This window comes from Lontra canadensis, unplaced genomic scaffold (genome assembly GCF_010015895.1).
Source record: "Lontra canadensis isolate GAN:19392208 unplaced genomic scaffold, GSC_riverotter_1.0 scaffold27, whole genome shotgun sequence".
NCBI classification, from domain to species: Eukaryota; Metazoa; Chordata; class Mammalia; order Carnivora; family Mustelidae; genus Lontra; species Lontra canadensis.
In genome coordinates this window covers 18,486,213-18,630,391 of record NW_022631021.1, presented here as the reverse complement: position 1 = coordinate 18,630,391, position 144,179 = coordinate 18,486,213, and the positions used below count along the sequence as shown (strand labels likewise).

Sequence of the window (144,179 nt, the reverse complement as noted above, 5' to 3'; positions counted from 1 at the left end):
GAATTTTGGACTCTAAGAGACACTGACCTCAGTTTTGAAAAATGATGAGTCATCCAACAGAGGAGGAGGAAGAACAGTTCCAGGCAGAGGAAAGAGCACGTGCAACATTACAGAGGAGGGGCTGGCCTCATGGCTTTGAGAGAGTGTCTGAGAGCTCATCCTGGTGGAGTCAAGGATAAGGGGAGTGATGAGCCCGTGAGGGAGGTCAGGCCATAGTGTGCTCACTGTGTGAAGGTCTACATGTCCATCACCAGGCCAGCCCCACTTGCAGTGTGGCCACACATTGTTGGGCAAGAAGTGAGCCTGGTATGATAGCAGGGAGGAGGGGGAGGACAGTGGGTTCAGATCCAGTATCATTGGCCAAAAGAACAGTTTGTCCAGGCCCTTTGTTCTCTTTCCTGAGCTCAGAAGCAAAGGCCCAGGAAGCTACTGCTCCCTGAGATGAAAGGAATTATATACCAGGATGGGGGCCTATGCCCTCCGAGTGAGGAGGTTGAATGAAGAGAAAAAGCTTATGAACAAATGAGCAGTTTGGGTCAGAAACTATGGACAAAAGAGAGAAGACACCCCAAAGTGCCAGGTTCCTTGCAGGCAACAAGGCTGGAACCCAGGGCGGAGTCTAACAAATGCCATAATCTTCTCTTTGAGGACAGCCTGTACCCATAGGCCTGATGGAACCTTATTTCTGTTAAATTATCTCATTGCTGTTTTCATGTCAGCACTTTACAAAACAACACAGGCCAGGAGTCATAGGTCAATCTCCTAAGTATGGAATAGGGAATTCTCTTCATATCCTGAGCAGAGATGGCCCCTCACGAAGTCGTGCCACAGGCGAGGCTAACCTTCACTGCACCTCACATCACACCCACAACCCAGGGTTTTGCTTTGGTCTCAGCAAGGATATTAGCTGATTAGGCTTCAGGTCACTGCCTTACAGGATGTTTGAAGGCTTCTGGGGGGCACCTTGATACTTGTTTCCAAAGGCCACCTTAGAGGTCCAGTGGGGGGGGGGGTCAGGTGGGACAGGAGAACATCTACCTTACTGCTGAGGGTGAAGACTGGAAACTGCACCTCAGTTTTCTTTGCCTATGAAGAAAGAGTGACTTAGAACAGTGCTTGATCTGACTGAGGAAAGTCTCGGGAATGATGGGAAACAGATGTGCATGGACAGTGCTCATCTTACACTGTGGGAATTGTGTGCTTATGCATTTCTTTGACCAAAATTTATTGAGTGCATCCTGTATGCCAGCCATTGTTCAAGGTGACACAGTTATAGCAGGAAACTTCTATTCTGCTGTTTCACGTTTTAAATATTATATGGAGTTACCAAAAAATCAAAGGATATTGGGAAGGGTCCTTTCTCTTTCTTAGTAATGAGTCATCACAAAACATTCTAGAGCCATAGAGGGGCTGGTAGCCTGCCTAGATCATTCAGGGAGCTCAGGACATGTCCATCTTTTCTAATTGGTCAGTCAACGAGGAGCTCAGATTAGGAGGATATAGGTAAGTAATTGTATTCCACATGGTAGGTAAACTTTGAAATATGAAGTGAATTGTTTAATTTAGTAATCAACAAGTTTCAAGTTCTCTTTGTTGTTATTAGTTTCCTGGGGCTGCGATAGCAAAACACAACAAACTGGGAAGCTTAAGACAACAGAAATTTATTCTGCAACAGTTGTGAAGGTTAGAAATCTTTTTTTTTTTTTTTTTTTATTTGACAGACAGGGATCATAAGTAAGGAGCGGGGCGTGGGGAAGCTGGCTCCCCACCAAGCAGAGAGCCCAATGCAGGGCTCAATCCCAGGACCCTCGGGTCATGACCTTGAGCTGAAGGCAGCTGCTTAAACGACTGAGCCACCCAGGTGCCCTGAAGATTAGGAATCTTAAACCAAAGTGTTGGCAGGGCCATCATCTCTCTGAAGACTCTTGAGAAGGATCCTTCCTTGTCAGCAATCCTGGGCGTTACTTGGTTTGTGGTAGAACAATTTCAATCTCTGCTTTACATCCTCGTAAGTCCTTTGTCCCTGTGGGTTTTCAGATCTTTCTCTTACAAGGACACTAGTCCTTGGATTTAAGACTTACCTTCATCCAGTATGACCTTGTCTTAATTATATCTGCAAAGACTTATTTCCAAGTAAGGTGACATTCGCAGGTAGCGGGGATTAGTGCATCAACACATCTTTTGGGGGAACACAGCCCCAACCACGGCACAGTTAAATCAAAGGGTGCCATGAGAGATGGTAAAGGGAGTAACACATCCAGGTGCAGGTAATAAGGTCTACATTATCCATACAGAGTTTGAAAGCAGTTTTATTATCACCATGCTCCCAGAATTCTAAGCAACATTGGTGGTCAAGTATTCCTCCTTACCAGGGGACCTCCTGCCACTCCTGTCACGTTCTTCCTACTTCCAACCGAACAGTGGTGTGCATGACTTGTACTCATTTACTAAGTCTGCCATAGCAAAGTTCCACAGACTGGGTGATTTAAAGCACAGCAATAAAACTTCTCCCAATTCTAGAGGCAAGTCCAAGATCAAGGTGTTGGCAGAATTGGTTTCTTTAGAGGGTTCTCTCCTTGGTGTGTAGATGGTTGTCCTCTCCCTCTGTCTTCTTCCTGTGTGTGTGTCTGTGCTCAAATTTCCTCTTATGAAGACACCAGTCATGTTGGATTAGAGCTCATCCTAATGATCTCATTTTAACTTAATCAGCTCTTTAAAGATCTTATCTCCAAATAGAGTCACAGTCTCAGATAATTCAGCCCATAACACCACTGAATTCATCTATTAAATATATTTTTAGCTCATATTATAGTAGAAACAAAAACCCTACTTTTTCCAAGAAATACATTCTCATGTTTAACCAGCTTTCTGTTATCATATCTATTACTGTAGCACTTCCTGAACGGGTTCCTAGTTTCACAGCCATTACTTGGTAACAGAAGTTCATGGTGAAAGAAGCTTTAGAGAAAGAAAAGTAGCAAAGTTCCCAAACTTATTTTATAATGAAACCTCTTTCTCTATGATTTCTCTGATAATGCTTTTCAGAAAGGTACTCTATAGAAATAGTTGAACAAAGCTCATTTATGGCAATATAAAAGTTGTGGTGATATTGTTAGGAATATATTTAATTACTCTTAAAAACAAATAATGTTAATTGTCATTAAAATTATAATAATCTTGTGTGTATATTTTACTACAGACAAATATAAGTAGAAAATATAAATAAATAAAAAGTAATACTGCTAGGACTCATTTTATGACTTGAGTCTAGGAAACAAATATGAACTTGAGAGCTGAAAAAGAGCTAATTGATGTTATCCCAAATGTCAGCTAATTGAGAACCATTAGTTCACAGAGCTCATAGGTAACTGAAGGTAAAAATCACATATTCCATTGAGGGCCTTGAATGACCATGATCTACTAGGAAAAAAAAATGAAAAATTAAAAAAAAGTGTAAAGAATGAAATAAAATCACCCTAAGTTTGACCAACCAGAAGAGATCATCATACGCATCTCAAATTGTTTCCATTCTTTTTAGTCTGCTCACCCATATTTGTTACATAACTGATATATCACATATTAAGTTCTATGCCCTATTTCATAGATTAGTGATGTTGAACATCTTTTCATGTGTCTGTTGGCTATCTGTATGCCTTTGGAAAAATGTCTATTCAGATTCTCTGCCCATTTTTTAAATCAGATTGTTTTTTTTTCAAGTTGAGTTGTAGGAATTCTTTATATATTTTGAACATTAATACTTTATGAGATGTACCATTTGCAAATATCTATCTATTCTACTCTAATTCAGTAAGCTGCTTTTTCTTTTTTTTTTTTAAAGATTTTATTTTATTTATTTGACACAGAGAGAGGGATCACAAGTAGGCAGAGAGGCAAGCATAGAGAGAGCGGGTTGGAAGCAGGCTCCCCGCTGAGCAGAGAGCCTGATGTGGGGCTCGATCCCAGGACTCTGGGATCATGATGTGAGCTGAAGGCAGAGGCTTAACCCACTGAGCCACCCAGGCGCCCAGTAAGTTGCTTTTTCATTTGTTGATAGTTTCTTAACTGTGTAAAACCTTTTTAGTTTGATGTAGTCCTAATTGTTTATTTTTGCTTTTGTTGCCCATCACTGATGAGATACATCCCCCAAAATACCGCTATGATCAATATCCAAAAATTTACCAACTGTGTTTTCTACTAAAAGTTTAATGGTTTGATGTCTCACATTTAGGCCTTTCATTTTGAGTTTAATTTTGTATATGATGTAAGAAAGTGGTCCAGTTTCATTCTTTTGCATGTTGCTGTCCAGTTTTCTTCAACACCATTTATTGAAGAAAATTATTTTCCCCATTGTATATTCTTGCCTCTTTGTTTTAGATTAATTGATCATATAAGTGTGGGTTTTTTTATTATTCTGTTATGTTCATCACCATACAATATGTCATTAGTTTCTGATAGTGTTCCAAGATTCATTGTTTATGCACCATACCCAGTGCTCCATGCAATACGTGCCCTCCTTAATACCCACCACCAAACTCACCCATCCCCCCAACCCCCTCCCTTCTAAGTGTGGGTTTGTTTCTGGGTTCCCTAGACTGATTCATTGATCTATAAGTTTACATTTGTGCCAGGAACATATGGTTTTGTTTACCACAGCTTTATAGTAGATCTTAAAATTGGGGATGTGATACCTTCAATTTTGTTCTCTTTCTCAAGATTGTTTTGGCTATTGGGGTTTTTTTGTTATTGTTGTTCCATATGAATTTCAGTATTATTTGTTACAGTTCTGTGAAAAACGCTTAGTTTTTAGTTAGTTAGTACTTTGTTATTTTGTTACTTTGTACTGTTAGTACTTTGATAGGGATTGCATTGAAACTATATATTGCTTTGGGTAGTATAAACATTTGACAATATTAAAATTGGTGGGCATGGAATAGCTTTCCATTTCTTTGTGTCATCTTCAATTTCTTTTATCCATGTCTTATGTTTTCAGAGTACACGTTTTTTACTTGTTTGGCTAAGTTTATTACTAGGTAATTCTTTGGTGCAATAATAAATGGAATTTTTAAAAAATTTCTTTCTGCTACTTTATTAGTATACAGAAACACAACAGATTTCTGTATATTAATTTTGTCCCCTGCAACTTCACTAAATTCATTTATTATTTTGAATAGTTTTATGGTGGAGTCTCTAGTGTTTTCTGTGTGTAGTATCATGTCATCAACACATGGTCTTCTTCCTTACCAATTTGGATGCCCCCCTTGTTTCCTCTTTTCTTTCTTTTTGTCTTTTGTATTTGGTTTGTTTGTTTGTTTGTTTGTTTGTTGTGGCTAGGACTTGCCATGTTGAATCAAAGTGGTGAGAAGACATTCTTGTCTTGCTCCTGATCTTAAAGGAGAAGCTCTTAGTTTTGAGCATAATGTTAGTTGTGGGTTTTTCCTATGTGGCCTGTACTATGTTGAGGTATGTTTCTTCTAAACCTACTTTGTTGAGAGTTTTTATCATTAATAGATGTGGCATTTTTTTTTCAAATGCCTTTTTGCATCTATTGAAATAATCATATAATTCTTTTTTTTTATTATTTTATTTATTTATTTATTTATTTTTTTAATTTTATTTTTTATAAACATATATATTTTTTTCCCCCAGGGGTACAGGTCTGTGAATCGCCAGGTTTACACACTTCACAGCACTCACCATAGCACATACCCTACCCAATGTCCATAACCCCACCCCCCCTCTCCCAATCCCCCTCCCCCCAGCAACCCTCAGTTTGTTTTGTGAGATTAAGAGTCACTTATGGTTTATCTCCCTCCCAATCCAATCTTGCTTCATTTACTCTTCTCCTCACACTGTGTCTTTTGACTGGAGCATTTACATCACTTAACAATTAAAGTATTTATTGACAGATATGTACTTGCTGCAATTTTGTTCACTGTTTTCTGGCTGTTTTTGTAGTTCTTCTCTGTCCCTTTCTTTTCTCTTCCTCTCTTTCTTTATGGTAAAGAAATGGTAATGACTTTCTTTAGTATTAACCTTGGCTTCTTTTCTTCTTTATTTTTTGTGTATCTAGTATAGGTTTGGGGTTTGTAGTTACTATGAGATTTGTATATAACATCATAGGTAAAAGGCAGTCTATATTAAGTTGATAGCCACTAAGTTATAACATATGCTAAAAGAACTTCCTTTTTAATGCCCTGCCTTCATGTTTTATATATACGTTGTCATACTTTACATCTTTTTATTCATAATTTTCTTACTTCTAACTATGGGCTTTTCTTTGCCACTTAACAAAGTCCTTTTAACATTTCTTGTAAGGCCAGTTTAATGATGATGAACTCCTTTAACTTTTGTTTGTCTGGGAAACTCTTTATCTCTTTTTGTACTCTGAATGATAACCTTGGTAGCTAGAATATTCTTGGTTGTAGGGTTTTTTCCCTTTTGGCTCCTCTCAAAATACATCATGCCACTCCCTTTGTTCTACAAAGTTTCTGCTGAAAAAATTAGCTGATGACCCTATGGGGTTACCCTTGTAAATAACTTTTAGCTTCTCTCTTGCTGCTTTTAAAATTCTCTCTTTATTTTTAACCTTTGACATTTTAAAAAAAAAATTTTTAAATTTATTTTCAGCATAACAGTATTCATTGTTTTTGCACCACACCCAGTGCTCCATGCAATCCATGCCCTCTCCAATACCCACCACCTGGTTCCCCCAACCTCCCACTCCCCGCCCCTTCAAAACCCTCAGATTGTTTTTCAGAGTCCATAGTCTCTCATGGTTCACCTCCCCTTCCAATTTCCCTCAACTCCCTTCTCCTCTCTAACTCCCCTTGTCCTCCATGTTATTTGTTATGCTCCACAAATCAGTGAAACCATATGATAATTGACTCTCTCTGCTTGACTTATTTCACTCAGCATAATCTCTTCCAGTCCCGTCCATGTTGCTACAAAAGTTGGGTATTCAACCTTTCTGATGGAGGCATAATACTCCATAGTGTATATGGACCACATCTTCCTTATCCATTCGTCCGTTGAAGGGCATCTTGGTTCTTTCCACAGTTTGGTGACCATGGCCATTGCTGCTATAAACATTGGGGTACAGATGGCCCTTCTTTTCACTACATCTGTATCTTTGGGGTAAATACCCAGTAGTGCAATGGCAGGGTCATAGGGAAGCTCTATTTTTAATTTCTTGAGGAATCTCCACACTGTTCCAAAGTGGCTGCACCAACTTGCATTCCCACCAACAGTGTAAGAGGGTTCCCCTTTCTCCACATCCTCTCCAACACATGTTGTTTCCTGTCTTGCTAATTTTGGGCATTCTAACTGGTGTAAGGTGGTATCTCAATGTGGTTTTAATTTGAATCTCCCTGATGGCTAGTGATGATGAACATTTTTTCATGTGTCTGATAGCCATTTGTATGTCTTCATTGGAGAAGTGTCTGTTCATATCTTCTGCCCATTTTTTTATATGATTGTCTGTTTTGTGTGTGTTGAGTTTGAGGAGTTCTTTATAGATCCTGGATATCAACCTTTTGTCTGTATTGTCATTTGCAAATATCTTCTCCCATTCCGTGGGTTGCCTCTTTGTTTTGTTGACTGTTTCCTTTGCTGTGCAGAAGCTTTTGATCTTGATGAAGTCCCAAAAGTTCATCTTCGCTTTTATTTCCTTTGCCTTTGGAGACATATCTTGAAAGAAGTTGCTGTGGCTGATATCGAAGAGGTTATGCCTATGTTCTCCTCTAGGATTCTGATGGATTCCTGTCTTACGTTGAGATCTTTTATCCATTTTGAGTTTATCTTTGTGTACGGTGTAAGAGAATGGTTGAGTTTCATTCTTCTGCATATAGCTGTCCAGTTTTCCCAACACCATTTATTGAAGAGACTGTCTTTTTTCCACTGTATATTTTTTCCTGTTTTGTCGAAGATTAATTGACCATAGAGTTGAGGGTCCATATCTGGGCTCTCTACTCTGTTCCACTGGTCTGTGTGTCTGCTTTTATGCCAGTACCATGCTGTCTTGGTGATCACGGCTTTGTAGTAAAGCTTGAAATCAGGTAACGTGATGCCCCCAGTTTTATTTTTGTTTTTCAACATTTCCTTAGCGATTTGGGGTCTCTCTGCTTACATTTTCTATTTCTTGTTGATTAAGTCTTAGAACAGTGTGTTTCTAGAAATTTATTTTTTCTAGGTCACCTAATTTTTTGGTTTATAATTGTTCATAGTAGTTTCTTATAATCCTTTGTATTTCCATGGTGTCTATTGTAACTTCTCTTGTTTTTATTTATTTAGGCCCTTTCTCTTTTTTTTTTCTGGCTAAAGGTTTATTAATTTTATTCATCTTTTCAAAGAACCAATGTTTTCATTTTTTTTTTTTTTAGTCCTATTTCTGCTCTGATCTTTATTACTTTATTCCTTCTACTCATCTTGGGCTTTTTTTTTTTTTCCTCCTAGTTCCCTTAGGTATAATGTTACACGGTTTGAGATTTTTCTTATTACTGAGGTAGGCCTGTATCACTATAAATGGCCCTCTTAGAACCACTTTCACTGCATCCCAAAGATTTTGGTCTGTTGTGTTTTCATGTTCATTTGTCTCCAAGTATCTTTTGATTTCATCTTTCATTTTTTCATTGACCCATTTGCTATTAGCATGTTGTTTACCTTCCATGTGTTTGTGTTTTTTCCAGTTTGTTTGTGTGTGTGTGTTTGTGTATGGTTGATGTTTAGTTTCATACCATTGCAGTCAGAAAAGATGCACAATATGATTTCCGTCTTCTTAAATTTATTAAGACTTGCTTGTGGCCTAACATGTGACTTGTCCTGGAGAATGTTCCATGTACACTTGAAAGAATATGTATTCTGTTGTTTTTGGGTGGAATGTTTTATATATATCTGTTAGGTCTATCCAGTCTAATGAGTCATTCTGGATGATCTGTCCATTAATGTAAGGGAGTGTTAAAATTCTGTCTACTAAAAATACAATTATCATATGATCTCCCTGATATGAGGAATTTGAGAGGCAAAGTGGGGGGCTTGGCGGTATGGAAGAAAAAATGAAACAAGGTGGGATAGGGAGGGAGACAATAAGAGACCCTTAATCTCACAAAACAAACTGAGGGGTGCTGGGGGAAGAGGTGTAGGGAGAGGATGGTTGGGTTATGGACACTGGGGAGGGTATGTGCTATGGTGAGTGCTGTGAAGTGTATAAACCTGATGATTCACAGACCTGTACCCCTGGGACAAATAATACATTATATGTTAATATAAATAAATAAATAAATAAATAAATAAATAAATGGCTTTGAATTGCCCATTATTATGGGCAATTATTATATAAGCTATTATTATTATATAAACTATTATTATGTTACTGTCAATTTCTCCCTCTGCCTCTGTTAAATTTGCTTCATACTTAGGTATGAAGCATAAATATTTATTAATGTTGTAGCTTCTTGTTGGATTGATTTCTTCATCATTATATAATATCTCTTTTTTAATTTCAAGTGTTTATTTAAATTCAAGTTAGTTAACATACTCCAATGCCTTTCTTGGTTTCTTGTTATAGTCTTTGTTTTAAAGTCTATTTTATTTGATGTTTTGCTACCCCAGCTTTTTTTCATTTCCATTTGCATGAAATATGTTCATTCCCACTTTAATTTTTGACATTTCACTTATATTATGTGTTGGTGTGTATCTCTTGGGGTTCATTTTGTTTGGGACTCTGTGTTTCTTGAACCTAGGTGTCTGTTTCCTTCTTCAGGTTAAGAAAGTTTTAAGATCTATTTCTTCAAAATTTTTTTTGCCCCATTCTCTTTCTCTCCTCCTGCTGAGACCCCTATAATACAATGTTAGTACACCTGATATCCCCGAGATCCCTGAAAGTATTTTCATTTTTAAAGTTAGGTTTTCTTTTCATTGTTCAGTTTGGGTGATTTCCACTACCCTGTCTTCCAGATGTTTGATCTTTTTTTTTCTGTATCCTCTAATCTGCTCTTTATTTTCTGTAATGATTTTTTTATTTCTATCATATTCTTCAGCTTTTATTGGCGATTTTTAATGTTTTCTAAAATTCTTACTGTGTTCATCCATTCTTTTCCCAAGTTCGGTAAGCATTTTATGACCATTACTTTGGACTCTTTAATCAAGTAAATTGTTTTTTCTCCCCATTCCTTATCATCCCTTTATTTCTCTCGTGCTGTTCCAGTCTCTGAGTACATCAGGCATAGTGCGGCATGATGACGGCACACAAAAGCGTCAGTTTCACCTCCCAACTCTGTTAAGTGCTCCAATGAAGATACACATGGATAATGGTCTTTTAACATATCTGGCAATTTAGAAGTCTTCTCGTGAATACGCCACGAACATCTAACTGGTGTTAGAAACTTTAGTTCTTTAAATGCATTATCTGTGTTATCAAACTGTGTCTTCTTTTTTTACATTGTGTAGGTATGGTGTAGTAGACACATTATATTTAATTAGGCAGCTCCCCCTGGTTTCTGAACTGGGGGTTTTAGCATCATTGGCTGGATCTTTTGTTTTGTCATCTTCCTCTTTTTCACCATCTTGAAATACCACATTTCTGGTCTTCCTGTCTCTAAATTAACACTCATATCTTCACTGTTGACTTCCTGAATGTATCCCTTAGTTGCACAAGCCTCAACCTGTTCACATATTTCACTTTATCTTGATTCTTCATTGTTAGAATATCTGCAATTGCGTGTTGCATTTCTTCAATAGTCTGAGCCCCTGCCGGAACAGCTTTCTCAGACATTGTGATAATATTTTCGATAGGACTTGTGAGTGGTTCCATATGTGCAAGGCATAGCCGACATTTAACAACTTTTTTGGCATCTGGAATATTTTTAATCAGGTCATTCAGTATGGCCAACTTTTCTTCTTTTGGCATTTCTCATTAATCAGGTTTAGGCATTCCAAAAATGTCTTGTTTACTTTTTCAGTAAATAATCTTTGCTCATCTTCTGCCATGATTGTCCAAAAGGACCCAGCAGCTGAGTTTTCAATCTGCCCTTCAGGCTCAGGCTGGGTAATCACTGAGCTAGGAGGCGTTTTCAGCACTTTTCTTTTGCCAGCTTTCCACTCACTCAGACGAGCTTTTCTCTCTTCTGCTGTTTCTCTGGGCTGAGCCTATCTATCAAGAGTTGCTTTTGCTATAATGTGTCTACAAGGGTCAGTGCTTTTTGATTTCAGTATCAGTTTGGTGTTAGAAGATGCAGCAGGCTTGGCTAGAGTTTCAGAGGTCAGGCTTATTGACAGTGTCTTCCTTCTCTCTACATCCTGAGAACCAGTTTTGGCACTAGATGAAACCGTGTTTGACTGCAGTAATTCATCCTCCCGAGCCCTTCCCAGATCATAATGTTGGCGGTGGTTCTCCCGAGGCTCTGTTTCACAGCGCCCTGAGCACTGTCACTGTGACTTCTGATAGGAGGCTGCACCAGCTGTCTATCCTGAGATGCTGTGCTCCCAAGTTTAGTGGTGGTCACCGCGTGTGTGGCTCTATCACTTTTCATGGTCACACCACGGGTGTCTATGGGTAGAGGCTCTGGGGCTTTAGGGACAGCAGCTGAAGGTTTCTCCATGGTTGCCAAACTCTCAACTCTTACTAGCAGGGGCTTTCTAAATGAATTAATCTTAGACTGAACAATTTGGCCAGGGTAAGACCCAAGCACAAACTTCTTGGGCATGTTACCATCTTGCTTTGGTTTTTCTGTGGGTATTTGTTCCTTTTTATTGTTGCTTTCAAAATGAAACACTTGGCTTAATTCATGTTTTGATGTTGAGGGTCATCTTTAATTGGTATGAACTGTCCCATTTGATTATTATCCTCGAAATTATGTAGTGTCAATCACTATGGTTGAATTGGTTGATTCATTAGAAGGTCTTAAAGGAATACAATTTTTTCTCATTGTTATATGATTTTTGTTCCCAGGAGGTCTACTGACATTTTCTTTACCACCCATTTTTGTTTTAAATTTCAGAACTTTTGTCTCTTTGTGGACCTGGCCCTCAGAGTTCATCACTTTATAGTCTCTACTACTGGGTATGTAATCTTCCTGTCTGTATGCAAAAAAAGCTTTTCTTTTTAATATATGTTCCCTGAGTTTTTGTCTCCTTTGTTCTCTGAATGCAGGCTGAGCCCTCTAGCTGGGGGCAGTGTAGCTCCTGAGGCACGGCTGGGAGCCCATGGCTGCTTCCAGAGGGGGATGCGTCTTGGCTCTCTCTCAGGTAAATTGTTTATCTTTGTTTCATATAGTTAATTTTTGGAAGCTTTATCTTATTCTTTGGTTTGATCTTAGAGAAAAAGCTTTCAGTTTTTCACCATTGGATATGAGATTGGTTATAGGTTTTTCTTTTTTTTTTTTTTAAGATTTTATTTATTTATTTGACAGAGATCACAGGCAGGCAGAGAGGCAGGCAGAGAGAGAGGAAGGGAAGCAGGCTCCCTACTGAGCAGAGAGTCCAATGTGGGGCTTGATCCCAGGACCCTGAGATCATGATCTGAGCCGAAGGCAGAGGCTTTAATCCACTGAGCCACCCAGGTGCCCCAGTTATAGGTTTTTCATGTTTTTCATATATGGCCTTTATTATGTTGAGGTATGCTCCCTCTAAACCCACTTTGTTGAGAGATTTAGCATGAACAAATATTCTTCTGTTTTTTCATTTTGCCTGTCTGTTGGTTTCTGTGTATTAGGTAATTTAATTATGTCTCCTGGCCTTAAAAGAATGGTCTCATGAAGATTTCCTATGGGCCCAAAAGCAATGACAGCCTTCTTAACCGGTAGAGCCAGGTATTCTCGTAATTTCCCCTGCTGGGCTATGTGTGACCTGTTGTAAGATAGCTTCAGCTGCCATGGGCATAGTGACATGTGGGATGGCTGGGACTGCTTCAGGTACATTGGTGGGCAGGGATGGCCTTGGCCCCGATGGCTGCAAAGTCCTGCCAGTTGCAAAGCCTTGTTGCAACTGCTTTAGGCATGCTGGTGGGCAGGGTGGCCCCAGGCCCTGCTGTTACAAGTTTTCGTGTGACTTCTGTGGGCGGTCTGGTGAGCAGAAGTGGCCCTCACTTTGTTGGCTGTGAAGCCTGTCTGCGGCTTGATGTACAGGTGTTTTTGGTGTAGTTACATTGCGATATTTTCGCCTTTGTTGGCTTTACTTTTTGGTTTCATGTCCAAGACATCATTGCCTAACCCAAATGTCATGAAGATATTCTTCTACATTTTCTTCTAAGATTTTTATAGTGTTAGGTCTTACACTTAGGTCTTTGACTTATTTTGTGTTGATTTTTGTATATGGAGTAAGGTAAGAGTCGAACTTCATTCTTTTGTACACAAATATCCAGTTTTTCTAGCACTATTTGCTCAAAGAACTGTCCTTTGTCCTTTGAGTGGTCTTGTCACCCTTACCAAAATTCCTTTGACCATATATGTGAGGGATTACTCCTAGGATCTCTATTCTATTCCATTGGCCTAAATATTCATCTTTATGCCAGTACCACACCATTTTATCGATCCAATTTTAGTATATGTGCTGCCGAAGTGAGCACAACCACACCATATTAGATACTGTAGCTTTGTAGTAAGTTTTGAAATAATGAAATATAAGACCTCCAAATTTGTTCCTTTTCTTTGAGATCGTTTGACCATACAGGGTGCCTTGAGAATTAATAATTAATGTGAATTATAGGATGGATTTTCTATTCCTGCAAAATATACCATTGTGATTTTGATAGGAATTCTGCTAATTGTAGACCACTTTGGGTAATATTGACATATTCATGATAGTAAGTGTTCCAATTCATGAACACGTGATGTCTTTCTAAGTTTTATCTCTTTTATGAATAGTTTTTCCATCTTCTTTACCTTTTCTGGGCAGTCTTAATATCTTATTTTTCAATGTTTATAAACTCATTATGTATTAAGAGCATTTACTTTTTGTCATATTGTGGCAAATATTCTGCCCAGTTAGTTATTCACCTTTCTACTTTTTTGATGATGTTTTGATACAAGTTTTCCATTATAATAGTCTTCTGAATATTTATATATTTATAACAGCCTTTTGAAGATTTTTTTTTCCATTGAGGATAGTTTTTTTGTTGTTGAGGTTTAATGGACATATAGCATTATATTAAGTTCCAGTGTAGAGCATAATGATTTGACATTTGAATATACAGTTGACCTTTGAACCACATAGGTTTGAACAGCATGGGTTCATTTATATGTGGATTTTTTCTATAAGTACAGTACTATAAATGTATTTTCTCTTCTTTATGATTTTATTAATGATATATTAATGAAAGAAAATGCCATTTTCTTTTCTCTAGCTTACATTAAGAATATAATATATATGCATAACATACAAAGTATGTGTTAATCAACTATGTATTACTCTTTCAATAACTCTCAGGTAAATGATTTCTTAAGCTGATATCCTCTATGCAAACACTGATTATTGTAAGTGACTCTGCTAATACTAAACATTCACTTCACCAATAGTAACTTCCTCTTAGCAGGGGATTTTTTTTTTTTAAAGATTTTATTTATTTATTTGACAGAGAGATCACAAGCAGGCAGAGAGGCAGGCAGAGAGAGAGGAGGAAGCAGGCTCCCTGCTGAGCAGAGAGCCCGATGTGGGGCTCAATCCCAGGATTCTGAGATCATGACCTGAGCCGAAGGCAGCGGCTTAACCCACTGAGCCATCCAGGCGCTAGCAGGGGATTTTTTGAGACAGAAAATAAGAAGCAATGATCTTCCTTAGTCTTATTACTTTTTTTTTTTTTTAAAGCTTAGTAGTGTGTTAAATTCATCCCTTCATTTATCAAAGAATGCAATCTAAGCTCTCTTGATCAAACTCAGACTTGCTTTATTTGAGGTATATATTAAAAAGGGGGAGGAAAAAACCCTAAAAGATTTTGGATACCATTCTGGTAAACATTGTGATACCAAAGCAAGACTGGATCTTTATTTCCCATCTTGTTTACTTTTTCAGAGTGGAATCTTATTTACACATAGTCCTTTAATTTTTTAAAATATTGCTTTTCTCTGTTCAATGGTGTAGGTGATGTTTTGTTGGCCTTTGCTTCATGGCAAGTCCCAGTAATACTTCAGTAGGTTCCTAGTGGCTGTTTCATGCATGTTCACAAGCAAATCTGTCACCTTCATACTTTTCCAACTTGGGCAGCCAGTCTGCGGGGTGCAACTAGGGATATAACACCTGGCAAGTGACAGTAGTGTCTACTGATGTTGGAACCCTTGGGGTAGCAAAGCTATTCAACCTTTAGCAGGAAAATGGGTGAAAATGTGTTCTGCTTTCTGTGTTTTAGTTTTTAAAAGGAGTAATGTAGAGAAATATTGGTGCCCCACTGTTTGAAAGGGTTTCAGGAAACAGCTCTTCTGTGTTCTCCGTAGAACTCAGAAATGAATCCAGGGAAGTTGGACTCTGAAAGAAAAAATCTGAGTCATAAGGCCTATGTATAACACTTGGTGTATACTCATGCAGAAATTTTGAGGGGAAGGAACTGTCTGTCTGTCTTGGTCATGCTGCATTTCCAGTTCAATGGTCCCTGCCATTAAATGGATACTCAATGAATATTTGTTGGCAGCCAGATGCAACTTAGCAGTGCATTGTCCATGTTTTCTCAGCAACAGGGCAGTGAGAACTTAAGTAACATCCCAGGAGCTCTAGGGCCTGGGAATCTTTTCTCCAGGCACAGCAGATGATCTAGTGTCCCATCTATAATGGGATGACTTAAAGGTGCCCTAGGAAGAAAGGTTTCCCCAGGGATGCCTAAAATTCCATGAATTAGATAATTGTTTTTCTGTTTGTGTTTATTCTCACATGGGGGGATGGGCTAGCCTGGTGATGAGTATTAAGGAGGGCATGTATTGCAATGAGCACTGGGTGTTGTACACAAAAAATGAATCATGGAACACTACATCCAAAACTAATGATGTACTATATGGTGATTAACATAACATAAGAAAAAAAGAAAAAAAAAAGAATCAGACCTCAATCTTTTTGTCCACAAGCCTATTTCCTGGGAGCAGAGACCCCTCTCTTTTGCCCCCTGCTACTCTCTGCCTTGGCAGGTTCCAAACAGAGAACCTATCCCTGGCTAAACAGCCATTATTATGGATATCGATATACCTATACATGTATATATCATATATACATGTGTGTACATGTGTAAATATGATAAATATATTTCCTATTAAAAACTCCACAGTGTTTGTGTGACTTGCATCTGAGACCAGCCAAAGGACCTGCTTACAAGGCAGAGTGGAGGCTGACATTTATTGAGTATCTCTTCTGAGCCGGGTATCTGGCCAGATGGACACTGCCTGGTGGGGATGACTTTATTAGGCAGATGTTATCATTTCCATGTTTACTGAGAACAAAGCTAAGGCTCTGAGAGAAATAAAGGATATTCTCAGAGTGATGGGACTGTATTGGATTCCAGAACCCCCCAGTTCTCTTCTCTAGCACAGAAGACCATCCATTTCCAGGGGGGCAAGGAACAAGTCATACATCCCTTCTTATATTCTCACTGGGCTTTGCACAGGACTTTGGTATGTTTTATAGGAAATGCATGCAACAGAAACCCATTCAAAATAAGCTTCAGCAAAAACCACCTAGGGTACCACTTCGGATCTGAGGAAAGCTGAACAACCATGGCCTCAGCAGCAAGAGCCCTTGGGCTTTCTTCCTAATGCTCCACCATGAGGGGTCTCAATAAATGTACCTCCTTCTCTTAGCTGAAGTCCTCAAGAGAGAATGCAGTTGACTTCTGGCTAGCCAATGAATTACCTCCTCTGGAGTCAGGTGTTTACCTCTAATTCAATCAGCTATGACCAAGGGTCAGGAGGTAAAAATATGGTTCCCCGGAACTCTTTCTGTGGATAGATGAGACATTTCTCCAAAACCACAGTCATGTGTCGGGCAGACAGTCCACAGAAATCTGTTATATTTAGATGTAACTCCATGGATGTTTTTTGTCTGGTTGTTTTTTTGTCCTGACCAAACACTTTGGGAACCTTGGCTGAATCATTCTAGGTTTTTGTTTGTTTGTTTGTTTGTTTTTGTTTTTTGTTTTTAGCCCCAAGACAGGGATTTATACGTTTTAAAGAAAAATATGTGTCATTTCTATATACCAGAGGTACCCTTGCTTACAAGCATTGGAGAAAATCAAGAAAGAAGAAATAGACTATTTATTCTCAAATGCTTGGTTTCAAGGAGGCAGAGGGAATAGGAAAACATCTGTGGCTAGGGCTATTGTGTTTGCTGCTGGAAGACGACCAAGGCCAGTTATCAAATAGGTGGGCAGCAGCAAGTAGGTGTTTGTTTTGTTCTCTTAGGAAGTTATTTTGTTTTGCAAGTTGTTTGAATTTCTCTGGGGTCAGTATCCTGGGTGTTCAGAACTCTTTTTTTTTCCCCCATTTAGAGTGCCCAAATTTTACATTTCACCTAACTCTAGAACAGAGCCAAGGCTGGTTTGTAGAAGTACGTTTGTCACTTGCAAGTTGGCACTGAAGGTTACACATGCATGGATTATGTCTATACTGCCACCTTAAGGGAGCTGCTGGAATTCCAATATGCTTTTTGTTAAAATGATTGATTATCAAATGTAAAATTTCAGAAAGGAAATGAGAAAGGTTTGTTTGTTTGCTTGTTTGTTTTTTTAAATCATAATGGAGTAATCCACCTCTTTAAAAAATGACCTTCTGGAAGATTTCAAGGCATAGAGAATGTTGCCAGGTGTGTCTGAGTTATGTAGGTTAGGGTTTGAGATCCGCCTCAACCTTCCATGGTCAATGACTGTCCTTAACTCAGACATTTACCTTTTCTAAGCCACAAGTATAAAAAAGTGATGTTAATACTATTTCACTGTGTTTTGTGTTGACTAAAGGCCATAGCATGTGTTCATCTTTTGTACTTGGTAAGCACTTGGTAGATGATTGCTATGTTATCTGAAATTTGCTATGACTGAAGGCATTAGGGAAGCCTTCTGCAGGGAGAGGGAGAGAAAGGTTGGGGGAGGAGGGCATTAGGAACTCAAATAAAGCCAAATACTCAACATACAACCTACAGTGGATGTTCAGTAAACACTTAAATGAGGGAAAAGGGGGAAAAGAACTATGTTACTGGAGATGAGTTTAACGGTCAAAATGGGGATGGAAAACATTCTTTCCACCATTCTTTTTAGAATTGGGGAATCATAAAAATACAGAATGCTCATGTGGTGAGGATCCTAGACATGTACTCCCTATTTCTTTTTTCAAATGGGGTAACCAAGTGGTTGAGTCATTTCTCAAGTATTTGATTGTGACTCAGTAACACTGCAATTAGAACCCAACATCTTGACAAATAACCTAGTGCCCTTTATATAATGTGGAGATATCACTCAAGATTGGCCAAAACAGGACTTCCCTGGGTTTTCTTTCTTTTTTTTTTTTTAAGATTTTATTTATTTATTTGACAGACAGAGATCACAAGTAGGCAGAGAGGCAGGCAGAGAGAGAGAGAGGAGGAAGCAGGCTCCCCGCCGAGCAGAGAGCCTGATGTGGGGCTCGATCCCAGGACCCTGGGATCATGACCTGAGCCGAAGGCAGAAGCTTTAACCCACTGAGCCACCCAGGTGCCCCTCTTTCTTTTTTTTTTTTTTTAATAACTTGGGAAAGTTATTTAATATAACTCTGCTTTGATTTCCTCACCTGCAAAATAGCCATAATAATAATATCCTACTTCAGAGGGTTGTGGTACAGATCCAATGAGATGCTTCATATCAAGCATTTAGAACTGTGCTATTAATGTCAACCAGTATGATTATCAGACCATAGAGTTCACCTCTCACAGTTAAATTGTTTCCTGGGCATGACCAATCAGACTTTGCAATCTCTAAAACCATTGGCTCCCTAACTCTGTGTCTCCACGATAATCAAAACATTATTTCTTTATAGCTCTTGGTGTGTGGCACAATTGCCTTTTTTTTAAAAAAAAGATTTTATTTGATAGAGAGAGCACAAGCAGCGGGAGAGACAGAGGGAGAGGGAGAAGCAGACTCCCTGCTGAGCAGGAAGCCTGATGCAGGGCTCAATCCCAGGACCCTGAGATCAGGACCTGAGCTGAAGTCAGATGTTCAGATGAGCCACCCAGGCGCCCCTATTTTGATATAATTATAGATTCCTTTACAGTCCTAAGAGATAATACTGACAGATCCTGTGTACCTATTACCCAATTCTCTCCAGTGTAAACAGTTCACGGAACAGTTCACAGAACTGACATTGATATGATTCATCGATCTTACTCAGATTTCCCCAGTTTTACTTACACTCATTTATGTGTGTGCTTTTAGTTCTATATAATTTTATCACATGTACAGGTCCCTGTATCTAATATCACAGTCTAGCTATAGAATAGACGCACCATCCACAAAGACCTCTTGTACTATTCTTTTATAACCACACCCTCTTCTCTCCCGCACTCTCTCTGCCCCATTCCTCAACTCTGGCAACCACTAACTGATATTAGGCTTTTCTCATTCAGTGTAATTCATGGAGACTCACCTAGATTGTTGCCTATAACCTTAGTTTGTTTCTTGGTATCGCTTTGTAGTATTTGATGATAGATGTACCACTGTTAAACCATTCGCCCCTCAAAGGACATCTGGGTTGTTTCCTGTATTTGGCTACTAGGCATAAAGCTGCTATGAATATTCATGTACAGGTTTTATATAAATATAAGTTCTTATTTCTCTGGGGTAAATGCCCAAGAGTGCAGCTGCAGGGTAAGGACAGTAATAACATATTTAGTTTTATGAAAAACTGTCAAGCTATTTTCCAGAGTGCACTACTTTATAGCAAATGCAAGTGGTCCAGTTTTGGGGCATTCTTACCAGCATTTAATATTATCGCTATTTTTTATTTTAGTTTTCCTAATAGGTGTGTAGTAATACCTCATTGTGGTTTTAATTTGCATGCCCCTAGTGACAAATGATGTTGAACATCTCCCATGCTTTTTGGCCATCTGCCTCTCTCCTCTTTAGTGAAACATCTCTTCATATATTTTGCCTCTTTATAATTGGGTTATTCTCTTTTTACTGTTGAGTTTTGAGAGTTTTTTTTTTTAAAGATTCTATCTATTTATTCATTTGTGAGAGAGAGGGAGCACAAGCAGGGGGGAGCAGCAGACTTAGGGAGAAGCCAGCTCCCCACTGAGCAAGGATATGGGGCTTGATCCTAGGACTACCCTGGGACCATCATGATCAGGGCCAAAGGCAGATGCCTAACTGACTGAATCACCCAGGTGTCCAATGAGACTTCTTTATATATTTTAGATATTAGGTCATAAAAGACATCTTATTTTTATTTTTTTAAAGATTTCATTTATTTATTGGAGAGAAAGAGTACAGAGAGGGAGAGCAGAGAGAGAGAGAGAGCATGAGTGGGGGTGGGGCTGGGGAGGAAGCAGAGGGAGAGGGAGAAGCAGACTCCCCACAGAGCAGGAAGTCCAATGTGGAGCTCCATCCCAGGACCCTGGGATCATGACCTGAGCTGAAGGCAGACACTTAACCAACTGAGCCATCTAGGTGCCCTGACATTTTTCTTTTAGAGTAAAATATCAACATTGGATTATGGGTAGCATAGTGTATGTACTAGTAAAATACATGACCACAACAGCCAAAGAAAGGGAGGAGGTAAATGAAAGTACACTGTGGTATGGTTCTTAACATTATATATGAACTGACAGTGTTAATCCATGCCAAACCATAAGTTAGAATGCATATTATAATCATTTAAAAGACACAGAAAGAGGAATCATTAAAAAAAAGATATAACTAAATTAATAGAAGAAATAAGGTGATGGTTTGGGTTGCTCAGTTGTTAAGTGTCTAACTTCGGCTCAGGTCATGATCCCAACGTTCTGGGATCAAGCCTCACATCGGGCTCCCTGCTTCATGGGAAGCCTGCTTTCTCTCTCCCACTCCCCCTGCTCGTGTTCCTGCTCTCGCTGTCTCTCTCTCACTGTCAAATAGATCAATAAAATCTTAAAAAAAAAAAAAAGGTGGAATACCAAAAGATGGCAAGAAAGCAGGATTAACGGGGAAAAGTGCAGCTAAAACAATAGGAAATGAATAAAAAGCTAATACACTTAAACCCAACCATATTGATTATTATATTACAATAAATGTTAGTGAACTATGACCTTTAATATAAGAAGTTTTTAAAAAGACCCAACTATTAAGGTGTTTACAAGGGACACACTTAAGTATAAAATCATAATACGTTGTGAGTAAAATGACAGAAAATATTTATTATACTAGCACTCATCATTAGAAAAGTGATATGGCTATATTAATGTCAGACACAGTAAACTTCAAAATAAGGAGTATTACCAGAGATAAAAAGAGACATTGTATTATGTCACATGGGTCAGTTCATTAAGGAAACCGACCGATCCCAAATGTGAAAGTAATTGCTAACAGAGTTTCAAAGTACACACACCAAAAACTGACAAAACTAAATGGAGAACTAGAAAAATCCACAGTCGTATTTTGAGATTCAACACTCCGCTCTCAGTAATTGACAGTAAAGCAGACAAAGAGGAGGGTAAAGGATTCAGAAGAGTTGAGTATTATAAAAACTCAGTGTAGTAAAGAACACCACACACTGGATAGGTCAGATACACTTTCACATGAACATGGGGTTTTCATCAGAAAAGACCCATGTTGAACTATATGTTGAACCATAAGACATGTCTAAAATTTAAGCGTTAAATCACACAGACTATTATATGACCACAATTAAATTATTAGACATTGGGTGCCTGGGTGACTCAGTTGGCTAAGTATCCAACTCTTGGCTTTGGCTCAGGTTATGACCTCAGGGTTCTGAGATTGAGCCCCACATTGGCCCTGCTCAGCGGGGAGTCTGCTTGAGATTCTCTCTTTCCCTCTGCCCTTCCCTGCCACTTGCTCGCTCTATCAAATAAATCTTTTAAAAAATTGTTAGACATCAATGATAAAAAAGATATCTAGAAAATTCCCAAAGATTTTGAAATGAACTAACATGCCACTAAGTAACACATGGGTCAAAAAAATCATAAGAGATTAAAATATGAACAACACTGAAAAATACCACCTAAGAAAATGTGTGTAATGAATATGAAATCCGTAGCTTTAACCATTTATATGTTAGAACACAAGCCTTTTACATTTTAAAATGAGAGTGGGAATAAAATAGATTTCAATATGGAATTTCATTTCACAGTAACTTTGTTCAGACCATTTCTCTTTGTGAATTGGAAAATATTTGTAAACCAATGAAACTAAATAAAAAGGCAAGTATAGAATAGACCATCAGAGGGCACTATTCTTTAACTCCAGAGGAAAAAGGCTTTCCTGTGAAAAACTGTAGACCTACTCATTCTGCAGGAGACCTGAGACAGCACTGAGAATTGATGCCTTTATTTTGAGAATGAGACTGTTAAGGGTGGGGGGTGGAGGTGGGGAGTGGTGGAGCAAATGACTTCCCAACATCTAGGAATAGAGTTCTAGGAATAGAGTCAGAATTCTAGGAATAGAGTCAGAACTAGAAAATTCTAGGAATAGAGTCAGAACTAGAAACCAGTCTCCTGTTACAGCACATCATGATTCTTTGTGAAATCAGAGACAGACCCAGACTTTCCTATGGGCTTATGCTCATGAGCTCTATTTCACTGGAATCTCCCAGCGATGAGATGTACGCCTGGAGTTGCTGCAGCTGCTGTGGGTAAGGGGAGGCAAAGAGGGTCGGAGACACCAGGACCTGGAGGCATTCGGGCGCCCAAAAAGTTGCGCTCGAAACTAGCGCCACCTCTTGGATGTTCTGGTGATGCAGAAAAAAGCCAATTGGTACAGGGTTTTCCGTCACTTGCAAGCAAGAATCTTGAATATGACAAGCTCCTCTGCTTTACAAGAGAGCCAGTGGAATTCAGGACATAGGGTTTTATTTTGGAAAGAGAAAAAAAAAAGGTTCTAGGTAACTCACCGGGACTGTGTGTTGCAAGGTGATAACTAAGGATAGAAAAACAGATGAGGACATGCTCATGTTTCATTTCCCCCCAGCGATTTTTGTTCCTAAGTTATGGATACAATTATTTTCTTCTCTTCTGACTTCTCCATTGCATTCTTGGCAAGGTAAATTATTTCAAAGACCATTAAGAAAATATGCTGGTAGCAGGGAGATGCCAGTTGTGTCATCTTTAATACAATGGTGTCTTCTGACTCTCTAGGGCTAAAGAGCAGGGAGTAAAAATACTATACAGTTGATGTACTTTGCCTTTATGTGCATTATCTCATTTCCATCCCACAGCAACTCTGCAATGTATTCTCAGGTGTCTTTTACAGACAAAATAGAGACAAAGAAGTTATGAACTGCCTAAAGTCCCCCCACTACTATGTATAAATATGAAGATATGAACTCAAGTCTATGGTCTTGCCTTATGCTAGAAGTACTTCTATCCCCTTTGAACCCAGTCCTGACAAATTTCCTAGGAACTTCAGCGCATAGTATTTTTGATTGAGGTGTTAGCTGTCAAACAGTTTTCATTAAGAGGGTATATGGTGAGGTAGGTTCTCTTACACAGACCGCCTCAGAGTCCTGCTGTAACAATCAACAGTCTCTTCCTCCTCCCCACCATCTGCTCTGCAGCCGCCAAGCAGCAACCATGAGTGAATGCAACTCCATCCATGTTGGCCAGGCTGGTGTCCAGACTGGTAATGCCTGCTGGGAGATCTATTGCCTGGAACATGGCATCCAGCCTGATGGCCAGATGCCAAGTGACAGGACCACTGGGGGAGATGACTCCTTCAACACCTTCTTCAGTGAGACGGGTGCTGGCACGCAGGTGTGCAGGGCAGTGTTTGTACACCTGCAACCCACAGTCATTGAAGTTCACTGGCACCTTGTCCATGCTGAGCAGCTCATCACAGGCAAGGAAGATGCCGCTAATATGCCCAAGGAGATCACTGACCTTGACTTGGACTGAATTCAGAAACTGGCTGACCAATGCACAGTCTTCAGGGCTTCTTGGTTTCCACAGCTTTGGAGGAGGAACTAGTTCCAGGTCCACCTCCCTGCTAATAGAGAGTCTCTCTGTCGATGACGACAAGAAGTCTGAGCTGGAGTTCTCCATTTACTCAGGCCCTGGTTTTCACAATGGTGGCTGAGCCCTACAATCCATCCTCATTGCCCACACCACCTTGGAACAATCTGAATGTGCCTTCATGGTAGACAATGAGGCTATCTATGACATCTGTCATAGAAACCTCAATATCAAACACCTAACCTACACTAACCTTAACCACCTTATTAGCCAGATTGTGTCCTCCATCACTGCTTCCCTCAGATTTGATGGAGCCCTGAATGTTGATCTGACAGAATTCCAGACCAAGCTGGTGCCCTATCCCTGCATCCACTTCTCTCTGGCCACCTCTGCCCCTGTCATCTCTACTGAGAAAGCCTACCATGAATAACTTACTGCAGCAGAGATCACCAACACATGCTTTGAGCCAACCAACCAGATGGTAAAATGTGACCCTTGTCATGGTAAATACGTGGCTTGCTATCTGTTGTACTGTGGCGACATGGTTCCCAAAGATGTCAGTGCTGCCATTGCCACCATCAAGACCAAGCATACCACCCTGTTGTGGACTTGTGTCCCACTGGCCTCAAGGTGGGCATTAATTACCAGCTTCTCACTGCGGTACCGGTGGAGACCTGGCCAAACAAAGTACTGAGGTCTGGGCTCACCTGGGTCACAAGTTTGACCTGATGTAGGCCAAGGGTGCTTTTGTTCACTGTTATGGAGTTGAGGGCATGGAGGAAGGAGAGTTTTCTGAGGCCCATGAGGACATGGCTGCCCTTGAGAAGGACTGTGAGGACGTTGGTGGATTCTGTTAAAGGAGAGGGTAAAGAAGGAGAGGAATAGTAGAGTTAAAAATGTCACGGTGAGGGGGGTCGCCTGGGTGGCTCAGTGGGTTAAAGCCTCTGCCTTCGGCTCAGGTCATGATTCCAGGGTCCTGGGATCAGGCCCCGCACTGGGCTCTCTGCTCAGCAGGGAGCCTGCTTCCTCCTCTCTCTCTGCCTGCCTCTTTGCCTGCTTGTGATCTCTGTCTGTCAAATAAATGAATAAACAAAATCTTTAAGAAAAAAAAAATGTCACAGGGGAGGACGCCTGGATGTCTTAGTCAGTTAAGCCTCTGCCTTTGGCTCAGGTCATGATCCCGGCATCCAAGTCAGCTCCTTGCTCAGTGGGGAGCCTGCTTCTCCCTCTGCCCACTGTTGCCCCTGCTTCTGTGTGCACTCGCTCTCCAACAAATACATAAAATCTTAAAAAAAATAAAAAATTTTAAACTTAAAAAAAAAAGTCACAGAGGTTCTGCATTTACCAGGAAGCTTATTCTGTGTTAAGCCTTGAAAGGTTGTGCTCCAATCAGTTAATTTGTATGTAGCAGCGTATACTCCCATATACAATTACTGACCTGTGCTCAGGGCACCTGAGTGGCTCATTGGGTTAAGCTTCTGTCTTCGGCACTGCATAGGGCTCTCTGCTCAGTGGGGAGACTGCTTCCCCCCCCACCGCCCCTGCTGCCTACTTGTGATCTCTGTGGTTCAAATAAATAAATAAAATCCTCAAAAAACAATAACAATTACCTGTCCTTGAAAACACAACGCTTTGTTACAGACCCAAGCTGTCCATTTCACTGTTGGGTGTGAATAAGGTATCCCTTGTAGAAGAGGTGGGGGAGGTGGGGAGGGGAAGAGGGCACAGTGAGAGCATAATGGATTCAAAGGTATTTAAAAAAATGCTGGTTTTTGCTCAGAAGTTCCTTCTCAATCATTGGTAGCCACTCCCCCCACCCCGTTTGAGGTATGACCTACATAAAATGTTTAAAGTAAGCTCATCTTAAATGCACAGCTTAGTCATTTTTGAACGTATTTATAACCATGAATCATCACCCAGATTTAAGATGTAGAGTGAGTCTAGCCCTGTAGAAGTTTCTTTTATGTCTTTCCAGTTGGGACTAGTCCATTCCCACCTAGAGGCAACCACTGGTGGGGTTGGGTAATTGTCACTTAGTGCTGTCTGTTCTTGAACTTATAAATTGAATCATATAGTACATATATATTTTTAAAATCTGCCTTCTCTACTCAACATGACATTTGTGAAGTTCATTCATGTTGTAGCCGTTCTTTCCTATCCTGGTGTTATAGTACGTTGCTCTTCCTTTTTTAAATTGAGGTATAATGGACATGTAACATCCATTTCATGTGTACTACATAATGAGATATATATATATATATATATATATATATGGCAAAATGATTACCACAATGAGTCTAGTTAACATCTGTCTCTATATATAGTTACAAAAAAGTTTTTTTCTTATAATAAGAACTTTAAAGTCTATTCTCTTAGCAACTTTCGAACATGACATATAGTATTACCAACAGTTACTGCACTGTACATTACATCCCCGTGACTTGCTTATTTTATAACTGGAAGTTTGTACCTTTTGACCTTATTCATCCATTTCTCCTACCCCTCACCCCGCACTTCCGGCAACCACTAACCTGTTCTCTGTATCTGAGTTTGTGGGTATGTGTGTTTTAAGATTTCACATGTAAGTGAGATTATATTGTATTTTGTCTTTCTCTGTTTTACTTCAGTCACTATAATGCCCTCAAGGGCCATCCGTGTTGTCACAAATGGCAGTATTTCTTTCTTTTTTATGGCTGAATAGTATTCCTTCATGTATACGTACACCATACTTGGTTTATTCATTCATCCACTGATGGACACTGAGGTTGCTCTCGTGTCCTGGCTGTTACAATAACGCTGCAGTGAACATGGTGGGGAAGGGGTACAGATAAGTGTTTTAATTTTCTTCAGCTCTACACCCATGGAATTTCTGGATTATATGGCAGTACTAGTATGTTTTGAAGAAGCTCCGTGTACCGTTTTCCATAGTGGCTACACAATTTACACTCCACCAACAGTTCATAAGCAGTCTCTTGTTTCCACATTCTCGCCAATGTTTACTTCTTGTCTTTTTGATCAGAGTCATTCTAACAGGTGTGAAATGATATCTCACTGTGGTTTTTTTTTTTTTTTTCAATAAATTTTATTATTTTTTTAAACATATATTTTTATCCCCAGGGGTACAGGTCTGTGAATCGCCAGGTTTACACATTTCACAGCACTCACCATAGCACATACCCTCCCCAATGTCCATAACCCCACCCCCCCCAACCCCCCTCCCCCCATCAACCCTCAGTTTGTTTTGTGAGATTAAGAGTCACTTACGGTTTGTCTCCCTCCCAATCCCAACTTGTTTCATTTACTCTTCTCCTACCCCATTAACCCCCCATGTTGCATCTCCTCTCCCTCATATGAGGGAGATCATATGATAATTGTCTTTCTCCGATTGACTTACTTCGCTAAGCATGATACCCTCTAGTTCCATCCACGTCGTTGCAAATGGCAAGATTTCATTTCTTTTGATGGCTGCATAGTATTCCATTGTGTATATATACCACATCTTCTTTATCCATTCATCTGTGGATGGACATCTAGGTTCTTTCCATAGTTTGACTATTGTAGACATTGCTGCTATAAACATTCGGGTGCACGTGCCCCTTCTGATCACTACCTTTGTATCTTTAGGGTAAATACCCAGTAGTGCAATTGCTGGGTCATAGGGTAGTTCTATTTTCAACCTTTTGAGGAACCTCCATGCTGTTTTCCAGAGTAGTTGCACCAGCTTGCATTCCCACCAACAGTGTAGGAGGGTTCCCCTTTCTCCGCATCCTCGCCAGCATCTGTCATTTCCTGACTTGTTAATTTTAGCCATTCTGACTGGTGTGAGGTGGTATCTCATTGTGGTTTTGACTTGTATTTCCCTGATGCCGAGTGATGTGGAGCACTTTTTCATGTGTCTGTTGGCCATCTGGATGTCTTCTTTGCAGAAATGTCTGTTCATGTCTTCTGCCCATTTCTTGATTGGATTATTTGTTCTTTGGGTGTTGAGTTTGATCAGTTCTTTATAGATTTTGGATAATAGCCCTTTATCTGATATGTCATTTGCAAATATCTTCTCCCATTCGGTCAGTTGTCTTTTGGTTTTGTTAACTGTTTCCTTTGCTGTGCAAAAGCTTTTGATCTTGATAAAATCACAATAGTTCATTTTTGCCCTTGCTTCCCTTGCCTTTGGCGATGTTCCTAGGAAGATGTTGCTGCGGCTGAGGTCGAAGAGGTTGCTGCCTGTGTTCTCCTCAAGGATTTTGATGGATTCCTTTCTCACATTGAGGTCCTTCATCCATTTTGAGTCTATTTTCATGTGTGGTATAAGGAAATGATCCAATTTCATTTTTCTGCATGTTCTCACTGTGGTTTTGATTTGCATTTCCCCGACAATGAGTGTTGTTGAATACCTTTTCATGTACCTGTTGGTCATTTGTATATTTCCTTTGGGAAAATGTCTATGCAGACCCTCTGCCCATTTTTAAACCAGATTGCTTTTATTCTATTGATTTGTATGCGTTCCTCATAGAGTTTGGATATTAACATTTTATCTGGTAAAAGATTTGCAAATATTTTCTCTCATTCAGTAGGTTGCCTTTTCATATTGTTGATGGTTACTTTCCTGTGCAAAAGATTTTCAGCTTGATGTAGTTCTCGTTGTTTATTTTTGCTCTTTTCTGCCTTAGCTTTTGGTGTCAAGTCCAAAGAAACATTGCCAAGATTAATGTCAAGAATCTTACCACCTTTTTTTCTAAGAGTTTTATGGTTTTAAGTTTAACGTTCAAGGTTGTAAGTAATTTTTTAAATTGAATTAGAGTTAACATAAAAATGTTATGTTAGTTTCAAATGTACAGCAGAGTGATTTGATCACTCTCTATGTTATGCTATGCTGACCTCAAACATAGCTACCATCTGTCAACACATGATGATGCTACTACAATATAATGGACTATATTCTCTATACCTTATATCCCATGATTTATTCATTCTATAACTGGAAGACTGTTTACTTCTTGCTTCCCTTCACCCATTTTACCCATCTTCCTATCCCTTCTCCTCTGGCAACCTTTAGTTCCTTCTTTGTATTTATGGTTCTGTTTCTGCTTGTTTGTTGGTTTGATTTTTTTGTTAGGCTCCACATATAAATGAAATAATACAGTATTTGTGGGGTTTTTTTGCCTGATTTATTTCACTTATAGTAATTCCCTCTAGATCCATACATATTGTTGCAAATGGCAAGATCTCATTCTTTTTGATGGCTGAGCAGTATTTCTGTGTGTGTGTGTGTTTCTGTACCAATGGACACATGGGTTACTTCCATTTCTTGGCTATAGTAAATAATGCTGCAATAACCATAAAGGTGCATATATCTTTTCAAATTAATGTTTTCATTTTCTCTGAGTAAATACTCAGTAGTGGAATTATTGCATCTTAGGACATTTCTATTTTTAATTTTTTGAGGAAACCCATGCTGTTTTTCACAGTTGCTACACCAATTTACATTCCTATCAAGTACAGGTTTTTCACCTCCTTGGTTAAGTTTATTCCTAGGTATTTTATTATTTTTGGTGCTACTGTAAATGAAACTGTTTTCATTTCTTGATTTCTCTTTCTGCTACTTCATTATTCATTATTAGTGTATAGAAACAGTCTATTTCTGGGCATTAATTTTGTACCCTGCAACTTTACTGAATTCATTTATCACTTTGAGTAGTTTTTGGGTGGAGTCTTTAGGGTTTTCTATGTATGGTATCTGTCATCTGCAAATAGTGACAATATTATTTCTTCCTTACCAGTTCTGTTGGTTTCTGTTGCTTTTTCTTGTCTGATTGTTGTGGCTGGGACTTCCAGTACTATGTTGAATAAAAGTGGGTGTTCCTGACCTTAGAGGAAAAGCTCTCAGTTTTTCCATCGAGTATGATGTTAGCTGTGGGTTTTCATATATGGCCTTTATATGTTGAGGTATGTTGCTTCTCAACCTGTTTTGTTAAGAATTTTCATCATGAACAGATGTTGGATTTTGCCAAATTCTTCTTCAGCATCTGAGATGATCATATGATATTTATTCTTCGTTTTGTCAATGTAATGTTATCACTTTAATTGATTTGAAAATACTGAACCATTCTTGCATTCTTGGAATAAACCCCACTTGATTGTGCTGAATGATCTTTTTAAAGTATTGTTGAGTGCAATCTGCTAATATTTTTGTTGAGGGTTTTTGCAACTATATTCATCAGGGATATTGGCCTATAGTTTTCTTTTTTCTTATAGTGTCTTTGATGTTTATATCAGGGTAATGCTGGCCTATAGAATGTATTTAGAAGTTTTCCTTCCTCTTTTTTTTTTAAACAGCTTGAGAAGAATAGGTGTTAACTTTTTTTCAAATGTTTGGTAGAATTCACCTGTAAAGCTGTCTGGTCCTGGACTTTTGTTTGTTGGGAGTTTTTTGATTACCAGTTCAATTTTGTTATCAGTAATTAGTTTGTTTAGATTTTCTATTTCTTCCTGATTCAGTTTTAGAACATTAAACATTTCTAGGAATTTATCCATTTCTTCTTGGTTGTCCAATTTGGAGGCATATAATATTTTAATATTCTGTTACAATCCTTTATATTTCTGTGGTATCAATTGTTATTTCTCTTTGTTTTTATTTATATGAATCCTCCCTGTTTTTTTCTCAATGAGTCAGCTAAAGATTTATCAATTTTGTTTATCTTTTCAAATAAGTAGACCTTTGTTTCAGCAATCTTTTCTATTTCTTTTGAAAGTCTCTATGTCGTTTATTTCCACTCGCTTATTATTTCCTTCCTTCTATTAACACTGGGCTTTGTTCTTCTTGTTCCTTTGTGTGTAAGTTTAGATTGTTTGAGCTTTTTCTTGTTTCTCAAGGTGTACCTATCTCTATAAATTTTCCTTAGAACTGCTTTTGCTGGATTCTAAAGATTTTTGGACTGTTGGGTGCTCATTTTCCTTTGTCTTCATGAACTTTTACATTTCCTCTTTGATTTCTTGGTTGACTTTTTTAGTAACATGTTATTTAGCCTCTACATGTTTTTTTCTCCAGCTTTTTTCTTCTAATTGGTTTCAGTTTCATATCATTGTGCCATGAAAAGATGCTTGATATGATTTTAATCTCCTTAAATATACTTGTTTTGTGACATACCATGTGATCTCTCCTGGAGAATATTCCGTGTACAATTGAAAAGAATGTATAAGCTGTTATTTTTGGATGGAATATTCTGTATATATGTTAAGTCCTTCTGGTCTAATGTGATTTTTAAAAACTTTGTTTCCTTTATTTTCTAGCTGGAAGATCTCTTCACTGATGTAAGTGGGATATTAAAGTCCCCTACTCTTATAATACTACTGTCAATTTCTTCCTTTATGTCTGTTAATATTTGGTTTCTGTTTTTAGGTGCTCCCATGTTGGGTGCATAGATATTTATAATTGTTTTATCCTCTTCTCTGATCAATCTCTTTATCACTATATAATGGTCTTTTTTGTATCTTGTTACAATTATTAAAGTCTGTTTTGTCTAAGTATTGCTACTGGGTTTTTTTTTTTTTTTTTTTTTTTTTTTTCCTCTTCCATTTGAGTGGAATATCTTTTCCATCCCTTCACTTTCAGTTGCATTTGCCTTTAGGTCTGAAGTGAATCTCTTGAGGTAGCATATAAGTGAGACCTATTTTTTTATATATTTATTCATACCATGTTTTTTGATTGGAGCATTTAGGTATTTAAAGTAATTACTGATAGGTACATATTTATTGCCATTTTGTTCATTGTTTCTGGTTATTTTTGGAGTTCTTCTCTGATCCTTCCTACTTCTTTTGCTCTCTTTCCTTGTGATTGAGGAGTTCCTTTAGTGTTATGCTTTTATTCTTTAAAATTTTTTTTTTGTCTATTTAGGTTTTTGATTTGTGGTTAGCATGAAGTTCATATAGAACATCCTAAGAATATAGCAGTCTATGTTGATTGTCACTTAAGTTCAAACACATTTTAAAATCACTAAATTTTTACTCCCCCCTTCCATGTTTTATGTATGTTGTCTTATTTTAACATCTTTTAAAAATTCCCTTAATTTTTAGATATAACCAATTTCAGTACTTTGTCTTTTAAACTTTATACTATGTTTGTAGGTGATTGGTCTTAGGTGTATGCTTTTACTCATGAAATTTTTTCTTTCATAATTTTCTTCTAATCATCTAATCTTTTTCTTTTTCACTTAAAGAAGTCCCTTTAATATTTCTTGTAAGGCTTGTTTCATAGTGATGAAACTTTTAAAACTTATTTATTTTTTGGAGGGTGGCCTGGGAAACTCTCTACCTTCAATTCTGAAGGGTAAACTTGTCAGGTGGAATATTCTTGGTTGTAGATTCTTTTCCTTTAGCACTTTAAATATATTGTACTACTCCTTTCTGTACTCCAAAGTTTCTGCTAAAAATTCAGTTGGTAGCTCTATGGAACTCCCTTATACATATAACCAGTTGCTTTTCTCTTGTTGCTTTTTAAATTTTCTCTTTATCCTTAATCACTGACATTTTAATTATTACATACTGTAGAGTGGACCTGTTGGGTTCACCTTGTTTGGAACTCTCTATGCCTCCTCAGCCTGGATGCCTATTTTCTTCCCCAGATTAAGGAATTCCCAAGCTATTATTTCTTTAAATAAAGTTTCTGTCCCTTTTCTTCCTCTCTCCTCTTTCTTGGGCCCCTGTAATGCAAATGTTTGTGTTTGATGTTCAAGAGATCTCTCTCTCTCTCGCTCTTTTTTTTTTTTTTTTTTAGATTTTATTTATCAATAGATCTCTTGACCTGTCTTCATTTAAAAAAATTTTTCTTTTTGGTGTTCATTATGGGTGCTTTCTCTTATCTCATCTTCCAGTTTGTTGATCCATTCTTCTGCATGCGTTGTACTGACTCCTTGTAGTATATTTTTATTTCAGTTATGGTATTCTTCCTTCAGTTCTGATTTTTTTTTAAGATTTTATTTATTTATTGACAGAGATCACAGTAGGCAGAGAGGCAGGCAGAGAGAGAGGAGGAAGCAGGCTCCCTGCTGAGCAGAGAGCCCGACGTGGGGCTCAATCCCAGGACCCTGAGATCACGACCTGAGCCAAAGGCAGAGGCTTTAACCCACTGAGCCACTCAGGCGCCCTCAAGTTCTGATTCTTTTTAAAAATACTTTCTATCTCTTGTTGACATTCTGAACTCATCCACTCTTCTCTTCAGTCTAGCGAGCATATTTGTGATTACTTTGAACTTATCAACTAGATTGGTTATGTTTTATTTACTTCTTTTTCTGAGACTTTTGTCTTGTTCTTTATTTGGAGCATATTCCTGTCTCATTTTGCTTGACTTCTTGTGTTTCTGTGGATTAGGTGGAATAGCTACTTCTAAACTTGAAGGAACGGTCTTGTGCCTGGTTGTCTCCTATGTAGTTGTGTGTGCTTAGTGACTTTGGCTGGCTGGAGGTGTGGATAGTGGGAATGGTGGCTGGCATATGAGTAGGGGGGTCCCAGGACATTCTATGTTGGTGGTGGCCAGAGCTGGTGTGGGCACAGGCTTGGCAGTTTCAGGGCTCTCTGTACACAGTGTCCCCAATAGCATAGCTGAAGTGGGTGCAAGCTGGGATATCTCCAGGAGTTCCTCTCAGGAGGCATCTTGGTGAGTGGCTGGAGCCCAGGCAGGGCATAGGCTGGAGGGATCCCAGAGCACTCCACACAGCAGGTGCCCTGGCAGGGTGGCTGGAGGCAAAGTGAGTGCAGGTTAGGTGCACTGGCAAGTTATGGGGAGCTGAGGTGGTACAGACCTGGAATGTTTTAGGATGCTTTGTGCCCATGTCACCTTGGTAAGATGGCTAGTGCTGTGTTCTCTGGTAGTGTCCTGGTGTGTGCCACCCTGGGGGCCACTTTGGTGGAAGGGCTGGATCTAGTATGGGCTAAGGGCTGGGGCTCTGAGGTGGTGGACTGGCGAGGATGCCTGGCCTGCTCCCATCCATGCTATGGAGGCGGAAGGGGAATGTAAACCATGGTGCTCACCAGCCCCTCCAACCCAGAGAGTGTTCCAGCAGCACCCCCACCCCGCCCCCACCCACCGCCCAGCATTTGGCAGTTTCTAGGTCTGCAGCCTTCCTATTTGCAGTTTCTCTTATAAACTGCAGCTTTTATGTGCCCCAGAACATCCAGGGCTGCTGGGGGCTAGGGTCCCAGGGCTCACTGAGGCAGCAGGCCAGCTCGGGCACCTGGAACCCTGCTCCTATCCACACTATCAAGGTGGAGGGGTAAACTGTGCTACTCACCAGCCTCACTCACCCAGAAGGAGAGAGAATTCCAGCAGCTCCCCTGCCATTTGACAGGATTCTATGGCTGATTCGTTTATATTCTACTTTCCCTTTCAGACCATGACTTCTTTTCTTCCCTAGGGAAGACGACCCGGTCCCTCAGTACTGTCCGTTCCCACCGCAGTTTGCAGCATTGTGGCAGGGGGAGGGGGGGGTGTTCCTTTATTACTCTGTCTCCGTTACTCTTGTTGTTCTCCATGGGGCCTCCCTAGCTTTTGAGGTGCCGCTGCTCAGTGAGCCCCCAGGTCTTCAGGGAGGAATTGCTCTATGAAGAGGTGTTGATTTGGTGTGCTCCTGGAGGAGGTGAATGCAGGGTCTTCCATCACCATGCTGTCTTTGACCAGAAACTGGCTCATCTTTAATTCGAGTTACTTGTATCTAGCACAAAATAGTAGTCTAGTTTCCCACTTTTGTATGTGGCTGTCCATTATTCCCAGTACCATTTACTGAAGAGACTATCCTTTCCCCGTTGTGTATTCTTGGCTCTTTGGTCATAAATTAACCATATAGGGGGTTTTCCTGGGCTAGTCTGTTCCATTAACGTTTTTAAGCCAATACCATACCGTTTGGATAACCACAGTTTTGTCATATAGTTTGCAATCAGAACAGAGCTGGATACATCATTGCCCTTTCATAATCCATCTTCCACAATTTTATAATGTTTCATATCATAGAACGTTAAGAGTGGATGGAGCTTTAGGCATTATCCAGCTAGTTTCAGCTTCCACTTACAACAAAAGCATGAATAGTTCGAAGGGTGTATTTCTCCCAGCCAAGGTCGCCTACCCAGGTCTCTGCCTTTCCGACTCAGATCTCCTCAGCTCCCCTTTTAATTCACACTTTTCCAAATATCTCTTGGCCTGTAGGTTCAGAAATGTTTACAAGGAGTATGAAACATTTATACAAAATCATAATGGAAGAGAGCAGCTGGTAGTACTCAGCCAGCTTATACTCATGGAAGTCTTAAATGAAAAGTTTATCACAGCAGCACCTATAAAAAACCTTGCAATTAAGCAGAGGCTGTTTATAGCTTTGAAAGGACCCCTTATCTAAGCCCACACCACATCCTGGATTTCTACACATTTCGTGGCTCATGTTTGCATAGGTGGTGGTTTAGAAAGAAGTGGTCAAGGCAAGACTTTCTCCATTTTGAACAGAAAGGCTGACACAGCCTCAGGGATGAGTCAGACAGCAGGGGCAGAGGCATTCTGGGACCAGAAGCTGACCTCTTACCCATCCAGGAGACCTGACAGGTAGTAAATTAACCTTTGGGTTAAGTGACAGTCGGTTTCATTTTAAGTGAGTGTCTGAGAGTCTGGGTTCAGCTGCAATGGTTTCCACCAGGGAGAAGGCCCTTTTTGCTCTTCTCAGTGCTTACAGTTCTGTTCCTAAAACCCTGAATTCTCTGTTGTGCTCAAGTGGTAAAGCTCAGGAAAGGCAGTGGTCTGGTTTTCAGGCAGAGGAGGATCTGGCTACAAGACATTAGAACTGAAGTGTCATTGAGACATAAATTGCCTTGCCTGTAACAGGTACAGAGCGTGATCTCAGTCCTCGTTACTCAAAGTGGCCCACAGAGCAGCAGCCTCGGCATCTCCTGGGAGCTTCCTACAAGTGGAGAATGCAGACCCAAAGACAGGCCCCCTGCACCAGAATGTGTTCTTCACTAAGATCCTAGCGGATCTGGATGCAGATTAGTTTGACAAGTCCTGCCCTAAGATCATTCAGATAAAGAAGTCTGAGCTGAGAAAAGCAGACTGACCCTTACCTTACCTTACAAGGGGCTGGGCAGGGAGGAGAGGGATGTTGATCCAAAGACATGGGTTGGCAAGAGCTCTTGGCCGGGCTTGCTGCTTCTCTCGAGCTTAGAGTGCACACAGCACCGCCCCTGCACCCACCAACTCAGCACAGCAGCAGTCTAGAGTCAAAGAAACATTTCCTGCCAGGGTTCCTTTCATCCATCCAAGCAGGTTTCTCCCCTCCCCAGTGGGGTGGACAGCTCCTAAGGAAGATGAGGCACCTGTTTGGAGACCAGGCTTCTCTCTAAAAATATCTGAGGATTGCAATGAAGAAATAATGTTATTGGGGTGCCCGGGTGACCCAGTGGGTTAGGCATCTGCTTGGCTCATGATCCCAGGGTCCTGGGATTGAGTCCTGTGTCGGGCTCCCTGCTCAGCGGGGAGCCTGCTTCTCCCTTTCCCACTTCCCCCTCCTTGTGCTCTCAAAAAAAATACCAAGGAGGATCTGGGCTAACTACAACAATCCCCATCCCCCTCCAATTAGCTGTGGAACTCACACATCCAAGAGCTGTCAGAATGCTAATTCCATTCTTTTATTTCCTCATACCACAAACATTTTAGTTCATCTGCCTTTTTACAACTTGATTTACACAAGCAAACGGCAAATGAAAAACAGGCATTCTTTAATCTTCTAAAATACATGTATGAAACATCACAAGAAGCCTAGTATTTATACACAAACAGGCTTAGCTGAAGCAGCTTTATCGCAGTTTGTTAAAATTAGCATTACAGTTTAAATATTTATGCCTGTAAAAGTTTGCATAATCTACTATACATAGTTATTTCAGAAGCAGTTAGGACCTAACTAATTGGGGACCAAAAAAACCCTGTAACAGAAAGCACTAACAATTATGTAAACTTAATTTACAATTAAACATGTCGGGTCCTGCTTCACAGAACTTAGTGCACATCATGATTCATTCATGGTTTTCACAGAGAAGGTAAGCATTATATGGAATATTCCCCAGGTAAAATCTAGAATGGTCTTTAGGAGAAGGTCAGTATGTTTACAGAAAACTAGAGAAAATAACAAAATAAAGACTTAAGCAACTGCATTTGATTTGAAAAGTATATATATATAGCAGCGATCAGGACGAACAGGGGCCACAGCAGAAGGGCTGGGGTTATTTCTGACATTACTCTTGGTTTGTACAGGAAGAGAAACAATCACCCCACTAATCACTACAGGTGAACTCAAAGTAATAGTCTTTCTTCCTACAGCCTTCTCTTTAAACTTAATGCCTAAATCAGCAAATTTAAAGAAATACCTTTAATAACAGCTTACAGTTCAATGCATTTTATTTAGAGGGGAAAGCTTGAGGCAGGATGACCAAGCTATTCCAATTACAAAAGAAACAGAGACAAGATGCCAGAAACCCAAGGTTACCCTTGAAGCATTTCAAGGGATTCAATAGTGATTTTAGAGTACACAACACTGGGGAGGACTCGAAGAAAATTAACATGACCAACTTTTTTAAAGTAAAGGGATACATTTCAGTGAATCAGGTCCCAGGTAAAGTCTTAAAAAAAACCCAGAATTTACAGTAAACATCTTGAGCTCTGGAATGCAGGTAGAGTACAGTGAGTACATTACATCTACAAAAGTGCTTGGACAATACGTCTTCCAGAGTAAGAACTGAAAAAATGTACAAGCCAGTTCACAATAACTTTACAATGTTATTAAAATACATTGTTAATCATAAAAATACTTTACTATGTACATGTACACTGTATAAACTCTAGATTTATCTACTGAAGGAAAGCCTCTAAATCCATCTCTGGCTGACTGGCCCCAGACAGTGCCATTCTAGAATTTGGTCTTCATCCCACACAAAGGGGCTGAGGAGTAAAACTGTAATGTTTTTCTCCCTCTGCAGAAGGTCTAGGTGGAAGAGTCAGTTTTACTTCCACTATATTTTACTTTCCTAAATGCTGGTCCAAGTAACTCTGGGCATTCACATAATTCATTTGCAATCTGGTTACACTTTAAAATAAGGCTGTAGTTCATTTCGTCAGTTATGACACTGTCTTGCTTGTAGTCAGGATGGTTTGCGATAAACTCTCTCATCCACCTGGCAACTGTCATTAGTTCTCCTGGGGTGCGGGGGAGAATTAAGACAACATAAGTTAACAGAAGTTTTGTTTTAAAGTAAGGTGACATTTTCTTCAATCCTGAAGAAAGATCAGTAGGGCCTTCTGGTGTACCCACATGGCAGAGGCTGGGGAAAATGTTTTCCAGGGTGTTGGAAGAATTCCTCCTGGGGAAGAAGTCTAGGTTGCAGGAGGCAACTAGAACTTCACATCCAAGGTTCAATGTTACCCATCCAGGGACGCTGCGGGCTCTTCAGATATGGGGAGCCACTAAAGATGTCACGTACGCAAGGACTACAGCTAACGCTTAAGTGTTACATGGAAGTTGGCCAGAGAGTAGGCCCCACAAGGAAAAGTTTTTCTTTCTCTTCTGTCTATATAACAAGAGGATCTTAACTGAGCCGACTGTGGTCATCGCTTCACAATATATGTAAATATATGTAAATCAAGATATGTAAATACAAAACCCCCACCACACTGTAGGCCTTACAGTTATACTGTGATGTGGGTCAGTTATCCTTCAACAAAATGGGGAAGAAATTCAACACCGGGAGCTAACGTGTGTACTAGAGCCTGGGTCCTCCCGTTTGGCCGAAGAACTGCATCTGAGTCCAGAACTGTAGGGTCTGAAGTTCCCAGAACCATCTTCCATCAAAGAGGTGGAGAAAACAAGGAATAGTAAGTAGAGTGAAGGAAAGGAGGATCCGGCAGACACACCATTTGGAGCTATTCTTTTGTGACTCCAGAAGGTTCATGAAAACCTCAAGGGAAACACTGATGCCATTACTCTTACAGCTGACCACTCCCTTGTGCCAGGCCCTGGCTAGGCACCATCATGTGATCTCAAAACAAACCAAAAAAGAGGGGTTCTGGGGTCTTACTGGATGGAAACAGGCTAAAGAACCAGAAGTCCTAGCTGTCGCTCCTGGAACCTGGAGTTACTTAGCCCTAAAGAAAGAGCCCGTGACGATGTACCACAAACACAGCTGCCCCTAAATGACTAACAGGCAATCTAGTTCATTGTCTAAGATGCTATTTTTTTTTTTAAAGATTTTTAAAAATTTATTTATTTGATAGATCACAAGTAGGCAGAGAGGCAGCTCCCTGCTGAGCAGAGAGCCTAATGCGGGGCTCGATCCCAGGACCCTGAGATCATGGCCCGAGCTGAAGGCAGAGGTTTCAACCCACTGAGCCACCAAGGCGCCCCTAAGATGCTATTTAAAGATGTATCACTGCTTTATGAACCAGTAAGAGAAAAAGAACCACTAATAAGTCAATGATTATAAGGTGTATCGTACTGCAGAGACATCAAATGTGAGAAAGAATGCACTGATAAAACAGTGTACTCGAGCAGATTACTACTCAAGAAACTAAGATTGTAAGACTGTAAGGTTCTGCCTATGTTAAGACTTAAAACAAGAAAGAGAAACAAAGGATGCCATACCAGATGCTCTCTTCTTAATTAGCTTTAGGTAGTTCAGAATACTGCATCTGGTGTCCACATCCACTTCCATGTTTTCAAGGTAAGAGTTCAGAATTGGGATCAGCCCGGGAAACACACCTTCCTGTGAGAAGAAGGACACATCATTAGGGTTCCGGCCACGGGCACAGGTGGTGAGGTGAGCAGGGCAGGGCACCTACCTTCCCATTGATGATGGTGTCTATGCTCATCAGGGCGTACTCCTCGAGTGCCTGCTCCGTGCTGTTCTGGGCCTTGCCGTAGCCATCCACCACGGTGTTGCCACCTGCCGGAGGACAGGACACAGGCGCTTGAGCAGCCTGCTGGAGCCTCAAGTGACCCCTAGGAATCTAAGAGAATGTAATACCTTTGCAAATATCTTTCCTGAAATAAAACATTCCCCGCAAGACAGCGTCTCGTTTCTGTGCAACTTTCATGTTTTCGTCAACCTAAGAGAGAAAAATAATCATGGCTACGTCAGAACATTCTCGATCCAACATAGAAGTTGGGGTACCTCCCTTGCTTCTGCAATTAAGACTCACCCCATAAGAATTCTACTTTCCCCTTCAACGCTTTCTGTTGGAAGAACAGACTTTTGACTTATGTGGGGCCCGTGTCCTCCAACCACAGGTCAGCATGTGCTTTTTAATAACAGGGGAATTCTAAGTTTACTATAAAAAAAAACACAACAAAAACTTTTATTCATACAGGCTGCCTGCACTCCAAAGCACCTTTGTGACTGAGCCTATTAAGAAATCCGTGGAGGGCAAGGGGTCAGTTCTTCCCACACAGCACAGTGACTCATCCAAGATGCCAGGGTGACCAAAAGCAGAGAACCTAGAGAGAACTTCTGCTTCAGGGCTGTGCCCTCCCTGCCACTGGGGATTTACTGCCTCACTGTGGTGAGCAGAGAAGAGTCGACAGGTTGTCAGATACGGAATAAGCTTAGCTCTCCAAGAACAGAGGGTCCATCAGGTAGTTCTAGCACATCGACTATAGATGAGCCCAAAAAACTTTTTTAAAAAATATATATCCAGGAGCACCTGGGTGGCTCAGTTGGTTAAGTATCCGACTCTGGATCTCGGCTCAGCTCTTGATCTCAAGGTTGTGAGGAGTTCAAGCCCCACACTGGGCTCTATAGTGACCAGGGAGCCTACTTAAAAAAGAAAAAAAAGGAAAAAATACATACTCAGCAGTAAGACTGCTGGATCATGTGGTATGCCCAGGCCACACATCAGACCAGTTAAATCAGAGCCTGTGATCATGGGTCCCAGCTATCTGTATCTTTACTTTATATCGAAGCTTTGTTGACACACAATGTTATGTTAGTTTCCCACGTACAAAACAATGATTCAACAACTGTATCCGTTATGCTCAACAACTGTATCCGTTATGCTGTGCTTGCAACAAGTGTAGCCCCCATCTGTCACCATACAACGCTACTGCAGTACCACTGACTATATTCCCTTTATGCTTTCTCTGTCCTCCCTAGGACTTAGTCATGGATACCTGGAAGCCTATACAATCTGTTGCCCTTCCCTGTTCTGCTCACTCCCAACTGCCCCCCCCCCCCCCCCCTTCCCCGCAACCATCAGTTTGTTCTCTGTATTTAAGGGTCTGATTCTGTTTTTATTTTGCTTTTTTTAGATTCTACATAGAAGGAATCACAAGGAATTGGTCTTTCTCCGACTTAGGATAATACTCTTTAGGTCCATCCATACTGTCACAAATAGCAAGATCTCATTCTTTTTTATAGCTGAGTATGATTCCATTATATATAGAACCACATCTTTTTTCTCCATTCACGTATTGATGGGACTGTTGGATTGCTTCCTAGGTCTTGGCTATTATAAATAATGCTGCAATAAATATAACAGAGGTATAGATCTTTTTGAATTAATGTTTTCATTTTCTCTGGGTAATTATCCAGTAGTAGAATTACTAAATTACCAGTCATTTTTTTGCATGTAGCTGTCCAGTTTTCCTAGCACCATTTATTGAAGAGACTTTTCCCCATTGTATATTCTTGCCTCCTTTGTCCCAGGCTGACCACCTAAGAGGAGGTTTATTTTTGGGCTATTCTGTTCCATATAGACCTATGTGTCTATTTCTGGGTCAGTACCTTACTGTTTTAATTATAATAGCTTTGTAGTAGATCTTGAAATCTGGGATTGTAATACCTCCAGCTTTGTTCTTTCTCAAGATTGCTTTGGCTACTTTGGGGAGGTGGTTGTTGTTGTTCCCAACAAATTTTAGGATTGTTCTAGTTATTTGAAAAATACTATTGGTATTTTGATAGGCATTGTTCTGAATCTGCAGGTTGCTTTGAGTAGTGCGGACATTTTAACAATATTCTTCCAATCCGTAAGCATGGTATATTTTTCCATTTGTTAGTGTCATTTTCAATTTCTTCCATCCATGTTTTATAGTTTTCAGAGTAGAGGTTTTTACTGCTTGGTTAAGTTTATTCCTAGGTATTTTATTCTTTTTGGCTTAATTGTATATAAAATTGTTTTCTTTCTGCTTTACTATATATATGTAAATACAACAGAGTACTGTCAATTTTATATCCTGCAGCTTTACTGAATTCATTTATTACCTCAAATAGTTTTGGAGTTTTTTGGTGTAGTTTTTAGAATTTTCTATATCGTATGTCATCTGCAAATAATGAGTTTTACTTATTCCTTACCAATTTGGATTCTTTTTATTTCTTTTTCTTGTCCGATTGCTGTGACTAAGATGACTTTCAGGACCATGCTGAACAAACCTGGTAAGAGTGGATATCCTTGTATTGTTCCTGATCTTAGAGGAAAAGCTCTGTTTTTCACCATTGAGTATGATGTTAGCTGTGGGTTTTTCATATATGGCCTTTATTAAGTTGAAGTATGTTCCCTCTAAACCCACTGTTGGGGGAGTAATCATGAACGGATGTTGAATTTTGCCAATGTTTTTTTTTTTTTTTTTTGTGCATCCACTCAAATGATTTTTATCCTTCACTCTGTTAATGTGGTGTACCACACTGGTTGAGACTTACAAATACTGAACCATCCTGACATCCCCAGAATAAATCTCACTTGATCATGGGGAATGATCCTTTTAACGTGTTGCTGAATATAATTTGCTAATATCTTGTTAAGGATTTTGCATCTATGTTCATGAAAGATATTCACCTATACAATCTTCATCTGGTTTTGGTAATAGGGTATTACTGGCCTCAGAATGTATTTGAAAGCTCCTTTTCCTCCTTTTTTTTTTTTTTTTTGCAAAGGTATAAGGGAAATCGATATTAACTCTTCTTTAAATGTTTGGTAGAGGGGGTGCCTGGGTGGCTCAGTGGATTAAAGCCTCAGCCTTCGGCTCAGGTCATGATCTCAGGGTCCTGGGATCGAGCCCCGCATAGGGCTCTCAGCTCAGCAGGGAGCCTGCTTCCCCCCTCTCTCTCTGCCTGCCTCTCTGTCTACTTGTGATCTCTGTCAAATAAATACATAAAATCTTTAAAATAAATAAATAAATGTTTGGTAGAATTCACCTGTAAATCCATCTGGTCTGGACTATTGAGTTTTTGAATTATCAATTCCTCTTCATTACTAGTATTTGGTCTGTTCAGATTTTCTATTTCTTCTGGATTCAGTTTTGGAAGATTCTACTTCTAGGAATTTATCCATTTCTTGTTTGTCCAATTTGTTGGCTTAATATAACTTTAGTAGTCTCATAATCCTTTGTTTTTCTGTGGTGTCAACTATTACACTTCCCTATCATTTCTAATTTAACTTGTGTCCATTTTTACTTGAGAAATCTAAAGATATTTCAATTTCATTGATCTTTCCTAATTTTTTTAGTGTCTATTTCACTTATTTCTGTTCTGAGCTGAATTACCTTCCTCCTACTAACTTTGGGGTTTCTTCTCCTTTCTCTAGTCCCTTTAAGGCATAAGGCTCATTGGAATTTTTATTTCTTGTGATAGGTTTGTATCACTGCAAATTTCCCTCTTTAAGCTATTTTTTTACTCTCCCAATTTGGAGCATTGTTTATTTTCATTTGTCTCCATGTATAAAAAACTCCTCTCGACTGTAATTTCTAAATTTTCCAATAACTTTTTAAGACCCTTAAAGTAGACCTTTTAACTTTTTAATCTTTTATTTCCCATAATGAAATCTTAGGAGAATCTTAACCTCTATAAGATAAAGGGTCATGTTGAACTAGGATGGATGGTGCCAAGTCTTTGATTACTGAGCCTATCTCCCATACTTAAATTCTATTGTTACGGGTTTTTGTTTTTGTTTTTTTTTTTTTAAAGACACATGACCTCCTGAATAATCTAGACACTTCTAGGAACATATCCAAATAACAGCCTAAAATTCCATCATGGTTATGGACAGGTTTTCATTTCTAATATTTTTCTTACTCTTGACAAAAGTTCATAAAGATCATTGTTTTAACTTTTGCTTTTATAAGTTTCTCTTTAGAGATATAATTTACTACTGCATTTTAGATTCTCAGTTTGACTGCTAGCTAAGGTTTACTTTAAATCTCTGAAGTACTTAAAGCTATGGTTTTCCCTTTAGAGACTAGCTTTACCAGCATACTAGTTTTGAGTTCACTTAAAACCTATGAAGAAAGCAATTTTAAACTTCCAACTTAAATTTCTCTTGAACATCTTTTTGTTGAGTTTTAGTGGGAATGTATCTTGAATGGTGCTTACTCTTGTGAGGAAGATTTTCCTTAATTTTTGTAAAATCTTCCTCAGGGCACTTGGAAAAACATGTGCTGCGGTAGGAGACTTGTGATAAGAACCATATAACCCAGCTGATAAACTGTGCCTTTTAATTCCCCAACAGCCTTTCTCCTCCTTTGGTTATATGGCCTGTCGGGTACAGAGTACAGGCAAGGCACTCTTAAGTGACTTACCTCCATGAATCCCACGTGTTCTTACAACAGCTCAATTATCCCCAATTCTACACATGCAAACCAAGGCACTGGGATGCTAAGAACCTTGTTCAGGTTAAAAAGCCTGTGAGGAATGCAGGTGATTTATGAATTTACTGCTCACCATGCAGCCCCGTCAGAACCACCACACTAGAGTGCCTTTAATTTGCTCCTGCTTCTGAGAAAGGTCTGCTACGCTTTAAGGTACAAAACAAAAATCACAGGTCTACTATCCTGGAAGAGTACAGAAAACGGCTTTCTCTGTTTAATATTTTATTCTCACACTTCTGTTACCAGTTGGTCATTTCTGCTATCTCTTCAAAAGGTCATTATCCAGTTGTTTTTCCATAGTTGTCCTTGTTGTAGGGAAACAAACTTCTACACCATTATGTTGCTCTTCTGGATCATCTGTTTTAGCTTTTTAACAGGATAGTTTAGTCTGTTCAAATTTGTTTTCATCTTATTTTCACCATTTTATGTTCTCTGGGCTATATCATGATACCACTCCCTTGCCCTACCCCGACCTTTTGTGGCACTGGAAAGGTTCTCTTTGTTCTTTTCCCACTCCTTTTACCTCGCAGGTTAGAAGTAAAATCTCTTATTTCTATACTGTACCATAAATCTCCTTCAATTATCCCCCTGGTAGGTAAGAGTCCTGACATAATCTATTGAGTTTTGATAGGATCACCTGGAATTTCAAGTTTGGGAAGAAATTCTGTTTTCTTTACCCCTCAGGATTCTGTAGACTTTTCTCCAGCTCATAGTATTTAATGTTGGAGAGGAGAATTTATTTTTTTTCCTCTTGGAGCTATCTGAATTTTCTCTCCCATTCAGATGGTTGACTTTTCTCTTTAGGATTCAGAAATTCCTAGATCTGGGTTCTTTCAGTATTTCTGTCTCATCCTTAATGGACTCTCACTCTGGGAAAATTCTATTTCTCAGATTACTAGATCTCATTTTTTATATAGACCATTCTCTTTTGATTATAAACATCAAATTTTCCAGAGGAATTCTGTTTCAGTTTTTCCATGATTTCCCATTTCCTTTTCATCCTGCTGAGATAAATCTCAATTTGGTCTCTAAATTATTAACTTGGATCTTTAATAACAGCATCAGCTCTACTGATAAAAATAGTTTTAATTAAAAGTGTAGCTTTGGGGCGCCTGGGTGGCTCAGTGGGTTAAAGCATCTGCCTTCGGCTCAGGTCATGATCCCAGGGTCCTGGGATCGAGGCCCACATCGGGCTCTCTGCTCGGTGGGGAGCCTGCTTCTCCCCCCACCTGCCTCTCTGCCTACTTGTGATCTCTGTCAAATAAATAAATAAAATCTTAAGAAAAAAAAAAAGTATAGCTTTTCCTAAGAAGTCTTCTCCAAATGCTCTCCTGTTCATAGTGCTTGTTTATTTTGCGACCTTTCCAAAGAATATTTTCCAAGGGCACTAATTAGAAATTCTTTAGGAGTTCTTTCCAGTTGCTTGAATTAACTATATTTCACCGAGGGGACTGCATTCTGTAAGCCCAGCTGGGCCCTTCCCTTAAGGCTATTAAAAGTTATCCACTTTCTGCTGGCTTTCAGACATCTATTCAAATCTGTAACAAAGGTGTAGATGGGGAACTTCCCAGGACTCTTCCTTACAGGGTCTGATCCCACTAGCAGGTACACCTATACGGGTAAATGGTCCACAGAATCCTATGGGTTACATTTTTTTTTTTTTTTCCTATGGGTTACTTTTGGCCAGGGTGTTAAGAGCAGGCAGAGACAGGCTGACAGCCAGACTTCCCTCAGGGTGTGCGGGTGGGACAGGTACAGGCTGGAGATCCCCCCTCAGGGAGATAGTGGGGAGTGAGGAAGGGTGGATACTGAGCTAGGCATTTCTTTTCTTCCTCCTGTGCTTGCTCTGTCAGGGCTGCTCTACCTCTCTCTTCTTTGACACTAAATCCTCAGCAGACCCCTCACTCAGCCTAGCGACCTTTCCCAGCCACTTGCTGTGCCCAGAGACCACTGGGCCCGGAATCGAAGGTCTCCAGGTTAGTTAGTTGCTGCCTCACAGCCTGCAAGTGTTCCAGGGCTCCTCTGGGAAACTGCTTCCAGAGAGTTCCTTTTCTAGTTGTTACTGGGCTGGAGCAGATGAACTATTAGTTGTTTTTCTGAGAGTCCAATCTACCTTCTCCAGAAACATCTCCAGTTCGGCTCCACTGAGGTGACCCTTCCCTACATCCCCTGCAGTTACATTTGCTTCTCTCCTCTTTTCTTTTAATACAGTCACCAAAACGGCATTTGGGGGAGGATGTGGATTCCCTCCAGCCATCAAGCTGAATTGAAAGCCTCTATAAATAAAGTAGTTATTCAAAAGCTACCCTAAAACTCTTTCAAACAGGCTAAGAAGCTACTGTTAGCACTTTGTTTTCCAGGAATTTCTACTAATGCAGTACTAAAATCTACAGCATAAGCTTTGGCTTAAGAGGAAAAAGAATAGGGTGGAGAAGAAGCATTTTATTCTAAATGGTGAAAATTCTCCATCAGGTCAGATCTAAAATAAATATTACACATAAATAAGCAACAGATAATCTACAGATACCCAAGCCCATTGCTATACTGAAACACATTCTTACCTTTGATAGTGGAATGAGAAAATCCAGTTTGTATGAAAGGATCACTCTGGTAAGCAGCACCACAAACACCACATATGCAGAGTTCTCAAAGTCTGTTAATTGAACCTGGACAAGCAAGAGCCCAGAGAAGTTACAGACCAACCACACAAACAAGCTCTTCCCCGAGAGGACCCTCCTCAGATCATGTCATTCCCAAGCCAACTCCTACTTCACCAAGAAGGCCTGGGAAGTCCTCTCTCCACAGCCTAGTCTCAGAAATCAATCCTTAGCTTTTGGACCTGCTTTTATCATGCACACATATGATTTGTATCTGAAGAGCCTCTGAGAAGAGCATTAGAAAGGTAAGGGGCAGAGGACAGGCATCACTGAATCACTTCTTGCTGACACACATCTTACCTCCATGGGTCGGAATTCTACTCTCCATCCAATATCTGAGTTTGGAGGAGGGGGCTTAAATCTCATTGTCTGCCAATTTGTAGACTGAATATTCTATAATAAAAAAGCAGAAAACCAACTTTCCACATGTCCAGGAAAATATTAAGATGGTCTGATGTTTAATAAGGGAAGATTATGCACTGTTGATACCAGATACTCTTTAATTAAAAACAAAAAGGTACAATTTAAGATTTCCTTGGTGTGTGACTTGCTAGGAAAAATGTTTAACAAAAGTTGGGTGATATGTTGGTAGCAGAGAAATATCTGATCCTATTTTTTTAATTGCAGCATATGTGAATTTTTCACCTTTCTGCAAGCAAGAGAAAATAGTGAAAAAATGCAGAATCAGAGATACAACTAGTCAGAATCATAAAATAAGGGTACTTTAAGCCACTCTAAAATTTCTTAATTCTTTACTGCACTAGACAATGAAAGGCATCGGAGATTTCTCCCATTACTAACCACTCGCAGGTACAGAAAATGGCCTCCATCTTGGTTAGTGAAGTGAAATGCATTTAAAACAGAGGAGATACCTCAAAATGGTCAGATTCATTGGCATCATCCAAGTGTATTTTCTCTTCGAACAGAGTCAGTGGGTCTCTAATGAAGAGATGAGCGACATGCTGGGCCAGGAGATGATCAATGCCTGTCAAGAGAGGTCACACCAGACTCCCGTCAAAGCCTCAGGCTCCACTGTGTCTACGTCCAGTAAGAAGACAGGACCGTTCACGTTTGAAGACAGGGCATCTAAAAGCTTAGGAAATGGCTGGTTTGTTCAGTATCCACATGTCACCCAGGGTTTTATCCTACAGCCCCTGAGGAAGTGTCACAGGTTTATCTGCTGGTGGGGCACTGGTGTGGACCTAGATACAGACTTCCCAAGTAAGTCAAGAAGACCTCACAAGTATTTGGAACTTGAGAACTTCAGTAACAAGCAGTCTCATAAGAAAAGTGACGAGACTTCACAATAAAAATAGAAACCAGACCAGAAATCAGCAAAAAGTTCTCAATAGCTTTGAAGAACTAAAGTTGTACAATCCAATCCAGAGAAAAGGAGGGGCTGCTCACCTTCCTGCAGCAGCTGCTCGTAGATTTCTTTGTCTATCGTCAAGTCGATGTCATTGTATTTCTCCCCGCACTCAGATAAGTAGCTGTCTATCGAATCATATCGGGATTTACTGATCCTATAGTTACTGTTCTTCAGTGGCTAAAATTGAAAAAAATATGAATGAATGCTATATAAAACACTCTGGAAATAAATTAATGCCCCAAATAGTTCTATTTAAATGCTTTTATGTTTTATATGTAATAATTATATATAACTATCCAACCTTAAGATCCTGAAAAGAAGTTTATCCTGAGAAATTATTAGGGAAAATTAAGAAATTTGGAAGTAACTGAAGTAGGTGTTCTCTGATAGGATTTAAGTATACTTTTTTTTTTTAAAGCAGATTGCCTTCATTCTTACTAAGCTAGCAAAATATATGCCCAGGTTGAAAGCGAAGCTATTAGCATAAAAGTTATTAAAACCATTTCTCCTTTACAGTTTTCTTCTACTCAGGCACCATGTTCAGCAGTTCATGAGCACTCACACAAAGACCTGAGCAGCAGTGCAGGCCTGGCTGGGAACGTCAGAGGCACTTGAAAGGGCTCATTTAAAACCCCTGTCCAGGTCCTGGTTCTGGAGATCCTTGTTTATTAGATCTAAAATGAGCCTGGGTGTCTATTTATAAAGATCTCCATAGGTGGTCTTGATGCACACTCCAGGTTGGAGAAGTGCATGATCGCAGTTCAACATGCAAACAAGAGGCACTAACTTCCCCTTATTAGGCATACCTAACCCTTTACATGGGGCAAAATAATCTTCGACCACAGATTCCACAGCAGAAAGCTCATACACAAAGCACTCATGTAGTGCCAAAAGGCCTTTTGGTAACAAGAGCCCATCACCACTTAGTTTGAAAATGTAGGAAAAAAAGCATCACTAAGTTTCAGAAGAAAATGAAACAAATACAGATTTCAGCAAGTGATGAAATCTTCTTATCCAACCAAATCATGTTTCCCATATATTCACCCCAAAACAAACACTATGATATCAAAGACAAGTTCAAACCTGTGAATTTCTTTCCACATGTGACTAGCCCATTCAAGATAACAATTTAAGGGAGACTTCAACATTGTAAGTAGTTACAATAACCCCATTTTACCTGCTTGACTTTTAAAAAAGACTATTAAGGAAAATCACTCCCACCTCCAGTCCTCTCTCCTCCCGAGTTCTATCATCCACAGATGCAGAAATCACTCCCCAGCGACAATCGATGTCTGACACATAGCCTCGGTAAAAAGGAGATGCCGCACTCAAAGCCATCTAAAAACAAACAAGAGTCAGCACCTGCAGGTTCGAAGTGTCACTTACATGCTGAGAAAAGCACCATGCAGTTATCCCCGGTCTAGAGGAATCCGTTGAGGTGAGCCCTATGGAGTTCTACCCCTTTGTGCCTGCATTTTCATAGTGAAAGACACCAGAAGGGACTCAAATCCTTGGATGGGATTAATTTAAATCACCCCCTCTGTCACACTGAATGTGAAGGATGGGAGAGGGGAAACGGCTACACTCAAACTTGACACTAACACACAGGTGTCTTGCCAGCAATAGTAAACTTCTACAGCTGGGAGTCTTAGTCCATTAGCTCTAAATGCATACTATTTATGTCCATTTCTGAATAAAGTCTGAACTGGACTTAAATGGCAGAGTAAGTGAATGTTGCACAAGCACTCTCTCTACAAGGAAGTCTTTAAATAAGATGTCGTTTCTACTTACAACAATTGGACAGATAGTGGCCAACTGATCATAAAGGTATCTGGCCTCCGATATGCTGCAGGCTTGGAACGTTACCTGTTTAAGAATTACAAGTTATTAACAACGACGAATCAACATCTTCCCTGAGGAGTCGAGTCTGAGAAGGGGGATGGCCGGGGAAGACAGTGGGCATGGTGTGCAGTGGTCACTCCACGGCTAACAACACTTATTAACACAGCAGTTTTGTTTACATCTTGCCTTGGATGAACTTTGCCCAACAAGGGTATTTGATCACGTTCCCAACTAATACAAATAACCATTTCCTAAGTTAAGTAAGATTAAAATGGCAGGAATGGAAAGGAAGACACTAGGTAAATGTCAAGTTTTGAAAGGAATCCCCTCTTCTGCTGGCTTGTTTCCTTCGCCAGCATCCCAGGCACTTAAGTGAGCTCAAGGGCTAGAGAAATTTTGATACAAAAGAATAGAGATGCTCATGATGGATTCCCAAGCTCACTGGTGGCAAGTACAAGGACTAGCCTGGGACAGAGTGAGACTGGAGGAAGGGAGAGCAGTTAAAATACTGCAGCTGACAAGGAAGTGACCCCAGGAGGGCTGCAGGAGGCACACCAGAGTCCAAGCAGCAGCCGCTGGGGGTCAGGAGGTAGGGTACAGAGAATGAAGGTATGACTTGGGTTTTGGCTTGGGTGTTCCTGGAACAGCCAGTGAGCAGAGGCACCAAGACACGAGGGGCATATGAAGGAAAGCAGCACATAAAGCAGCCCTTTATTTAAGTGGCTAGGTCTCTAGGACTGATGCCCATCTGAGCTGGAGAAGTATTTAGGGAGTAGGCTCAGATAACATTCTGACGATGGGCAAGATCACCCAGGAAGCCTGCAGAAGAGGGATAAGTAGAACATTTCAGACTTAAGCAGAGAGAAAAAAAAAAATCCAACTGTTCATTATTACAAAATGTTCTAGAAACAATTACCCAAAAGAAACCAAAAAAGTCCTGCCTGCCTTGGGGTGGGGAGCAGTAGAAGGGACAAATAACACAAATCCTGCTTGTGTTAGCATATCTGTATTAACTACAAATGGGGTACACAGTTTTCCTGTCCTCTGTGGTAATTTAATAATGGTATTTTGAATTTAGTGTTGGTGCAGGAAATAATTTAAGGGCTTAATCCTTGAAGGAGCAGCAAAGTGAATATGTTTATTATTATAAGCCCAACCTGTTATTTCCCATAGTTTTAGCCAGGTCTCAATTTTGCTTTTTTAACAAAGAACTTGTGTTAGGAGACTTGCCGTCTACCTGGAGAATTATATTCATGTCAGTGTGGTAACTAAATACAGAAAACTGTTTAGATAACTTGCTATAATTTCTGTTAATGATTCAATGCTGTATTTTAATTAGCGTGTACTGGCAATTAACCAGCCATTACAAAGTAATACAACATAGAGAAGAGCTGTGTCCTAGACGTCAAGGAGTAAGAGTACCAAAGGTTAAAATAATTAAGTGTCGGCAATTAGGTCACTCTTCACCAAAACAAGGAAAGTTTCTGCTAAGAGGTGGGAACTCAGAAATCAGCTTGTGCAAGGCTAAGGATAAAATGGCAAGTGAGGAAATGGGAGACAGTAAGCCAAGTATTTACAAACTTCTCTGCTGGGACAGACTGGCTTCTCTTCGATGACCTAGTATATACCAGACAATTCACAGGCAAATCCTGGAAAAAAGTATGCTTCAGAAAATTTGCACCTGGAATTCCATAGTTAAGTTACAACAGTGAAGTGACTTAGTTATTCTAGATATACTCAGTAAATGGCCTCAGAACTCAAGAGCTAATGTATCTATCTCCAAATCAAACAGAACATGACTGTGATTAATGGCTTGGGGTGTGGGGAGTAAAAGAGTCTTTAGTCCTTAAAGTATGAACAGTTTTGGCTTCTGGTGTCCTTTTAAAGTATCCCATAAAAGGAGAAGCAGTGTCACTAGGAAACGGAGGGGGAAAAAAGAGGAAGTATGAAAAATAGATGTTAGAAACCTAAATGTCTAAAATTTACCTAGAACCCATTCTTGGAGCCACCCGGTTTTCTTAGAGGTTCCTGGAAAAACCTATTACAACGTGCATGAACTTAAATGATTCTTGAAAAACTCCCCAAGAGTCAAGCATCTGAGTGTGGTTATGTGACTTTTATTTTGTACAGTTAAGTCTTCCATTAACCTTAAAAAATTCAAACATTTTCTGCTTTAACAAGCAGTTTCTAGTTTTCCACTTGAAGTCACAAAGCGGGGTGTTTTCTGAGGCGATGTGTGGGATTCATCTCATTTCCCAAACACTTTATGTGATTCACGCTAATAATTTTTTAAGTTGAGTATTCAAAGTAGGGTCTTGGATATGCAATCAAGAAGAAAACTTCATCCTAAACCCATGACAAAGTGTAAACTTGGATGGAAAATTCTATCTACAAGTAAAAAGGTTAGAACACATTTATTTGAATGGTGTTTCAAGGGAAAGACCATCCCTTTGGAGAGAAGCGACTGTGCTGTCCCCCGCAGGGCATGCTGGTTTAATATTAAACCAGAAAAGGCAATCAGTACCCCAAATGCACGGATACAATTTTAAAGCCATGCTCTATAAGTTCTAGAGCTTAATGGTTCTCTTTAAAAACATTTATAATTAAGATAGAAGAGCAGATACATGGGTAAAAGAAGTCAAAAGGTCTTTTTTTTATGAAATGTGACCCTCTGTAAGGAAACTTACTGGCCTATGTTTGTTTGGAAGACCACACACTTTATACTACCTATTTAAGTCAGGGAAATTAGGAAAAAAAAATTATGGTTATGTAAACACATTCAGCATGGAGAAATTGGACTCTGGCATTCAATTTTCATTTTAGAGAGTCATAAAAATAAGCACATCAGAGCTTTATGTGCAAGAAGACACATGTCTACACTGCAGCTGTCTGAGATGATGGGAATGCAAAGTTTTTGGGCCTCTGGGTGGACAGTAGGCAGACCGGAAGCCCAAGAACTCACATCAGGGCCAGTCTTCACACCACTCCAGGCCTCTAAGGATACCACTTCTAATCTTCTGAAGTAATCCTAACTGGATACACTCTCCTTGGGCAATAATAAGTGGCCTTTTTATTTGAAATTGTCAATTTTCACTTTATACTTTGTGCAAGTCCTACTCCTGTTCTTATGATTTTAAGCAAAGGAAGGTTAAAACAAGGATTTCCATTGATAAAAAAACAGTGAAATAAGTATTACTTAGAGTCAAACCTAGGAGGGAACTTAATATAAGCCCTCCGGTGAACCGAGGAGAAAACCAAGACGGAAAGAAGTGAGGGGAGCTATCCAAATCCCGCATGAGGGACAGGTGCAGCCTGAACCCACTGCTGCTGGGTGGGTCCTGTGCCCGCCCATGCAGGTCCTCAGTGAGCTTGGGCACGGTCCCTGCCAGGGGCACCAGCCATCAGACTAGATCTGTAGGAAGCTTTAACCGAGGAAACAGAGAAAGGCTGTGCCACCTGCTATGTGACTTAGCCAGGAGCAAGGCAAACAGGCTACTCAGTTGTTCTTTTTCTACCACTAGATGGCCTTGCCTGGATATGAACAATTACGGTCCAAACAATCCTTCCCTTGGATCACAAGGGCACTGGAGTGCATCCAGAGTTCCCTTTCAGAAACAGAGCTGAATGATGTTACAAGCTCCAGGCCCAACCATCACTAGAAAGAACAGAGGCAGAGATCATGGAATAGTTCACACTGTAAGTAACAACCATTTATCTCTGTAGCAAACTGGAGATGCCATGATTTCTCCATCAGGAGGTAGCTACCAATGAATTCAGTAAACATCACTGGTTTTCAGAAAGGCACACTTAGCTTTCATTTCAACTGTTATCACAGTATAACCGAAAACATGCGTATCTATAAAGCAAACAAGTTAGTAAGTAGAAATGGATGAGGGTACTCTGCCTCTCTGTGTATTTGAAACAATACCTGAAGACAGCAATTGCCCATTCCAAATCCCATGGCATCCATGTAAATATGATCAGGCTTAGAAGCCTTGGCTGCCTCCTCATCCTCAGGAAATGTTTCTATAAATGGAGACGGTGTATTCTTGTCCTTAAATACTGTAGGATTAAATTAAACAAATGAAACACAGAACAAGGGTGAGATTCAAGGATTAAACAGCAATTCCCCAGCTGCCCCTCCCACCCCACCACCCCTCTGTGAACTTACTTGGTACGTTGATGACAACCTTTTCTCCTCTTCTGTGTCGGATATTTCTTGTTAGGGTACTGAAACAGACAACCAAATGTCATAAATCAGCCACCTAAGAACCAACAGGTAAAAGAATTCACTCATAGGCAAGTAAAAAGAAAGAAATCCTCCCTCAAATGAAGTGTCTGAGGCAATCCTACAGGATATCCCTGTGAAACAAGCTATTCTAAGGGAATTTTCTGTGAGAAGGCTTTGCATTAACACCACTTCCTCTGCCTCTTGATCAGGAATGCTATTCTCTTCCCTGTTCCACCCTGGACACCCCAGTCCTGTAACTTCTCAAATCAAATTCAAGTGTCTGGGGTCTGCCAGTGGTCTGGGCTCACCATGTATTTCTAACCCTCCCCGTGTTCACTCTGAAGACTTCAAGCTTTAATAACTCACTTTCCCTAGGAACCTCTGGAGCCCCAATACCTTGTTACTGTCCCTCCCAATTGGCAGTATTAATAACTATTCTCTAGACCCACAGCGTCTAAACCAGATGCTACCAGGCACATTGTGGCCGCTGTGTACTTGAAATGGGGCAAGTCCTAATTAAAATATGCTGTGAGGATAATATACACAGCAGATTTTGAAGACTTACTATAAAATACAAAAACAAAGCAAAATGTCTTATCAATAATTTCAAAATACTGATTCCATGTTGAAATAATTTTGGATAAACTGGATTAAACAACACAATAAAATTAAGTCCATCTTCTTTTTACTTTTCTCATGTGACTGTTAGAAAATTTATAACATCTGAGGCTGACCCAATTGCAGCGGACAGCAGTGATGCAGACTCAGCTTGCAGACCAGCCTCTCCCACGCCTGCGGGGATCTCCTCAATCAGAAGCACCCTCTCCCTTCTCCGAGGAGGGTCTCTGAATCTACCTTGTAGCATCCAGCATAACCTTATCTTTTCTTGCAACTGAATCTATCTTCCCTTTGGGCACACTCTAACATTTGAAGTTGGGAACTCCGCCTATAATCTGTTCCCCCAAAAGAATCTGCATGTGACAGGCGTGCAGACCTGTCAATAGAATCCACACTGACAAGACCCACGGTCCCCACCTGCAGGTCAGGAGCCTAGGTTGGGGAGGATACAGGAGACTCAAGGTACAAAGCAAGATCAGACTGGTGTGCGCCCTGAAGCCACTTTAAACCCAGGAATGAAACTACAAGCTAGTAGAGCTTGGAGTTAATAGAACACAGAAGGTAAAGAGATGTACATATTTTGCCCTATTATGAAAGTATATTGACTGGAATGAGATCACTTAGAAAGGGGGAGAAAAGGGAATAATTAAGATAAAACTTCCCCAAATGGTGTTTATAGAACTAGGACAGAAAAATATCTGTATGCTGAAGACCACAGTGTCTAAGTCAATGACTTTAAGGTAACTTATAAGATGGGCAAGTCAGCCGCGCTCTAGGAAGCAGATCAAGCAGCCATATGTGCATATCCTGCTGGCTTCCCTGGTTCGTTACAAAAGGAGCCTGAATTCAGTCTGTGCACCACAAGGATTCTAGAAAGGAGCACCTTACTGTCAGCCGGCAGGATTAAGAGTGAGGGACATCCGTTCCGTGTCTTTTTAAAGGCAGAGCCATACTCACCTAAAGCGGGGGTGCTTGTTTATGGCTTCATCAGGAAAGAAGAGGGACTTGGAAGCTCCTCCTTCAACCGGATTGGGCTTGAACTCTGGCAGCGTGAACCCAGGACAGCCTAATCTACAACAAATTGAAGAACTAAGTAGATAGGATTTTGTTTTCACAAGTTAATAATGTCCCGCCATCACTGCACCTGTTAAGAACCACCCACACCTGTCTCGCTTCCCCCCTCTAGGGGCTCTAGTCCACGAATGCTGTGTAAGTACGGTGCTTTACAAACACCCACTGGTACTCGGTCTTCCTCACTGACATCTTCTTTGATGATTGTAGCCTATTAGAGACTTTATCAGAGACCTCCATCCGCTTAGGATCTCTAGAGTGCTTCTTCACATCCTAGCCATCTCTCCATTTAAAAGCAAGAGCCAACCGCACAGAAGTCCCTCGGCTAGGTCATGTCAATTGTCACAGGCTATGGGTTCCCCCTAGCCGTCCGATGGTTTTCCTTTACCAGCTTTCATCTGATTGTTTTTTGACCTGTCTTTTGGCCCTGCATACCCCCACAGCCCCCAACCTGTTGATAAGCTTTGTTCAAATATCAAAGGGCTCTCCTGCTTTTTGCCTCTACAGATCACCTCACAAGTCCCTCAGGATTAGGCAGTGTCTCTACAGGTGTCCCCATGTGCCCCAAGATCTCCCTGATGTCTGAAACCCAACCTAGGTCTCTTACTTGACCTAACCAAGAGCTTTAATTCCAACACAGAAAAAGGAAGCTCTGTCTTTATCCCTAAACGTAAAGCTCAAATTCCACATCCAGCTCTTCAAGTTCAGAATTTTAAGGTCATTGTTAAATGTGCTGTGAGAGAGGACAAAGACCGACAAAGTTTGTGAATGCAAAACAAGGGAGGCTCTTTCTTGTCAGGGCTTTAGATCGGTGGTAGGAAACTTTGGGCTTAAGAGCCAAGACTACCCATGCCTTATGCTCAGCCCCTACATTTTATAAAATAAAGCACCTGTTGGCTGCCCATATCCGCCTTGTGAACAACAATGGAATCTGCTGATCTTATCTGGAAACCTGCTTCCAGCTATAATGAGGGTTCCTGAGAACTCTTGCAGCTGTGGGCACTATTTACTAGGAGCCTGCAAACCTCAGGAAAGTTCTGGAAGAGCTGCAGACTTCACTCTTGGGGGTTCCAAGGCGAGCAGAACGAGGCTGAATAGAGGGAGAATGAAAATGTGTGTTGGGCAGGACAAAGGCAGGCAGCACTCCGATCCTCAGATCCTCCAGCACTGCTGTTCTCGCAGGCCGGCACCATCCAACAAAGCCTTCTGCAGCCCCGGGAGGGCTTCATGTCTGCTTGGGCCGTTACCAGCAGGTCCAATACACGTGCCCAGTGAGCACTTGAACTGAGCCTAAAGGAACTAAGGAACTAAAATTTCTACTTAAGTATCATTAATTTAATATTCACTTGGCCATTGTTTTGGATTATAGCTCCACAATAGAGTTTAGCCTCTTTACAAGAGAAAAATCATACTGTTTACACTTAAGAAACCAAGTACTCCTTTCTCTCTTGACACCAAAACAGAACTTTATCATTTATTACTGATAGGTGAGGCTTCTCCAATAACATTCTTCTTTTGTTGATAAGTCAAAAAATACCCTGCCATCAAAAAATATATGAACGTACTCTTAAAACAAAAAAAAACCTAGATTTTCCGAAAAAAACATTCTTCTGTCTCAGCTCTCCCTTTATAATAACTCCTACTGCTTTTAGGATAGCAAGCCAAATTCTCAGTTAATAGGATCTGGCCCGCTAACTACCTGCCCAGCCTCCCCTTTCCTCTTGGCGTCCTCGCCTCACTGGCCAGCTGCCTTCTGTTCAGCCTGGGACGTCTGCCCACTCTGCTTACTCTCCCTAGGCTGTCCCTCCCCTCCCCACTCCCACTAAACTTCTCCCAGGACACTGGACATCACTCCAATCATCTTCCCCACCTCACAACCTCGTCCCCCTCTCTGCTCGGCATCTTGTTCTCAAAGCACTTCCTCAACTTTATATTCCCTGGAGCTGTGGCTACCTTCTCACTCCGTCTCTGCAGAGGCAAAGACTCTGCCTGTGTTCATGACTGCATCCCCACGCCCCATGAGTCTGGCATGGAGCAGGCACTCAAGTATCTGAGTGAAAAGCAGAGTAGGGATCTTTTTTTTTTTTAACCCTCTTCCTTAAAACACTAGGGCAAAGGACTAGGCCAACTCCTTTCCCAGCAAACCTGCCCACCCTCAACCAGGTGGGGCTCTTCTTCTGGCAGGCAGAGGGGAGCGGCCTGCATGACAGAACGAAGCAATCACAGAAAACGAGATGTATCTCTAAATGTCCGAGTTGCTTAAGGAGGGTTTCGACCACTGAGAGGTTACACTGAGAATTTTTAAAGAGAAAATCCCAAGTGTCTTTCCGAGACCAGCAGTAGGACCCTGAATGCCTGTGTTCATTACAGATATTTATCAGAAAAAAAGAGGGAGGGTATAAAAATAGTTCTAAGTGTTTTAGTCTGTGGATACCAATCCCAAAGCTCTTTTGAGCCCTGAGGAGGTAAGCACACTTTGCCACAATCTGACAGTTAGCCAGCACAGATAAGTCAGATTTACAGTTCGGTAGAATGGCATCCCGATGCCAAACTCCTATTATGCCTGTGTGGTATTTATGTACCTCATTCTAAGCTAAGAGCATAGCTTCACTATTTACATCTTCTTAGTTTTAGGAACTTTTACCCATAACTAGATTTGATGACAACCTCTAAATTTCTTTTTTTTTTTTTTTTTTTAAGATTTTATTTATTTGACAGACAGAGATCACAAGTAGGCAGAGAGGCAGAGAGAGAGAGAGGAGGAAGCAGGCTCCCTGCTGAGCAGAGAGCCCGATGCGGGGCTCGATCCCAGGACCCTGAGATCATGACCTGAGCTGAAGGCAGAGGCTTAACCCTCTGAGCCACCCAGGCGCCCCCTAAATTTCCTTTTCAACACAAGACACAAACATGGCCTAATGATACACACACCCCCACCCCCCTTCACAGTTAGGATGTGTCAACAGCGGACTGGGCACACTGATGCCAGCCCTCCAGCAGGCGACCCTCCCAACGGCCACTGATACCAGCACTGGCCAGCGGAAGCCACTGTGAGAGTCAAGTGGGGAGAGCACCTGATCGCCATCAGATTCTGCTGCTCCTCCTCACAGGGTCAGAACTGCTTGGCAGACGCGCCGCTCTCTCCACCCCGGCCCGGGATGGGTGCCGCCACGACCCTAGCGGTCCTTATGGTCCTGTCCACAGAGGCCAAACGAATGCTCTCACGGAGCAGTGCTCTGGCCCACCACCCACCCGCTGACGCTGGTGCACAAGGTCTGCCTGCGGCTCTATTAGATTCCATCAAATGCAGCACATAAAGTATGAACTGTCTGTGAAGTATGAGAACTGGATGGTCAAATGCTTGGGTCATGATTGGCTCTTTTAGAACCTAAAGCTCTGAACGATCTGCTGGGGCATGTTCATACAGGAACTAACCTGGGAAATGAAGTGATTGTGCAGAGAGCCTGGTTTTCTCCTAATAAAGAAGTCGCTTCCTTCCGGCGCTTCCTCATGTTGTCTTCGACGGTGTTGAACTCGGACATCGTTCCTCCGTACGGCTGTCCGGGTGTGCCTTCAATCATGTAACTGCCATACTCGGGTCTCCACAGGGTAGGATGACTACAGAGGAGGAAAAATTCCATTCCCTCATATTTTGCTGCTGTCTACTCAATTTTTAGAAGTTTTTAAAAAGTCGCTTCCAAAAATGGAGACACCACTCCATATAAATGAAGCTAAGAACTCCTTTACAGTTCCCAAAGGCTGGTCATTCTCCAGAGCTCCTCCACTAGGCAAGGGTTGGAAGTACAGGGGCCGAAATATTTGTAAGTAACTGAAAACCACACACAGGGTTCTCGCTGTCCAAGACAAGCTTGCCCACTTTGTGAGAAAAGAGAGGAGGCCACAGGGGCTTTTTCAGCTCACTGCTGGCCTCCAAACTCAAAGGCAGTCTCCCAAAATCGAGTGAGCAGGAAAATGGAACTGAAAAGCACATGCCCCTTCACCTCTTTGTCTGCTTAAAGAAATATTAAAAGACAATCCTGCCAGCCAAACAAACTCAGTCTAAGTTCTATCTGATCCCACGGTTTGAGATCTCAGTAACACTGAGTTTCACTCTGTCCACAGTTTCCGCTACCCCCCTTTCTTTTTCTTTCAACATTTAGTAATAGTAAGCAGGCTTCGTATTGTGTTTACAGTTCTAAGTACTTAAATACATTAGTGTATTTAAAATGTCAACACCCTACACAGGAGGTATTATTATCTTCACTCTACAGATGAGGAAAGAGAGGCACAGAGACATTAAGCATCTTGCCCAAGAGTACACCCAGCTATGAAGCAGGAGAACCAGAGCCTGTGCTCTCATCTACGATGCCATCCTGCCTCCTAGACACCGGAGGAACGATTCCACTTTAGTAGTTCTACCAGGTTCAGAAACACTAAAGCAACCCTTTGGTTTATCTGCTTACTTTGGGTTTGTCCTTTCCCCCTTTTCTTGTAGAGTTTCAAGAACTTCCTCTCCGGATAGGACCAACCGGACTTTCTTATTTTCATGATCAAAAGACACCAACATGTATTCCACCTGTTGAAAGTAAAAGAAAGATTAACCTTCTTCCAGACTCGTGTTCAGTGTAACCTTTAGGAGGCAGGGAGATGTGAAGGTCAAAAAGGACCCACAGTAATTGGAGACCTTCACATTTGCTTACACTACACGGCACACAATGTTCTTTTGCACAGTATGAAAAACTGGAGAAAATCAGTTAATAGTGCCCCTGTTTGAGAACCAGAACTTATTCCTCCATTACTTCTTTTTCCTGCTCTACTTAACATCTGAAAGAAAAGACAAGATTTTGATAGATCGTACTTCACAAGTATTTCAAAGCTAAAATTCTGTCAACTGCAGTTACAAAACAAAGTTGCATTTTTAAATTTATTTCCTCAAGTGGCTTACTGTAAGTTTATGAGAGTGGGTATCTGGACAGATTATCAAGGCAGATAATCTTCATTTACTGGCAGGTTATTAAATCCCATTGTTAAGTTTCACTGTTGGAGAGTTAAATCATAACCATAAACACACCAGTATGGACAAGTTATTTTAGGAGTTTCAGCAATGTAGTTTTGGTTCTTCAAGAGTAACTTAAGACAGCTTCCCCACCCTGAAACCATATATGATTTACAATGCAAGGTGCACTAGTGCATTTATAATATCTGGTGGAATTCTGATAAAAATCAGGAGTTTAATACCAAAGTAAGACTTTTCTGGGTGGAGTACCAATAGAGCCTGCTTTTGTCTTCCCTGAAATCACATGCTTTAAATCATGATAGTTGGTGTAAACAGTGGAAACTTGGAATCACGATTTATGGCTGAAATAAAACATCCATATGTAAATGAAAAGGTATGGAATTGGGTCGTTCAGGCAAACACTTTGGAACACCCTCTGGGCAAGATCCTGAGAGAGAGAAAAGGTGATAAACTACTGCCCTAGGAAGCAGACCAGTCAGCAGAAGTACTTTGTTTGGCTTATCATAAAAGAAAAATAAGAAGAAAAAAAAAAAAAAAAGGAACAATATATCCAGTATCTACCTGACACCTCACATGTAAATCCAGATTTCCAGCCTTGAAAACAACAACAGAAGCCCATTCCTACAGGGTGGGGCATGCTCTGGTCTGCAGTGGCCGATTCTTTCTTATGTGTGTACCTGCCTGGTCTGGGAAGGCACTGCAGTCAGCCACCCATTAACGCAGACACAGCCATGTTCAACAAGAGACAGTTTTGCACCTAAGCTAAGAAATGGAATTATAAAGGGGGAAAATGTCAGGAAACCAAAGAAAATAGCCTGGCAGGTTTAAACAACAAAAACTAAACTTTCAATAAACTTTTCAATAAAACTACCTTTTATTAGTTGTTGCTATGGACTGAATGTGCCCAACTCCCCCTAATTCATATGTTGAAGCCCTTATTCCCCAATGGGATGGGATTAGTGTCCTTAATGGAAGAAATAAGAAAGATGATCTCTTGCTACCAAGTGAGGACAGAGCTGCTTGTAAGCTAGGAAGAAGGCCCTCACCTAGAAATAAATCTCTTGCCACCTTTCCCCTTGGACTTCGCAACCTCCAGAACCATGAGAAATATGCGTCTGTTTAAGCCACCTACTCTATGGTAAATGTTATAGTAGCCTGAACTAAGACAGCTGTCTTACTGAAGAATTTAAGTTCCCATTCTTGCTTTCCTATTAGAATTTTTTAGTTCAAGAAATAGGTAAGACTATTTGCTTTAGCTACATGAACCAGAAATGTGAAATCTGAACTTGTATAATCACTCAATATAAAAGGTCTAAAAACCGTGAGCTGCAGAATCCAGAAGTGCTCCCAAATTTAAGTACAGGTTTTCAGATAGCTATTTGGGAGTCCTAGATCTGGATGGAGAAGCTAAGAGCTGATGGAACAAGAAACTTCACTAAGTCTCAGGATGAATATATAAAAATATCCTAAGTGTAAGAAACAAGTTTACTTTTAAATGAGCATAAGAAAGGGCATGCTGTGAATTTTCATATGTGGATCCTAATCTCCAAATCCATCATTCGAAGGAGGATCACCTATTTTACAGATATGCAAAGATGCTCAGAGAGGCTGAGTAAGCTGCCCAAGGCCACAGGGTCAGGGCAGGGATGTGAACCAAGCCTGCCTGCCCTCAAAGCACAGCACACTTTGCTGCTAGGACTCTAGAGAATGCCAATTTTGGTGAGTGGTAAGAAATTTTTAGAAAAATCATTACAGGGCTCCTGAGTGGCTCAGTTGGTTAGGTATCTGCCTTCAGCTCGGTTCGGGTCATGATCCCAAGTCTTGGGATCAAGCCCCATGTCTGGCTATCTGCTTCGCGAGGAGCCTGCTTCTCCCTCTCCTCCTGGCTTGTGCTCTATCTCGGTCACAGTCTCTTCTTCTCAAATAAATAAAATCTTTAAGAAAGAATCATTATAAGCTATATGAGGCAGGGACAGAATATAATGCTGGCTGAAAATCTCACAAATTGATTATGCCTCAATTTTATGAAGTGGGCCTGACATCATAGAAGCTGAGATATTGCAGTTACAGTCTGAGATTTAAGCAGATGTCTCAGCCCAGCTTCGGCCCAGGACAGAGCTTCTGGCTCTACAATGCCTTGCTGACTCTGAGGAGGAATCTTCCTATTCCAAACTTCCTCCTTTGATCATTGGCTCCAGTGCATCTGCAGGCTATCATCAGTTATCTGGGTTCCTTTCTTAACCAGAAAGCATTTCCTGTAAGACAGATGAAGAGATACTTCCTAGCTTACTGGGTTCCCATCATTTATCTGTTAACAAAAGAAGCAAGAATTTTTGCACCCACTTATATAAATAGGCTAAAGTGCAATAACTCTTGTTGGTTTCCAAGTTTTGAAATAATTGAAATCCTTAGTTTTCAAAATCACTGTGAGACCACGAGTTTAAAGCACGGAAGGGCAGAAGAACAAAAAGCTCAACCTCAGCCCGAGTTTTAAATATCAGCCAAACGGATGACATTTAAAATGCTTACAAACCCAACTCTCCTTAATTAAAAAATAATCATCCATGATCTCATTAAGCAAATGAAACAGAAACACATCAGAATATTTACCCAAGTGAGAAAAAACAAAAACAAAAACAAACGCACTCACTTTTGGATAAAATGGAAGTTCAGTTAGAAGCCTTAAGAACTCCCTAAACACTTTTCAAACTCAAGTTTAAGGTTCTTGGAAGTAATCTCCCCTCCCCCAAGTCGCTTTGATTTTCTGCCTCAGTGCTCAGGATGGTTCTTTCAGCTTTTTTTTTTTTTTTAACCTTTTTAAACCCTGCCCCTACCCACCTCAATACATTTATGTTTATTTCTAATTCTAGATCACACAAGCATCAAAATAATTAACTCGATCTTTCCTAACAGCCAAGCTAGAGCCAAAATGGAGTTTGGTTCAGTGAGCTAGCTGTTAAGTGGTAATAAAATGACACATTAAGTCAATGCTGTCCATATGTAGAACACCTAAAGCCACAGTGGTTTTTATTATATCTGGATTTTGTCCCCATCTTAAACTTCCTTTTTGCATCCAACGGATGAGAGAAAAGGCAAAATCAAGGAGAAAATAACAAGAGAGCACAGAGGCCCTTCTGAACACAACACATTCCAAGGACTAAACATACCGGCTTCCAAACATGTTTGAAACAGCATGTGGGCTGTGTATTTAGAGTTATGGCAACATCTATGCATGCTGCACACATACACAATCCCAAAGGCATCATAAACGGGCTGCAGAGTGACTAATTCAAATTTGTGTAATCAACATAGTATTTGGAAGTAGCAAAAATAGCCACTGTGCTCTATTCTTGGTACAAAGATCATTAACTCTCTAAATGTAACTTAGGGACGCTGGTATGAGGTACCCATCAGTTATCTTTTTAAATGGGGGGAAGAGACAATAAAAATAACTAGCCACTATGCGAGACACACATTTTTTTTTTTAAAGATTTTATTTATTTGACAGAGATCGCAAGTAGATGGAGAGGCAGGCAGAGAGAGAGAGAGAGGGAAGCAGGCTCCCTGCTGAGCAGAGAGCCCGATGCGGTACTCGATCCCAGGATCCTGAGATCATGACCTGAGCTGAAGGCAGTGGCTTAACCCACTGAGCCACCCAGGTGCCCGCGAGACACACATTTTTAAATGTGCACTTTTTCTACAAATAAAAATTAAAATTTAGATTTCGTTGCTAAAAAGGCTAAGTTTTATCTCACTATGATTAAAAAGCCACTAAAATCTTAGAACAGTTGAATCAAAGACGAAGGCCCACTCAAAAGACTATTATGTAGGCTATGTATATACAGTGTTGCTAGGAATGACCTGAACACAATAATCCACTAGTTATTCAGTGCGGGTTTACACAAGCATGAGGTGCTTTATGTTCATCCAAAATTAGGCCAATAAAGTAAAGAATCTTAATTGAGATGAGGTAAGTACACCGGACAATGCTGGATATATAGTAGACTGTAAAATACTTTTTGTGGCATCAGAGTTCAAGATAACAAGAGTAACAGTTAATACCAAAATATTCATTTTTTTCCCTTAGGATTTATGTTGCCTTTAAAAATGGGATTTACCACCAGTTTAAGATAAATTTCCTTTGTAAAAAAAAAAATATTTTGGGGGTACTCTACCATAAAGGTAAGGGTTTTAAGGAGCTTAGAACTTGAGGAAAGGCTAGACATTTTATAAAACAGGAGTGTTTAGATCTCTGCTCCCTGGAGGTAAAAATGGTGCTTAATTAGGAAAGCAATCTAGTTCTATACAGCTCAGAAGCAGTTAGAGGCAGTTCCTTGTGTTTAGGGAGGTTCTACTTTGAGAAATTCTTTTGTCTCCAGCCATCCTACCAAAATTCAAAATTGGGGGTTCAGGGCCAGCTCCTTTACTCCACTGTTGGTGTTTTTCCAGTGGCCCAAGCAGTAGTCTTGACTCCTGTTAGAACTACCTGTCACTTCTCAGAGACCCAGTTTTCTCTTTACACTAACTCCAAAACAAATCCACAGTCACTTTGGGGGTTAAGGATACAGTTAGAGTTCATGACAGATCAGCACCCGAACCCACGGGCTTGCTGTCTGGCCCCCACCCCTGTCCTTTCACCCACTCAACAAGGCCCAGTATTGGGTAGGTGCTGCCAATATGGTGAGTCAGGCAGGTGTAGCTCCTGTTCTCAAGCTTCCACTGCTGCTAGATCCACAGCCAGTAACACAAAAGAACGAAACGATCTGGGTAAGTGCTCAGGACGACCAAGCAGAACTGTGCGTATGTAGAAGAACTGATCCAGTCTAGGGGATCAGAAGGCTTCCTGGAAGAAAGGGACTGGCCAGATGAAGGAGAGGGTCTACTGATGTTTCAACAACCTCCCAGAGGTTTCCCAAGCTTTCCCCCACCAACATTCTGACTGCAGCATAATCACAGGTCTGGCTGGTCAGAGATGCAGATAAACTGGGTCCACCCCAACAGTCCTCCTCTACATTAGAAGCAGTTTTAAAGCTAGCAGCCAAGTCTTCCGTCCAGAAGACCGTTTTCTCACATGGCAAAATACAAATGACCAGTATGTTTGAGCGCACGCTCAACCGTCCAGTTGATGGCATTTATTTCCGTACCTAGCAAGAGACCCAAACTCAGAGCACCCAAAGAGCAGCCAGCTGCCATGATGCTTAGTTTTAAACACCTGCACTTAAACAGGGAAGACCTAAATGAGGAGACCAAAAGAAGAGCTGTGCTTCAAATACTGAATCAACTTGAGTAAAAAATTCTGATATGGATATAATGACATTTGATGGGGCTCAGAATGGGATTTAAGGCAGACTCCCAGGTGAGACACATCTAGTGACACTACAAATATCAAAACCACTGTTTTATGTGGTAACTTCTAAGCACTTCTGGGGGGGACTAGTAACCATGAGGTAGAAACTCTTGACACACGTGCTTTTATACAGTCTTGCATATGGTGAGATTTTAAACTGCTGATAGGTTATATTAAATTGCCACACGGCCCCCAAAGAATGCTTTAGTTTAGTCTAAAGTCATATCAAATTCTTAAATTATTGGATGTATTTTGACTTTCTCTCCTACTACGAGATGTCATTTTATACCACAGAATTACACAGGGTGTACTCTAGGGAAGTTTACGCTTTTGGAAAACAAAATAAATGTGGCCTCACCCTGACCTGGTCTTCTGTTGGCATCCTAGATTAGAACTTCAGTTTACAGAGTACACGGCTTTTTATTTATAATGTGTTAATCTCAATTTTAACAATACATAACATCAGTGAATTTCCTGTATGGTTCAGTGAAGTAACTTCCTTGAATCATTATCTTGACCCACACAGAGAAAAATTTTTTCACATACCAAGATTAGTAATATGAAGCCTAAGTGAAAAAATTGAAGACTTTAAAGGAGGGAAAGAAGGGGCACCTGGGTGGCTCAGTTGGTTAAGCTGTCAGCCTTCTGCCTGCAGCTCCCCCTGCTTGTGCTCTCTTCTCTGACAAAATCTTAAAAAGAAAAAAAAAAAAAAAAGACTATGTTAAGGCATTCCTATGTTCTAATGAAATCTAGCAGAACCCAACCAGTCTTCTCACACAAACTAACCACACAAAAGGCAGTTCCATCAGGTAAAGTCACCAATGGTGAGGGCACTCAGCAGTTAAAACAACCCTAACCCTAAACCCTAAACCTTCCTGAAGACACAGTATTGTAAATATAGTTTTTATTTACCTAAAAACATCTGTATTTCAGACCTATAGCTTCTGGGTTCCAAGGACAAGTGCATTACTCAGCTCTTTGCTGTGAACACATTCCTCAGCCAGAGTTCTGGTTACCACGTGGCTAAAAAGAAGCAAGGTATCTGGGTCCCCACACAGAGGCTGCTCTGGATCAACTGCTCTGCGACGCTCAGTGTTGGGGGCTGTGCACCAAGAACCTGTGAGGTGGCTCTTAGCAGGCGTGGGCGAGCTTAGGGCTTTCATGGGGGGCATGCTGCTCCTGGAGAGAGAAAACCCACTCTCCATGGTGGTACCCAGCTCTGCCCAAATGCACGCCTAGAGCTGGGAGAGCAAGGAAACAAGCATACTCCTTTACAGTAGAAGTTAGGTTGGTCTGAATTCAAGGACTGCCCAGGAAATAGAAGTTTGGAGTTTTAGTTTTTAGAACTAGTGGTAGACTAGCCCACCAAACTAAGGTGTTTTTTTTTTTTTTTTTTTTTTAAATAAAAAGCACTTTCTAAAAAGACTAAGCGAGAGCCAATGCTAAAACAGAAATTCCAACTTCAAAGTGAGTGCTGTGCCCTGCAGAAGGGCTCACCTATGCCCCCAGTGACAGGGCAGGGCGTGGGGGTGGTGGGCAGAGATTCAACAACTCCAATTCTAATGCTATATTTCACCATTGCAAGAATCTGAGCACACTCTTGCATAATTCCATCTCACAAAGGTAGCATCAGGGCTCCCTCCTCAAGAAAGACTCCTGGATGTTTGGGCAGATCCCACTAAGAGCGCAGTTCTAACCTTACATTGGGGTGTGGGAGATGGAGACTCCTATTAATACAAACTCCTTTCCTGCCACATTTCAAGTTCACATTAAAGAGGTAAGTCCAAACACTCGATTTCTGGCCCACTACCTGCTGCCCCCGGCCGAGGCTGGCACAGGCTGCATAACTATCAAGTGAGGTCAGCCTGATGTTCATGTAAAGGGCTCACCCGCCTCTGCCCTTTCACGGGGCTCCACTGCCAGCAGAAGATTAGCTGGAAAGGCCGCAGCCACATTACTAAACCTGTTAGCATTAGTCCCGCAGACCGAAAAATTTACCAAGCATATTCAATATTATAGTTTTGAAAGGATGTTGGCATTTCACTAGAAGGGAATCACTGGCCATCTGGTACAAAAAACACTTGAGCATCTGTGGCTCTAAGACATTTATATGTTCACTCAAACAAAAAAAGCCTACTTCCTTTATCACCACCATCCTTTCCTCTTTCTTTTTCTGTCCACCTTCCATCTCCTCTTGGGTTGGAGCCCACGAAGACTGTCCGAGCACTCTTCCTCCTGCTTACTTGGGAGCTGGTATATGGGGGAAGCAGGCTTTGGAGTCCATTCGATACTGGGAAAAGGACAAGCTGTGTGTCAACTGCCTAAAGTAGTAGCAACTACACTGCACCCCGCAGATGCTGGTGGCTATTGTTTTCCAGCTTGTGGGCGAGGCTATGGTTACTGAGGCAGAACAGTGTCTTAGAGGCGTTTTCCAAATGCTGTTGGCTGTAATCAACACTACAGAAAGATCTTGAAATAGAGACTATCAGAATTGGTCACTGATGGGAAGGGAAGCACCATCTCACCAGAATATTTCCTTTGGCATTTGTTTCAGGGACCACTGGCCTCAGTTAAAAGTGAAAGCTCATAGTGTAGAACACTGCCTAATTCTGCAGTTAAGTAGTCCTGGGTTCCTGCACCAAGCAGATCCAGTCATCCCCCTCCTCTTTGAAACTTTCAAGCGGCTCCCACTGAGCAAAAAACCCCACACCCCTCATCAAACCTCCCTCTTCCCCACCACGTTGTGGCCACATTTCTGTTTTTCCAACAACCAAGTCAGGGCCTTGACAGCACTTATCTCTGCTTGGGAAGATTTTACTTCAGCCCTTCACACAGCTGGCTCCTGTGGGTCTCAAGTTCAGTGCTACCTTTTCAGAGAAACCTTTGTTAACCACCCGGCTTCCCCAGCACAAGCACCTCCTTGTCCCCATCCCAAGGGGGCACCACCCTGCTCAGAACAATCTTAATTTTCCCTCTTTTCTTAGAAATATTACAATTACAGACATTTGGAATTTGTCTTCGATTCTGGGCACCTTAGCTTCATCATTTGAAGAAATAAGTGGGGTCGAAAAAAAAAAAAGTTCCTTCCAGCTCTAAAGCAATACAAGTATCTCCCAGCTTTTCAAAAATTTGAGTCAAGCCACTTCGTTTGTGTAAGCCCTATAAAGAGCACAGGTTTCCCCGTTATTGGAAAGTACAGTGTCCTTGTAAAAACTTTTGTAAACAGAATTGATTAGAGTGAAGAGTGTTCCCTGTTTTCCAAAAGTTTGTGGTGGGCCACTTACTTTTACAGAAGACCTTACATCAGCATGGTAACTGCCTCCCCCCAGCCCCCCACAAAAGCAAAAATCCTCTTTGGAGTTCTTTCAGTTAGTGAAAAACATACTAACGTAGGTCTTTCATAAAAGCAAAAAATGCCATAATGCAAAACTTACAGAAAGTGAGGGATAACGGTGTCTGTTTTTGCTAACTGAAAGAAATTTGGAGGTTTTTGTTCTTGTTTGCCTTTATGGAAAAAGGCGAAAATAATGGTCCCCCAGCAAGCCCTTATAGAGACAATTGGCACCCCAAACATCAAGAGGGTAGACAAACCCCTTCCCTGGGAACCACATCCAGCAGGTCAGTCTAATAAAGTAGGCATAGTTCTGACCTGTGTCAGTGAGCATCTAAACTTTATCTTGGGTTATTTTGTGCATCCGTTAGTAAGATACATCCCAAAGTATCAAGAAAGTCTAAGGTTGGGCACCTGGGTGGCTCAGTTGGGTAAGCAGATGCCTTCAGCTCAGGTCATAATCCAGGGGTCCTGGAATCGAGCCCCAAGTTGGGCTCCCTGCTCAGTGGGGAGTCTGCATCTCCCTCTGCCTCCGCTGTTCCCTCTGCTTATGCTCTCTCTCAAATAAAAGCTTAGGAAAAAAGGTCTAAGGTTATTTTGGGAGTCTGGAAACACCCAAAATTTTTTCCGTATATTAACAGTAATTGTTTCTTCTCTTGGGTTACAAAAGGTTTCATAGGGATGCTTTACTTTTGGTTGATGGGGGAAATCTATACTTCTGTATTTCTATTAAGCTCTTCTAGAAATTCTTAGTGCATGATCAGCCATTTTTCTTTCACTTTCAAATACGTTACTCACTCTGCACTGCCAGGAAGCTACTTTTATTCAAATGCATTGTCTTATTGTCCAAAGCTTACCCCTTTTAAGCATATGATATCTTAAAAATTTTTATGTATGTATGAGTGGAAGTCCCTCTAAAGTTGATTACATCCTCTTCTGCTGTCAATAGGAAGGTCCTAAACACACTTTCGTTGTTTATTAAGGCTTCAGACTTCTTCAGCAATTTCATTTTTTTAACTAGAATCCCAGCAGAGCAAGGTTCTTAGAAGTACAATGGGCTGCCACATCTAGATGTGGTTTTCACAACTGCTCTCTGAATTGGTCTCTCTCGCTTCTGCCTTGATTGATCTGTTTATTATAATTCATCCTGAGCTGAGAAGTCAGATGCCAAGCTTTCAGAATTGTGAATTAAGTGAGTGCTCTCAGGGTAAGGGCTTGAGACGCTTTTAGGAGGAAAGTACATAAACTCTGTCCTTAGAAGACTTTTGTTTACTTCCTAGTCCTCTGAGTACTAAAGCCCCAGGATCAGGACCCCTAGATACAATTCAGTACAGCAGTGGCAGCCTTGGGGGGGCCAAGAGGAGAGGACTACCATGCTTAAGCACAGGCAGGGCTGCTGAAGCATGCTGGATAAGAAGGTACCTTCCACGTACCCAACTTGTGTAAATAGGTCAACATTTCCAGAAGGAAATGAAGGACATACTCCTAAATAACCTCTTCAGGTTTGTCTGTGGTTTAAAGTGCTCAGAGCCTATCCTTTCAAATAATAAAATCTTAAAAAACAAAGTTTTTATTTGACAGAGAGCAAGAGATCACAAGTAGGCAGAAAGGTGGATGCAGGCTCCCCGCTGAGCAGAGAGCCTGATGTGGGGCTCTATCCCAGGACCCTGAGACCATGACCTCAGCCGAAGGCAGAGGCTTAACCCATTGAGCCACCCAGGCGCCCCCAAAACTTTTTTAATTAAAAAATGTTAACTTCCTAGGGTTGTAGGTCACTGGTGCAACCCTTAACTCTTGAAAACACTTCAGACAAATGCCAGCCAGCTTTTACAGGTACTTCAAGATCCTGACTATCTCTCTGGAGCATTAAAATATGTGAAGCCCTGTGCACCCCAGCCCATGACCCCCACAGGTAATCCAAACAGGGCAGAGTCACAGCCCGGAATCTTACTAGCTTCCAGGAAAAGGGTCACGGAGTCTCTTGACTAACAGTTCTGTTTTAAGTCTGCTACATCAGCATCCAGGGGAGAAAAAAAAGCATTAACCAAATACAAAGGACTAAAAAAAGGACCTCAGAGGAAGGGAGACAAGACCAATGGATGTGTGTGAACATTTATGTAATGAGGAACATCTGGTTTGGGGTCCTTTTGTAATTTTGTTCTGGAAATAAGTTTAACTACCAAATCCCAAATGGTCTGACCATGACACAGAAATCCTAAGCATACAGAAAGCACTCCAGTGTTCAACAGCAGAATTGTAGCCATATAAACCCTCCAAGGATATACCAATCCAGATAACCAGGGTTTCTGAATAGCTAGCAAGCTATATCCAAAATGAGCTCTTTGGGCTACAAGACTGAGGTTTAATCATGTTTCCCCAATGTTTTAAACCATGTCTGAGAAACCCAATCTTCGAGTGGAGACTCAGGGTCGCCATTCTAATATACTCAATCCGTTACCATCATTTTCAACATGCTACAGAGACAATTTTTAAGAGCCGTGGGCGTTATTCCTTACGGGATACCCAAATTCATATACTATCCAGTTCAACTAAAATAGTTCAATTCTGTTTCTTTCTAAAATTATAACCAAGATTTTAAGGACCCTATGAGCTCTGAAAACATCCATGGGCATTGTGCCATTTATCCTGGCCAGAAACCAACTTTTGCTTTTCTCGCAAATTCTTAATATGTTCCAGATAGGCTGCTGCCAAAGCCTCCAGTCCCTCCCCAGCCAGCAAATACAGTGGCTCCACTTCAGTTCCCATCCTTCCAAAGCTCTCAAAAGCACGCTTTCTTCCTTCCCGCACAGGACAGCGCTACTACCCCTACGCGGCTTCCTCTCAGGATGCCACGGATTCGTCAAGGTTCTGAGGTGCTGCCAAGGTTTCTTCTCCCTGGGCTAACTGGCTCTCCACTTGGGCTTTAAGCACCATCTTTAGGCCTGTGGCTGCCCCACCATACACACAGCTCAGATGTTGCTCTAGCTTTCTTCTGTCTTACCTGGTATTTCTACTGAATGAGTGGAGGGCTCCTTAAATTAAAGGGTTGCAGAACAGAATATCCAAACCAACAGTTCTCCAAGGAACCATCCTGCCAGGGAGTCTTATTCATCTGATCATCTTTGCCAGGAATGGGTATGAGAGACATAACCTAACCGCTCATGTGCCTGGTCCTTTCGCTCCCTCTTTAAAGTATCTCTCTTATTTTATTATTATTTTTTTAATTTAAAAAGACTTTGTCGCAGAGAAACAGAATGAGAGTAAGCACACAAGCAGGGGGATAGGCAGGCAGAGGGATAAGCACGTTCCCAGCCAAGCAAGGAGCCCAATGTGAGACATGATCCCAGGACCTTGAGATCATGACCTGAGCGGAAGTCAGACACAAACCGACTGAGCCACCCAGGCGCCCCTGAAGTATCTCTTTAATATATGCAAATCTTTATCTCCAGATTCCTAGGCTACACTCTCTTCTCTCACTTAGCAATGACATGTCCTCCGTAGCGTGGGGTCCTTGTCTCTAGTTAATCCTCCCGATCCATTCCATTTCACACTATGATCAAAGGGACCTAGAAGAAATTCCCTTGTACCAGTCTCGGATTTAACAATACTGTATCTCCTGACATGGCCTATTACAAAGGACCTTCAACAGCCTGAATCCAACCTACTTTTCTAGCCTCAATTTCTAGGCATTCCCTTTTCCCTGCTTTAGTCCTGTGTTACGGTAATACTCCCTCAACATCAGGCACCTCCGTAATCTCACATTTGTGCATTCCCTTTCCTTGCTTCTCCAACTCACTTTGAGACCTACCAGAAGATTCACTCCCCACCTTCCATTCATAAGACTCCCAGGATCTCTAGGTATACAGCAAACTCTTCCTCTCCTCCCTCCTGCACATCCACCCATCTGCTTCCCACTCAAGTTCAAGGGTGGAGAGCTTCTCGCTTTTCTTGACTTCTCTCTTCAACCTCATGACCTAGCACAGTAAGTCCTTAATATATAGGAAGTACACAATAAATACTTAATTTAAAAGTTTTCCATCATGGAAATAAAGCCTTTAGTGTTCTGCCATATGTAAGTGAAATTTAAATATCATCTTTTTTCAAGAAAACATTTTCAAAATACCATCTCGCTTTTAATGGAAAAATTGTGAAGCTCAAATAGGCTTAAGACATTAAAAAATTTCTAGAAAGCTAGTATTCATGGCTTTATAATTAAATTACTTTGTCAGTAGCCAGTGAACTATACTATCTTAGACCAATGCTAAAACCCAAAAGGAAATAAATTCTACCATTTCTTGTATGCATTTCCTGATTTTTATGAGTTGTATGGAATTTAAAGTATTCTCAGTAAATTGTGAAAAAATACAATTAGGAACTATACATATGTAAACACGCAATTCAAAACTAAATGGAGGCTATTTTGTTTTTTTATTAGTCTTACAGAGGAGGAAATTGTGGTCTTAAGAATTTAAGTTCTATGTCTAAGATCACACAATCATTCAGGGGAAGACCCGGGGCTTAGACTTGCATCTTCAAATTAAAGTCTATTCATAAAATGTATGCAAACTTTTCAAATAATTGTGTTTTCACCAAATACCCAATCATAGGACAAAAACAGTGATATTAAATGACAAACATCATAGCATAAAGGCAAAGAAAATCCTGACTTTAAACAAAATTTGCTAGGGGCACCTGGCTGGCTCAGTTGGAAGAGCATGAAACTCAACCTTGGGGTCATGAGTTCAAACCCCACGATGGATGTAGAGATTACTTAAATATAAAAATAATAAATAAATTATTTAAAAAAATAATAAAATAAAAATAAAAATAATAAATAAAAAGAAACTTGGCTAAATGTTGATTGCTGGAGGTACCTTATAACCACTAGGGCAGCCAGCCTTTGGACAAAGTTTACAGAGAAAGGAGAACAGAGCTGAAAGGAGAATAGAAAAAAATAGGAAAGACTTCTACTTCTGTTCAAGAGGGAATAAAAGCAACCAATTTTACCTTCCCATCTGAAACAGCCAAAATGAGAGAGAGTATATGAAACAGCTTTTTCAAGACACTGGATAGCAGTTAACACAAGGCAGAGATTACTAATCTATGGGGGAGAAAAGCAAAGCGAGTCCACCAATTGCCCCAACTTACAGCCGGAAGAGAGGCTCTAGATCAGGGACAGGAAGGTAAGGCAGAACCTGGAGTACTCCCTGAACTGAAGAGATAGAGCTGAAGGTCTGAGGAAACCAAATCAATTAGAGTTCGCAGGACCAAGCACCACAGAGAACCCTGGAGATCTGCAGAGGATTCCCCCTTAAGGATTCATTAGTAAACCAACCCATACAGGAGTACCAAAGTACCAAGTACCTAAAGCTGGGGCCAAGGGTGTTCCCACAAACCAGAATAGATTAACTCCTTATTCAGGGACATTGGGGAAAATATCCGTAAAGGTCTTGCCTCAGTAGAGGGATTAGCCCTAGAGACTTCTCCAGATCTGCCTAATTATAAAATCAAGACCGCAAAGGACTGAGCTACTTCCAAATAACTGTACTGTAGAACAAGGCTTAAAGAACACAGTTAGGAATATACAATTAACAAGCACCCAACAAAGTAAAATTCACAATATCTGACATCCAGTCGAAGATTACCAGGCGTGCAAAGAAGCAGAGAAACATTCAGAAAATAAAACTGAACTTAATCTTAAATAACAAGGGTGACAGAATTAGCTAAGACATTAGACCAGTTATTAGAACTGTATCCCACATGTTCAAGAAGTTTAGCATGGGTGGTTCAGTGGCAGAATTCTCGCCTGCCAAGAAGTTTAGTAAGGTTGCAGAAGATGTATATGTAAAAATCAATTTTATTTCAATATATTAGCAATGAGCAGTCAGAAACTGCAATGTAATACCATTTACAATAGGAAAAAAAAAAACACGAAACCATGAAACAGCTAAAAAAAAATGGGAGACTTGTAGGTTAAAAAAAAAAAAAAAAAAAAAAAAAAAAAAAGGATGAGAGAAGTTAAAGATTTACTTGTCCTTGGGTCAGAAGACTCATTATTAAGATGTCCATTCTTCCCAAAATGATCTACAAACTCAATGCAATTGCTGTCAAAATCCCAGGTTTGGTTTTGGTAGAAATTGCCAAGCTGGTTCTAAAAATCATGTAGAAATTCAAAGGGCCTAAAAAAGTCAAAACAACTGGAAAAAGAAGAAAGTTGGGAGAGCTAACGCTGCCTGATCTCACAACGTATTATAAAGCTATGGCTATATCAAGAGTCTAGTACTGGCATCAAGACAGATCAATGGAACAGTACAAAGACTCCAGAAATAAAGATATACACACAGACAACTGGAATTAGACAAGCTGCAAAGGCCATGTACCTCTGGCAGTGAAGAAGGGACAGTCTTTTCAACAAATGGTGCTGGGGCAACCAGAATAAAAAAATCCATACTTTACACCAGAGACAAAGCTAACTTAAAATGGATCACAGACCTAAATGTAAAGCCCAAGGTCATAAAACTTCTAGAAGAAAATACGGGAGAAAACTTTTGTGACCCTGAATTAAGGAAAGATTTCTTTGATAACACACGGAAAGTATGATCCATAAAAGAACAAGTGGACAAACTGGACTTCATTAAAATGAACAACTTCTGTCTCAAAAAACATCATTACTAAGAGAAGAAAAATAGACCGGGAGAACATATGTGCAATGTAAATTATCTGTTAAGAATTACATCTAGAATATATAAAGAACTCTCAAAATTAGGGAAATGGCTTTAAGCACATTTCACAAAAAAGTCATACCAATGGCAAACAATCACATGAAAAGATACTCATCACCACAGTTCTTAAGGCAAATGCATATTAAAAATACAATGAAATACCATCATCCACTTATTAGAATGGCTAAAATTAAAGACTGACTATACCAAGTGAAGACAAGAACGTGGACAAACTGGTATATACTGCCGCTGGGATTTAAAATGGTACCACTACTTTTAAAAAGTTCGGTAATTTCCTTGAAAAGTTCAATCACTCCTAGGGAATAATCAAGGTAGATAAAAGTGTTAAGTCCATACAAAGACTTATACACTAATATTCATACAAGTTTTATAATAGCTAAAAACTGGATATCCAAATAATGGATAAGTCCTAGTATATCCATGTAATGGAATATAATGCAGTAATTAAAAGGAATGAGCAACTGATACATGCAATGAAATGAATGAATCCCAAAATATACAAGCAGCCTAAAAAGCCAGACCAGAAAAGTACATGCTTTATGATTTCCTAGATCTAAAACTCTAGGAAATGCAAACTCTACTACGGGGCCAGAAAGCAAAGTAGTGGTTGCCTGTGGAGGTGGGAAGAGAAGTGGGAAGGGAAGCGGGAATTGCAAAGGGGCACAAGGACATTTTTAGAGATGATGTATATTATTTTGATCGTGGTGGTAGTCTCACAGGTGTACACATATACCAAAACTTACCAAACTGTACATTTTAAGTATGTGCAGTTTACTGCATGTCAACTATATCAATAAAGATGGTAAAATGTTTATGAAAACCCACCTAACTTGGTTAAATCATGAATGTATAAACAGAGTATTAACAAGCTTATCAGAATATCACCCATTCAATACCAGCAACATCATTAATGCCCCAGTTTTCTAAACAACATATTCAGATGCTTTGAGTATATGAGAAGTTCAGACAAATTATTTTTCCTTGATTTCACCACTGTGTTTTAGAGACACATGAATACTGTTAAAACAATGTCCACAGCGATAGCAAAGTAAAAGAAAAATAAAACTTTGCTTTATAGGTCACAAAATACTCAATGACTTATGTAAGAAACCTGAACATTCCTAATGACTATCAAGAAATATTTGTGCTCAAATCTAATTCTAGTCCGTGTCCAGTAATGCATTAAAGACACAATTTAGATTTCTTAAGTGCAATTCAGAAATACTGTACCTTCCAAACACCATCAATACCATCAAAAATAACTAAGCTAATGGAATATAATTATATCTGAAAAAACAAATATAAGTTAACTGGTTAAAAAAATGTCCACGTATGGGGCACCTGGGTGGCTCAGTGGGTTAAAGCCTCTGCCTTCGGCTCAGGTCATGATCTCAGGATCGTGGGATCGAGCCCTGCATCGGGCTCTCTGCTCGGCAAGGAGCCTGCTTCCCTTCCTCTCTCTCTGCCTGCCTCCCTTCCTCTCTCTCTGCCTGCTTGTGATTTCTGTCTGTCAAATAAATAAAATCTTAAAAAAAAAATGTCCACGTACACGGAATGCTTCATTCCCCAATGACCACGGCTATTTTTTAAATTATTTTTTTCCTTCACGTTTTTACTTAAATTGCAGTTAGCTAACAGTAGTATTAGTTACCGGTGTAGAATTTAGTGATTCATCACCTACACACAAACATCGGGGGGTTCATCGCAAGTGCCCTCCTTAATCCCCATCATCTGTTTAATCCATCCCTCCCCCATGCAACCCTCAGTTTATGCTCAATCGTTAAGAGTCTGCTTGACCATGGTTATTTAAATGAGATATAGCAGATATTTAAAAACATCCAAGTGAACAAGTTACCATTTATGAGCCTTCACTCAAAAGGCAAGACACGTACTTGTAAACCATTTCATCAACATTATCTCATTTAATCTTAACCCTATAAAGCATTATCATCCCTATTTTATAGATTAAAAAAACTGAGGTTGAGATAAAGCAATTTGTCCAAAGCTACACGTTAATTTACACTCAAATGAAAATGTTTTTGTCTATTCTAGATTTATAAATCAGAGTTATTTTTTTTAATAGGATCATAATCTTATTAATTAACAATGCATTTTCTAAATAGTCACTTAAAGCATTCTTAACCTACACAGGCAAATTTGTCCTTCAAACTCAATGGATGACATTTCAGCCCTTAACATATCCCATCCCAGCTTTACTGGCTTTATGCATGGTAAGAATAAACTCAAGGACCTGTTTTATTTTCCTAAATTCACATGCACTTCTCTGCTAACTAGAGGACAATTTACCTTCTTAACTTTGAGAGCCACTAAACTGGGTTAAAAAATTTTAGAAAAACTATACATTTGCTTTTAAATGTTGTTTTCTGACACCTCTACAACCTGTAGTGTGAACTCTGTAAAAGGAGATTTGATGAAATCTCACACATTTTAAATAATCCAAAACCTAGTATTACGTGTTTAAGAAATGGACCTGAAGTCAGCCAGATTTCAATTCTGATAATGCCTCTGCTGTTAAGTAGCTGAAAAAGCCTGGCAGGCAGGTAACACTAGAGTGAATTCAAAAGTTGTACTTACTGCCACGTTTGCAGCCTACGTTTCCTAAGTTTGTCTTTTAATGGGTGAATTCCAGTTATGAACAAAATCTGCACCTGAAAAATTTGTGTATGCTGTGAAAAGGTAAGTGCCTTTATTTTTTTTTATTTTTTATTTTTTTGCATATGTAGCTTAGCAGGCAAAAAGAGCACCCAGGAACATCCATCTCACCTCTCCCCTACAGTATTCCCCCATCCTGGGGCAAAATGAAATGTTCTCCCTGCAACCCAGGAGTTAGAACTTCTATTTCCTCCAGAAACAATAGACGGTGGCTAGGACCTGTTTCACCAAACGTGAAACACGCATCTGTAAGCTGATCTGGGAATCTACGCATTCATAAGGTTGTCACAGGATAATGCTTCTGATTTCTAAAAAGCCATCACACACCTTTAGAATACAACCCATTTTTACCTCAGCGATTCATAGCCTTTGCTTTAAGCGTCTAAAGACTATCTACAGGTGAATTTCAAAAAGTAACATTCTGGTTGAAATGTGTACATTAAAAAAAATGTGTACATTAAAAAAAATTAAAAAATTTTTTAATGTAAAAGAAAGTTATTGAAACTGTTCTTACTCAAACTACAAAAGCTAGGTGAGTCCAACCCCGTCATTTTCCACAAGAGGAAAACTAAGGCTCACAATAACACAGGCAGTTTGTCAGGCTCTGGAATATGACACAAGTGGCATTACAAATTCAGGGTTCTTTCTGATAAACACTACCAGATACAAATACTGTCTAGGAACTAGGGCTAAGCATTTCCAAAAGTGGCAGGGTCTCCTAACCATGGTTTTAGGTGTTTTTTGTTTTTTGGTTTGGTTTTTTTTGGCTTCTAAGACTAAAAGTTCCCACAAAAAGCAGTCATTTGGTATCATGTCAAGCAGTCCAACATATCACATCTCAAACACCATTTTCTGCCTGGCAAAGCCATCCTCCATCTCCAAGGGCCACACCACCCACCACACCCTTCTCTACTTTATCCATCTACCCAGCCGGTTTCTCAGTGACTTCTCAAGACTTCTGCATTCTGCTTGCTTGCCGCCTGACCTTGCCTGCAGACTTCTACTTCAGCAGATGTGATCTGGGAGTTCCTCTGTGTGAGGAATGGCGCTAACACCTAAGTAGTTAGCGTCTCTCCTCCTCTTTTGCTGAGGCTCATCTCATCAAGGAAGCCTCCCATGATAAATAAGAGACTCTGGTTTTCAAACTCCTTAAGTTGGCAACCATACTAAGAAATAATTTACATGTGGCTCTATACAGACCTGCTCACATGCACCCTCAAATAACTCAAAAGTTTGACATGCTACACTGCCTCTTTATGACAAAGTAGTCCTCTTCATCTGATTCCATTTCACTTTTTTTTTTTTTTAAGTTCTGGAGAGGGAAAAAAAAAAAAAGTCAAGGAGAACCTAAATTTGTCTGTCAACCTGCTCATGGATCATGACCTGCAAAATTCCCTACTCCAAAGACGCTGGTTTATTAGGGGGAAAAGAAGCAAAGAGATGTGGGACAGAAAAAAAAAATCCAGGACCTGGGGGATAGAGCACAGATCACTAAATGCACACAATACACAAATGAACACACAACGTCAGATGCTATGAAGCAACAAGGAACTTCAGAATGAAACTGAATAATTACCGAACATAATACTACACCCCTTTTCTGTCCAAAGTATGACAAACCCCTTCTAGTATAAATGTGAATTGCTATTATACTTTTGAAACTTAAAACACTGCAATTCAACTGTAAAAATCAGAATTATCATCCAACTTTCGAAACTGACAAACTAATTTTACAAGGAAACCGATACTGCCTCAGCGTAGCACCACCCTGACGCCGGGGTCAAGAGTAATAACATCAATTCATCAACTAAGAGAGAAATTTGCACCTGAGCAAGCAATGGAACCCAAATGGTTAAAAAAAAAAAAAAAAAAAAAAGCACTTTTCAAAAAAGCATCTGATTATCTGAATGGTATCTACATGTGACTTTAAAAAACGGAAAGAGAGCACAAAAAGCTTTGGCAGAAGAAAACTAAATCTAAAGGGGGCTGCGCAATGCTTTCCACATCATTCCAATAAACAATGGTTCAACACATTGAAAATTCAAAGACATTTCAGCTCTAGGCAGAACACATGTTGAAACTGATTTGTAAAGGATCCAGGCCACGGAAAGGCACTAACAAATCCCAATCGCGAAGCTTCAAGAGTTCCCATGGTAGTACAAGAAGTTTCGTCCTCTTTAGGAAAATCGAGTTGTAATTTCTGTTCTGTGCCTAAAAAGTGGTGGCAAAGCGTGGAGGGCGAGATAGGGTGTGTGAAGAGAGTGAGAGGGAGCTGATGAGAAGCAGCTGGAGGTTTAAAAAGGAACCTGCGGGAGATTGGGCAGAAGCGAACATCCTGAAGACCTGAATCCTAGCAGCGACCGCCCTTCTAGGACAACCTGGTCCCCACCTCACTGATCGCAAAAGCGCATTTTGACACCGGCCACGAGACCGCGATACACGGCCGGCAGATATACCAGATTGAAAACTCCTGGAGGCACCAAATGTCACACTTGCTCACGCTCGCGCCCTCCCAGCGCCTAACCCATTTGTTCAACGAAGGGGAAAACCCTAAGAATGAATGAATGGGAGAGGTAAGTCTAGTGAGAAGGCTCGGGCGGGCCCCACGCTCGGGAGAGCCCCGGACGCCTGTCGGGGGAGAGCAGAGACAGCGCACCCGGGCGGGGACGCGTCCGGGGACCCTCAGGGCGCACCGCAGGGCGCGGACCGCCGTGGGGGCGCGGGGCGCGCTTCGCCGAACAAAGGAGACGCGAGGTGGCCTGACAGGGGCGCCCGGCGGGGGCGGAGGCCGCGGGCGCTCACCTCGTCGCCCCACTTGAGCACGTCCTTGTGCCGGTCCTTGACGGCGTGGTAGATGTGCAGGAACTGGAGGATCCCGTGCCGCCGCACGTGGTCGGCGTGGCGTTTGGTCTCCTCCCAGCTCAGCGGCGAGCCCTGGGACAGCAGCCCCATGGCTGCCCCCTCCTCCTCCTCCTCGGGGCTGACCGCGGCCGCTGGCTCAGCGCGCGAGGCGCGAGTCCGACACTCAGCTGCCCGCTAAAAGCGGCGAAGGCAGTGGCTGCTGCGCCCCGTGGGGGCGCCCTTGGACCACCGCTGGCGGAGGGAGGGTCCGCTCCGCTCCGCTCCCCCGCGCGGGGTCCTGGCCGCCCAGGTGACCGACTCAGTGGTCCGGCGCGCCGCGCGGACACGGAGGCAGAGGACGGGAGCGCAGGCTGGATGGCTCTCGGCTCGGGGGCCTCGCCCTTCACCCGCTCCGGCTCCCGTCCCGCTGCTGCTCCGAAGCGGCGGCGACGGACCCTACAGCCACAGTGCGGCAGCAGCTCTCGCTTCTCTTTACCCGTGTCGTGCACTGGCTTCTTCCTACTTGTGACCAAGACCTGCGCCGCCACAGAGCATGCCCAGTCTTCCTATCTGCTCCCTCGCAGCTCCAGGGTGCGATCCGTCGCTCCGGGTTTTATAGACTACGGGCGGGGGCGGGGAAAGAAGGCGGTGCAGGAGGGGAGGCGTGGCCGAGCGCCCAAAGAGCATCAACGAAGGCCTCGGAGGAGGCGTGCGCAGGCGTGGTTGGGGCGGAGTCAAAGGGGCGGGGGTGTGGGGAGCGAGGTCCCGCACGCTTTAAGCAAATGAGATAGGGAAAAACCTGTGTTCTCTAACCCAAAGAGATAAACTTTGAGCTGGGGAAGAAATTTGGTTATTTGAATTAATGAGCAACCCAATGTATTCATTTTGAGGTGAGAAAAGGCCTCACGCTCGTAAAAAAACAGGTGAGAGCTGTAGGGTATGGTAATAACATCATAGCTTGGGAGTCAGATGAAACACCTGTTCAATTCTAGTTTCCACTATTTACTGACTGTGAGATCTTGGGCACGTTATCTCCATACCCATGTAAAATTATATGAATTCTGTCTTTTATGGATGTTGTAAAAGTGTGCACGATGCAGACATGCTTAGGGTGGATGGCCAATAAATTACCTGGCTGTTAAGAGGAATCAATTTGTCTGCAGGGTTTATATATATACAATGTATATGTATTGCAAGTATTTATGTATTCTCTAAATTAATTATTTGATGACATAAAGTCTTTGGATGGCTCAGACACCATTCATGACAACAAAAGGGACTTTGTCAACATCTTCAGAGGGATATTTGAAGGAATCATCTCCAACAGCATATCCCCCATCCAAAGCTAATATTCACCCATTATGTGACTAAAATGATGTTTTCATGAGCTTACCAAGGAGAAAATATTAGAAACAACTGGGATTGATCCTGTCATAGTGGGAAAGAGAAAGGCGGTACCTCACCCCCATAAATCTGTGTTGACAAAGTGATGATGTCAAGGAAGGAAAAAGAGACAGCAACTAGATCATACATGTACTGAGGCCAGAACGTGTGTATTTATTGTGCTCACTTCCACCAACCACAAAGCTAACATTAGTAAGCATTCATTAACTGCTGAATGAATATAGAGTTGTAGGACTCTCTTCTCCCACGCCCCTTCATAGTGGATGTATCCTTCTCAGGGATTGGAGACATGGATACCCAAGGTCTGGCTGTAATTTCCACAGTGGAGTGTGTGTATGTGTGGCGTGTGGATGGGGGCAGGGCTGTGGGGGTGTTTGAAGCTCAGGAGATGTTTCCATCCAGAGCACACAGCAAGAATATAAAAGCCAAGCCTCATTCTAACTTGTTCATGGCTGACTCAACAACCTCAGCTACTACACCCACTCTTCCTTTGCCCTCTGCACCAATATCACCGGGCTTGTTTGGTCCTGGCCTTCCACTGTTTTTCCCTGCTTGGAATTGTCCACCTGACACATTCCTGTTTATCTGTTGAGTCCTGGCTATTCCTCTCCCTAATTTGGTTGCAGTTGTACATGCATCTGTTTTTACAGTAAGATAAAATCATTTAAAAAATATCTCCACACTAGTGACTTCCTCTAAGGACAGAGATGATTTATATGTTTTGATTTTTTTTTTAATAGAAAAGTGCTTGTATAAATCTTGGCTTCCTATGGAAGGCAGGGAGTGTGGGGAGCTGGGGGGGCAGTGTTGCTCATGTTTCATATGCAGGTGAGGGACCTAAAAGATCATTTTTTATTCTCAAAATCTCATCTCACATTTGCATAGGCCTGCATTGTTCAACACAATAGCCATCAACCACATGCTGCTACTGAGCATTTGACACATGGCTAATTTGTAAAACTGAATTTTAGTTTTATTTCAACCCACTTAAATATAAATTTCAAAATTGATATATTCCATTTGGTTACTGGAAAACTTTTACATAAATTTGGAGCAGATCGGGAATGTGAATTTACTTTTGGGTCTGTTAAATTTATGACATGGAAAGATCGAGTATTTCCAATGAAAATTTAGTGGCCTAGGAGAGGTACTGTGAGTGTAATGCACATACTAGATTCAAAGACAGTACAAAAATAAAAATGTAAATATTTTATTAATAATCATATATTGACTATATGTTGTTATAACTGTATTTTGGATATGTTAAGATACAGTATATAGTGCTTAAACTAATTCACCTGCTTCTTTTTAGTTTTTAAAGGTGGTTAATGAGAAATTTAAGATTATCTCTGTGGCTCACATTCCACTTAATTGAAACACAGCAGGTGTAGACATTTACACTTTGCAACGCACACACTTTTCTCCTACACCTGCTGGATTTCCTCACAATACCTGAAGCTGGGCTCTTGGGAGAATATCAGTTTCGTTTTAATGAACAATACAGACAAAAGGGTGGTTCAGTAAGAGACTAAGTTCAAGTCTAGCCAAAGCTCTACGAGGTACTGAATGTAGTGACAGTTAATACTGTAATTTGAGTCATTCAGCCCCAGATTCCGGTTGACACAAAAGGGGGCCTCTCCTACCCGAATTCAGCCAGCACTCTGAAGGGCCCCCGCGCTCTGTTCAATCTCAAATTGGGTGCGGCACGGTGGCACTATTGGGCAGTTAAGTCAAAGTTAAACCATGGTCGCCGCAGTGCCTTTACCAATTACTGTTACAGGTGGGGGAGGTGTGGGGGTGAACCCACCACAGATCAACAGAAGTCACATTCAACAACAGCGTTTTTCATTTTTAAGTTTACTTCTCCCTCTGTACTCCTACGAGTAAGTTTTCAGCGACCAGCCCCGGACAGATCTTTTAGGGTTTTCATGGTCGCTAAGCGGAAAAGGCGCTCGTAGACAGCAGAATCAGCTCTTCTCCAGGCCTGCCCAACTGCGGATGCCTGTTCACAGACTTCGCGGAAAAAAACCCGGACTCAGTCCCCCTGAATCAACCACCGCCAGCGGCGATCGCGACAAGGGTTCCCCGCCTCCTACACGGGGTACAGCCGCAAGCCCCGCCTCCAGGACTGCCCGGAAAACCCGGACCGTGGAGCCGGGAGGCTGGCGACGCGGCGCAACCGCGGGGTCGAGCTGAGCATGCTCGGAGAGCGGCTCAGTCGCGGGAGGAAGCGGCGCGGGCCGCGGGCGCTGCACGCCGCGTCGTTGTTGTGATAGAGCCCCCGCCACGTGACTGCGCCGGCCCGCCTCCAGACGCGAGGTGCCGCCTCCCAGTGACTCAGCACTTTGTGCGGGTTCTGTGCTAGAGGTCAATGACGGGGATGCTGCTCGGGGGCAAAGTTTCGGCGCTCCAATCTTCTCACTCCCCTACCCCCACCGCTGCTGAGAGTGTTGCAGCAGCCATTTCAGATTTGTTGGTTTTCGGGCCTCCCAGCAAGGAGAAAAAAATACATTTCCCTATGGTCACGCCGGTTCCAATTTTCCCTGAGTCAGCAGCTCCGCTGAGATCCCGGAGCTGGCCTCACAGAGATCAAATGAGGAAAGCAGAGGGCCCGTGCCTAAGGGTCTCTGCGGGGCGGTGGGGTGGGTGGGTTGGGGGTGGGGGTTTACAGGTTCAGGCCGCTTGGGTTACCTGCAGAACCCTACTGTTGTATTTGGTTTCAACATCCCTTAGATACTCTCCCGGGGGTCTCAGTAATTTACTCTTCGTGGCGCCCCTGTTTTATGCTAAGCACTTTTATCTAGAATCCATAGAACAATCTTGGTTTTTGCTATAATTTTATAGATAAGGCAACTGAGATCTAGTAAGAATAACTAACAGGCAGTGGCCAGGGATCTGAACTCCGGTTTACTTTCTACTATACCTCATGGCTTGGGTGAAGCTGAGGGTATCTTTCTGCTTCCTGGCTCTTGAGTTTGCCTCCACTAAGCCCTCCTCTCCTTTGACACTCCCTTACCCCCAAAAGACCTCTGTTCAGACAGGTATTTAAGATTTTCTTGCTTTCTTCACCTGTTCAAATGAGGTATTTTAATTCGTTGGGAGAAACAAACTGCTATTCTTAACTCATGTGTACACAGTACAAAATACATAAGATGCATAAAGCATTTTTCCCCTATGACTGCATTATACTTGGAATTTGATTTGAGTACACTGAAGTACCCCAGGCCTTTTATCATAGAAGTGCAGCACCCAAAAGACTGTGGTCTTCACCCTAGCTCAGGGTAACCTGCCCAATATAAGTAAAGTTGTGTTCCTTATCATCAGGGACCCTTCCTTCTTCACCTGTTCAAATGAGGTTTCCCTTCCAACCTAAACATTCTCTGATGTAATACTACTAAATCAGTTGAAAAAGTACAAATCTTTTTGTATTATGTGGTATTTCCAACAAATGTTGAGCTGTGCAACTGCCCACTCCAATTCAACCAAACACAGACCCGCAGTCAATTTGGTTTTCAAAGCCCACTTTTAGTTCATAGGGATTTTTCTGAAGTATAAATGTGCTTATTTTCATGTAGAGTTGCCAAAGGTCTGCTCTGTGAAGTGAAGGCCTTTGTGAAGTTGGGGAAACTTGAGTGCTTAAAGAAGAGGAGTAGGAGTCGCTGAGGTGAGATTAGAGCTATGGGAATGCGAGAGGATGCCTTTAGAAGCAAGATCTCTCAGGAGGCATGATGGAATCCAGAACACATGTCCAGTATCTTGGCCTTTTTACAAGATGCTAGGCAAGAAGATGAGGATGCCAAGACTGATGTGTTGGGACAGGAAGGGTAATGGCTGAGTCCAGTAGACTTCCTCTTTTTCACTGGAGCATGGTTAAAGAAACACTTTTTATTACAGACATTTGCAAATAAGTGGAATAGTACATGTAATATACCTATTGTAACTATTACCCATCTTCAGTGTCACCACATGACTAATCTCCTTTCAGGTATTCACTCCCTCCCCATAATTTAAAGCACATCTCACTGGTGCATGATCTCAGGTAGTTTGCTCTAAGTCAGGAATGTAAAAGACAACTGGAGCGATTGGTATGAGGTATCATTCAAGAAAGTGAAAAGGAGTAGCAACAGGCTAATCCCTTACTGGAAATCAGTTTCCTTTCTCCTGAAATTGGAGACAGTTGGTGTTAACCAGTTGTTTTTATTCCAAGGTTTCTAGCTACGTTCTACTTTAGGTGACCTTGCATTTAAAAAGTAGAACTAAAAATCCGTCCTTGTCACATGTAGTATAAAGTGTGTCATGATGGCTGGCAGGGAGAATGATTGTCAGAGGAGGCCTATTGTCAAATCTGAGTACGGTCTTTAAGGCATGTATTTTACATTTGTTAAGATCTTAATTTTAGTCGCTACCTTTTTCCTCCCATTTCACTTACCTTCGTTCACATAAATATTGTGAACTTCATTCTAGATTAGATAACACCAAATAATTGAACTGTGGCACACAGCACCCCATCATTTGTGGCTGATGAAATGTGAAAAAGGACTCATCATAATCACATCATTTAGAAAAGCAGTGGTACTGGATATCAAGCAATTTTGCTTTGATAAGACCAGTTCCTGAAAGCAAAGACAAAAACAAAAGAGTAACACAGTTGTACTTCCGGAAAGTATTTTTCCACACGCAATACCTTCTACAGCCTATTTTAGTCCCATCTAAACTATGGTCCCATCTCAACCTTGGTTTACATGTTTCAGGATTAACTCTAAATATTAGATGGGTGTCTTTCTTTCTTTTTTTTTTTTTTATTCTTTTTAATTTCTTGTATTTTTTATTTATTTGTCAGAGAGCGAATGAGCACGAGCAGTGCTCCCCACTGAGCAAGGAGCCCGATGCAGGACTCAATCCCAGGATCCTGGGATCATGACCTGAGCCAAAAGCAGATGCTAAATGGACTGAGCCACCCAGGCACCTAGAATGCATCATTATTGCTTCAGCCTTGCCAGCCTTGGCAGTGGACACTGATTAGTGAATATTTCATCACAAACTGAGGTCCTCAGGAGTTGAAATTTAGCAGATAGTTTTTCCCCTGCTTTTCCCTATGAAAATATCCCCAGTCAATCTTCTTCTAAGAAGACAGTACAAAAGGAAGGCTAGCCCAGGAAATGTCTTTCTTCTCTGGATGGAGGAGCCCCTGGCTTGAGACAGATGGTGAGGTCCCTCCTCATCAGGGTGATGGCTTGAGCCCTCACATTCACCCCGTCTCCTCCTCACTGAGTCTTTCCTGGCAGTACACTCATCTGACCCCCTGCCTTCGAGAGGTTTTAATATACAGGCTGTCTTAATATAGTGTATAATGTAACATATAATAGGCTGCCTTACTATATATGTCCCATTCTCACACCTTACAGAATTTTAATGCGAGTTCATTTTAGATACGAAAAAAAAAAAAAAAACTGAGTTAAAGGAAAGTTGAATGCTAGAACCTGTACTTAAATCCAGGACTTTTGACTACAAATTCAGGACCCACCTTAGCCCAAGAGTGATGGTGTAATTTCATTCAGCAGTGACTTTCAAAATGTTGTCGTCTTTACTTTGTTGAGACTATACAAAAGAAACTCTTAAATTTGATATTTTAAGGGTTTTTTTTTTAAATATACATTTCTCTTTCTCTTTCTATGCCCTTTGACTTCTTTGTTCATAATTTTTGGATTTTAGAGTCAGAGATTTGTCTTGTGCTCATGGAGGAAGATATAGAGAAAAATAAAAAAGCGGATGAGGGGTGGCATCACCAATCACTCAAAGAATAGCCTTAAGAGGTGAGAGTACCATAAGAGCTACTATAGCCACCCTCAAGATATGGTTTCTTTCTTTCTTTCTTTCTTTTTTTTAAGATTTTATTTATTTATTTGATAGAAAGAGACACAGAGAGAGAGGGAACGCAAGCAGGGAGAGTGGGAAAGGGAGAAGCAGGCCTCCCACTGAGCAGGGAGCCCCATGTGGGGCTCGATCACAGAACCCCGGGATCATGACCCGAGCCAAGCCGAAGGCAGATGCCCAATGACTCAGCCACACAGGCACTCCCAGAAATGGTTTCTTTTTAAAGGAAAATCCTAAGAATGATCCATTAAGTAAATCCATTAAGTAGATTCATTAAGTAAAAGACCCCACCTTTATAGTACCGTATAATCATATCATTCACTAAAATCCATGGTATTGAACATGAGAATTCTCTGCCCAGAAATATCAAAGCTCTTTTTCTTGTCCAGGAAACCAAATATAACTTATGCAAGACATCATGAACCACCTTCACATGTAGGGAACTCATCAGGATTCACCTTGCCCATCCTGATCAGTATGGTCAGGGGACTAGTCCTGTGGTTGTGGGCATGCATGGTAGGGAAATTCACTAGGTTTTTTTTGAGTCATAATTGGATGGCAATGTTTATTAAAATAGCTAAAAACTTGAATGTGAGAATTTGTCCACGAAGATAATGTTATTATTAGAGTTAGGCCACTATCTTCTTGTTTTCACTATGCAAAACAAATAACAAAGAAATTTTTTTTAGAGATGTCTTTTAATATTTATAAACACGGATTAAGTATGTCCGTAAACTAGCTACGAAATTAGTACCAATGTTGATCTGGGCTACAAAGAATGTCTGGGAGTTTGGACAATGTATAAACTTCCATGACTATGTAACTAAGGCAATTCTCTGCCAGCTGGATTAAATTTGTGTTTGTTTATTTAACAAATACGTACTAGGTATCCACTCTGCACTGGTCCTGTTCTTGATGCTGAAGATCCTGGGTGAATGGGAAAGGCAACAATTCTGTTCTCATGGAGCTTTCCTTCTGGAGGGAGAAGACAGACAGCAAGAAAATAAACTCAATAATTTTAGATGCCATTTTGAAGAAAATAACAGCACTCATTGTTTTCATGACAATTTATGTGTATCAGACTGTCTTCTGATTAGTTTTGCTAATGAGTTAGCTACCAGCTGTTATATTGCACACAGAAAAAGCCACCAGCTCTGGAAAATTTCCCTTTGCTCCAGCTCGGGATAAAAATCTCTCAGTTGAAGAATTTCCCGCCACTCCCTTTTATCTTCAGGTAGGACATATAGCTTCCTTCTTAGATTTCTTCAAAATGAGAATCAGTAGGAAATGTTATGGAAAGACTGATGCTTTGGTTACCTTTGACAGTCCTTGGTTTCTGTTATGGATCTATAGGCCTTAGAAGCATAATATTTAAACAGTATCTAAAGCCTGAGAGGTTTACAGGAGATTTATGATGGAACTTATTCAGGAAGTCAAAATAGTGTCAAAATGTCAATGAATATCTGATTTGCTGTTAATTACATGGACTAGACTTGTTACATGATTAAGGTTTTGTTTTTTTTTTCGAACATTACTCAGGATGAAAACAATAAGTAATAGCATGCCTTTGCTAACATTACACTATACTATTCTGCAGGTAGACTGTATTGATAAAAAGATTCCTAGCACAGAGGGTGGAAGGCATCTAGAATGTAAAACTAGAGAGGAAAAGTACACAGAATCACATTTTTCAGAAATCTGGTACATTTCATGATGTCAAGTTTGTAAGGTATAAATAAGCTAATCGATACTCATTATATTGCAATATATAACTCGCAAGGTTGCTTATAAGCCCTTTTTTTTCCTTGTAAGAAAACAACATAAGTTCTGCTTGAAGATGGAATCTTCAATAAGAGTTTCTCTCTCTTATCTATTTAAACATTTTCTAGATGGGGCACCTGGCTGGCTCAGTTGGCAGAACATGAGACTCTTGATCTCAGGGTTGTATGTTTGGGCCCCACATTGGGTGTAGAGATTACTATTTTTTTTTAATCTTAAAAAAATTTCTAGATGTAAAAAAGGCAATTCAGGGTCATCACTTTTTTAACTAAAGTAATATGCCTTGAGGTTTCCAAGTTTCAGTTTTCAAGTTAAGACTAGTTTAGACGGTTTCTGGCTATTTGTTTTGTATTCAGATGATTATATGGTAGTTTATTTAAAGGCAGAAACATGCTAACGTAAGCCGGCAAATATTTACTTCAATATTTAAAGTCTGTTAACAGCCCAGTTCAGTTAACGTGTCGTTGCATGACTCATGAACACTGGATTTCTTGAAACTGTGCTTAGCACATTGCTGAAATAATAATAATAATAAAAAAAAAACCAATGGCTATTATGTTTTGTTTTCTCTGAGGCTAGTAGTTTAGGGATCGCATTAGTATTGCATTCCAGAGTCCCAGGGGAAGGACATAAAAACTGGGGCAGATTATGAGACGTTACCAGAAACTAGGAGAGAGGAAGAAAGAACAGAAGGGAAAATGAAAGAAAGAAGAAAGGGATAAAGAGAAAGAAAGGAAAGAGGATAGGAATAGTGTCTTAGATTCCTGACCTCCAAGCTCGGTATAATTCACCCATTCATTCAAACTCTTAAGCATCCTCTTATTTGATTCCCAACAATACAAGCTGGGCGACAGTATCTCTATTTGCCAGTTGAATAAAGCAACGCTTTGCGGATTTAGGCGTACTTGTAAAGTTACATATCTAGTAAAGGACAGAATCCAATTTCGAATCCAGTGTTCACCACCTTGCTTCTCCACTTCCGGTTCTCCAGGCGTCCCTCTGCCATGGGCTCTTTCCCCATACGATAGGAGAACAAAGGTCCCAGGCCCAGGGCTCTCCTGCCAAGTCAGCTGTTGCCTGATTTTCTGTAGCATTTCTGGGGAAATGGGCATTTCTTCTTTACTTCATGTGTTGGCAGCGCCATCTTGGAGGGCAGCTCTCCATCTGGTTGCACGGGTTCATCTCCTGCTTCTCAGTGATATTCTTTGAATTCCAGTAGTCAGTGAACACTTTGCAGGGGTTAATGGAGGAGCTGGGAAGGGTATGGGTTAATAAAGAGAGGTAGGTAGAGGAGTAAAGTAAGAGTACTGGGGAAAATATGAATAGATCTAATGCATATTTATTAAGCCTCCTAGGTACCAGGTATGTGCTAGATGCTGGGACAAAAAAGTGAGCAAAAGACCTGGTAGTTCTCTCACAGTGTATAGCTAAGCTGGGTAGGAAAAGACTGAAAAGAGCCATATGTCATGTAGACGTAAAATTGATTGATGTTTATGCTCAGAATAGAAAGTTCTGTTTTTAAAAAATAAATAAATAGCCACATGAATTAATGCATAATTTAAATTATTATGCTTTATGACAGTTAAAGAAGGAGGGTAGGAGAACATAGTTTAGATGGGACAGGGGGTGACTGTTCCTGGTCTCAGGAAAGGCCTTTCTGGGAAAATGATGTTCCGAACAACATGTTTATCAACAGTTTGAATCCTTAAATCTTGTATTATTGAGGATTCCAGAATAATAACATTGTTAACCTTTGATGAAAATTATAGGTGATAGTATGAAATACATTTGTTTTTATTACACACATACGCTTTTCCTACAGCTTTTAAAAGTAAACTGTAGCTGGAGGCAAATATTTCTACATATCCTATTACAATTATACATTTTAAGAAACTATTACTGTCTTTGTATTTCCTGGAGTAAACCATGATAACCACCAATTTTTACAGATAGAATAACTATTGGGGTACCTGGGTGGCTCAGTTGGTTAAGCGTCTGCCTTTGGCTCAGGTCATGATCCCAGAGTCTTGGGACCCTGGGATCGAGCAGGGAGCCGGCTTATCTCTTTCCCTCTGCCTCTCCCTCTGCTCTCTCTCTCTTGCTCACTCACTCTGTCTCTCAAAAAAAAAAAAAAAAAAAAATTAAATAAACAAAATCTTAGGGGAAAAAAAAACTATTATGTTGTGAAGCGATTTCTTTTTTCCTCATATCCCCAACTAACCAAAGTTGACTTCTTATACATATACATTCTCTTCTCACCATTTAATGTCTGTTTTAATGCTAATATTCTATGGTATGTGGGCTACATCTCATTTTTAAGTCTTATGTAAGCCCATAGTGTTTTGTGCCTGGTAAAATGTTACTTAAATATTTATTTAGGACACACCTACATTTACATAAAGAATAAACTAATGAAATTTTAGCAGCATCTAATGTTGCTAAAGATGAAACATGTCAAAAGCTTTTTTAGAAAGTATTTAATAAAACATGTACTTACCCCCTTTTTGGGGGGTATAAATTATCACCTTGTTTTCTACTGAAAGTTACTGTTTAAATAGCTTACATTAACAAAATGAAGTTATCTTAATTAATGGGAAAGAATATTGATAAAAATCTTTTACAGTCCATACTTACATCTATACAAAAACTTTATGTAAAACTGGATATGCCTATTTCAAAATGTAACAGTAATGTTTGTAAAGACTCTCACCATCATCAAAGCATTAAAAGCACCATTAATCTTTTATTTCCTGAGTAACAGGAAAGTTTGTTAAGTGGCATAAATATCATATTTCCTTGGTTCTGATTCTTCTTTGTTATAGTTTATGATATCTGAATTCAAGATTTATTTTATAATCATTGTTTATGATTGATTTCATAGGCAAATTTTTTTCTCAAAAAAACAAAACAAAACAAAAAAACAAACCCTCTGATTTAAATCCATGGTGCAATTTACAAAATTTTTGTAAATTCCATTTACAAAAAATGGAATCTTAGAATTGACAAAATACGGGTGACATACATACTGTTGTTAGCAGCATGTCTTGACTTCATCCATCTGGAATACATACAAAATGAAATACCAGGGATGACTGGGTGGCTCAGTTGGTTAAGTGTCTGCTTCTATTCAGGTCATGATCCCCAGGTCCTGGGATTGAATTCTGCATTGGGCTCCTTGCTCAGTGGGAAGCCTGCTTCTCCCTCTACCCGCTACTCCCCCTGCTTGTGCTTTCTCTCTCTCTCTGACAAATAAATAAATAAACTCTTAAAAAATAAAGAGAGAGAGAGAGAAAGAAATACCACAAAATTTTAATACCCAGCTTATCACAGTTCTTCTACCCAGAATGTGATCACTTGTCAGTCCTGCCCCTCAACTCCCCACTTCTCCATGATCTGCTAGGTATTTCTGGGAGTCCTGGAAAGGTTGCATTACACCAAGTATATAAGCTGGCTTTCTGGCTTTACCACAATGGACCTATGTGCTCTCACTCCTGCTGTGGTTCCTGTGGCAGGAAGCAGGATTACAGGAGATTTCCCAGGTCTGCCCATAGAGCGAGGCCGTCCCTTGACGCTTCCTACCCAGTACTGATGAGTTGTCCTAGCCTCTATAGCTTCAGTGTGCAGAGGCCAGAAGGCACTGGGTCTCAATGCCAAACTCTGCTTGCTCTTCTTGATCTGGAAGCAGCTCTGCTCAGAGCCCACTGGTCTCCAAGTCTCTTTAGGAAGCTTCCATGGAACCTCCTTACCTTACTGCCTGTCTGGACCCTTTTAACCCTCTCTTTGGTCAAGCTTCCTCCCAGATGCTAGTCTCCATGGTATGTCCAGGTGGACATACCTTCCTTACCGTCCGTAACAAGAAAACTCGGCAACAGCCTCCCTTTCCCCCACCCAAAGCATCAGGTCACTTAAGGGAAAACTGAAGAGGGGCAGTCAGTGACAGACCACTTTTAGGTTAGGAAACTCTTTTAGGTTAGGAAACTCAACAGAGAAAATCAGAGCTCAGATGACTTGTCCAAACTCCGACCTGTGAAAAGCATTCACAGAATTTGCACTGAGGAGTGTCACTTCAAAGGCAGCTATGCCAGGTTCTGAGTTTCTTCTGCCCCCATGGCTGTTTTTGTTTCCTGCTGGGCGTGTCAGCTGAAGTAAACAGAGCAAGCGGTTGGGAAGCCCACGGCTCCTTCGAATCCAGAAGTTTGAAACACCCATCCACATTACTGCTGTTGGAGCAGGCATCATGTGGGCATGGCATACCAACAAAAAGACTTCTGAACCAATTTTTCAGCTTTTATCTTATATTTTTGTTTCTTTCATACAGTTTGATGTATGCACTTAAATGCTTTAAAAAAAAAAAAAAAAGAAGCTCCAGATAGCTGAGAAATAAAAATTATAAAATTGGTAACATCTTTTGTTATTAAATCGTATTTATGGTTTTAAGTGAGCTTGGATGCTTTGTTGACCAGTTTTCGCCCTTAAAAGGGCGAATTTAATGAATTGAAATTCAATTTATTCATTCAGTCCAGCAGTTCTTTTCTTTTTTCCTTTTCTCTGCCCCCCCCCCCCCCCCTGATCATTTTAGGAAACACCTCTAAGATTTGAGACACAAGTGCTAAGCCTTATGGGATATACAGATGAACGCAACCGATATATTTCCTAGGATACTACACTGCAAAGATCTGGATCTTTAGAACAGATGGTAAATACAAAAGCAAAAGCCCAGACAAACAAAAACTTTTAATATATATTAGAAAAGGATGACTCTTTAAGGAAAAATCTGATAAGGTGCTATTTTGTTTGTTGGTTGGTCTTGTACATAAATTTCTCTCCACTGTAAGGTAGGCATTGGGGAAAGCATCATGCAGAGCCGGGCTATGGGCTAGACTTTGACAGAGAAGTGAAAATTTGCTATGTAGAGATGGTACCTGGACATAGAATTTTAGGCAGCAGGACCGCCAGGATCTACATCAAGGAATCAGAGAATGGGCTGTTCAGAGTCAACAGTGAGTGTTTTGTTTTGATGGAATGTTAGATTTTGAAGGTGAATACTAAAAAATCAGTTTTAAGTGATAGGTCAAATCCAAACCCAGAGGACCTAAAATGCTAAAGACTTAGGACTTTGTTGTTGTCATTGTTGTTTTTCTCTAATGTGCTGAAGGCTGAGCCAGTTGTGCTCCTTAGTTTATAGCAGATTGGCCATTGGTCTGTGCTGGACTCTTCTGTCTCATTCATTCATTCATTTTTATTTCCTTTTACTTCCACTGCTGATTTCTAAGCTCATCTCGACCAATAGCAACCATTCTAATGCCCTTGATATTTCTATTTTCTTTGTGCATGTTTTTATTATACAAATAATTGTGTATATTATTGTGCGCATGCTCTTAAACACACCCTTTACAGTAGAAAATTTCTAACATAAAAAAGTAGAATATTATAATGAATTCCCACGTATTATCCATTCATGTCTAATCTTGTTTCATCCATGGCCCCATTTTCTTTAGTAATCCCTCCCCTTATATTATTTTGAAGCAAATTACAGACATCATATGGTTTTCTCTGTAAATATTTCAGCATGATTTTTTTTTTTTTTTTACAATTTATTAATTTATTTGAGAGAGAACGCATGTGGCCGGGAGGAACAAAGGGAGAGGAAGAGAGTTTCAAGCAGGCTCTGCATGGAGAGTGGAGCCAGACGCGGGGCTCGATCTCACCACCGAGATCATGACCTGCGGGAAAACCAGGAGTCAGACACTTGACTGACTGCACCACCCAGGCATCCGTCAGTGTGAATCTTTAAAAGATAAGGACTTTTTTGGGGGAAACATAACTTTAATACTATATTATCTTACTTTAAAAATTAGTGAAAGTTTCTTAAGTATTTCTTAAATAAGTGGTGTTTATAGTTCCCCAATATTTCTGTAGCATATTAGAGGAGATTGAAATGATTAAAACCTATACTTTTAGAGGAAGAGCCCTGAAGAGATAGGCTGAAGGCTCTAAGGAGGGCATTACTCCCTGGAGGGCGCGTTGGGGCTAACACACACTTGTGGGAACCATGGCAAGCTAGAAACAACTGTTGCTACTGAAGGAAAGGAGGGTCGGTGTGATGGTGATGGTTCCCTTTTTAATTTTTCAGTTCTTTATTTTATTTACTTTTTAAAGATTTTATTTATTTATCTCACAGAAAGAGAGCACGAGCAGGGAGACAGGCAGAGCTAGAGGGAGAAGTAGGCTCCACACTGAGCAGGGAGTTTTATTCTTTATTTTTTTTAATTCTTTTTAATTTTGGGCACCTGGGTGGCTCAGTGGGTTAAGCCTTTGCCTTCAGCTCAGGTCACGATCCCAGAGTCCTGGGATCGAGGCCCCCATTGGGCTCTCTGCTCAGCGGGGAGCCTGTTTCCCCTTCTCTCTCTGCCTGGCTCTCTGCCTGCTTGCAATCTCTCTCTCTCTGCCAAATAAATAAAAATAAAATCTTTTTAAAAATTCTTTTTAATTTTTTGTATTTTTTATTTATTTGTTAGAGAGAGAAGGAGTGAAAACAAGCAGAGGGAGCAGCAGGCAGGGAGAGAAGCAGGCTCCCCACTGAGCCAGGAGCCCAATGGCGGGAATTGATCCCAACACCCCGGGATCACGACCTGAGCTGAAGGCAGATGCTTAACTGACTGAGCCACCGAGATGCCTCATCTCTTTTTAACTTTTCAATTCTTTAAAAACTGGCTAGCGGTTCCTGAATTATGTTAAATTCTCTCTGTCAACAACAGCTGTGTTTCTGCCTCTTGACTGGGCTCCAACTGATACACATCATTTCTTGTCCCTTTGGCTTCTCCTCCCCACCACTGTGTTGTTATTATCTAGAATCTGAGTTCTACCTCATTAAATATACATGTATATATGTATATATATTTTATTTTCTCTGTTTATTTTTAAAATAAAATATGGAGGTCTGGCTTTCATCTATCTTTTTCAGACAAAAATTTTATGTTTTTGGTAACTTTTTTCATAATAACAACTTTATTTTATTTTCTATTTTTTAAAGATTTTTATTAGTCTATTTGAGAGAGAGAGAATGAGCAGTGGGGAGAGGCAGGGGGATTGAAAGAGAGAAGCAGGCTCCCCACTGAGCAGGAAGCCTGATGTGGGGATTGATTCCATGACCCCAAGATCATGACCTGAGCTGAAGGCTGACACTAAACTGACTGAGCCACACAGGCATCCCCACAATTTAGCTTATATCATCGACATACAACAAACTGCAATTTAAAGAACACATTTTGATAAATTTTAGTATATGCATACGCTTGTGAAACCATCACCATAATCAAGATAATGGACATATTTTATCCCCCCCAAAGTTTTCTTTTGCTCTTTTGTAATTCTGTCCTCACAGCCTTTCCCGCCCTTCTTCCCCATCCCCAAGCAACCACTGATCTGCTTTTTATCACGATAGATAAGCTGCATTTTCTAGAATTTTATATAAATGGGTCAAACAGTACGTACTCTTTGATTTTGCTTTGTTTAGCATAATGATGTTGAAGTTTGTTCCTGTTGTATGTAACCATAGTTCACTCCTTTGTATTGCTGACCACAATTCCATTGTGGGAATATACTGCAATTTGCCTATCCATTCACCTGGTAATGGACATTTAGGTTGTTTCCAGTTTGGGTTATTGCCAGTAAATCTGCTAGGAGCATTCAAGCAAGGTCTTTGTATGAACATACATTTTGTTTTTCCTTGAACGATACCTTGAAATGGAATGACTGATTAGATGGCATGTGTTTGTTTAGCCTCTTAAGAAATAGCCAAACTATTTTTCAAAGTTGTCCAACTACTTCACATTCCAACTGGAAGCACAGGAGAGTTTTAGTTTCTCTAGATTCTTGACAACACTTTATATGGTTGGTGGGTAGAGATAGTTCCTTATGGTTTTAATTTGCATATCCCTAATGACTAATTGTGTTGAGCCTCTTTTCATGGGTTCATTTGCCCTCCATGTATCTTCTTTGCTGACGTTTCTGCTAGAGATAGATCATATTTTGAGTCATAAGACAAGTCGCCATAAATTTAAAAGGCTTTGAGTCATACAAAGTGTGTTTTCAGGTCATGATGGAATTAAATTAGAAATCAGGAATACCTGGAAATCATGATACCTGCAAAATCCCAAAATATTTGGATCTAGTGTTGCTTTTAAAAAAATCTGATGCTAGTCTGATTCTTGTAACTTTGTAGGAGATAGGCTCTTTTTTCTCTGGAAGTTCTGAGAATTTTCCTTTTCTCTTTGATGTGCTTAAGTTTTCCAAACCTGTATCTGAGTTCTTAATCTCTCTTTTTGGGTGCTCAGTTCCCTGCATCTGAGTTCCCTCATTTTTCTTTAATTCAGAGTATTTGTTTTTATTATTCCCCTACAACCAACCCACCCCCTCCTCCCGTTTTTTTCTTTTCCTCTCCTTTTGGATTCCTATTTCCAGTACATTAGCTGGTCTACTTTAATCCTTCATGTAAGAACCTTTTTTCCCCTGATTTCTGGGAGATTTCCTCAGTCTGCTCTTTGAATTTCACTATCCATTCCTTTGGCTATATTCAACTCGCTATTAATTCCATTGACTATTCTTTCTTTCAAGTTATACACACACACATATATACTTAATCTTTTCATTTGGATCTCTTGTTGACCTTTCTTCCTGCTTCATAGTCCCAATATCTTTCTCATAACTTTGGTTGTGTGCTTGGGTAACATTCTTAATCTGTTTTTCCAGTGTTTCTGCTTGGTACGATATATATTATTCGGTTTGTGGTTTTCCTTCTCTAATGGTTCTAACCTCAGGTATTTTAGGTTGCAAGCTGATATTTCTCTGGAGTCATCAAGTACAAAGATGAGATACCAGGGCTCACGCCTTATTTCATGGCTCATTTGCGAATTTGAGCTATTAGAAGATGGGCCCCAGTTCAGAGAGTCCTAGACACCAGATTGCAGTTAATCACTTATCGATTGCTCCTCCAAAGGGCATTCCTCTGAAAGGATTCTCCTCTAAAGGTTTAAAAGGGAGAGGACAATTGTTTCATACGTGGTCTACTATCCCTTCGGCCGGCTTGCTGAGGAGGTCTGAGGACTGAGGGCGACTGGTCAGCCTCCCCCCTTCTCTGGGCTGTTGCTTCTGACTCACAGTGGATCTGAGATAGGCAGGGATCTAAAGGAAATCTGAGAGAGGCAGACCAATCTAGAGGCACTCTCTTTACCTGTTGCTCCATTTCTGCATGCCTCTCCACCCAGAGCTGATGACGGCCTTTAGTCTCTCCAGGAATTTCTCAGTTTTTAAGATCAATACATTCCTATCTTTCCTGTAGTTTCCCCCAGACCTGGGTGCTCATGGCCTTTGCCTGGTAAACAGCTTGTTTGTACTTCCTGGGTTATCAGTGAGAGACAGGTTGCTGAGAGCTTTTGAATTTTGCAATAAGAAAATTAATCCTGCAGCAAAGTGACATGAAAGGAGAAAGGAAACAATTACTAGTGTAGGTAAGCAGTAATGAAGATTTGAATGAACAGTTTGTATGCTGAATTGAAAAGCCTTTTTTTTCTGTGCAGATGATCTGTCAGTTGAGCCCAAACTTGAAGAAGCTGTTGTTTTGTTTTGCCTTTTCCCCCCTAAATATGTTTATTCTTAGCTTTTTTTTTTTTTTCTTTTTTAAGTGAATTGCAAACGAAGCCTTGGGAGAAATTCAAGATGTTACAGTGAAGAAGAAAGCTAAATGAGGCCACATTGGAGAGCAAATTGTTATTATTTAAAACTTATGGACCACCCTGGATATGCTAAGTTTTACTTAAGAAAATATGAAACATGATCCCTTCCGCTGAACAGTTAACATTTTCAGGAAATGTACACCACATTTCTGTGTGTGCTTTACTACACCTACTGCCAATATTTCAACTTGTTTAATTTGAGGAATTTCCTCTTCTTCGTTTTCTTTCCCTCAAATTTTTTTTTTTTTGAGAGTGGTTCCCTTTCTTTTTTCATAAAAATAGAGACTAGAAACAGATGTTATTGTGTATGTCCATATTCTCGGGTTGAAAGTTCATGATTAAAACACTACTGTCATCCTACAATTCTTCATAAATCTGGCTAGATGGAGAGTTTGCTACTTCCTTGCAAGTTTTTGGTGTATTTGCCCCTCTTCTCGATAGTAACTGGCTGGTCTCTATTTTTATTTTAGACTCCAATAAGAGAAATTAGGACAAATAAGAGACTCTTAATTATAGGAAACAGACTGAGGGTTGCTAGAGAGGAGGGGGCTGGAGGGAGGGGGTGGATGGATGGTGGACTTTAGGGAGGGCATGCGATGTAGTGAGCACTGGGTACTGTAGAAGACCGATGAATCACAGACCTGTACCTCTGAAACCAGTAATACAGTATACGTTTATTAGTTGAATTTAAATTTAAAAAACAACAACAACAACAATGGTGTTCAAAAATAATAAAATAAAATAGTTTGAACTGCAGCATGCAGGATTTATGTTAACAATAAACATATGAAAAAGGTTCAGTCTTAAGTCAGACCAACATTTTTGTGTATGTCTTTTTTTGTTGTTTGGTTTTTTTGTTTTGTTTTGCCTAGCAAACTGCCCAAAAATTGTACGTCAAAAGACTTGAACAGTAAGAACTCTCATTCAATGCTGATGAGACGGCAACGCTGCTGGCCATGAAGGATACTTACACACACACAGCTCTAGTGACGTCTGCGCAGCTGTAGAGCCCCGCCCCCTCCCCATACCCTCTACCCTGTACCTGTGCCTCTCAAACCTCAGGATGCATCACAGTCACCCAGAGAGCTTGTGAACACATGGGTTTCTGGGCCCAACCACCAGAATTCTGATTCAGTAATTCTGGAGCAAGGCCTGAGTATTTGCATTTTTAACAAGTTCCCAGGTTACGGTGATCCCCCTAGTCCACAGCCAATTCAAGTACCACTGCCCTATATCAGTGGTTCTCAACCCTGGCTGTAAGAGTAGTTGGAGAGCTTAAAAAGAATACCATTGCCAGGGCATGCGGATAGCTCAGTTAGTAGAGCACGTGGCTCCTGATCTCAGGGTTGTGAGTTTGAGCCTTGCATTGGGTGTGGAGATTACTTAAAAATTAAATCTCTAGGATGCCTGGGTGGCTCAGTGGATTAAGCTTCTGCCTTCGGCTCAGGTCATGCTCCCAGGGTCCTGGGCTGGAGCCCCCACATTGGCTCCCTGCTCAGTGAGGAGCCAGCTTCTCTCTTTGCCCCTCCCCTTGCTTGTGCTTTCTTTCTCTCTCTCTCAAATAAATAAATAAAATCTTTAAAAAATAATAAAAAAATAAAATCTCTGAGGAAAAAAAAAAGAATACTGTTGCCCCAAACTACCAGTGTTCATGTCCACGCTCAGCGATTTTGATTTAATTGGTTGGGAGTGAGGCGTAGATATCTATGTTTTATGGAAGTTCTTTGGAGATTCTAAGGCACTCTCAGCACTGAGAATCGCTGCCGTATGCTCATTCTCCCTCCAGGATTCAGAGGAACTCATATAGTTGTTGTTCCACTTCCATTCAAGCTTTCAACATGAAGGTATTATAAAGATATTTTTATTTAAGTTGATTTGCCCATTGGTCCTGGTCTGGACCAAAAACTAAGTCAGGACTTATCTTCTCCCTTACTCTTATTAGTTCAACCATGATGTCTCTCCTCTGATCCAATCTCTACTTCCTCTTCTCCCCTCTCCTTTATCTCGCTCATCTTCCTGATGCTTCCTTTAGAGTTCTTTACCAACAATCTCATCTTCAGACTTTCTAGTACTTTTCCTTTTGCCCTCTTACCTACCTGAAGACTGGCTTGTTTCTGAAGACAGTAAGCACTTCCCCTGCGGCTCTTTCAAATATAGGCTGTTAGCTTTCTCATGTTCCCTGGGTGTGGGAATCTGGACGCTAGTCTGAAGTCTCTTTCCCATTTCACTGTAACTTCCAGACGGTTACTCCTCAAGCCTTACATAGATTTTCTGTGCCTCTGAGGTTTAATGCTATCTGGCTATGTCATCTCATCCCCCTTATAATGATGTCCACCAGCCTCCTCGTCTCTCTACTCATTCACTAAACTTGGGGCACCTGACTCTCCGTCCTTCCTTGAGCCAAATGCCCTGCCATCACCCTAGGAGACGTCTGCATCCACGTGGCTGACCATCTGGCAATCTGGCATTTCAGTCTTTCATCTCCTTGTTTTTGATAAGCTTCTCCTTCATTCTAGCTCCCTGTCCATGTTACTATTATGCCTTGGGCCTTTGCCATCTGTGACTACTGTCACCCATTGTTCCAGCCCATACTCAGTGACCTAACATCATAATCGCAAGAAGCCGATCCAGAAGAGGATTTAATTCTTTTTTTTTAGAGAAGGAGATTGCATGTGGGTGCGGAACTGGACACATGTTGCTGATAAAGAGGCAAATACAATCTCAAATTATTTTAAGTCTTATAGGCAATGAAATTGAAGAACTATATGTTTCACTTGTGTACCTAGCATGTGAAATAATGAAATTCAAAAGCCTATGTCAATGAACTCAGATTCCCTTTTCAAGGGAAAAATAATCTGTTATGAAAGGAGACTCTCTTTGGAGTTTTCTATACGAAGGCCTGAAGTCGGTAACATATGGCCGTAGGCCCCCTAAATTGCTTTCCCAGCTACCTCAAATCTTACCCTTAACATTTTAATCCTTATGCTAGGGATAGGTAACATTATTCTTTTTTCTTATACATTCACGTTTTACTGTGAAAAGTTGCACATGCCTTCTGAATAGGTTACAGGCCTTGTAAGAGAAATCAGCTTCCTATCAAAGCGTGATTCACAACATAATTCTGCTACATGTATCAAGAATCTTACAAATATTTATACTCTTGGACATTATGATGGGCAGAAGGAACATGGGATGGGGAGGCAGGGACCCGCGCCCATCCTTTCCATTTATTTTATTCCTTCACTAAAAGATGTGTAGAAACGGAAAATGCTTACCATCTTTTCATCCGGCTCAGAGCAACGCACAGTGATCCTAAAATTCAGTTCTCCCCAGAGCTTTCATTCTTGGGAGCAAGTTTAGGGATGTGGCAAGGAGAGACGTTGACCTATTTATCTGTGAACATGCTTTGGACTATTTTTTAAGGATCTCTGTGTCACTTGCTCATAGTGTTTTGTTTTCTTACTTTTCACGTTCGCATCAGTTCTGGGTACAGTCTGGCTGGTGCTGATGGGAAATGAGAGCGTACCCTTTAGGGTGTGGTTAGGGCACAGCTAATGATTCTTCTTTGATAGAGACAAGCATATCCTGGCTTCTGTAAGGATACTGGATGCACAGAAAGGTAGCAGAAAAGTGGGACAGAAAATAGCAGAAGACTAGAAGTCGGAAAACTCTGAGTAATGATTTTTCGACTCATAGCTTTGTGATTTGGGACACTTTACTTTGGTTTTCGAGCCTGAGTTTCCTTACCTGTGAAATGGATATTAGAGGGTCTTTTTTTCCTTTCCTCACAGGGTCATTGTGAGGATGAAATCATATACTCTTTATGTGAGTGCTATAGAGTAGTAAAACACCACAGAACAAAGGTCAGGTGTTCTTGGAGGGTGGGGTGTCGTGCTTGATGTGGGAAACAAAGGGAAAAAGAAAAACTAAATTTCCTTACTACCTACAGCCTGCTGACAAGTCCTAGAAACAGGCAGAGTGACATTCCTCTGGGAACACAGCTGCTTCCACGTTAATACTATGCTAAGGGCAAAAGGCAATCTTAGCCCAACCCCCAGGATCCTGTAAGTCTACTTTAACATATGAAACTTTCTTTGGGAACTTTCTTTGTCTCTACCTCCCAAGATATATGTTGGCAATCATCTCTCAAGCATATGACCCAGAGATAAACATCTGAAAGGTCTCGTGTTTTTTTAAAGATTTTATTTCATTCATTTAACACAGAGAGAGAAATCACAAGTAGGCAGAGAGGCAGGAAGAGAGAGAGATGGGAGAAGCAGGCTCCCTGCTGAGCACAGAGCCTGATGCGGGGCTCGATCCCAGGACCCTGAGATCATGACCTGAGCTGAAGGCAGAGGCTTAACCCACTGAGCCACCCAGGCGCCCCTCATGACTGACTTTTTACTAAACAATAATAAATGACCTTTCCTAACAATAGCTAACCCCCTCAAGGTCCCGGAAACCTTGTTTCCAAAATACCTTGGAGTTTTGTGCTGCCCCTAACCCCCTCCCAACTTGAAAGTATATAATCAGTCACCTGTCACAACCCTAGTGCAGCTCTTTCTGCCCATGGATCCTGTTCCAATGCTTTAATAAAACCACCTTTTTGCACCAAAGACATCTCAGAACGCTTTCTTGGCTGTCAGCTCTGAACCCCACCACTTCAAACTGCATCATTTGGCATTCCAACATGGGGCTTCGAGTCTTTTCATCTAGACTCTGAACCTCAGTGCACATGTGGTGAGTACTTCCTCTTCTCTTCCTTTACTCTCATTTCAGGCTCTTCAAGGAGTACGATCTTCTGGGAACACCTTCATGCCGATTGCTCAGGCTGCAATCCTCTAGCTGGTGGCTACTGTATGGAGAAGAGAAAGCCTGCTTTATTGGCTAGAAGTTTGTACCCTGGCCGGAATGGTAACAAGACCCAGAAACTTGATGCCTTCCCTTTATTCTTGTTCTTACACAAAGTCGTCTGTCTTGGGCACGGGACAACCACCTAAGTGACTATAGCGTGGAGGCCAGTCTTAAGACTCCCTGGTGAGGTTTTCTCCTCATTGGTCTAATGTGATCCCCTTCACATCCCTGGTCTAGCCGCTTCTGGCTGTAGGAACTCCACCTGGAACTGGCCGAAGTCAGCACCCAAATGAATGAAAACCCAAAATGGAACCATTCCCTAGAGAAGTTGGCTGTAAAAGCTACATGTGTTGGAATGTCCCTTAGACCATGATGGGTTTCTGTCTTCACTGTTTGCTGTCAATGTCCTCTACTAACAATTTAAATGACAAAATTGGCTTGTAATTCCCCTTGTAAAACTTTTCTCCTATTTTCCATGGGTTAAAAATGGTGAATTCTGCAAGGCAAGGTAAAATAGGTACGACCTTCATGATATGACCTTCAAAGCAAAGTACCTTGGTTCATACATTAGCACCCATTTTGCAGTCTAGAATGTGATGGGCGAGTCAGGAAACACTAGCATCCTTCCTACAGGGGCCTTTAATGGCAGTTGGTAATCATAGTGATTTTGTTTGAGGGACACTTTGAGTCACTTTGACACTAGGAACCCCTGACATAATCCTGCGTGGGACACCACCTGGGAATCAGGATGGAATTTTCTTGGTCATGGATGTTCCCAAGGATTCTCCCTTGGGATGCCTTTTAACCCACTGGAAATAATTCAGATTGCAAAATTTAGGAAGGGAGAGATCTTCTGTAACACTGCATTACCTCAGTAGGATCTATCAGTTAGATCTTTTCTGCAAGAAACAGGGCAAATGGACAAAAGTAAGAAACAGGGCAAATGAACGAAGGTAGAAGGTATCGTAGGTCCAGGCCTTCAGACCTCTATATCAGGACTCAAACCCAAGGACTTCTCGCAGAACGTGTTTGGTCAGTAACTAGGCCAGTAAACTGACATACTGGGTGATAATTATCTAAATAGGCCTTCTCCTAATAGGATCCAGGTTGCTGGAGGAAACACAGGCCACTGGTAATGACGGGGACTCTATCTCACTGTTTCTTGTCGTAAGACCTGTGGGGGGGTCTTCTCCCTCATTCATTTCCATAACCATAAATGGTTATAATTGGAGCCACCTGTGGTTAATCTACCTTGGGACGGGAACATGAAGGAATCGTCCCAAACAGCTGCTGAAACTCCCTCTCCTTTGGGGAAGTTCTCTGCCTCCTTTGGCCTGATATGGGCTGCCTATTTCCACTTTGGTGGAGAAAACCACGGTGTCTATTCTACTGTCTGAGCTGATGAGGTTTAGAACCGACAGCCATCTTTCTCTACCTTCTGGCAGTGCTTCACCTCATCTGCCTCCCCTGCCCTCTCCCCTAGTTTCTGCACCACCTGGGGTGCACCCTGCATATACCACCTGCTCTAGATTGCCCCAGTGGTGCCCCTGGTAGGACGTGACAATGGGGAACAAGTTGATTGACTTTTAAGTGGACCCAGGTAGAACGTAATTTGGTATTTAAACCAATTTAAGTTTGTTGGTTTAATTAAAATGGATACGTCTTTAGAGTTATCGGCATTAACTATGGAAATCTCATTCTACCAAGGTTTACTAAAGGTCAAATAAGCTCATGTTATCTCTGTTGCAATTTGTTACCAAAAAGGTGACTTAAATTGATGGTTAATGTTGTCTGTCTCAAAGTTTTTGTGGGTAATTGTTAAGGTAGCTTTCAGTGTCTTTGGTAACTTTAAAGTTTTGCTTGGGTGATAAAGTGGATTGAATTCTTTGGACATCTGGATCTTTTCCAAATAGAATAAAGTGCTAAAGAGTGAATAATAAAGATAGCATGTCTGTGCTTTTGACTTCTTATTGCAAAAAGGCTACAGATATTTGGGTCTGTGGGAAATAGGCATTGTGCTTAACTGATCCATAAAGTTACCATCTGAAGAATTCTGGTGTGATAGTTCACACTTGGTTACTACTTGCTTTTCACTGGAGACTAAGGACTCGAAGAGTTAAAATCCTGCTAAATGTTAAGACTGATGGAAATAAGGGGGGGGTGCCTGTATGGGTTGATGGGTTAAAGCCTCTGCCTTCGGCTCAGGTCATGGTCCCAGGGTCCTGGGATCTAGCCCCACATCGGGCTCTCTGCTCAACAGGGAGCCTGCTTCCTCCTCTCTCTCTCTGCCTGCCTCTCTGCCTACTTGTGATCTCTGTCTGTCAAATAAATAAATAAAATCTTAAAAAAAAAAAAAGACTGATGGAAATAAGGGAAGCAATTCTACGTGTGTAAGAAAGATATTAGGAATGGGAATACATTTTTGTTGATGGTAAAAGAAGATAATTTTGCCCTAAGTGAGACTGGTCATTTGGAGAGAAACGGCTTGGGACAAAATCTGAATGCAAAAGAAAATTGTAGAAGGTTTGTGAAGAGAATTTTTGGAAAGAAGTTTTATGTGTGGTAAGGACAAACTAAGATTGAAATGAACGGATTTTAAAAAGTACATTGGTATTCTGCTTTTTCTTAGTTAAAAAGGCAAAGTTTTCTTGAATTGTTTGGTCCGCTCTTGATAAGAAAATGTAAACAAAGTTGTTTTCTCTTTTCTTTGTTTGCCCAGAAAAACCAGTTTCTATGCTTTGTCTTTATCCGGTCTTTAACCATCTGGAATCCTATCTAAGCATGTGCTTTAGAGTTTGCTAAGGTTTTGTTTTTTGTTCATCTGTTTATAGATTTATTTATTTATTTTATAAAGAGGGGAGGGGCAGAAGGAGATGGAGAGAGATTCTTAAGCAGATTCCATGTTGAACGTGGAACCCCACATGGGGATCCATCTTACCACCCTGAGATCACAACCTGGGTGGAAACCAAGAATCTGACGCTTAGCCAGCTGTGCCACCCAGGTGCCCCTGAAATTTGCTAAGGTCTTAAATTTCCTCAAGATTTAAAACATAAACGAAGTCTCTTTGACTAATTATGTTTGTTTATTTGGTATGTTACATTCTGGTATAGGTTATTACTTTATAATCTGATTCTTGAAGTGTTCTGTGTCAGAAGTAACTGAATTTCCTTGTCAATTGCCTCAGAATGACCTCTCATACCAAATCATTAACAATGTCCTTTTCTGAGTTTATGTCATTTATAATTGTTCTTGTGCTCTTACAAAACATGGTTTGTCTTCAAGGTAAGTCATATAAAGGTCTCTTATAACAAATATAGGTATTCGGTATCTTTAAGATCAAAACTGAAATGGGTAAGAATTTCCAGAACTAACTAAAAAGCTTATTAGTAACATGGGACTAAATAAATTGAGAAGAAATTATTATAGTTTCATAACTCTTGTTTGAAATATTGCTAGTTCTCTAATGTTTGTTCTTCCAAAATAAGGAAACTTTCTCTTAAGATACCTATGACTTACAGAAATCTGATAAAGTATTCATTTGTGAACAAATTGAAGCACTTTTCTTTTCTTTCTATCTGAACCCTTTGAAATTCAAAAAGTCTCAGTAAGTATTCTTTCTTCCCTGGCAGTCATAGTCATTTGCATAAGTTAAAAAAGAGTCTGTTCTCCTTATAACAGGACACCTTTAGAAACACTGGTTATTTTACCAAGGTTTTGATTGGAATGTTGTATTTGAGAGAGACACACATAGACTCAGATATGACCAGATAGTGTTAAGGAATTGAGGTTGACTTCGTGAAACCTGGAGCCATAAAATCCCTTGGAAATGTTGGGGGTGATTCCTTGCTTACCAGCAGCCCTACCAGATGAGTAAAGAGTGTCATATCCTGGCAGGTACAGGAAACTCAGGATACAGTGAAGAGGAATTCACCCAAATCTACAGGTATTGAAGGCATGTCTGATGGCAAATATTTGGCTTGATTTCTGGCCTAGAGAAGCTACTAAGAGTTCAATCTAGATTATGAAAAGTTCCAGCAAAGCAGATTTTAAAAGATCTTTATGGCCAATCACTCTTCTTGCTGAGCTTATATAAATAATTAGGCCAGGTTTGTTAAAAACTGATTTTGTTCTGCCAAGAAATTAGTCTTGATTTGACTTTTTTTTGAAATAAGGGTGATTTCAGAGAAAAAAAATATGTTTCAATAACATGTCTTTGAGGATGTTAAACTCTAGTTCTGGTTGTCCTTGAATGTTGTTTGCCTAAGCTAAACAATTTGAGGTAAACTTCAGAGAAATTACCACAGTAGCTCATGTATAGATACTCTTCTTGCTTGTTATTCTGTGGGGTTAATAACAAGACACTATGAACGTATGATTATTAGAATAGCTGAAAAATGAGATTGACTCCTTAACAATTGTATGACTCGTCTAGCACCTTGACCAGTTCTGTGTGGCTGGGATGACAAAATCACTCCTTAAAAGTCAGAGCAAACCTTCCTCCATGGGGTTAACTGTGGACTTGTGGAGATAATGGATGACCCCACTTTCCCTGTGATTGGATTAGGTGATGCACTTGGGAATGCCCTTACCTCTGAGACAAGTCTTCTCCTACTTGTCAGTGATTCCTAGCAATTAGGTTACTGTTTACGCTAGGCCTCAAACAAAGATGGTTTCTTGATGATTTTATTCCTTAATCATATTTATCCTAGAAGCTACCTCTATTGATATAAAATTGTAAGTAGAATCTTTAGACAAGCATACAGTGACCACCTGTAACTAAGCTCGACAGACAGACACCTGCAAATTCAAAAGATGGTCCTCCAAAACTGAATAGCCCTCAATATCCTGACCATAGTTCAGGGAGCCCCAGAATTAGATAACTGGTTCCTCATGGGACCCCAGGGCTGTATGTGTCTAATTTGTGTCCATTGCTTCCCCCAGGTGGATAGGCCACTGTACTCTCGGTCTTGCCTGGATGCCTGGATGCATTATTAAAACCAGTACCAACACAGCCAACCTTCCAAATTTAAAGCAATGATGGACATGTTCTGTGTTTCATTAGTGTGACCACCAAGTATCCATCTTTGTTCCGTCTTCAGGATTGGAGGATGTTGTTTGGCACATGCAAGCTCTTCATATGGACACAAACAAAGCCCTAAATGACACTCAAGATGGCATTTCTCTATTCATTACTGAAGTAACACAGATACCTGAGGCAGTTTTACAAAACAGAATGAGATTAGATGTTTTAACTGCTGCACAGGGTGGAACCTGTGCTGTCGAAAAAACAGAATGCTGTGTATACATCCCAGATGACCACAAAAACACTTCTGGGTTTCTAACTGACATATGACTCCTCTAACTGGCACTTTAAACAACCTCTCTCTTTCGTCTTTTCCTCTAATGATTGTTTAAACACCTGGACTGGAAGAGGATTTTTGTCAACTACCAACGGACTTTTATTTGGGCTGCTTTTTCTTTTTGTTATTCTAATGATGTTTTGTTGTTTTCTCCCAGGTCTCTCCACCTGGTGCCTGGACTGCTGTGCTGCCATGATCAAGCTGACCCATGATCCTTACCACTCTGGGACATTCACACATGCAGTCTTCCTGGGATTCACCTGCCACTGCCTTTGGTAACTGCTATGTATGTAATCCCCAACTGACCAATGTTGACCCATAGGTAGAGACATCTCAATGCCTCTGTTCAGCAGGAAGAAGTTACAGAAGATGAGACCTTTCACCCTTAGAAATGTTAAAGACATCAGGGTCAAATTGTAGAGAGGGGAATGATGTGGGAAACAAAGGGAAAAAGAAAAACTAAATTTCCTTACTACCTACAGCCCACTGACAAATCCTTGGAACAGGCAGAGTGACATTCCTCTGGGAACTCAATTGTCTCAATGTTAATACTCTGCTAAGGGCAAAAGGCAATCTTAGCCCAACCCCCAGGATTCTGTAAGTCTACTTTAACATATAAAAATTCCTTTGGAAACTTCCTTTTTTTAAAATACTTTATTTATTTATTTGACAAAGAGAGAGATCACAAGCAGACAGAGAGTCAGGCAGAGAGAGAGGAAGAAGCAGACTCCCCGCTGAGCTGAGAGCCCGAGACAGGCTCAATCCCACAACCCTGGGATCATGACCTGAGCCAAAGGCAGAGGCTTTAACCCACTGAGCCACCCAGGAGCCCCTGGAAACTTCCTTTATCTCTGCTTCTCAAGATATATGTTGGCAATCATCCCTCAAGCATATGACTCAGTGAGATATATATATATATATATATATATATGAAGGGTTTCATGACTGAATAGTAATAAATGATAAGTAATAGTAATAAATGACCTTTTCCTAACAATAGCCAGCCTCCTCAAGGTCCTGGAAACCTTGTTTCCAAAATACCTTGGAGGCTTGTGCTGTCCCGAACCCCCTCCCAACTTGAAAGTGTATAATCAGTCACCTGTCACAACCCTAGTGCAACTCTTTCTGCCCGTGGGTCCTATCCCAGAGCTTTAATAAAACCACCTTTTTGCACCAAAGATGTCTCAAGTGTTCTTTCTTGGCCATCATCTCTGAACGCCAGCACTTCAAACCACATCAGTACTCTCCTGAGCTCTGAGGAGAATATTGAGCTAAATTGATTTATGAAATCTGTGAGGTTGACATGATAGTAGTGATAAATTGTAAATTTAAAAAATGGTTGAGAAAAGTCATAGTTTTGGGAATTATAAAATGATTTAGTGAAGATGAATAGAAATACCAGAAATTTAGTGGATTAAAAAGTACCTCTGATTTTTAAAATATGTTGCATATTTAAACTACATTAAATGTCTTTTACCCAAATGAAAACACACAGCCCTTTCATATGCCCTTTATCTTTTAGGCTAATTGTTATCTGCTTTTTAAAATATTCTCTAGATCCTACTTAGATATAGGAATGGTTTAGATGTTCTACTCTATCTACCAAGAATAATCTTTTATAATTTACTTAAACAAAGTCGAGAAAAAAGCGAAAGTCAACCCAAAAATCATCAGTCACAATCTCATGTTTTGGCAAAGGTATGAATGTTCCTCCTAAGGAACATATCTCCTAAGTTTTGACTTTATCCCTCACATCCCGGGCTTCGTAAACCCCAACACTTGTCTTATTTCAAACTAGTTCTCCAATTTGTTTCTCTTCATCATCTCTGAAACCACCTTCTTAATCTATGCTTGATTATCTTCTGCCTGGATACTTCCTGAACCTTCAATATCACCATTAATATGACATTCTTTACTCATACTCATTCTTTACTCATACTCATACTTACTCATACTTACCTCATACAAAGCGGTGCAAAATTATTTGTTGGTTCTTTACTGCTTTTTACTCCTTTGGCTTTCCTTTAAGCTAAACCCACCCTTTGCCGGTATATCCCTGGACTGAACACAGTGTTTTGCTCATTTCAGGTTTCCAGTACATGTTGAATCCAAGGGAATAATCTTGTTTATCACACTTACTGCCCAAGCTGGAGACCATATGAGCAAACATAAATGTGTATGACCCTGTTTATTGTATAAAACATGAGTTTAGAGTTTTCAGTTTGTTTGAATCCTGGAAAACACACCACCTCAGTGAGACAGAAGAGCAATAATGTGGGATGGGGACGAGCATAACCACTTCCTTCTTCCCAGGAAGCAGGAGAACATGCTACGTCCCTCCTCTTGGGAACTGTAAAGGTTGTCCAGGATCCCAGCAGGGGACTTGAAGCTTGAACTTGAAGAGTTTGGAGGTGACAGTGGAGCCAGAGAAGTGGATGAATTTGGCCAAAAGAGGATATGATTGAGAAAGAAAGGAGCCATTTTCAAAAGGGAAAAATGGCAGTTAGCAAGCTTGGAGAAAGGAGAATGGGAGAGCTAAAATATCAAAGAATGAAAAAATATTTGATAAGAATGTAAAGTTCAAGAGGACAGGGATATTTTTCCCTGCGTTGTTTGTGGTAGTATTTATTCCTAGTGCCCAGAACAGCACCTGGCGTGAAAGAGACACTCAATAAACATTTGCTAAATGAATAAATAAATGAAGAATAGATAACCAGTGTGTTAAATGCGGCAGAAAGTTTGAAAACACTCAGGACTAAAATGAAGGCACACAAATGCTAGATTATGGGAGATTGAGAAATGAAAGCCAAGTCTGTTTTTTGCAAAGCTTGTTGGTTCCTCTCAGCAAGACACTGTTGTTGGGTTCCTCATCTCCCAAAATCCCAGCAAAATGACCACATGAATTACATGAAGAGAGAGAATCCAAGTCAGCACTAACCACATGACAGAAATATCAAGTAATTTTTACTGGATCCTGTGTGGACGGATGGTTCTACATTAGAGGCCTGTGGGCACTCTTGTTCTGAAAGCATCACATATTTGGAATGCAAATGGAAAAAGGCCCAGCAGATTCCCTTCATGGGAGAAAGGCAATGAGGTAGGCAGTGAAGCCATTAGTCACCCATTCTTTGGCCTCTCTCCTATTCTGTGCCTTATGAAAGCCTAAAATCACTATTCAAGCTCCATCCAGAGACCACACGCTCACTGCCTTCTGTAGGGAATCCCTCCCAGTCCTCTTAGAAGGCTGTAACTGCTGTATCTTTGGCTGTATTCACCTCACTCCACAAAGGGAGGAGGAGAAGAAGGTAGGGGCTGAGATCAGCAGTTAAAGAGAGTCTAAGCTATGGGTGTGAGCTGGAAGGTGGGGGTTGGGATTCGAATGGCAGCCAGTGCTTCTCAAGAGACCACCCATGGATGCCCCCCTTACCAGGTTGGGAAAAGCTGAGCAAGATTAAGGGGAAAGAACAGATGTGACCCAGGTGGCTATGGGAAAGAGGTAAAGGAAACCAGAAGGCTAAAGATGGGGCTCACTTTTTAGTAACATCAAAGGGAAATCAGGGGAACAGGGAGGGTGTGCAGAAACGTGGAAGGGAATGTGGTACCAAAAGGACTGAACACAGTAAAATAAACTGCCACTGTGATCTGAATCAACTCCTTTACAAATTGACTGAGAATTCTCCTCTTTCCTTCCGAGGTCTCTTCCGTTCCATAGAGAAGCAAAACAAGAGACTAGGAAGAAGGGTCAGAGCACAGTTCATCTCTAAAAGCCACCTATGGGCGTGAGTTTCTTTGGTCCAGTGATTTCTATTCAGGCACATGATGATTATGACCCAAGGAGATGATTTTATGGCTCATCAATGAGTACATTAACATACTTCCTCCCACACTGTTGTGGGGGAGTACATTTTTCTCTTTGGAGGGGATCCACTTTCAATGTTTGTTCTTGGGAACTGTTTCTCGTGACAAAACCCAACAGCCAGAGATCACCAGAACAAATCAATATTTCAACAAAGTTAGATTTATTTTATTCTCTCTCTTGTCTTCTCCCTCCTGGGAGATTGTATTAAACCAACAGATACCAAAGATGCATTTGTGATGGATAAGGATCATTTACAAGCTTACTGTTACTTGATGCCCCACAGGTGACAAAAGGAAGAAGAGCCAGAAAGAAGATGGCTAGAATTTGAATAACCCTAACGGAATGAATCTGTAAAGGTCAGGTTTCTTCCCAAGTTCTGTTCCCTTTAGCTCTTTCAGTGAAGGGCTGAGAAGTATCAGCATCTAATGAATATACCTTGCTAATAAATACCTTTGTAATATGTAGAACTTTGAAGGAAAATGCACTAGCTGTTTTTTTCCTTTAGTTCTTTTGTCCTATATTTATAAACAACACAGAAGAAAAAGTCCAATCAGCAAAAATAACCCAGGGATCCTGGGTGGTTCAGGCTCAGGTCATGATCCCAGGGCTCTGGGATCAAGTGTCATTGTCCCCCCTCTTCCCCCATCACCCCACATAGGGCTCCCTGCTCAGTGGGGAGTCTGCTTCTCCCTCTCCCTCTGTCCTTCTTTCTGCACCCCACTCTGCTCTCTCTCTCTTTCTCAAATAAATAAAATATTAAAAAAAGGTGTAAACTGAAATGTATGCCTCAGTGTATTATTGTATATTCTAATCATACAATTCTTCCTTTTTTATTCTTAGCAGGTCGTGAAAATCAAGATCTGTGAGAGTCAGCAGGTTTTTTCTGCTGTTTTGAGGTTTGTAGATTTAGGTAGCAAACCGTTCATTCACTCAAATAAAGTTACCATACTGTTTGGGATACAGAAAAGTGGCAGACATGGACGTGATCCTTTAGGAATGTGAAGTTCGCAGAAATGCCCTTTCTTCATCATGTTTTAGAAATGAAAAAGCAGGGATGCTTCTTTTCTTTTTTTAATATGTAGTGTGTGTGTGTGTGTGTGTGTGTGTGTGTGTGTGTCTATTATATTTATGATTCCCTTAAAGTTAAATTAGGAAGATGTTCTTGGAGTCTTTTGTAGATTAGGAAAAGACAGTTGTGACAGATTGCAAGAATAGCTACAAATTTATTTCATTGCATGCCCTTTAGCAATATGACTTTCCTATATTCCCATTAAGAGGTTAGGTCCAGGGTGCTTGGGTGGCTCACTCGATTAAGCATCTGCTTCAGCTCCGGTCATGAACCCAGGGTCCTGGGGTCGAGCCCCGCACTGGACCACCTGCTCCGCCGGGAGACTGCTTCTCTCTCTCCCTCTGCTGCTTCTCCCTGCTTGTGCTCTCTCTCGCTCTCTCTCTAACAAAAAAATAAATAAAATCTTAAAAAAAATAAAAGAGGTTAGTTCTATTTCTCCACCCAGTAAACCAGGGCTTGGTCATGTGACTTGCTTGGCCAATAGGACACAAACAAATGTACCACAGGTAGACACTTGAAAAGTGCTAGCGCCTTAAGGCTTGCTGTCTTGCTGCCCCTAAAACCCTGAGAGGACCATATGAATGAGCTTGAGCTACCTTGCCAAAGGAAGACACATGGTCATGTCCATGGCACTCTGCTAACAGAGATGGCGACCACCAGACAGATAAGACGAAGGCTTTCCTGGACCATGAAGACTTAGGAGCTTGGCGGCACACAGCCGCTGAACAGACCCAGACCCCAGCTATCCATTGGAAAGCATGCACTGGCCTTTTCCCACCCACATGTGGAAAGTGATAATGTTTGTTGTTGAAGGTCACCACATTTTGGGGTGCTGTTATGCAGTAACGCTAACTGACAACGATAGCATTTGTTAATCTCTTAAAACTTAGAAAACTTCAATTTAACCTGATGCAGCCACAGGATTAGGATGAAGTCAGAGAGTAAAGATCTGGTCATACGTCGTGGCTTTTCTTGAGGCTGCCTGTTGATCTCTGACACGCAAAAAGCTTCAGAAAGTTAGTGTACACAACTTGATGTGTTTGGGAATCGGTAGAGGCCTTTATTTTAATTTTATTTTTTAAATTATCTCTAATACAAGATCTGAAATGGAAATTGGTTAGGGGTCAGATTTCTAGCTCCGGATGAATAGAAGAATGGCTGATTGTCCCCGCTTTTGTTCCGGCTCTGTCTCACAGCACTGTGAGTCAGTGTTTGCTTAGTGAAAGATTAGTATTTATTGCCTCTCAGTTCAACAACAGGCTGAGTTTTAAATATAAAAATTGCCATGGTGAGTTATGCCCGCCGACCACCCTTCACTCTGCCACTCGTTCCCTCTGTGCAATGGTTCCGAGGGATACATTCTAGGAAGTGAATGTTCCAGGGCTTGGCTCTAAGCCCAGTGGAGGCAGCAGTCAACTCTGTGATGCCTTTGTCGTCTGCTCTGCCTCCAGCCCCTGGAATCAGGTGTCCGTTCCACGGTGCCAAGTGCTTCTCACTGAAGTCACAACTCCATATTGCTAAAGCCGATGGACGCTCTTCCGTCGCCATCTTGACATCTTCCTCAATTGATTAACAAATCCTTTGGAGCTGCCCTCGCAACAGTTCTTGATCCCAGTCTCTTTAGTTTTCTCTCTCCAGTTCAGAGAATGCGTGTTCCCAGATGATCTGTGTCTCTGTGTCAGCCAAGGCCCAGCCTTTTGAGAAAAACCGAAGGGCCAAACGCTTGACTCCGGCATTATTTTCATTTTGCACATAGTACCTTCCTGCTCTGGAGCTGAAAGGAAAAGTGCTCTGGCTAACTAAATCTGGAAGGGCCGAGGGGCATAAAAATGTGGGTGGATGTAAGGATGTAAGGATGTGTAACCTTGTTTATTTAAAAATATCTGGGGCACCTGGGTGGCTCAGTGGGTTAAAGCCTCTGCCTTCGGCTGGGGTCATGATCCCAGGGTCCTGGGATCGAGCCCCGCGTCGGGCTCTCTGCTCATCAGGGAGCCTGCTTCCTCTTCTCTCTCTGCCTGCCTCTCTGCCTACTTGTAATCTCTGTCTGTCAAATAAATAAATAAAATCTTTAAAAAAAAAATCACCTGGCCTTGTCTATAGTAATTTCCACAGCTTCATGAGGCTGCCATTTCTTTCCTAGAGTGCCATATTTACTTTATAGCAAATAGTAATTCCATAACTAGCACCAATTTTTTCCCTCTCATCATTTTAGCTTTGAGTTGCCTGTGTTGGAACACAGATGCTTGTTTTCTAATATCTTGCCTCTTCCTAGAAGATATTTTTCCAGTCTGCAGGAAACTCTCATGTCCATATTCATTTGGCATTTTTCACCCCCAAACTGTCTAATATACCCTGTAAAATTCTAATTTTGTAAAATAAAAGATCGCACTTTCAACTGTTTGGTGACTCCTCGTTGTTAATAGGTTTGCTTTTTTTTTCTTTTCTTTTTCTCAAAAAGATGATCACAATTACGAGGACCACTTTTGAAAAATCTCTGTGTGGATATCACTCATATTTTGGACTGAGAAAAAAGACGGGTCATGGTAATATCTTCTCCAAAGACCCCTCTTCGTATATTTTGAAACATTTATTAGGTACCATATGGCAATCAGTAAGCCCACAGAAGATGGCAGCGTGATTCGAGAGCTGTATGAGGGCTGGAATTAAGAAGATTAGGGACTAGATGGATATGTGTTTGTCATTGGGGGGTGTACGAAACACCTCTTGTTCATCCAGCATCAACAACCGACGTATAGGTGTAACTTGGCTCTGCATGGCCTCAGCTGTGTGTGTATCTCTTGCTGGCCTGTTCCTTCTCTGGCATTCCCTCTCCCAGAGTTCTTCTGAGTTCTGAGTTCTTCTTCTGAGAAGAGCTCTCTGAGAAGGAGAATTCTTCAGGAACTCTCTGAGACGTGGTGACAGATGCACAAACTGGAAGTAGAAGACAATAACGTTCCAGGGGACAGTCTCTAACCAACGAGAGATGGAAGCCAGGGCATAACACGAATAAGCATACTTGAATTACTTCTTTTAGCCTTAGTCTCCTGCTTTATGAAGTATAGAGAAAAATTCCTATCTAATAATAAATGCCCTCTAGTGTAGTGGGGATAAAATGAGATAAAGTATATACAGGTCTGTCAAAGAGTAGATGCTCAATAAATATTAATTGTCCTCTTCTTTCCTACATTTACAAAATTGTGTTAAAGAGTGTTATGATTTTGGTTTGTTTTCTCACCACTAGGATTTACAAATAAGTTAAAGAAAATAATCTTTTCAACATAAAACCCTTGGAAAATTGGAACTGCTAACCAATAACTATAGCCAGAAAGTGTAGTTGAAAGAACATCCCGTGTATAATCAGAAAAACCTAGATTCTAGTTCTCCTCTCAACGATTGCTGTCTGTATCACTTCAGGCAACTTGTGGCAACTCACAGAACATTGGATGAGGAAATAGTTTTATTCCAGCTTCCAAGCAACTGTTGTCAAGAGGGTGGGAAGCAAGAAGAGGAGAAGGTTTAATAGTAACACAGTCAACAGAGAATTTATTTCTAGCTTTCGTTCCAAGTAGGAAGTGATTCTTAACAACTAAAACAGGTTGAAAACCACACACATACACACACACACACACACTTAGTCACGGCATACAAAATGATTTGCAGAAAGGGCACCATGACTCTGTATCCCACAGATGGAGCAACAGAGCTCAGCAAGCCATAGCCAGGTGGGAATTTTGCAGCCAATAATAGGCAAAGCCCCCTTATCACAGTCAGCTAGCAAAACCTCAGTCTTCAAAGAATTTCTATGAACAAGCTAAGAAGCAAAACTAACTCCTTAAAATCACTCTCAAGGATCCCAGAGCAAGAAGCAGGTGTCTAAATGACGGTGTGGCATAAGCAATGGGTGAGTCATCTAGAGAAACTGGACTGAACACTAACTAGTCCCTTCAGGCCACCTAGGGCCTTTCTTTAGGAAAGATGAGCCAGAGATGACATGGAAACATGCTCTATGTTCTTTAGAATTTGTTGTACATGTTTATGGAATGTAAACTGTTTATATGTCTCATTAATGGGTCATTTCAGTCATCTTCACCAATTGTTTTATTTCTTTAAAACTATTGAGTTATTGGGCTGCCTGGATGGTTCGGGTGGTTAAGCATCTGCCTTCAGCTCAGATTGTGATCCCAAGGTCGGGGATCGAGCCCCACGTCCAGTGTCTGCTCAGTAGGAAGTATGTTTCTCCCTCTCCCTCTCCCACTCGAGCTTGCTCTCTCTAGTGCTCTCTCTCTCTCTCTCAAATAAATAGAATCTTGAAAAAAAATACCGAGTTATTTTGGGTGTTGTTTGAGGTGTTTTGGTCATTTTTCATTGTGATAAAAGCCATATAACATTAAATGTTCCATCTTAATGGTTTAATTTGTTTCTTTAATAAGTTTATTTATTTAAGTAATCTCTACACCAGATACAGGGCTCAAACTCACGACCCTGAGATTAAGGGTGGCATACTTCACTGACTGAGTCAGCCAGGCACCCCAATCTTAACCATTTTAGAGTGTACATTTCCATAGTGTTAAGGATATGCACATTATTGTGCAACAGATTTCTAGATCCTTTTGGTCTTGCAACACTGAAATTCCATACCCACTAAACATTAATTCTCCCTCCCTCCTAGCTCTTGGCAGTGACCTTTCTACTTGCTATTTCTATGATTTTTGACTACTTTAGATACTTCATGTGAATGGAAATGCACAGTATTTGGTTTTTGTGACTGGCTTATTTCACTTAGTGTCCTTAAGATTCATCCAATGTTTTAGCACGTGACAGGATTTCCTTCTTTTTTAAGGCTGCATAACAATCCATCATAAGTATATACCACATTTTCATTTTAAAAAGTTTTAATTTCTGTATAGTTAGCATACAGTGTTGTATTAGTCTCAGGTATTGATACAGCCCTTCCATATGTCACTCAGTACTCATCACAAGTACACTGCTTAATCCCAATCACCTATTTCATTCTTCTCCCCCACTCACACCCCCACCCTGCCCACATGTCCTCTAGTAACCATCACTTTGTTCTCTACAATTAAGAGTCTGTTTTTTGCCTTCTCTCTCTCTCTTTTTTCCCTTTGCTCATTTCTTTTGTTTCTTGAATCCCACATATGAATGAAATAATATATTTGTCTTTCTCTGATTGATTAATTACACTTAGCATTCGACTCTCTAGCTCCATCCATGTCAACGCAAATATCCATTCATCTTTTGATGGATATTTGGGTCGCTTCCCCCTCTTGACTGTTGTAAATAGTGCTGCCATGGGTATCATACCTCTTTGAGATCGTGCTTTGAATTTCATATATACATAGTCAGAAGTAGAATTTCTGGATCACATGGTAGTTCTATTTTCAATTTTTTTGAGGAACCTCTGTACTGTTCTCCATAATGGCTCTTCCGTTTTATATTCCCACCAACAATGCACAAGGGTTTCAATTTCTCTGCATTCTTGTGAACACATTTTTTTAAAACATTTTATTTATTTGACAGACAGATCACAAGTAGGCAAAGAGGCAGGCAGATAGAGAGGGAAACAGGCTCCCTGCAGAGCAGAAAGCCCGATGCAGGGCTCAATCCCAGAACCCTGGGATCATGACCTGACCCGAAGGCAGAGGCTTTAACCCACTGAGCCACCCAGGTGCCCCTCCTATGAACACTTTTAATTTTCTGTTCTTTTCCCAGTGGGTTTGAGGGGAGTATCTTATTGTGGTTGTGATTTGCATTTGGTTACTGATGTTGAGCTTCTTTTATATGCCTGTTGGCCATTACCATATGTTTGGAAAATTGTCTATTTGAGTCCTTTCCCCATTTTAAAATATTATATTTATTTATTTATGTGACAGACAGAGATCACATAATAGGCAGAGAAGCAGGCAGAGAGAGAGAGAGGACAAGCAGGCTCCCCGCTGAGCAGAGAGCCCGATGTGGGGCTCGATCCCAAGACCCCGAGACCATGACCCGAGCCGAAGGCAGAGGCTTAACCCACTGAGCCACCCAGGCGCCCCGAGTCCTTTCCCCATTTTAAAATCAGATTATTTTCTGTTGTTGTTGAGTTGTAGAAATTCCTTATATATAGTCTTTTCTGGATATCAACCTATATATGTCAAATATATGATTTGCAAATATTTTCTCTCATCCCATATGTTCCCTTTTCATTCTGTTGATCATTTCCATTGATGCATGGAAGTTTTTAAGTTTGATGTCATCCCATTTGTCTATTTTTGCTTTTGTTGTCTGTGCTTTTGGTGTCATCTCCGAGAAATCATTGCCAAGTCCAATGTCCTAAAGATTTCCCCTTATATTTTCTTTCAGGAATTTTATAGTTTTAGGTCTTACCCTTAGGTCGTTAATCCATTTTGAGTTAATTTTTGCATGTGTTGTAAAGTAAGGGTTCAACTTCTATTTTTTTTTTTTTTTTTTTTTTTGCTGGTGGATATCCATTTTCCTCAACATCATTTGCTGAAGAAACTACTCTTTTTTCCATTGTGTAGTCTTATTAAAAATTATTATATACATGCATGGGATTACTTCTGGGCTTTTTATTCTGTTCTACTGGTCGCTCTATGTGTCTTTACAGCAGTACCACACCAACTTAGTGACTCTTGCTTTGTAGTATGCTTTGAAATCACGAAGTATGAGGTCTGATCTTTGTTCTTTTTTAAAATTGTTTTAGCCATCATATATCCCTTAAGATTTCATGTGAATTTTAGGATATTTTTTCCTTTTTCTGCAAAAAATGCCTTTGGTATTTTGATAGAGATTGCATTAAATCTGTAGATCACCTTGGGTAGTATGGCTATTTTAATAATATTAAATCTTTCAGTCCATGAGCAAGGGACCTCTTTACTTTTCTGTGTGTGTCTTCTTTTATTTTTTTCAAGCAGTGCTTTGTAGTTTTCAGTGTACAAAAACCTCCTCGGTTAGGCTTATTTCTAAGTATTTTATTCTTTTTGATGAATAGTAAATGGGGTTATTTTCCTAATTTTCTTTTCAGATTGGTCGTGGGTAGTGTATAGAAATGCAACTGATTTTTGTGTGTTGACTTTTTATCCTGTAATTTTGCTAATTTCTTTTATTAGTTGTGATAGGCTCATGTGTGTTTGTACATCTATGTGTGGAGAGTTCCACATATAAGATCAGGCTGTCTTTGAACAGAGATCATTTTACTTCTTACTTTCCAATTTGGGTGCCTTTATTTATTTTTCTTGTTTTAGATTTTTGAACATTAGAATTCAGATTCTAGTCTGCTATGTGGCCCTTGGCGAGGAAAACCAGGGCCCTTGCTACCCTGTATGGCATCTTTGTATAAGTAAGAGAAGAAGCCGCCTCTTCCAAGCAGCGCAGGCTGCACTAGCAAACGTGATGTGGACAGCAGAGCACGGGATGAATGTCAGTCCTTCTGATCCCCTTAACTAAATGCTCTTGGGCAGTGGATGCTTGTGGTGTATCACTTCACATCCTCTCGGCCTCACTTTTATTCCAGCCCCAGCTGCAGTGACCAGTTCTATGCAGACATCAACCACTTTCATGCAGGTGCCCCTGAATAATGTCTCACCTAAAACTCCAGTCCTCTCATTTCTTGTCTGGGGGGCTTTTGAGATTTTCCTTCATGGGGATGCTCATAGGAATCTTCTTGGTGCTCACACATGTGTAAGATTAAAGTGGGGGTGAGGGTGAGGAAGCAGGGACAGGAAGGGATGGGAAGGGATGGGTGGGGAAGAAGGGAGAAGAGGGGATACTTAATAATACCCCATGAGGCAACCTTTGATTAGTGGAGGAGAGGGGTCAATGAATACATGTTCTGCTCCCCCCCCAGAAACTTCCATGGAAGTTTCTGAGACACATTTCATAAGACTCGTCAAAGTTTCCCACGGGATAGGGCAACTGAGTCCCTTCGGGAAGGGCACCATGAGACATGCTTGTAGAACCATACGCAGCAGGGCTGACCGTAACCTCCGACAGCACCCGCTTCAGATCCCACCTTTAAGAGACTCATTTGTCTTTGATGCCTCACACGCCGCATAACTGCTTCACATTTCTGAGTTCTGCATCCTCTTTATAAAACAGAAGTAAAGTGTGAAGCACTAAATACATTTTAATTACTAACATAAATCACTATTTCTCTTTTTGAATCTCACACCCACTACCACATAAACGAATATTTGCCTTTGTAGAAAATCGCTTATATGGATGTGTAGACACATGATGACAGGCAGTGAGTGTTTTAGACTGAGCTGCTGACTCTAGAGAGATCTCCTTTCTACTTTATCTTCGACTCTATCTGGACAGCAGAATTGTTAAGTTCTATCAGCCTGATCTGGACTCCGGCATGGCCCCACCTTTCTAGAAGTTTATACCAACACCAACCCCTTGGTCTAGGTGGTTTAGACAGCCTGCCTGGGTCCCATCTTAAACCTTACTCATACTATGTGGATCTTTGAACATTTTTAGAGGCCAGTGGTGCCAATCAGGTGAGGGCAGCTCTGATTTTCTTTCCCCCTACCCATCCCCCCACGCCACTCCAAATTTCCCCCTCACTGCACTGTCTTCTCTGTCAATACTTCCAAAGGTACTACTATGTGATGCCAACAAGGATCTATACTTTGTTTGTTGCTATATAGGAATTTTGTGTTTGGAATTTGCTGCTGTTGTTCTCAGAGATAGCCTGTCATTCACAGATGAGAGAAAATACTAAATAAAAGCTATTTTCTTTCCACATTAAAATATGATCAGATTATTGTCATTTATTAAAATGTCTTTGGTTCTTCATTTGACCCTAAATGTTTTCATTACTGGGGTCAAGCTAGTATCAGAGAACACTGCCATTATCTGTTTTTTCTGAACACAAGATTATCACATTATTGACTTCACTGTCCCATTTTTGGTACTGTGAAATGAAGACTGGGAGTTTAGGGACTTAGGTCAAGACTCATTTCTGCCACTGGCTGTGTGACCTTGGATAGTCACTGAATTTCTCTGGGCTCCAGCTTCCACTTTATAAAATGTGACTACTGACTAGACACACTGCCTCCTCTAAATTCTGAGTGTCTCACAGAATTGGAGTTAACCAAGCACACACCTCGGTCAAGATGTCAGTATTAGTGTGTCTTCATTTCTTATTTACTCTGTTGTCCTTTTCGTTGTCTGCTTGTTTACTTTAAAGTCATATGAGTACTTGGGGCTCTGAATCTTACTATGGCGTATTGTCCCCAAGTGTCAAAGCCTTCTTTAGTCAAGACAGACATGCCACGTGTCTTTCCCTGGGTGTTTCTGTTCATGGAATACCATTAAGCATAGAGTCGTCCACCCATCTTTGGGTGAACGTTCTATTTGAATGTTCTCATTTCCTATATAGTACAGACTGTTCCAGACTTAATGATGTTTCAACGTAATGATTTTTTGATATTAGGTGCAAAAGTGATATGCATTTAGTAGAAACTCTATTTCGGTTTTGAGTTGTGACCTTCTCCTGAGCTAACAATATACAGTATGATACTGCCTCATGATGCTGGGTAGTGGCACAGTTCCTAGTCAGCTATGCTATGAGTCCAAGGTCAAGGTGTTAGAAGCTTTAGTTTCTTCTGAGGCCACTGTCTTTGGCTTACACATGATCACCTTCTCACTGTGTCCTCACTTGGTCCTTTCTCTATATGTGTGGATCTCTGGTGACTCTTTGTGTCCAGACTTCCTCATATAAAGACAGATCCCAAGTCCAATCAGACTGGATTAAAGCCCATCCAAACAGCCCCATTTCAACCTACCCATCTCGTTAAGGGATCTATCTCCAAATATAGTCCCATTCTGAGATACTGAGAGGTAAGCCTTTTCTATACAAATTCTGGGGGAACAGAATTCAATCCGTAACATTCTCCATATATTGGAGGAGCTAAGTCAGCAGTTCTAAGACTTTTATGAAAATAAGGTCGAGACAGGGCGCCCGGGTAGCTTAGCTGGTTAAGTGACTGACTCTTGGTTTTGGCTCAGGTCATGATATCAGGGCTGTGAGATCGAGCCCTGTGTAGGGCTCTACACTGAGTTTGGGATTCTCTCTCTCCTTCTGCCCTTCCGCCCCCCTCCACCCGCTCGCACATGCACGCTCTCTCTCTAAATAAATAAACAAAATCTTTTTTAAAAAATAGGAAAATAAGGTTATGATAAAAAAAAGCAGTTTTTAAAAATATGTATTGGAAAAAGCATATTGAATTATTTTAACTTTCTAATGCATTCTGAGACTATTGAGATACAGTGGGTATCTCAAAGAGGAACAAGACCAGATGCAATACTCATATGCTAGGTGTTGGCCAGGCTGATTTTTAAATTGTTCTGTCAGTTGCTGACAGGCACTAAAGTTTCCGCTTATGGCTGCGGGTTTGCTTATTTCTCCCTTCTGTTTTGTTAGTTTTGTTAGTTTTCATCTCATGTATTTTGAAGCTCTACTATTAGAAACATACACATTAGAAGTATGCCTTGCTGGTGAATTGATCCTTTTATCATATGAAATACTATTTTGCCTTGATGTTTACTTTGATTGATACTAATATGCCCTCACTTTCTTACGTTTACTGTTTGCATGATATATCTCTTTCCTTCAGTATATTTGTGTCTTTATTTTTAAATTGCACCATTTATAGGGAGTATATAATTCAGTCTTTCTGTTTAAATTCAATCAGACCATCTACCCTTTCATTGAGGTATACAGTCCATTGACGTTTTATGTAGTTGCTGAGATGGCTGGGTTTGGGTCTATCAGTTTGTATTTGTCTTCTGTTTGCCACGTGTTCTTTGCTCCTCTGTTACTCCTTTCCCACTTTCTTTTCATTTAATTGAATTTTTAACATTCTTACTTATTTCTCCTATTTTTTAAAAAATCACAGTCTATTTTAAATTAACATTGCAGTACTTCATGTAAAATGAAAGATGTTTTCAACAGTATAATTCCTTTTACTCCATTCTTTATGCTAACTTACCATATATTTTATTTCTATGGACTTTATAACCCCCCCTACACAACAGTGTTACTACTTTTACTTTAAACAATTGTCTAAAGGATCTAAGAGAAAAGAAAGATAGGTTTTTTAATATATCTACATATTTCTAATTTCTATACTCTTCATGCCTTCCTATAAATCTGAGATTCGTTTTTTCTTTGAGTCTGAAAATTCGCTCTTAACATTTTTTATATTATAAATCAGCTGACAACAAATTCTTTCACCTGGAAATGTTTTTATTTTACCCTCCTTTCAATGATAATTTTGCGGGATATAGTATTTTGAGCTGATACTGGTTTACTTTCCCCCCCCCTGCAGTGCTTTAAAGATTCGTTTTCTGTCTTTCTGTTACCACTTCACATTTTGCTGAAATGTCAGTTTGAGTTTGTATTATAGTTCACCTGAATATAATGTACATTTTTCTCTGGCTTCTGTTAAGATTTTCTCCTCATCTTTGATTTTTCTTCACTGTGACTATGAAATGTCTCGTGTTTTTCTTTGTGTGTGTTTATCTGGCATGAGTGTCACCCAGCTTCTTGGATCTGTAAATCGGTTTTCTAAAATCCAAATTTAGGAACATTTTATCCATCTTTCCTTCAAATGTATTTTTCCTGCTCTGTTTTCTTTCTCTTTTTGTTCTGGTACTCTCCTTACACACGTTAGATCATTGGTATCTTTCTAGAGATCACCGAGGCTCTATTAATTGACAATTTTTTTTTCTCTTGTTCTTCAGGTTGAATGATTTCTTTTGATTTGTCTTCAAGCTCACGACTTTCTCTTCTGTGATTTCTGGTCTGCTGTTATGCTTATTTCCTGAATATTTTATTTTGGATAATGTAATTTGCCAATACAGAACCTCCTTCTGGTTATTTTTTATAATATCCACTTTTATGTTGAGGTTTCTCATCTGTTTGCTATGTTTATCTTTTCTGCTATGTCCTTAAATGTATTTACAATGGCTACATTTCTGTCCTTGTCTGCCCATCCTAACACTTAGGTCACCTTCAAGTCTACTGACAAAGTTTTATGGGAACGCAACTATGCGCATTCATTTACATGTTGTCTGTGTCTGCTTTCATGCTACAATGACAGAATTGAGAGGCTGTGAAAGAGAACATATGACTCGTAAGCCTAATGCGTTTTCTATCTGGCCCTGTTACAAAAATTTTTCCAACCTCTGCTCTAAAGAATGACCAGATTTGAGGACATATTATGTCCTCCTATCACGTGGCCTTTCTGGGGTCTCAGGAAGTGGTCAAAGAGCCTAGCAAGGTCTCCCACTCTGTCTGGGCTGGAACTCCAAAGCCTCCCAACACTGAGCTATGGAGCTCTTAACCTTGCAGCAGCCTCTCTCTTTTGGGCCTTGGAAGGGTTTTGCCCTGCGTGTATGCAGCTCTGCCCTCAGCCACAGATCTGCCCACAGCTCCCACACAGACTTCTAGGAACCCATCTTTGCAGCTGCATTCTCTCTGGTACCATGCCTTACAAATTCCTTCAGCAGCTCTGAATTTCACTCTCTACCTCTTCAGCCCAGGGAGACTTCGGTGCCCTGCTAGAACTTCACTTCTTTGTCCCTACGGTTTGGAAGGTTTCCCTAGGCAAAAATCCAGGGTGAATGTGCTGTTCATTTCATGGGCTTTCCTTCTCTCAAGGACCTCAGTCCTGTGCTACCTGGTGTCCAAAGTACAAAAATTATTGCCTCATTTATTTGTCGTTTATAGTTGTTACGACAGGAGGGCAAGTCTGGTACTGGTTACTCTGAAGGTGATGAAAGGCAGGAAGTTGCTCTTTATCCCTTTTTTATTATTAAATTTAATCACATATAATTATGACTGAACTAGCCCAGAACCTTTGAATTACAGTAAGGGAAAGCATAGTCTTAGATGAGACTTTAATTAAATCTACCTAACATCTATTTTTCTTTTTTCTACTGGGTTATCCCTCTATCTTTTTTCTTTGTAATTGGAGACATCCTCCATTCACGTACTTTGCTTTTCTTTCGGGGAAAAGTAAAGATTTTATGACTACCATGCTGTTCTTTAGTCATGGGAAATGTTCAAACCCATTACAGTATTATGTGTGTATGTATTAATTTTATTTTTTTTAATTGAAAGTTAATTGACATATAATCTTATTAGTTTTGAGTGTACAACACTCAAACATTGTGTTGAGTGTACAACACAATGATTTGACAATTACGTACATTACAAAATGGTCACCACAATAAGAGCAGTTACCATCCATCACCTTCAAAATTATTATAGTACCTTGACTATATTCCCTGTGCTGTACTTTTCATCCATTTTGTATATATTTTATCCTTTAAAACTACCACTACTAGGAAATAATTCAAAGCTAATAGCCCTAATTCCCTATGCTAAAACAGTATTTGTAGAATTGAAAGAAAATTTACAGCTGCATCATCTTGTCGGATTGTTCTAAGTAGAGTGTTTTTGTTAATGTCCCTAAATTTCAACTTCAGGGAACTGGAGGCAGGTTATTTTCTAGAAGGTAATGCATTATGCTGACTGGACAAACGTCCAATATGTAAGGTTTAATTTCTGTGCCACAAAGAAGTTCTACATTAGTGGATTAATTTCGACTGTTTCTCAAAATTTCAGTTCTTTTACATTTTATCTCAATTTTAGAACTTACATTATTGCACCAAGAAATCTTGGTGATTTTAAAACACTAAGCACCTCTTAAATGTTAAATCGATAAGCATCAATGCGAATTTTTGGAAGACGTGCTCATAGGCACAGTGATGAATTACAATTTGGAAGAAGTAACTGAAATTTTGAGATGTGTGTAAATCATGTCATATGCAAGAGGAACCACCAAAGAAATGAGGGATGGTGATGAAAGCACTAAGTGTTAATTTTTCAGCATACTTTAATAGGCTGTTTTAAGTGCAGAAAAGACTATGCAGAGGCTTGTTCAAGCCTTTGAAGCTAATAATACAGTTATTAGAGTTTCAGATTCAAAATCCTTAAGGTTTAAATTTCAGCTTACAAATCTTGTTTTATTTATAAACCAGGCACATTTTTGCAATCACTTGTAAGAGTCTTTGACTAATATTTGGTTCTACTTACAGATTTGTTAATTAAGCAGCTTTGACCCTTTGATACTGTACTTATATATTTATTTAAATTCTGTAGCTTTAAAAGTTGTTTGACCTACAAACCTTTCTAAGTGCTTAAATAATTCTTACAAATATGACCCATTAAACTCATAACTATAATGTAACTATAACTATAATGTAAAAATCCTTTTTTTTTTTTGAGGAAAAAGCCTGAAAAACAAAACTTGATTAAAATTAAGAATTTGTGTTCATCTGAAGACACCACAAAGAGAGTGAAAGGCAGGCCAAAAGACTTGACATTTGTGGTAGGCAAATCAAAAAGGAACCATGTTAAAATATGTAAGGAATTCCTAGAAATCAAGGACACAGGCAGGTGACTTTCCTTAATACCCCCTGACCTATGAATGGGGAGGGTCTGGAGAGGGGGAATCTGTGAGATGAGTGGCTGCCGAGGTAGCTCTTGAATGATGGTGGCAGGAAGCCAGGAGGCTGAGTGTTGGGTATTTCCTGGTGGCTCCAGGACTGTAGGAGGCAGAGAGGTGGTGGCAGGGTAGATGCCCATGGCAGAGGCTGGGGAAGGGACGTCTGGGAGCAACACTGACCCACAGCTTCCTCATCTGTTCATCTCCTCAGGGCTTGGATCTGGGAGACCTCCTCCAGGAGGCGCTGTTCCCAGAATCTCTGCAGAAGCTCTGCAGGGCTACTTCTGTCCTGTCCTCCCTTCCTGGCCTCAGGGCAGTGGGACGAGGGCCCTCAGAATCCCCTTCCACACTCTCACGCTCTTGCTCCAATCTCTTCTCCAAGAGTTTCAGGATCAGTCAGGTCATTTCATCTGCCACTGAGGAGTCCAGCATCCTGGGACCGTAAGAGAGGAGACGCCACAGGCTCACCTCCCTGCCCTCTTTCCCTCCACCTCTTCTCAGGTTATCTCCAAGAAAGAACTGCTCCGCTGAAGAGTAAACTTAAAATTCTCTTAACTGTTCCAGTGCTTCTTCCCAGTTTAGAAGACTTTGACTACGAAATAGAAGTCTATATTGACTATTCAACTATGCATTTAAATTCTTTTATTCTTATTCTTATTCTTATTCTTACTATTAACATATAATGTATTATTAGCCCCAGGGGTACAGGTCTGTGAATCATCAGGCTTACACAATTCACAGCACTCACCATAGCACATACCCTCCCCAATGTCCATCACCCAACCACCCTATCCCTATCCCCCCCACCGGCCCACCCCAGCAACCCTCAGTTTATTTCCAGAGATTAAGAGTAGCTTATGATTTGTCTCCCTCTCTGTTTTCTTCTTGTTTCATTTTATTCTCTCTTCCCCTATGATCTTCTGCCTTGTTCCTCAAATTCCACATTTAAATTCTAATTAGAAGGTTGACACTCTGATAGACTTATTTCTCTTAAATAATTTTAATACAGAAAATGCTAAATTTGCACACACACTCTAGTCTTAGTAGAGCAAGCTATGACAGAAATTGTGCTTGATTCCGAATCTTCCTTGAGTAGAAAGGTAGTTCTTTCCCATGGAAACAATTTCATTGACCCATACAATTTGGGAGTTAACTGTCTCAGCTTGCCTGGTGTTGCTTACTGCCTGGAAATCTCAGCCAGGAGGTTTACTGTATACTCTTTATGGCAAACTTGATGGGGCACCCTGAATCTGATTTTGTAGCTATATCATTGATTTCCAAAGGCACAAGTTCTCTTAGTCCTCAAACTTCTAATTCTCTCCGGAGGGAAATCCGCCATCCCTCTTTTCTTCACTCTTATGATTTGTGAACAAATGTCTTTTATAAACTACTCAGCTGTTGCTCAAATTTTACGGACCGTCGTAGAACTAGTGTGCTTACCGAAAGGATATCCAGTTGAATTTTTGAAATCTCTTCTGACTAGTTGGTCATAACTTCTAAGGTCATTCTCCTGATAAGTCTGTCAGGGATTCCCCCATTATGCTGCACTACATGACTTGCAAGACCCAACAATTCTATGTATGATTTTCACAGAATAATTTTATTTGTGTACTTGAAGCAGACATCCACAGGTGCCTCGTTTTGTCTATGTAACAGGTGTTTTTCAAGCAATCTGGCAGTTCTATTATGACTCATCTTAGTTTATGGTCCTGGGTTATTGTGTTCATAATGTTCCTCTATGCCTCCATTCACCGTCATCCATCCTCCTGTCTTTCTTCTTCTCTCTGTAACACACAATAAATGAGTGCCTACTTCAAGTTGGATGTGGTTCTAAAAATAAAAAGTTAAGCAAGATACGGGCACTTGGCTGTTTCAGTCAGTGGAGCATCTGACTCTTGATCATGGGGTCATGAGTTTGAGTCCCATGTTGGGTGTAGAGATTACTTTACAAAAAGTCAAAAAGGAAAGCAACATAGACACAAACAGATATTAAATAAATATACATGAATAACCTTTTAAAACTTAAAAAAATTGAGATATAACTTTCATGTGGTAAAATGCACAAGTCTAGAGTATAAGCTCAATCAATTACCAATAACTCAGGAGTTTTTATAAGTGCTAGAAAGCTTATTCAAGGATAACTGAAATTTTACCAATGAGCACAATATCCCAAGTTTAAAAAAAAAAAAAAAGGACTTTGTCTTAAAAGGTCCGTTTGAAGGCCGCTGCTCAGATATCTGTGAGTTGTTGGTTTGGAGCGGGATCAATAAACTATGGGCTGTGGGACACCATAGGCTATTTCTGTATGGCCTAGGGACTAAGAATGGTTTTTAAATCTTTACATGATTTGAAACAAAATAGAAGAAGGAGAAGAAGAAGGAACAGAAACTATATGTGAACAGCAAAGCTTAAAATATTTATTAACTGAATCCTTAACAGAAAAGTTTGCTGACCCTGGAGCTACAGAGGAAAGAATGTTAACCAGAAGCCAAGGACAATGATTCTTTTTCTTTGCTCTCTAGCCTAGTAAGCCAGATGTGTCAACAGGTTCTCTCTCACTGGCGCTAACATGTTGCTCAATCAGAAAAGGGTTTAAATTTTTACTAGCTTATGTCAGCCCCACCTAGTGATATTAAATGTAAGGAAGAGTTTGCTAAAACACCATGCCAGACCACTAATTAAGGCACTCAGAGGTGGTTAATCGCAATCTTGGTAAGAGCTGGGTTTTTCAGAAATATAGGAATAGTTATGACTATGTTTAGCTCTTTTCAAGCCTATGGATGTGTTTTGAAGGCTTTGTCATAGATATGCCATAGATATTGTCATCATCTGGGACCTTTGCTGTACATTGGGGGGTGGGAACAAAGCAGGAAAATATGCACGGGGTTCTGATTTAGGAGTTTCCAGCCATATATCCTGTCCCTCTTTTTCTCTCCAAATAACCCATACGCTTTTTGCTCAAGTCTATTCCACCTTGCAGTGTGATTCATTCAGCAGTCAACATTCTACTCTCCAGAGGGAAATTCAGACTCAAATCAGGCCAGTCTAGCCAGCATTCAGTCTGGTGACTAGATGGGGGTCACATGGGAGTTTCTAGGTGGTGTTGATGTAATTGTTGCTGCGGTTTGGGTTGGACTGTTATTGGATCAACTATGGTTATTGGCATGGAGAGGAAGCTGGAAATAACTAGGAGAATGTTTGAGCCCTAATAAAATGGGTGGGTCTCAGGGGAAAGTTTGTCCTGGAAAGGGAAGTAGGGTGTAAGCCAAGAAATTTGTGCAAAGGCCAAGAACAAAGATGACTGGAGGTAGAGACAGATTGCATCTGTTGGGCTCAAGGCTGGGTTGGGGCATACTCCATACCAGGCTAGGGGCAGGAACGTGAACTACCCATTTGCAGGGTCTCTAGTAGCCTTGGGTTGGCTGCTGGAACTGAGCTGGCCAGTTGAACGATGAATGGCAATTGCTGAGTGTGGTTGCATTGGTAAGGCCCAGGATTGAGAAGACTAAGTTATTATTGGTATTATTACTACAAAAAATATTTGATGACATTTGCCATTTTATTGAGTATTGCTATTTTATTGAGACATCTTGTAAATAATACCTCTACTCCTTACTACAACTCTATTGAAGCAGTTGCTATTTTTTTTAAAAGATTTTATTTATTTGTCTGAGAGAGAGAGTGCATGTGACCATGAGTGAGGGGAGGGGCAGAAGGAGAGGGAGAAGCAGAGTCCCTGCTGAGCAGGGAGCCCTACTTGGGGGTCGATCCCAAGACCCTGGGATCATGACATGCATCAAAGGCAGACACTTAACTGACTGAGCCACCCAGGTGCCCCCGAAGTAGGTACTATTGTCCCTATTTCCCAGAGCAGACAACTGTAGATCAAAGAAGGGAAGTGATTAACTTGTGCTGGCAAGTGGCAGAGCTGGGCTTTGGAGCCAAGTCTCTCTGTGCCCAAAGTATAAAAGTTGCTTAATTTTATACCTAATGGTCCTTCCATAAGGGGCATTTAACAAATGCTGTAACCATAAAGCAGTTACTTATCCTACATCCTGGAGTATAGTTCTGCATAGATTTGGGTCTATATAGGGACTTTGGATACAAAGTAAATCTAACCTCACAATCCTCTGATGTTAATATAATATACATACTTAGCCTATTTTAACCAAACATCTTTTTGAGTCATACAGTGTGCCAGCTGTTGTGTGCATGATAACAAATGAAATATGCATAGTCATAGCCCTCATTGGGCTTCCAATAAAATGTGTTGGATAGACATTGAACAAGGAAATAAGATAATACGTATGTAATCATAAACTGTCCAAATGTCTATTGAGGAAAGGACTGGGGTGATGTGTGAGAGAGTAATAAAAGGATTTACTTTAGGTTAGGTCATAAGGGAAGGCCTCCTAGGGGAGGTAACATTTATATTGGAACCTGAAAGATGAACAGGAACCACTTAGAACAATGGTGCTCCACTGGGAGCAATATTGCCCCTGGGGGCCATTTGGCAATGTACAGATATTTTGCTTGTCACAACTGGCCGTGCAGGGGGAAGGGGACTGTTTGGAGGCAGGTAGGGGGCTGGTGGTACTGGTGACACCGAGTGAGTAGAAGACAGAGATGCTGCTAAACCTCCTACTACACAAAAGACAGCCCTTCACAGCAAAGAAGTTTCAGGCTCCAAATAGCAGTGGTGTCATGATTGAGAAATGGCAGATGGGATTATCAGTATTTGGAAAGACTCCATGACCCAAGCAAGCTAGTACTTTGTTCAGTCCAGAAACAGGAAGAACAGCAGCACGGCCAGAAACTAGTCTGTGAGGTGGGGCCAAGAAGGACCCCATCATGCCACGCGGGCCATAGAGTCCATCATAATAAGGATCCAGGTTTTACTGCAAATGCTCAAGGGGTTTGTTTGTCATCCATTTCTAAAGTAGCGATCAAGTCCTTATTTATTGTCAGCTTAACTCCAAATATGGGGGAAGTCTTAGATGAAGTACTTTTTTTTTAAGATTATATTTATTTATTTGAGAGAGCGAGAGCGAGAACACAAGCAGGGGGAGGGGCTGAAGGAGAGGGCGAAGCGGACTACCCGCTGAGCAGGGAGCCTGATCTGGGGTTCAGTTCCAGGAGCCTGGGGTCATGACCTGAACTGAAAGCAGATGCTTAACTGACTAAGTCACACACAGACCCTTAGATGAAGTATTGTAATAATGCCTTCCTTACTGCTTTTAGAGTCTGGTAGAAAAGCTCCTGGTACAATTTTAAGCATAAACTAAGCAGGTCAAGTGCTGGCTACTTTCTTATATCATAAGTTTTTCTCTCAAAAGCTGCACTTGTCACTGTGACCTTCTCTGCACATGCCTAAGTTCCTCACAGGGGCTGACTATGTACCCTCTGGACAGGGTCCGACTCAGTCCTTTCTTGTTGTTGTTGTTGTTTTGTTTTCAGTTTTTATTAAATTCTAGTTAGTTAATATGTAGTATAATATTGGTTTCAGGAGTAGAATTTAGCACTTCTTCTGATTCAGTCATTTCTAATGGTTTCAAATGTCACCATTCTGAGCACAAGGCAACACTATAGAAATTTCTGTCGGTTTTTCTAGATTATGTGGGAGCAAAGAGGTAAAAAAAAAAAATCTTGCTGCATTTGTCAGTGGGGGACACTGAGCAGCTTCTAAACATCAGTGTTCTTGTCTATACCACTGGTAGTTCCTTCATGGAACAGTTTCTGGACTATTTTGGTATTGTTGCAATTCAGAGCCAAGTTTGAAAATCCTACTTGCTTCATGGAGGTGATAAAAGAAAACAGAATTTAAGAGGGAGAAAAAAAAAAGACATGCTTTCTTTCATTCTGCTGATGGTACTTTATTTGGGGTTTTGTCTTCTGTTTTTTGCTAGTTTTATAAAACTAGCAAAAAACCAAAAAACCAAAAACAAAACCCCAAAAGACAAAAAACAAAACAAAACAAAAAAACAAACAAAAAACAGCCAAAAAAGAAGTGATCTGATCAAACTAAATAAAGGTGTAGGAGGGTTCTGTCAATATGTGGCTTCGACAGGGCAACGTTCCTGTCGTGTACAGGAACAACGATGTGTGTACCTTTTCATCCGCTCTGATTCAGGCGTTGCAAACAAGCCACTGGTTCTCAGCCCTGGCTGCCTTTTTGTGAAGCTTTCCCTGGACAGTCTTCCCTAGTCTGCTGGGAGCTCCTTGTGTGAGGGGCTGCCCTTCCATTTTTTCTTTTTCAATCACTTAAAGCTTATTTGTTTGGTCCTTTCGTGAACCCCCAGAATGTTGGGATAGATGGCTGATATAATGGAAGGGGAAGCTGAATATTAGATGTTGAACTGTTCTATCCTTAGGGGTTTGATGGGAAGAACAAAACATGATGAACTTTCTGATTAGTGTGCAGTCTGTCCATATTTGAACAGCTGACAGGGCCCTGCCATTGACTTCTTTGTGTCCTATTGGGTTTTCTCTTCCTCTTGTTCTCTCTACAGCAGGTTATACTCTTTAAGACCGAAAGTGAGTGTTACTGAGGATTTTTCCCTATTGTGTATTTCCTACGTTCTTCATATATTTAATTGCTTATGATTTTAGGTGTAGGACATGGAACTAGTTATTTATTAGTCAGATCAAATTTCAGACTGCACACCACAGCACTTAGCAGGGGGCATCAGAATCTGAAATGCTGCTCCAAGAACTTAAGTACAATTCTTAGTTCTCAGCTTACATATTCAAATTATTTAAATGCTTTAATAAAAAAAAAAAAACCCTGCTGATTTCATTCTAGAATAAGATTCTGTTATTCTCTAGCCTATAGCTCTGTCCTTTCTCCAGCATTTGACACATGGGCTGGTTTTCATCCTCTTGTCTCATTCAGGTATTTATCTCTTAACCTTGACTGTTGGAACTAGAGCAAATGTTTTCAGACACTGGAAATATGTCAAAGCAAATATGGTGTTGACAATGTAAGGGCAGTGTCCAGACCTAATGCTGACTATTTAATAGATCCTACCTCTCCCTTTTTTTTTTTGACATATATGATTGAGAGCAAAATATGGTTCATGGCCTCTACTGTGTCCAAAGAAAAGGGAAGGAGACATACAGTTATCAAATAAACCATTGTCATATGTTTTCCTCGGCAACAAAAGCACTAATACTTGATAGTCAACCGAGAAAAAAATGCCCACTTTCACCAGGTGGAAGGTCTGGTTGCTTGGTCAAGGAGGGGAGGAAAGATCGAGACCTAGTGGAGTAGGGAATGTGGGGTGGGGGTGGGGGGACAGAGAAAGGAGAAGACGGAGCCTCTTCCCTCCTTGGAAGCCGGGGGCATGAAGTTATGGTGAAGGCATGGAATGGTACACTGTTCCTTTGTGGGCTTAGGAGCACTGGCATTCATTCGCTCGTTTCTCAGTGTTCACTGAGCACTCGCTACGAGCCAGATACCATTCTAAGGTGCTTGCGATACATCAGTGAGCAAAACAGAGATGTCCTTCTGGAGTTTATGCTTTAGCAAGGAAAGACACACAATACATACAGTAAATAAGGAACCATATAGGAAGTCAGAAAGTGATAAGTGTTCTAGGAAAAAAGAAAAATCAGAGCAGGGGATCCAGAGTGGGAGGTTAGGTGCCTGGTTAGGACACAATATGGCCCTGATAGAGTAGCACGGTAGTTAGGCCTTCTTGAGAGGGAATGATTTGAACAAGGACTTGAAGGAAGTCTTGGCTCAGCTATTCTGATGGGTAAATAATTTTCCATCCTTTAAAGCTCCATTTATGAGGTGGCTTGCTGTAGTTGATTTTTTAAAAATGGTGCTTGGAAACAGACAATTTGTGTTCAATTCCTGCTGTGCCCATTAACTGTAGGACTTTGACACATTATTTAACGTCTCGAATCCTCTGTTTCATTCCTTATAAGAAAATGGAGATAATAAAGCTCTATCTTTCAGGTTGGTACTGAAGGTAAAATGTGGTAATGTCTCTGCAAGTGCTTTCTGAATTACACAAGCGTGAGCCCTATTATCCTCTGTGGCTGATGGGGCCAGTGGACCATCAGCCTACCCACCTGGCACTCTTCTCTCTCTACCCAGGCCTGCTTACTGTGAGCACCTGAGATTCTCTACCTGAGGCTTTGTTCTGGTCCTGGGAATGTGCTAGTAGCACTGTGGCAAGCCAGAGGGCCAGGGAGTTAATGCCCTCCCCCGACTCAGGAGCTGCTCTGAAGCAATGATGGCCAGTGGTTGGTGGATAAATACCCTGGCTTCCTAGCCCTGGGTTGAGACAACTCTGAGGTAATCTCTGTTCTGTCTGCTAGGGTTCCCCAGCAAGACTCTGCTCCAGTTGTCCCCTGTGACAGATGGTTTGATAACTTACCCTTCATTAGCTTCCTTCCTTTTCTTAGTTTATTTCCTCATTCCCTACCTGATGTTTCCTGGGATTACTTCCAAAATAAGTGGCAGAACTAGAACTTGGTCTCAGCATGTCTGGTTCCAAAGCCTTTGTCTTCAACCACTAAATTATAATACCTCTGCTGATGCTTCAAATATTGTTTCAGATAATAACCTGGATGAGGGTTATGCTCTATGTGTGATTGGATTTACCTGCTTCACAGATTTGATAGTACAGCTGGTCACATTCTTTTTGAGTTTCATATTGCGTGTAAGGGTACTCGAGAACCTCAGTGGCCAGATTAACAGGAATTCTAATAGCTCCCTTTCAGGGTCCTCTCTGTAAATTGTTGAAACAACCCCCCCACCCATCCCCCTACCCCCGCCACACCATCGTACTTCTAAAATCTGGAAAAGGCCTTTATCTAACTTCTAAGTAATATATCAGCTGTTGCCATCTACCCTACCCCCGTCTCCACCAGCCTGTTATGGAGAAAACAAATCCTCCCCAATCTGCAGGTGATGGCAGTCCCCTCTGAAATGGTATTTTCTGCTCAACTCCTGTCACCTCAGTTCTTTGGGGGTGGGGAAGAATCCCATCCCTCGGTTCTGGGCCCTAATGCAGGTACCTCCCTTAGGAAGCCTGCGCTCAGCTCCTGTTTCTGGATCACAAGCCCCATATCCTGCTGGCCGGTCAGGAGGCATTCCAGCATCTAGTAAGATCTATGTTTAATGCATTCTTTCCCCGTTCACTCTGGGGCCTGTGACCTGAGCTCCCCTCATGCTTTGAGACCTCTGTGACCCTAGAGTTAATTTCAGAGTCATCCTGGTCCACCTCGATAGCTCCCTATCTTCACAAATCTGCAAACTGGTATTGATTAAACCACTTTCTTGACTCCCCGAAGACCCTGGACTCACTCAAATTGACCCACTGTATTCCCTGCGTTGTATTTTGTGTCACAAGGATCTCAGACTTGACTGAGACACAAAAGCTTGAGTTCTATCCTAATCCCAGGACAATGCCTGCTTTCTTGCTCTGTATTTATTTGCCTAAAAAGGCCACTCATGTGACTACCCCAGGGCAAAAGAAGGCTCACCTCTCCGGGACAAATTATTTGAAAGCTATTCACCCGTGCACACCCATCTAAAAAATCCCGGACAAACCTTTTTTGGCCAGCTTCTGTTTTAAGGAGATACTTTATTTTATTTTTTTCTTTTTCAGAAGCTCTAATTCCAAAAGAAAAAAAGGATAAAGTTGAAGGAAGATTTATCCCCGTTTTATTCCTGGAAGAGTACTTACTTGTAGTTTTCTTGTAGGGAAGCTGGTGGCAGAAAGAAGTTGAAAATGTCTCCCTCCTTGCCTTATGGAATTGGAACAAATATCGTTCTGGAAAGAAAGGTGACAAAGACTCCGTCAGAAAAACTCAAAACTCCCCTGTGAGGAGAATTTGCTAAGGAGCCACAGCCTTGGTGGCTGTCTACTGTTTACATCCTAACCTCCTGTGGCTTGAACACCCCGGTCTGGCATAGGATTCATGACTAACAGGCATATTTCTCTATTTGTTTAATGTATTTAGCTCTTATTTCTCCGTGTGGGTTGAAAGCTCCTCAGAGCCTAGCACAGTGTGAGCACAGCAGGCTTTTATTTGTGTCCAGGAATTACCACATTCTTCATTTCAGGTAACCCTATCTACTGGTCTTATTCTCTCACAAAGTAGCAGAAAGGGAGAGGGTCTGGAGTAGGGTAACAACTGTGGCTATGAAAAAAATGTGATTTTCTTCAAATCTTTCTGAGAAGGAAAATTGCACTTAGTGTCCTGAAGAGGTGTTTTCTTTACTCTGTTTCTTTGATGCACCTGTTTTTTTTTTTTTTCTTTTCTCTCTTACTACTTTGACAATGTTATTTGTAAATCGGCATTCAAGGAGCCATATTTTAGGTATTCTTAGCACTCAAAAGGCACTTTTCCCAGCATGTGTGATGTGTACCACCCCTGTAGGCAGACTCTCTGGTTGTCCGGGAGTCCAAGTGGCCAGTCTCCCTGGCAGTGAGGGGTGGCGTCATGGCTTGGTTTTAGCCCCCAAGCTATAAGCGGAAGTCTTCTGGGAAGGTTGGTGGAACAGCTTCTGCTTTTCTAGATAGAAAGGGGCAGGGGGCTCCTGGGTGGTTTGGTCCATGGAGCCACGGACCCTTGGTTTCTACTCATGCCAAGATCTCATGGGTCCTGGGATCAAGTCTTACATTGGGCTCCAAGCTCAGTGGGGAGTCTGCTTCAGATTCTCTCTCTCTGCTCCCTCTCCCCATTTCTCTTGCTCTCTTTCTCAAATAAATCTAAAAAAAAAAAAAGGCAGATTTGGTTGTAAGGGCCCTTCCCCTTGCCCTTCCTGTCTTAGCACGGGTGAGGATGGTTTGGCACATCTGCGAGGAGCCGTTCTCCCAGGTTGCAGCTTCCGGAAGCGATAACTACCTATAGCCGACTTGGGATTTCTTGAGATCCCATTGCTTCTCTGCTTATGCCTCTGCGACCCTAAGAGTCGGGGTTAGGAGTGTGACTGGTTGGAGCCCCAGAGGTGAGAAATCTTCTCAGGTTCTTTTGTGTTTTGGGATGATTTTTAAATTATATTTTTCCATAAGAGGCATGGGTTTTATTAATTTTTTAAACAGTACTTTAGCCATTACAGTAACACATGCTTATAAAAATATTTAAACTGTCAGAAAGGAATTAAGGAAAAGCCTTGTCTTCTTCCTCTAGGGGAAACATGGTTAACATTTCTTTTTTTTTTTTTCAAGATTTTATTTATGTATTTATTTGACACAGAGAGAGAAATCACAAGTAGTTAGAGAGGCAGGCAGAGAGAGAGGGAGAAGCAGGCTCCCTGCAGAAAGCCCCGATGCGGGGCTTGATCCCAGGACCCTGAGATCATGACCTGAGCTGAAGGCAGAGGCTTAACCCACTGAGCCACCTAGGTACCCCATGATTAACATTTCTTATGTATTCTCTCAATTATGTGTATATATATTTATTTACACAAAATGATCATAGTCCATGATATTCAGTATCTTGCCTTTTAAATCTATCATTTTCAAAATACATACATATGTCATGGTCTTAATTGGCACATAGTATAAAACATTACATGGCATAAGAGAAAAGCAAATTACAACCAGAGCAGGGTACTGCTATACACCTATTACAATGATTCAGATTAAAAAAACAAAACAAAACAACCTGACAATACCAAGTGCTGACAAGGATGCAGAGCAACTGAAACTCTCATAAATTGTTGGTGAGAATGCAAAATGTTATTGCCAGTTTGGGAAATGACTGGCAGTCTCATATAAAAGTATATGTATGGGGATACGTGGGTAGCTCAGCCATTAAGCATCAGCCTTCAGGCTCAGGTCATGATCCCAGGGTCCGGGGATCAAGGCCCATGTCGTGTTTTCTGCTCAGAGGGAAGCCTTCTTCTCCCACCCTCACTCCCCTTGCCTATGCTCCCTCTCTCTTGATCAAATAAATAAATAAATAAGATCTTTAAAAAAAATAAAAAAATAAAAGTAAATGTATTATTTCCTATACACCAAACTCCATGCCCAGACATTTGTTCAAATGAAATAAAAACATAAGTTCTCACAAAAATCTCAACATGCACATTTATAGTGACTTTATTCATAATTACCCCAAACTTGAAACAATGCAAAATTCTTCAGTTGGATAAACCAGCTGTGGCACATCGACACAGGAGCTGGCCCAGGAACAGGGTGAGGCAATGATGTGCTTGCCTCAGGCACAAAATCTAAGGACACCAGAACATCCAGTGATCAAGATAAGTAATAGTAGTTCAATATTAAAAACAAAACAAACAAACAAAAAAACGAGTGCAAAAATACACAATGAACAATATATGCAAATTTAAAACAGAACCTGATCTTGCACTTCTAGAACCCTGAGAGTTAAGCCAGTTGGGGGTGAAGTTGCAAGGAAGTAAAAAATGATCTAATTTGACTTTTCTTTGAACAGTCATGACAACTGTTCCTAAATGAAGCAAGTTCTTTTCATGGTTTATAACTTTAATCCATAGTTCCATGGGATAAATGGGAAAGTTTTGTTTTATTACAAATATGTGTGTGTGATTTTTTTGTTAAGATTTTATTTATTTATTTGCCCGAGAGAGTGAGTGAGCACAAGCAGAGGGAGCAGCAGGCAGAGGGAGAAGCAGGCTCCCCTCTGAGCAGAGAGCTGGATGCAGAACTTGATTCCAGGACCGTGGGATCATCATGACCTGAGCTGAAGGCAGATGCTTAACCGAATGAGTCACCTAAGAGTCCGTATGTGTGTGTGATTTTAAAAATAGAAAGAGCATTGAGGTAAGGTATACAAATTTTATTTAATAAATATTTATTTGAAAAATAAAATAACCATTTTTATTTTCATATAAATAAGTAATATTTATTTCTGAAATACATTAACTATATATTTTATTTTTCAGGAGTAAAACTTGATCAATTTCAAACATTTCTATGAAAAAAATTTTAACCAGGAAAATAACAAACTTAAGAGGATTTTACACTTCATTCACTTAAAACAATGATACATAGTTCACTCTGTTTCAGGTCTTTCTAACAACCTTATTTTTTGAACTACTTTTGTTTTACCAACTTGTCTAGAAAGCTGGTGTGTAATTTTTTGCTACTTGTAACTGGTAGCTTCTAATTAAAATTTTAATTGAAGTACATTGTAAATGGTGGTAAAATACACATAACCAACTGACCATCTTAACCATTTTTAAGGGTACCGTTGAATTGTGTTATGTATGTCCACACTGTT

The 144,179-nt window shown here is 40.7% G+C and overlaps 1 protein-coding gene and 2 pseudogenes across 2 annotated transcripts; 1 reads left to right on the top strand and 2 right to left on the bottom strand.

The window, feature by feature from the left end:
• Positions 1 to 10,178: 10,178 nt before the first annotated feature.
• On the bottom strand, positions 10,179 to 13,181 carry LOC116871779 (annotated as a pseudogene).
• Positions 13,182 to 23,715: 10,534 nt separating this feature from the next.
• Positions 23,716 to 24,978, top strand: LOC116871686 (annotated as a pseudogene).
• Positions 24,979 to 36,725: 11,747 nt separating this feature from the next.
• Positions 36,726 to 83,060, bottom strand: GCLC (glutamate-cysteine ligase catalytic subunit). 2 transcript variants are annotated; one of them, XM_032864518.1, is made up of 16 exons: positions 82,440 to 83,060; positions 60,990 to 61,102; positions 59,962 to 60,144; positions 56,416 to 56,529; positions 54,781 to 54,839; positions 54,538 to 54,671; positions 50,559 to 50,633; positions 49,989 to 50,105; positions 48,806 to 48,944; positions 48,271 to 48,383; positions 47,699 to 47,791; positions 47,303 to 47,407; positions 40,132 to 40,213; positions 39,947 to 40,053; positions 39,750 to 39,870; positions 36,726 to 38,308 (listed from the first exon to the last, which is right to left on the bottom strand). In XM_032864518.1, the coding sequence occupies exons 1-16, from the start codon at positions 82,587 to 82,589 to the stop codon at positions 38,097 to 38,099; spliced, it is 1,917 nt and encodes a 638-aa protein (XP_032720409.1). In that variant the 5' UTR covers positions 82,590 to 83,060; the 3' UTR covers positions 36,726 to 38,096. The 2 variants fall into 2 exon arrangements, with proteins under 2 accessions (XP_032720409.1, XP_032720410.1); XM_032864519.1 differs by having other exon boundaries at positions 39,947 to 40,050; positions 82,440 to 82,704.
• Positions 83,061 to 144,179: the final 61,119 nt, after the last annotated feature.

Coding starts and splice junctions, on each gene's coding strand:
- GCLC (XM_032864518.1), bottom strand. CDS start 82,589: ATGGGGCTGCTGTCCCAGGGCTCGCCGCTGAGCTGGGAGGAGACCAAA. Junction 61,103..82,439: donor TGCTCAAGTGGGGCGACGAG/GTGAGCGCCCGC, acceptor TACTTTCAACAG/GTGGAATACATGTTGGTGTC. Junction 39,871..39,946: donor ACACCATCATCAATGGGAAG/GTAGGTGCCCTG, acceptor TTCTTCTCACAG/GAAGGTGTGTTTCCCGGGCT.